Here is a 103,154-nt window from a genome sequence, read left to right as displayed (position 1 = left end):
CTGTAATTGTCATAGAGCATCGGCACTAAGCACACAGAACCTAAGCACTGGAAGTGTTAAAATGACCTTTCATTATACAGGGCTGGAAGGTAAATACAATACAGGGTCTGTGTGTTAGTTCCACAGCAGCTCACATTTAAAGTCTTTGTAATAATAATTTATTAAGGATACATGATAGAAAGACACTTTTATGAGATTGGTCATTTAAAATAAGAATTGAGCTTTTGAAACACTGCATGTTCTGCTTTCTGCACCTGACAGTGTTTCAGACAGCACAAGGGAGGAATCCTCTCTCCTTTGGAAACACAGACGCTGGAAAAGGCTGGACCTGCCAGCACTAAGAGATCTGCAGCATTTTCTGACACAAAGCATGAGGAACATATAAGGGAACACAGAAATTTCAGCTTCACTCTTACCTGCAGTATCTGGGGCAGTGGTGATGTAAGACTGTTGCACTTCAACACTTGATTGCCATCCTGTGAGGCAGCTCCTACATTTGCTTCCTTTTAAACCAAATTTCTCCTGCCTGAATTTTTGTATATTTTGTATATTTGATACTATCTTTTCCAATTTAGAAAAGTTGATTTTTTTTTTCACATTCCTTTCCTAACACTGTAAATGGTGTGGACCAGGCCCATTATCCCAGCTCATCCTTCAAAAACATTTGCAAAATGAACTGCTTGTCTCCCTTATATGCCATGTCAAAGGATGTCCCTGGTCATTGAAGGCAGCACCAGACACCAGACATGTCTGAACAACACATGGGACACCTCTGATTTGTGCTTGTGTGTATTATGCACCTTGGAGCTGTGCTCTCTGGACAGAAATTTGGGAGCATCAGTCTCTCCAGCCAGGAGGACATGAGTGGGTGATCATGGCCATTCTCCAAGGTGGTCCCTGGTCCACAGGCTCCAACACAGGTTTGGGGCAGGGCTCCATATAAACAACATTCTTCCCACCCCTCATTCCTTTTGCACAGGACAATCAAACTCAAACCTTGGAAATAAACACCAGCACAGAAAGGAATGTTAATCATTCAATGTATTATTCCCTTGTGTACAAAGTATTTTGCCTCTATAGTAGCACACAGGTATTGAAATACGATGGCAAATGCAGCAAGACCATACAGACATGTCATACAGGTATTCTCATTTCCTTTTGAGTATAAGCAGAAAGAAAAGAAACATTGTACAGGAAAGTGCTTGCAAAAAATACCCCAGCTTGTAGAAAAATAATGGCATTGATATACAAAACCCAAAGTTCTTTCCTGAACAAGAAATGTCTATTATCTCTGATCCTCAAAATCTGTTCTATCTAATGATGACTGCTAAGGAATGTCAGAATCAGTGCTCTGTTATTTTTTCCCTTATAGTTTATTTTGTATTTTTTTAGCTTCTGTTAGCTCTGTTAATAGCTGCTCTGAAACTATACAATAGAAAAGAATGTGTACGGGTCAAAATAGTATTTCTTTTTATAAATAGCCATTCACTTCACTTCAGTGGTAAAGCATCACTATTTCTTTCTAAAGTTCATAGTGCAATTTTCCCTTTTCCCCTAAAGAATTTATACATAAGCAATTATCATTAGAAAATCACTATTCCATTATTACTCCTTTTCCCATTCCCTTTTTTCTCGTTCTCTTTCCCTTTTTCCTCTTTCCTTCACCAGTTCCGCAGCCCTGCTTGCCTGTGAGATGTCTCCCAGCTGACAGGAATGTGTCAATCCCTGATTGTCAGGCTGACAGGTTTCACTCCAAAGGCTGAACACAGCCCAGCACACACAGGTTATGAATCCAGGGATCAGATCATTTATCACCATTGATCCGACTGTTTTGTAACACACTGATTACATCCTTTGGGGAGCTCTATAAAAGACTCACACAAGATCCTGAGGTTGTGTTTGGTAATTGCTTGCATCCAAAATGGAAAGGGTTATCTGGAGCAGCAGATAAGCCTCTTTGGTTTTCCAAACTGCTGGTAATTTTGTGCTGAAAAGCTTCCTTTCCTTGTACTTTGTGCTCCTGGCTGCCTTGACATATAAGGTGAAAGGGCAGCATCTTCCTATCACTAAGTAAAGTTGTGGAGAAGGAGATAAGGGACATAGTCATAGACTACAACAATAGCCTGGTCACATCACCCCCGTTCCATGTGCTACAAAGCTCTGTGAAAGCGTGGCATGCCACAGGCACAGGGCTATGTACAGGCAGGAGCCACCACACCTAAGGGACATGGCTCCTCAGCTCGGTTAAAAAAAAGCCAACAGCAAATGTCTGGCTGTTCATGGGAATGAGGAGAGGCAAGGAGCACAGATGCCTTACCAGGAAGAACCAAAGCAACACAGGAGTAGGCGTAAAGCAGCTTGCTTTTGAAGGGGGGGCAGAATCATCTGTAGGTACAGAGTGATCTTGTTGAAAGGAGGCAGTGAAGCCTCCCTTTGCAGATGGTCTGGGAGTGAGTAGGAAGCTGGGGAAACGCTGCAAGTGCCTGCAGGGGAGTACCCTGGCCAAGAGAAGGGGTGGCTTGGCTGGGCGTGCTGTCCCCATCCCTGGGTGTGCTGTCCCCATCCCTGGGTGTGCTGTCCCCACAGCCCTCAGCAGCCCCATGGGGAGGGAACACCACAGGGATGCTTTCAGCTTCGTGCTAGGATTTTGTAACAAAGTCTGTAAGAAACTACATCTCTTCTGAGCACACAGCCCAGGGAAACATATGGCCTGATCAGCCTGTCTGGGATGAGTTAATACCCTGCTTCCAGATGGAGTCAGGAAGCACAGTGGCACATGCAATTAGGAGACAAAGATACATTTTTTTTAAAAAGTGAGTTCACTTCAGAACCCTAAAAAAAAGGGGTTTGAGCTGAAGATCCATCTGCAGGAATTTTCCTAAACCTGGGGTAGACCTTGATTGATTTGATTTGCCTGACAATTTTTCTGCTTTATCCCCTTCTTCAATGATAAAGGCACTGGATTAACTAAAACTACAGAGCATTAATAAATATCATGTTAGCACCAAACCAGTGTTTTGAGCACTGGCCACAGAGGTCATGTGAAATTCAAAACATACCTAGAAGATAAAGATTGCTGATGCAACTAGCACAGTATTCATTGTCATGTTTTCCTTGAGTGCTGTCAGCCTAATCCCTAAAAATAAAAATTTAAGCACATCTTGTCTAATTTCCTTGCATAAAGACAGATTGAAATGCCAAAAATACCCCTATGCAGATTGTGTAGCACCGTGGAGGGCCAAAGCAGCCCATAACTGAAGGAAAATTACTGACTGAAAGTAAACAACTGAACACAGTGACAATAAAGTATCACTTGTCATAATGCTACATATAATGTAGAGTATGCAAAATGCAGTGGTTTGACTGCAGGATTTAACAATAAAAAATAAAAATAGTAAAAGCAGCCTTAATATAATGATTTTACGTACAAAAATATTAAATCAAAATAAATAAACCCAAACATAAATATTATACTGTACATTAGGAATATGCAATCTATATACACATATACACAGATATAAAAGTGGAAGGCAGAGGTATTGCATCACTATCCTTCATCCATCTCTCATCTCCCTTGGCTGCTCCCAGAGAACCTGGAAAACAGAGAAAAGGTGCACATTTAGAGTCATCCTGGCCACTGGAACTTGTCACTAGAGAAAATGGCACAAGAGCAGAGCAGAAGTGGTGCCAGTAAGGTGGGGAGGTTTCCAGGTGACAGTGCTGTATCCACAGGGGTTACTGGGGCAGCAGGGGATCCCACTGGGATGCTGTGTGGGGTGGGTGGCTGTCACCAATGCATTTGATATCTTTGTCCAAACATGGCCTGATCTGCTCCTTCAGGGCATTCTGGGGAAGATTTCCCCTCATGCAGAAGCAGCTGAGAACTCACCACTGCTATAACACCTGAATGTCGAGGCCTGTTCCAGATGATGGAGTGCACTTCCCACAGTAACCACCACATCTTCCCACTACTTTGGTACCATCCTGCAGGCAAAATCAGAAATAACTGCTCAGAAAGAGCTCAGGAATTCCATCCTGTAGAAGGGCCAGATCTGAGTTGCTCAAGCCACAGCTTCTAAGGTGCATCAGAAAACAAACTATGCCAAAATAAATCTAGGAAATCACTGCTGTATTCAAATATACACAAATGTAATTCTCTTTAGTGCTAGCAGGTCAGATGGTGGACACAAATAGGAAAGGGTAGTTTTGATTTATTGCATTGAAAGCTGCCCAGGGAGAAGGCCATTTGGAGGGTATCTCAAGGGTATCTGCTTTCTTTTGCCCCACAGTGAATAATAGTAATGAGTAGAAAACTTGGCTCATGCAAGAGCAAAACCACTCTGGGTCAGTAATAACTGCTCAGCTCTGCCTGAGCATGGGAAGGGCATGGAAAGGGTATTTGCAGTTAATACCAGGAAACATCCACTTGGAAGAGAAAGTCCTGGAGTGGCTCCAGAGACAAGACAGGAGGGAAAGTGATGGGGTAAGGTGATGTCACTTGATGAGATGCCAACCCTCCTCTCCTTCCCACAGCAAAAGGGGTAAGTATGGAGTGGTCCTGAGGTTAACCTGGTCTCCAGGTGAGCCCAGAAAGCAGGGTGCACATCTGGGCTTGAGTCAGGAGATAAATACCTCCATCTGGCCTTCCTTATCTCACCTCTGCAGAGTCTTTCTCCTCTTGGTCATTACAATGGACAGACAGTCCTTGAGGGGAATTCAACCCTCAATTACCAGAAAATTGGACTTAAGCACACAACAAGCTTGCACAAAGCATTTATTTTTAAACGAGCTCCACCCTGCCCTTGACATTATTGATCTGTGACTGCAGCAGGCTGCTATCATCTCTTCTCACTACACCGTTCTTTCTTCTGCTCCTGCAGGCAATTACGCCCTTGGAACAGCACTTGACAGATGCCACCAGGTGATGGAGGATTTTTGAGCACCCCTGTTCCTTAAAGTTTAATTCTGCCAGCCATGATGTTTTCTGCAGCCCCAAAGCTGACTTCTCTCCTTTTAGAAGAGGAGAATAGAACAGCACCTGCTGGAACTGACATGCAGGGCCTGTGCTGGTCTTCTTCCACCTGTAGTGTGCTCAGACCTGTAGCATTAATTCTCCTCTAAGAGCACCAGCACAGAGGAGACTCAGGCTCCCCAGAACCAGGGGAGAGACTGAAAGCAGTACAGGAGAGCATATTTTGCAAGTTGCTGTTTATTAAATGATGGTGACCTCCTTTGGAGAGTTTTAACGGGGGCAATTGGGATGACTCACATGAAGTAACAGCCAAAAAAGCAATCCTGGGTTTCTACCATTTCAGAATATGACACAGAAGCAGCAGAGTGAAGGCACACAGTGACTGCAGGAGGTGTTAACAGGCAGGCAAATTAAGCAGTACAAGTACAAATTTGGCTGTCAGTGATTGTGAAGGGCTGCCTGGCTTACCCCGAGGCTCCAGCCAGCAGAGCCACAGGCAGCAGCAGGGGATGGTGCTTCTGCAACACTCCAGTGACTCGAGACTTTCCCAAGGAAATAAACCCAGACCAAACCAGCAGGAAGGTCCACATCCTCCATGCTTTATCAGAGATGTGCTGGGAACAGCTCCTACTTGGGGCACTTGCCTGGCACCAGACCCAACTCTGCTCTGACCCTGTCCTGCTGTCCTGCCCTGTGATGCACACTCCATGCTGGACATCTCAGGCAACTGATTAAGGATATGTCTGCCCCACAGCACTTAGTGCTTTCAGCTTCACAGTTAATCAGGCTCACTAATTAATTGCAATAAGTCTGATCAAGTTAAACCCGTGAGGGCCTCACCCCACTACAGTTGCATGCAACACTTTAATGTCAGATGTTCAGTTTTTGTTAGTCTCTATTGGAAGATGTTGCCATGAATGGCAATGTGCTGATTAAAAACTTCTGATGAGCAGGTATAGCCATAAGTAAAGTTACAACTTACTGGGGATTTCTGAATTTCCGACACCGCGTAATTCCCTTGTGAGAGCCACTTGGCTGTTGCCAATAGGGACAGGCCTGTCCCATACAGGTCTATGCTGAAGCGACCCTGAAAAACAAGAAGAGCCTGGTTATCCCAAAATGCTGTGATCCAGACTCCTGGCATGCCAAAGTGTTGCTTCTCTAACAGGATTTGACAGCAATGTTTTCCTTGTTTTCCATTGCTCATGATCACTGTACAAATCACAGCATGGCTCACATTAGGAATTTCCTCTCCTTGGTGGCTGCAGAGAAGGAGGGGTTTCATTGCTTTTGAACTGCCTTTTTTCCCCAGGTTTTCACTTGCTTTACCCCGGTTTTGCACTGTTTTTTCCTGGTTTTGCACTGCTGCTTCTCTGCCGGCTGAGGGCATTGTTGGCTTTCCCATGGCAAACTGCAGAGCCTGACTGCTCCAGCAGCTGATGGGAAGGAACCTCAGGGATGTGCTGCAGCTGCTGTCACTGCTCCCTCCTCAACTGGAGAGGGCACACTTGTCCTTGTTTTCCTTATTTTCCACTGTTTTCACCCCCCCCCCACCAACACTAGTGAAATAGAAACTCTTCCATTGGCTTATTTCTTTAAAACACTTAATTCTACCCTTTCTCAAAACGAAAAAGATGGGTGGAAAGTGAAGGGCTATGCTAGCATCCAATGCTGAGCCCCCCAGCCCTCCCCTCAACCCCATGGCAGACTCCAGTCCTGATTTCTGGACCCACGGAGGGATCCTTTGGACACATCCCCACAGCCCAGCACAGCCAGGCAGTACCAGGCAGCTGTTAGCTTTGCTCCTTGCACTTGCTGCCTTGGGAATGCTGATTTTCTGTGAGGAGCAAACTGTCTGGGTCAGGTGGATGGATATTAACATTTATGAGCATTCCTGAGGTAAGGAGTCAATCCCTAAGCTGCTGAGCTGTGCAGGAAAGTGTCAGCTCTGAAAGCAGGCAGGGAAGGAGATGGAGAGGTTTGCCCGTTAATGCCCCTTGCCAATAATGCCCACCCAATACCTTGGACTATCCAAACAGATCACCTACCATCCCCAGCCCCACAAAAAGTAGGTGTGCTGGGAACATACAGCAAGCCATCTCTAACACAGTGTTATTTGTCTCCTACAGACTTTTGAAAAGCATCTGCTCCCTACTGCTCTCTCTGCCCAGCATTTCCACCAAGTCCTATCATGGACTGATCCCCCTGTTTTCAACCATGCAGATAAAACCCAGTTCTCCCCCCACAGCCTCTTCCTTCTTCCTTTTTTCCTTTACTGGGAATGCCCTAGGGAATGTCTCTTTGCCAGCCACCGGCCTGATAACATGTAAAATAGAAACCACTTTCTTCAAGTTCACAAAGGAAACTTTTCCCCATCACTTTCTCCATTTTCACAAAGGGAAAAGTTTCAGACCGCTGAGATAAGAATGTGCCACTCACTGAAGTTGGGCTGCTGTGATCAGCAGTAATTAATAGAGGGCCTGAACATAACAAATGGCACCAATTCCTGTTAAATGCTCTTGTCAAATACCTGCGGGCATTTGGCAGCACTGTAGCAGTCCCCAGCAGTGGCATAAGGAACAGGTCGTCCATCATGTGTCTGTGCAAACTGTAAATCAGTTGCTGTGGAGAAGAGTTGGTGAATAACATGGAAAGAAAGATGCAGGGAGAGAGACAAAATAAATGTAAACATGTTCTTCACTAATGTTTAAATTCACCAAAGCTGGCTTCCCACATTAATGCATGAAGTCAAGACTACTATATTTATATGAAATCAAGATCACCATAATTTTTAATATTAAATCTCCTGATTCATCCTACATGTCATTCCAAATATATGAGCATTGAATTTAACAGGACACTTACACTCAGGGCTTACAGCTCAGTTTAAATCTGTTGGTGATTTAGGAACAAGGTATAAATAAAAACAAAACTCAAACCCTTGACTTGTGGTTTATTTTGCTATCAAAAACTTCCCCACTTTGGAGAAGGCTACAGCACCTTCTAAATCTCTCTTTTAAACAAAAGCAAACAACATCCCTGCTCTCCTGGCTGCCCCAGCCCAGGGGTCGGGTTTTCAAAGGGAATTGGAGTATTTTGCTCTGGAGGGATCTGAAGTAACTGAGACTCATTTAGATGGGGATGTGAGATAGCTCCTGCCTGACAGAGGTAGGTGCCCAGCTCCTTTTGAAATTCAAAGGGAGCTGGTATCAAATTCCCAGAGGGTGGTTTCTTTGAGATCTTTACCTAGGAGCTTTTACAGATTATTAGCTGCTTTTTACAGATTGATAGACTGGGAGGTCTTGAAAATTAAGTGATAAAACGCACTTATCAGATAAAGAGTCATTTTACAGGGAAGTATTTTGATTTGCTAAAAAACCACTTGGCTATTTAATGAATGAACTCCCAACAATATGTTGTATTTTTAAAACATTTGCTGGAAGCTGACAGCAGTGGAGTCAGGGGGACTGAAACCATAACCCCATGGAATGCTACAGGATCTCTGGTGGTGGGATGGGCTCCCAGCTCACAGGAATGACAAAAGAGACTGTGTTACTCCTACTGCACAGCTATACTCTCTTTCTCCATTGCAAATCCATGTCCCCAGCCCTCAAGACAAGTTATTTCCCCATGGTCTGGCTCTGCCAAGAGACTTCTCTGTTCTAACAACTGGGAACGGCATCCCCTCATCCCTGCATTGGGAGCTCCTGACACCCCTCTGAGTAAAATGGAGGGGAGTGAGGGGCTGGGGCAGCTCCTCCCTGGTTAGGATTTGTGTCTGAGTCCAGTCTGAAAAGAGGGAACCAAATGAAAAATATTAAAATCCTTCACAAAATACACTGGGCTGCTGGGAGCATGCAAATACTCATTCTGCAGAGCAGATACAGCAGCAATTGCCTTAGTATTTTCCTTTTTTACTGAGAAATAACACAACCATCTCTGATGTATTCAAGTTGCAGTCTCCAAAGCTAAAGCAGCAAACAGGTGACCAAGTCTAAAAGCAGCTTTTAACAGGAATTCTCAAGAATATTGTTCACTAAAATACTACTACTTGCTTGTAGTTACAGTTATTTTTCTGTAAAATAAACATTTTTTTTTTAATGGCAAGGCCCTGTTTTTACTCACTTATTATTTGCATAGTGTTCAGGTCCAGCCTTACTTTGCTGAAGGTGGAAAACCCAGCTGCTGTGTAATCTTTCCTACACTGGCAGTCTTCTCGTCTGCTCCCGTTATACGGACACTCGGTCGGGTTATGCAATCTAAATCAAAAGAAAACCCTTTCTACTCATGACCAGGAAATATTGCCATGGAAAACAAAAACACTGGGAGGTTCATGATTACAGGATATCTTACCTGTATCCATACACCTCTGAAAAATTCTCTGCATCCCCGTTTACAAGGGTCACATACTCCTTTGGGCTGTCAGTCTGCATCCCAGAACAATACACCTGAGAGACAGAAGCAGAACTGTGTCATGTGCAAAGGCATCACTGAGACAACCAAAGGCAGAAAATCCAAGAGTGGAAGTGAAGACCACATGCAGGGTCCTCTTGAACCTTTAGAAAACCCATTAACTATCCTTCTGTTGCTGAAATGCACCTTTAATGTCTTTCCTTTGACTTGCAGGAAATATTCACCATCCTCAGTGACACCTTCGAGATGTTTAACATCTTTGCAATTCCTTGGTAATTCACCTGAAACAAAACAGAAATGCTTGTAGTCACTGAATAACTATGCATCAAAATTTATTTTGGAACACTCTGAGGCTTCCAAAGCATCAAAACATCTTTTTTATTTTTAACAGGTTTCCCTCAAGTGTCTTAGTGCTTTTTACTTGGATGGCTCCCAATGCTTGGAAATACTGCAGATCTCTAGGAGTTTGATGGGAAAAGATGCTGAAGCCATGAGAAAGGCAAAAGCAGGTGTAAATCTGCAGACTTACAGTCATGGACATTGTGGCATGTCCTCCTCTCTTCAGGTTTCAGGTCCACATGGCACAAGCTGCTGACCTGGTCGTCGTTGGTCAAACACTGCACCGAGCGGTGCATGACCCCAACTCCACAGGTGACAGAGCACTGTGGGGCACAAGACAGAGATTCCTGGGTTATCTCAAGGGTTTATGGGCTCCAGAAGAAAGAACAGAGACAGATGGTTTCCCTTGTACCAAGAGACAGCAGCAAAGACTGCAGTCCTGTGAAGTGTTCAAACACAGGCCTAATTTTAATCAAATGAGTAGTCCCTTTGGTAATTAATCCCTTCCTTATTACCATTGATTACTTCAGGACTACCATAGTTTGCTCAGTATTTGCACACTTGGCTGGATGAGGCAGTGGGTTAAAGTGAACCACGTGCTCAAGTGAAATTGCTTATTTTTCACATTAGGAAGATTGTTGTTTTCTATGCCAATTGCACAAAAAAAAAAAAAAAAAGGAGCCTTGAAATTTTCTCTCCCCTCACCTGCTGGGAAAATGGCTACATCTGTGCAAACACTGGGTCATCCTCAAACCACCCAGACCAAGGGCAATCCTAAGGCTGAAACTGCACAAGTTACTGGAGCTATTAAGCAGCAGAGCATCCAGCTACTGCGTGTGGGCCATGGGAGATGGGAGCATCTTGCTCCCCATCCATGACTTGTTCTTTCAAGTACTGAAAATCAGCTCTTTCCACAGCTACCAGGTTAGGCTATAAAGAAAATGAAGTTGCTCATCCATTTAGAAATGATTATTCTAAAGGAATACACCATGAAGAAGATGGTCTTCAATGGCTCATGGCAATCACATCTTGGGCATTTACTCTTTATCAAGTCCAGTTCCATAAAACCTAGCTAAGTGCTGAGTAGGACTCTGTCCATCAAAGGTGATGGCATTTTACATTAAATCCCTTTCAAAAACACAGCTGACAAGGGTCATGGCACTTGGTGGTCACTGGGACATTTAGCAGCCCAAAGTGAGGAGAAAGGTCTTGCTCTCTGAAATGAATGCTCTTTGCAGTGAAGTTGGATTAATGACTTGGGTGTTTTGCACTTAAATTCTGAGGGAAGATACCAATTAATTGAGGCTGAGCTCTTTGCTCTAACTCCTCTGTGCTGAATGACAGGGAGGATCTGAAGCTTCCTATGGGGAAGGAGGAACTTAGGTTTCAAATAGTTTTGCCAGTTACCTTGACAACTTCTATTACGTTTTACTTGGCTTGACACTCATCACCTTGTAAAGGTTTGACAAATTCCTACAAATGCCTGAGCTGGGTTAATAAATCAAGTTTATGGGAGAAACATCACATTTCAAAGAATGTCAGAAGCCCTAAGAAGTGAAATGTTATCACCTTAACTAAAATTTGATCTTGTAGTTCAGGTCCCAGAAGAAGCCCAACACAAATAACTTTAGCAGAAAGGCCAAGTTCTTTCCCCTGACCTGTCCCAGCATTTGTGAGAAGGAGGGGGAGAAAAAAGAAGAAAAGAATTCTTCTGAGGCTCAAATGATCAGTGTTTCAGCTGGCTCCCAAGTCTTTCTCATACACGTGGCCAAGTGGGATCAATTGAAGTTGCCAGTAAACCACCAATCTTCTAGCACAAAGCTTTCAAACCCTTGTGTTCTGCAATGACCCCACTCTCTGACTAAGCTTTCAGCATGGCCATCAACACAGCCACAAATGTTGTCTACACCCCAATTTTCATGAATGACTCTACTTGCAGCTGCTGGGACTCCCCCATATGAAGGGGGTTCAATCTGAAGTATGGAGCCCTACACACACTTGCTGCTGCTCCAGAATATTCAATGCATTAATCTAAGCAGCTCTAAAACATCCCCCTGCCAAACCTTTGGTCTGAAAAACCCCAGGCTGTTCCAGTCTTTTTGGCCAAAAAAGAAGTCGCCCAACTTACACTTCCCCAGTTGCCGACGCGCCAGGAGGCCGAGATGGGGCACTCTCCGAGGTAGCAGGGCTGGATGTTGGGGGGCTGTGTGCCAGGACAGTTGACCATGTTCTGGTAGCCATACTCATAGTGGTCCTTCCCGGTGTAAATCTCACTGCAGGACACGAGGCGCTGCCTGTAGCCCTTGCCGCACGTGACCGAGCACTGCGGGCAGAGGAAATATCTGTGAGCACTGCTTCCACTTCAGGAAGGCTGCCCAAAATGGGAGGGGAGGAAACCAGGCCTGGCAGCTTTTAACACAGGAAACTGCTTCAAGGGATTACTGGTATCTGTTTAAGCCAGTCATGAATATTGTAAGTGGTTACTACAAGTGGGCTGGTACCTGACATCATCTTTGAGCACCCAGTTCCTCTCTAGGCTGGATCTACAGCTGCTCCAGGACTCCCTACCCCAGCCTGGCTCCCAGGCATGTGTTATTTCTGCCCAAGCACAAAGAAATAAGAAGATCCCTGGGAATTCGGAAATGTCTCTATTAGTTGTTTGGTTTGGTGGTTTTTTTTTGCCATGGGATACACAGAGATAGAAAATGGTCAAGGTTGACCCTGAATTGCAGGTACTTGTCAGCAGCTAGAAGAATGAGAAAATTTTCATTGTAATTAGAGAATAAACAGCACTTCTGCCCTCCTCATTAAAGGGCTGAGTGGGACCTGGGAAGAGCCAAACTCTGGCTCTGTAAGCCCTCTTCATCTCCCTGTCATGTCCTCCCAGGTGGTCTCCCAGGCATTGGGAGTGGGTAGAGCGTGCCTGGACAAGGAGCAGACAGAGCTCCAGCCTGACAGGCACCTCAATATCTCCCTTAAGAAACCACTCAAGAGACCAAGCTGCTCTGAGGTACTCTCACATCTCCACAGTTCTCCCTCCTTGTGCTATCTCAGGTGGCTTGTCTCTCCTCCCCCTCAGTCCTTTTTTCCTTTTTCTTGCTCCTTCTTTTTAATCAGTGCTGTGTCAGCATCTGCCTTGTCATTTCCCTCTGCTGTTTCTCCAACTGGAAAGCAATCCTTCACTGGCTGCAGAAGGAAACAGGCTGAGATTAGCCCGAGTCCTCCCGCATGTGGCGCCCGCTGCGAGGAAAACTCATCTATTTTCCTTGCCTCCCAGCTGTGAGGGTGAATGTCCTGCCTTCCCTCACTCTGGGTCCTTGCCCCTGAAAAGACTACACTGAGGAAGGATGTGCCCCCATGGGCACCTCTAGGCTTGCCTCTCCCCCATGATGCACACCTGGACCCTTACACAGGGTTCCCCCAAGGAGTGGATGGGAATAAAAGCAATTAATTAAATAAATGAAAAAAACCAGCAGAAAACCAAAGAGGATGCCTGCTGAATGAACTGTGCTTTGGAAGAAAATTGCCTCCAGATAATATTAGCTAGGACCCTGAGCACACTGCTTTTAGTCTTTAATATCCTGGTTATCTCCCACAGTGCTGCTCCTTTCTATCCAACAGGGAGGCTGCACACGGAAATAAACCAAAAACCAGGAATTAAAAGCCACAGTGCTGCCTTGCCACTGTTGATTTGGGTGGCAATACCTCAGCAAGGGCGGTGTTGAGAGGAGGAGAGCGTGGCCTGGTGCAGGGGCGGGGATGGGGGCTCACCTCTGACCACTCTCCCGTGATCCAGATGTACTCGCAGGGGGGCAGCCCGCAGCTCTCCATCTCGGGGGGGCGCTTGCTGGCGTCGCAGTAGGCGCTGTTCTGCAGCTGCTTGTTCTCATCCACACAGAACACCTTGCGGAACCGGGACGCCTCCCCGCACGTCTTGGTGCACTGTGGGCAAGGAACAGCAGCTCAGGGACTCCAGTGTGAATGAATCCACACCCAGAGCGAGCCCTCCTCCCAGCAACCCCTGTAAGCTGTCACCGGTATCACCTGGGGGAAAATTTTGCACCAGGACCCTGCTGTGCCACATGCTGCTGTGCCAAACTGCTCCTGACCTCTGGAGGTGCTGACCCAAATCCACAGCAGAGAGGGGAAACCAAGGTTGCAGGTATTGGGATGGGGCAATTGTGAGGTCCAGCTGTGATAGGATCAAAAGATGCAGGATTGGGCATGCTGGGCCAGGAGGTAGGGCAAGGGGAGAAGAAAGGGACCAACCCTCATTACTTCAGCCCCTAGTAAATACAGCTGTTTAGAGAATAACAACTCAACCATCCCCCTTGCAAAAATCACACTGCTGCATGTTGGTATGGGGGGAGCCCCTTCCACAGCTCTCTGCCTTTGCATGAGAGCACACAGAATCATAGAATCATCATAGAATAGTCTGGGTGAAAAAGATCTTAGAGATCATCTCATTCCAACCCCCTGCCATGGGCAAGGACACCTTCCACTAGAGCAGGTTTCCTAGAGCTTCACCCAGCCTAGCCTCGAGCACAGCTCTGCAACCACTGCAGTGGAGGCAGCCCTGCAGGTTTATTCTTTTTTAAACACTGTCCTGCCTGATATTAAGAGCAACCCATGCTAGCCAAGTGCTCCCCAGGTCCTTCTGGAGACTTCAAGGACTCAGTTCTTTCTCTGCTTGTCTTGGAAAAACGAGCCTGTGAGGCTGTGTTCCTGGGAGTGAGGCTGTCCTTGGAGAGCATCTCAGAAAAATGCACAAAACAAAATAAATCAGTGTAAGAGCAGCTGTCTAGATAAAACCCTATTTTCTTTTAGTTATTGCCTGTAATGGACTTCTAACACTTTCAACTAACTGGATTAACAAGGAGAAAAATGCATGAAAATAATCATTTTATAGAACATATAGGGAATGTCTTCCCCTTAAGGAAAAGGATAAAACATCCAATCAGACAATCCCAATCTGCACAGAAACACTGTTTGAAGTCACCTAGGCTTGGAACACTGTGCCTGTTTAATCTAGTTAGAGTTTTACCCTCCAAACATCATTTCCAGCCTCCCTGAAGCACCTCCTGCCCTCCTGGCTGGCCAGCAATTAGGAAGATCTTAGTGAGTTCAGCTAATTGCAAAATGCAGACACTGTCATGGCCCTGTTTCTGTAATTAGCTCTCAGGACCAGGATTGTCAATTATTTGAGACTATTGAAAAATCAGATCAGTCTGTGGCAGCAGCAGCAAACCAGGAGAGCAACAGTGAGCACATCATGTTGGGTGTAAATATTTAAAACTGGGGCAAAGGGGAAAGGGATGGGGAAGGAGAGGCAGCTCCACAAAGCGTCATTTATTCCAAAAGAATAACTTAGGAGCTCTTAGGCAACAGTCAACATTGCAAAATCTGCAGTCTGCCAGAAGACCCCAAGGGCTTTGTGTGCTTTCAACCTTATTTGCTCTCTTGCTTTGAGTCCTTGGAGTGGAAGCTCCTTCTAGGTCTGTGCTGAAACATGGCAATCCTACAGGGGCTGGAGGAATTTGCTGGAGTGTGATTTCCCCAGAAAGCAAACAGAGTGGCTATATTTACCCATCTCTGATTATCTCCCTATTACATAAGTAAAAACTGAAAGGGGGTCATTGTGTGTGAATATGGCACCACTCTCTAGCCACCTTTTGGGGCAGCCTGAACCCTGACCTTCCTGCTCCTCCCTAAGGAGGGACTCTCCAGCACAGTGGGAGTGGGGTCATAGGATGCTCAAAGCTTCCCTCCTCTCTGGTTTGGCATTTTCCAGCCCAGCAAGGGGTCAACAACACAGGGTGAATTGTTTCATGGTCCCTCACAGTCAAAGGACATACCTTGAAAGGAGTGAGAGGAACCAAGCCTAATCTTGTCTCATCTCCTTAATGCATACTTCAGACTAAATTTGCAAAGTACATTGGATCATGCTTCACTTTAAGATGGTGAACCATCCATATGCCATCAAGGCATCTTCTAACATTGGCAGTGAAGAGCTCTCACATCAAAAGCCCATCCTTGTTTAAAACCATTACTTGCTGATGAGAGAGCGACACTTCCCAGCATAGATCAGCCTGATTTGGGTTTGTCTGCAAATAACAGTGGTGTGGCCAAATAAACCTGAGCCAGCTCTGTGCGTTTTGCCATCATCAGAAATTCAAAGTTTGGTTATTTGTATTTTTAAGGGTAACAGGCATTTAAAATAATTCCATTGAAATATTAATTGAGGCTCAAAGACAGTGAGACCATGATAAACTAAAGAGAAACACTGAGAGGTTCCAATCAGCTAGCCCAAAGTTATAAAACATTATTAATGTAGAAAGCAGACAGTTCAGCTAGCATGGAAAGGCTATTTTTCCTTTTAATGCAGTGACAGATCTTGCATGAAATCTCACGTTCAAGACTGATTTAAATCTCACACAAAACAGTGGGGCCAGGCTATAACAGCTATTGATAGCAAAATCTGAAAAACAAGTCAGGCATTTGACAATATTTGTCTCTTTTGCCTCATTTCCCAAATTCTGAACTGTTTTCCTGGCAGTTCAAATTAAGGATCATTTCAAGCACTTCTGAAACTGTTTTAGAAGAGCAATAACAATAATTAAAATAACCCCAAAGGCATTGCTTTGCAAAAGCATTGATTGTTTTCTTCTTTTTTAAAAATAACAATCTGACACAGATGAAATGTACCCCCCCATGCCATGAATGCTGAAACATGCCTTGGGTAATTCTGCAATTCAAATCAGGCAAGAATGGCACAATTTCCCCCCAAAAGGCAAATGTCAAAGATTCAGAAGTTGCACAGCAGCTTCCAGAGCTGTAAATTGTCCTTCCACAGAGGCTCATATTTAAGAAAAAAACCTTTCCTTCTCCCAATTTTCCCTTTTTCTTTGTGACTCCAGCCTGAGTTTTATTTTGACATTAGCAAGGCCCTTTCTATTGACTTTCTTCTCCTTGGTGAGGGCACTGAGAACAGGTGATTAATGATGACACACCAACAGAGCAGTAAATGGCTTCCAGTAAGTTTCATATTCCTTGTCTTTGTCAAGACCAACACTTTTTTCTAAACAACAACAGCAACAACAACAACAACAAGAAGGAACAATTAAAAAACCCCAAACCCTCTTGACAGATTCCCTTTAAAGATAAGAAATCAAGAACAAGACAGCACTGAGATGTTATTTATATCCTGCCTTCCATGTCAATTAGGGTTCATTGCTGCTCCCTGCCCAGACAATACCAATGCAATCTGTGCCTCCTCATGGATAGTGCCTATGGCATTTCACTGTGAACACTAGAACAAAATAAGAAGTGCTTGGAAAAAATGCTTGGAATCAGCCAAAGGGGCAAGCTCACATTGGGCAGCTCCTGGATTTTCCTGTTCATGGTTCCTAATGAGTACTTATGATGGTGAGGAAACCTCCAGTCCATCCTCTTAGTAAAGTTCTCTTGGAAAAAAAAAAAAATCTCCATAATATGTTCAAAATTTCCCCAGTGCAATGGGGAGTCCTGGAAAACTTCAGAAAACATCAGTATTTGTATCTGATCAAGAGCTTGGCAGGGTGGAGGCAGGCACCTCTCCAAAGTGCTTAGAAAAGTTGCAAAACTAGGGGAGAGATGGCAAAATTTGGACTTCATGATTTTGGAGGTCTTTCTCAAGTCAATGATTCTAAGATTCTACAAAAGGATGGGGCAGGAGCTGTTTCTTTTCAGGGCTGATTACACCACAGTTAAGGACTGGCACTACATGCTGCTTGGTGACCTCTTTGCTGCCTTTAAATTTATTTGCTGAAGAAGTTAACAGGCTCTGTAAAACTAAAAAGTTTGTTGCAAGGAAGTGGCTGGAGCCCCCTCAGCCATTCCTACATTTCCTTTTCTGTCTGGGATGTTTCAGTCAGGTACCACTGTGTGACCAGCCTGGCTTTGCCTCCTGCTGCTTCCCATCACATTTCCCTGTGTACTGGGAAGCAGCTGAGAAAGGGCACAGCCCCCCCTGGCCTCCTGCAGCTCTGGCTGGCTTACACAGGATTATAAACCCCATTTCCCAGCACTACTGAGATTGGGGAAATGAAGCTAAACTTGTGTGTCCTGCTCCAGTCAGGCTGAGGTACCACATGCAGGGGCGAAAAATGGAAAAAAACACAGAATGAAAGGAATAATTTTGGTGTCTGGTCTGAACTGCCTCTGCCAAAACCTGCCATGTGTTTGAAGGCTGACACAGCACCCTCTTGGCACTGCATGGGAGAGCTCCTCCTGCTCAGAATCTCTTTGTCCTCCTACCACCCACCAGCCTTGAGAGCACTCATTGCCCACACTCATTGCCCACACTCCCTAAACCACTGGAGCAGTTCCAGTCCCAGGAGCTGTTTTTGATGGGAACTGATCCTGGACACACAGAAAAGCATCATCTCGCACAGAAATCTTGACCTCAGCACTTGATAAAAGAGCAAAGACCGGGAGTTCAGTGAAAGGATAGGGATGTCAGATGGAGCTGGGTAATGGGGCAGGAAAGACGGAATTACCACTGCTCCCTAATTCCTCCAGGCACAGGGCTCAGGCTGGAGCAGCACAGCAGGGCTCTGTCTGCTGGAAGAGACCCAAATCCCTACCCAAAACCTGTCGGTATTTGCATAGGTCCCAGCCAAACACAGGGCAGCACGAAGCAATAAATTAACCCTACAGAGGCATTTCTCCGCTCCCCCTTTCAGCCAGCATCGTGCACGAGCCTTCCCTCTGCCTATTTTTAATTTTTTTTTTTGGGCAACCCAAATTGCAACCCAAACACCAGCGCTCCCAAAGCATCCAGCAGCATCTCCAGCTGAGAGCACAGCTGTGACCCCAGGGCAGGGGAAGGGGTCCCCGCTTACCGCCTGCCACTGTCCGGCTGCCCAGCGGTGCGTGGGGCACGCAGCGAGGTGACAGTCCCGCTGCGGGGGTGGCCGGCTGGCCGGGTCACACTCGGAATCCTCGGCTGCCGTGGGGCTGCTGCTGTGGCACTGCACGGATCTGCGCTGGACACCCCGGCCGCAGGACACGGAGCACTGCGGGAAGGGACACGAGGTGAGTGCAGCTCCCAGCACACCCACCACCATGCTATCTCTGCTGATAGCGATGCTCTAGCAAACTTCCAAGTGAGGCTTTTCATCGTTGCAAGGAAAAAACTGTGAATCTGAAGCCAGTGGGAATATTTGGCTTCGGTGGGGTCAGGACTTCCTGGACAGGATTTTTATTGAAAAATCTGTTTTTATTGCAAAATAGCGGCACTGCTAAACCGCCCTGACATGCCAGAGGCGGCCAGGCTCTGAGTATTGCTCTGAGTATTGCTTCTCAGGCACTGCTTCAAAAAAGTAATAGTTCAAAATACATCAAATGCCACAAACAGAGCGGGCTTTAATGAAAAGCAAACTTGGATTTATAGAAGAAAGTGTGTAGCTGCAGAGAGGGAAAGGTATGGTACAGCTGGGATTTCTTTCAGCATGCATCTGAACATGCACATGCACCAAGGCAGGGAACACAGTTTTTGAAAAAAAAAGTCTTTTTGAAATTAACTGCATTTCACATTTCCTTCATTACACTCTGGGCACATTTCTCCCAGCTTCAGGGCACAGCAACAAATGCCTGAATTTTTCTGTTTCTCAAACATCTTTAAATTATTATCTATACTGCAATACTATTAACAGCTTATTTTTTCTTTCACGCAACATCTCTCAGTGTTGTGACTGCACACTAATATGTTTAGCAATACTTAATATTGCTCTGGAACAGATTCTTCCTGGCTAGACCTTAAAGTATTATATACAGATTTGGAGTAAAGAATATTTGCACTGATAGAAGAAAGTGCATAAAAATTAAAGGTGTGTATTAGAAACACATGTGAATTAACTAATATTAATTATTTAAAACAACTAATATTACTTATTAATGTATCAGGAACTGAGAAAAAAAGTTGTCAGCCTGTAATTGCAATGCCCACTAAAACGAGCCTTCTTAAGGCAGGGAATTAAGTGGTGCCTAATGGGGAAGCAATTCCATCTTCTGTATTCCTCCATAATGCTCTTTGCTTTACTATCCAAATGCTCCATAAAGCCATGAGAACCAGAGGAAAGCTGACTGTGACTATTTGCCTGGCTTCAGATATTTGTAAGAAGGTGGGAGTACTTTTGTGTAGCTTTTGAAAGCAGCAGTGAGATTTCTGTCACTAGTGATGCAAATGCTTTCCATATGCTGTTGCTTCCCTGGGATTTACAGTGCTCTTTGTCCTACACATTCCATAGGGACTTTCAAACAGAATAAAGGCACAAACTTGGAGAAACAAACACACCAGAATGCCTACCAGGCTCTAAGATATCTTTTTCAGTTGCATTTATCACCAACATAAAAAGCCCAGGTATGGATAAAAGAGCACAAACAACACCGTGGCTTTTTCATGGGGGGGCTGCACTGTGTGTGACACCTGGGTTTGGGGACAGGATGGTCCCTGGCTGTGACAGAAGCTCTACCTGATGTTCTGCCTGTGTTTTTAGATAGGGCTGGATTTCAGCCTGCAGCTGAAGCATGCAAATACCAGACAGCAGAATAAATATTGGTATTTTTGTTAAATGAAAGGTAAATGGCCATAATTGACACCAATTAGGAGAAACAAACACATTAAATCTGACATTTCAGTGCAGATGTAAACACACTTAAAACTTGGAGAAAAAGCCTTTTTAGAGATATATCAAAAATTATTTGCTCCAGGGAAGTGGGTTCTTAATCTAGAAAAGAGCTAACCATCCTCTGAATACAAAACCTCCAAAGCAAAAAAAAACCCCTAGGATTGGAGCACTAGCACAGCCTGTCTCTGACTGAGACTGATTTTTAACCATTCCTGTATTTTTTGATCTTTGTTTTCTCAGTAATTCCTTTTCCCAAAGGCAAAACCCCCCAACACCTAAAGGTATGTGCAATGGGTCCTGTGCATATATAGTGACACAAGGATGCAATTTGATGGGAAAACCTTGCCTTATTTCTCATGCAGACTTTTGCTGGCTTATTCAGGAGAAAAAACACAGCAGCTCAGCTTCGGGATTAACTTTCTGAGACAATTAGACCTTCAGAAAGTTCGGGGGTTTTTGGATAATATCTGAGTGGAAATTAATCCTGGTTCTGATTTGAACAGTGACACTGGTAATGGGGAAAGTCACATGGAGTTTTCATGCCAAATTTATACCCTGATGTACTGTGCATTCAGGGCACCAAACTGCTTCATGCTCTTAATGAGAAGTTCAGGACCTAAATCCAGCTTGGCTCCAAGGCATTCAATCTCTGGCAAAGCCCTGAACATCCCTTACAAGGGACCCAGGGCCAGCACTCCCAACCTGTGACAGCCCCAACTCTTCATCTGTCACAGGCAAAAAAAATACTGCCAGCACCAGTGAGGCTCAGAGATCCATGTCACAGCATTTCACAGGGCTTTAAAAAGCCCGATTTGACATTGTAGCATAAGTGTTTCTACCCCTTCATTTTTTCCCTAAGCAAGATGCTGGTTGGCTGAGCACATCCAGCATCAGGAACCTGGGCTGAGGAGCTACTCCTGGAAAAGCCTGTTCTTAGCATTATCATTAGCATAAAAATATTCCTTAATTGCCCAGTCATAAGAGATTACCTCAGACCATAAATCACCTCATCCTCCTACTAACATGGGTTCCTTTCTCCAGTTGCATAAAATTAACATCCATGATGCTGGGAATTTTAAACCACTTACTTTTATCAATTAATATTAGTGTATTTGAATGTAATTGACAAGCCATTACATTATTATGTTTACAATTATTAGCTGTAAAAAACTGCTTTCAGGAGCAGTCACTTTAAATAAGGTGCAAATTGGATACCACAAGACTGTCTAATGGCCTCGCATTTCATTTCAGTCTGGCTCCTGTATAAAATTGAGGTTTCAGTCCTGAAGGTAATAAAGGTAATAATATTGACTTCATTTCCAGTATGGGAGCAGTACTGTGGATTTCACAGGCTGGATGCTCCTACCCTCAGGTAAAGAACCCAGACCTTGGTAACTGAAACTCCATGGGGAATGAGCACTTAGTCTTTACCCCCATAAAATGGCAAATACTCCTATCCGGTGAATCCAAAGGTGAGGATTTAAAAAAAAAACCTAATACAAGCCTGAAAACAATCATAAATCATTAATGAGTTTATTGTCCTTTTTATTAGCGGACATTAATCAACAGCATGCTAACATTTACATGTGTGCCTGTAGCAATGTTAATGGTTTGTCTTTCAGAGAACTTGAATACAGCAAGAATGGGTGTTTTGTACCTAAATTTGGAAGACAGAAGGTAAGGGAACACGATGTTTTACAAGTTAGCAGTTCATTTAGTCTGGGATGTTCAATAATTCCTCTGATTACCACGCTAATGAGGTAGAGGGGAAAGCAAGGTTCAGAGTTAAAAATGTGATGCAGCAGATTCAAGGTGATGACAAAGACATTATTTTTAGAAAAACAAAGATTCAAGGTATGCTTTCAGCAAGCAAGATGTTTAATAACTCAAAATACTTTTTCATTTCCAGTAGCCTCTACTCTATGCATCACTGTCTGACTTTTTAATAAGGGAAAATCAAGCAATGAGTTTATTTCTCAAAATTGAGGGAGATTTTACTGGAGATATGATATTGAAATGATATTAAAACCATGAATAAATAGTAGATTCTCCTTAATAAAATATTTCTAGCAAAAAACTAACCTACACAACAAGGAATTTGCTTTCAGAAAGACACTAAAGCAAGCTGCCTAGTTCTCAGCTGGTACAAATCTGTGCTGCTCCACTGCTGTCTATGAAGCTACACTGTTTTACACCAGGATCTGGCCCAAAATCTTGCCCTGAATAATTCATGAGGACAGAAGTGATTGGAAAACCAGGCTCTAACCAATTTGATGGAGGAAGAATACCAAAAGGTGGAAAAGGGTAGACAACACGGCTCACCTGGCCCCAATCTCCTGCTTTCCACTTCGGACATCTGCCCCCTCTGCATTTCTTTTGCACGTTGGGCTTAGCAAGGTGTTTACAATTCTCTTCTTCTACATGCCTCCCTTCCTTTGACAAACAGTACACACTGCGGTGCTTTTGGCCCCTTCCACAGGAGACAGAACACTGTAAATATAAAGTAACAACAGATCAGCTTTCACACTCATACAGGGGCCATGGCTACCCAGGGCATTTTCTTTTAGCTGGACCAAAAAGCTCCTCCCCGGGACCCCGACAGGCTACACAAAGCTTGAGGTGAGTGCAGACACTTAATATCGTGTGATATTCTTGGTCAAAGCCCCCAAAAATGCCAGTATCAAAATAGAGAAAACAGCTGACATTCAGCAGGGATAACAGGCTGAATTCCTGGCATGGCTCCAGTCCTTTCAAAGGAGCAGAGTCCTCTTACAGGGATCAAGGCAGGAACCCTCAGTATCTACTTAGAAAAACTTGAAAGGAACCATTTCCATTTACCTTGGTACAAAGGGATGTCAAATATTGGTAAATCAGGAGGGTAAAGTGTGCTCTGCACCTTCACAGAGGGAAATAACTGCACAAAGGACAAGGCTGAAAAGTGCAGTATTTCCTTGTCCTTAGTACAAAAGCTCATATTTGTTTTATCAGTGTAGTCTGACTTTTCTTTTTTTTCTTCACTAAACAGACTGAAACCAGGACATGTTCATCCTTAAGATTTATGCATTTTGAAAACAACTCAGAAGGTGGCAAGAAGGCAGAGCCTGGAGAATCAAAGCAAAAAGCAAACCAGCAGGTATGTTAGCTGCAAGCTTTGTAGTGAAGCAACTAATTTCAACCTCCCTCTGCAGGTTCACTGAACTTTTTCAAATGTGACCACTTCTGGCATGCAAACCCCAAGCAACTTCACTTTGATTTCAGATTAGTCTCCTCCAAAGATTTAGGAATCAAAGGGGTCTGGAATCACGACACGAATTTAATATGACAGTTTCATGTAGAACAAGCCTCTTACTCAGCATGATGCACCCAGACTCAGCTTCCATTTCTTCATTACATGCTACGTCATAAGCACACTGGTTTAATCCTTGAGGGCAAATACACTGTTTTAACCATCTCTCCATGTAAAATGTTCTGCTTTCTTTTCAGAATGGAGAAAACACACAAAAATGAGGCTTCAACCTTCATTTTGGAGTCACTCCATCAATATATTTCCCAAGAAATATATTACAGCTCAAGCTCTCCCCAGCCTATAAATACATTTGAAACCTAAAAAATTTATATATATAGCAGCTCTGGAAGATCCACTAGAATAAAAATTGGCATATACATTGACACCTGTGAATATTTTATATTACAGCCCTTCTTACAGCTCATTCAGCCACAAAGAACCAGCGAGAGAGCAGTTTCTAAATGGAAAAGTTCAGACTGATGCGGAGAGAAATGGATGTAACTCCTAAAACCAGACATCGATGCTTAAAAGCTTGTATAAAAGACACCCTGAAAAAGGCTGTTTTTCTGCTGCAAGAGTGTTACAGATTGAGGAAAGATCACTGAGGTCCCGTTGATCAACAGGTTTAAGAGCTGTTAATGATGCTCCTCTGAGAGGCTGAGCAGGGACAGCTGCCTCTGAGTTTTCCTGAGCCCAGATCCAATTCGAAGACAGGCCAAAAAACCCAATAAGCACCATCCAACCTTGCACTGAAAAACAGAAGAAATGCTGTCCCTTGCAATAAAATAACACTTTCACAAGTTAGCTAGGTCCATAAACTTCACTTCTTTTCTTAAGCATCCACAGAAGATCAAGCTAATGTTACCCTATTTTTATAAGCCTTCAAATTTCATCAGAAGTTAATTTTTCATTCTCTCTACTTTTCTCCCCAGGTTATGAAAGTCAGCAGCAAGACAGAAATGTCACATCCTATAAAACCCAGTTCTATACTTCTAATATTTTAATCCATTTAATGTCTTTGGACTAAACACCAACACTTGATGCTTAAACAAAAATTCAAGTGCTCCTTGGTAAACAGTCTTCATGCAGTTTATGCCACTTTACTGTGACAGCCAAAGTTAAAGAGTAAATTTACAGTATTAATCAGGACTGTCTCATGTCCCTCATCCTGAGCCCAGAGCATCCTTAATTTAAAAAATACATGGGATCCCACTGCTTATCCTAAAGTAAGACCAACCATACTTACAATGCAAGCACCTTCCTGGGGACCTGAAGTTGGTTGATAAATACTTGATCTCACAAACAATTTGGAAGCAGTTATTTCCAAAATTATTATTCCCCTTCTACAAGATGCTTAACTTTGGCATGGAGCCTGATTCTGACATTTATCTCGTGATCCCATGATCAAACAAGTCTGCGTGCAAACCTCGGTGCACTCAGAGGTTGAGGCATAATTTGCTTAATTTTGTTAATACTTAAATGTAATTCCTAAGATGCTGGAATTAATCATTTCTATGTCTGCCTTTAATATAAATCAAATTTAGGCAGCTGTGCGTTTTCAGATCTAAACCACCCGTTTGCTTTCATGCACATTTGAGTTATGATCTCATTTGCACTGACAGAAAAGAAAGGTTGAATAATCTAATTTAACCAAGTATCAGAGACTGAAAATTCCTTTGCAAAGAGTCTACTTAATAACTGCCATCTAATTCATCTCAGGTATTCAACTTTTATCTGGCACATAGATTTTAAGCATATGTGAGCCACATGCAAAGCATAATTTAATAGGGGGCTGCATCTCAACACTATGTGAGTCAGGGAAGTGCTACATCCAACTACCACCATCAGCCTCATCATTTATTTTGGACCCTGGAGAAACTTTGCATTTCATTAACAGGATTCTTCATGGCTGCAAATGCTGCCTGCCTATAGCACCTACCAATAACAGTACCACAACGAGGTAAGCTTTGACCTTGCCTTCCTCAAAACATTTGGCAAAATCATTGTCTTCACATTCCTCTTTTTCTTGACTTCTTTCCCATACTCCCCATAAAAAATGCTTCCAAGTACTGGGGGCAGACCTTGGTTCTCTGGAGTAACAGCCTCGCCTTATACAAGGTTCTCTGAGTCACCAGAAAAGCCTCTACCAGTTTTGAACACCTCTGAGCCAGCCCTGAAGGTACAGCCAGGTATTGTATGGAATTTTTTCACTAATCAGCTTCCTAGAGTGAAGGATCACACGCACTTGAGCATGCCTGTGGTCAACTTGCCTCTGCCTCCACTTAAGTTTGGGAAAATGTTGCTCTGAAAGGCTGTTTACAGCCTGTGATTGAGGCACAACAGCAAATAGCACCCCTGGATGAACCTGGGAGGACAGTCAGGCATGGAGGAGGGTGTGAAAACAACAAATTGTGACGTTGCTGTGAAAAAATCCAAAAGTTTGCAGCACATAAAACAACGGAGAAACAGTATTTCAAAAAATCAGCCATAGCCATCACTGTAAAACTCTAGCAAACCTTTCCCTTGTTATTATCTTTATTATCTCCTAAACCCACCACAGTTGCACCTGGCACCTTACACGAAGGAAAATAAGAGGACTTTCCTAAGAGCATTAGGATCAAAGCATTAAGCACAAATTTAAGGGTTTTATGTTTATTGCATGATTAGTGTTGTTAACATGCCAAGAATTGGAGATTGGAATGCTGCTGATACTTTCAAATAAATATACTGCCTAGTTTAAATAAATGCAAGGAAAAAGTTTTAAATAAATATGGCAGAAATATTTCCATATCAACTGTTTCCATAAAGGTGCTAAACACAGTGCTAAACATCTGCAATGCCTAGCTCTGGTCTACTTGTGTTTTTGTTTCCACAAAAAATTTGTTTTCTGTTTCAGAGTTTAGGAGATGATCATTCACTTTACCAAGCCTGTGCAAAATTGCTTCAAAATAACCCTTTCTGCATTTCCTGATCTGATCATTTGGAAGATGAGGGTACATCTTTTTCATTAAGATCTCCCTAAAATAGAAAGGCTGCTACTTGATGCACAGGGCTGGCGGCAGGAAAAAACCATAGAATATGTCCAAAATCTCCTAAAAACTTGTACAAAATTTCTGGTGAATTGATGGGAGTGGGGTCAGTCCAGCACCAAGAGAACTCAAGAACCCTGGGCACAAACGAATAAATCTCAGTAAGAAGAAAAAGACATCAGAGAGCAGTCAAGAAGAAATGGAACGACTGCTCCTTGTGAACTTTGTGCATTGAAGGGGCAGTTCCACAAAGGGCAGAAGGGCATATCCCATCAAGAACCTGGGAACACTCTCCCCCAGAAGTGAAAAGTTGCAGAAAATGCTGTCAGACCACTTTTCAGACCCACCGGTGCATCAGCCAGCGATTTGGGAGGTATTTAAGACAATGAATGCAAGCTGTGGTGATCACCCAATGAATTCCCAAAGATAGCAATGCTCTGATAGCTCAGCAAGTGCAGGGCTGGGAAGGATTACTCTAAAAATGCCTTTATCAGATTCTGCCAGGAGCAACTTTTTGGAGGAAATTAAAATCAATCCTTGTAGATTTAGACTTCCCCACATTAAGGATTTTATGGAAAGTCAGCAGCTGTAAGTAAGCCCTAGTTCATCCTTTCCAATAATCTGAGACAAAATGTGTTGGATGAAATAAAGCAGAAAAGCAACAGAGCCCTCCAATGCTTTACACGCATTTTCCAAGAGGGCTGTGTCCCTGCATTCCAGCAAACTTCTCCAGCTACAAGCCAACCCAGCAATGTACCCTCACAGCTACCTTTCAGCAGCCTATTAGTCTGTATCACCTTTTAATACCACTGACACTGCTGCTGCCAGGTACTGAAACCCTATCCTAGTGACTTCTGTACCTCTTGAGCACAAAGGACATCAACAGACACATCACCAAGGAAAGCCTGGATCCTTCCTCACCAGCTGAACCTTCACCAGGAATCTTAAAATGCTGGAACCTTTGTGTGCTGTCCAGCAACAGGGGCTCTGTGGCATCCAAACCAAATTAGCTTCACAACAGCAAGGTATTTCAGCAGGTAATTCCCTTGGCTTCAGTGAGACAGGCTGAAAGCAAGGCTGCAGCACTTTAGGAGATATTTAGGAAATATTTACAGCTGTTCTGAAGCCCTGTTTCTCCCACCAATTGTTTTAGCATGGTCTTGTGCCCATCTGCATTGGCACATTGAGAAATCCATAAAATTGGGTGGGGATACATGCAGGGCAGGAGTCACCCAGCTTGTCCTCTCCTGACAAACTAAGGAGCCATGACTTAAGGCACATGGGTGCTGAGTGTGCATGGTCATGGTGATTTTAGCTGGTGAATGGCCAGAAAATACATGTGATTCTTGTACATTTGAAAGGGAAGAGAGGTTTCTACTTTCAAGGGAGAGCAAATGGACCAGAGACCTGAAGAAAACACACCAAAGCACTGCACTGCAGTTTTGAAAGAGGCTTCAGAAATGTTTAATCCAAATTGGCTCCTCAGAGAAATGGGGTGACTGAAAAAAGGCAGGAACATTAGGAATTTTGGAATGTACAGTCTGAATGCATTTGTGAGCACTGTCCAGAGGCCCTGTGGAAGTGGGTTCTGAGGAGCCCTCTTAGATCTGCAGGACAGCCCTCAGTCTGAACAAGAGAATATCCCCAAACATTCCCAAGCTCCAGTATTCCCAAGGAGCCCTCATTGCCCCAGGCATGGGAACTTCCATGCTGGCCTGCCCTGTCTCTGCAGTGCCCACAAGGTCTCCATCCTCCGGAGGCTCTGCTCTTCACTTGGAGCAGAGGCACAGAGCTTCCCAAGTCATTATTGCAAAAGGGAAAAATGAAACAATCCACTAAATCTTCACCTTCCTGCCACCAAACTCAGCTGCAGGGACTGGTGAGAGGCCTCAGATGTTGTCTTATAACATTAAAAAAAAAAAACCACCCAAACAAAACAGAAAAGAAGAGGAAAATTTCTCAGAGAAAAGGGTCCAATTCGATGTGTTGCTGCAGTGGAAGAAAGAGCTGGTGTGTCTGGAGCCCATTGCTCCAGCACAAATTGCCCAGAGGAAAAGATGCTCTTGGGTTCTTTAACTCTTGCAAGATTTAAGGCCCTGAGTGCCAAAGTCAATACAATAATTTCCCCAAGCTGGGAAACCTCACAAGATATATGGGAAGAAGTAACTGCAGCAGGAGAAGCCATGCATCTCCTCTTCTGCAGCATCCACCCAGTAAGCAGCACCTTCTCCCTCTCTTTTCCCTGCCCTGGAAAGACTTCACCACTAAAGACTTCACCACTAAAGACTTCACCACTAAAGACTTCACCAGGCACAGAAATTAGCAGGGCCTGAGCACACAAAGCTCTCCTAAAAGCTGTGTCCCTACCCTGCTCCACACGATTTACCTTGAAAAACAAACAAAAGCCCCACAGAGCCACTGCACGTGTTTCCAGGGAGGGAGGCATTAGATGGCATTTCCTCAAATTAGGAGGAGATGTGTGAGCTACCAAAGGGTGCCAATAAATGCGATGTGGAAGGTACTGATGAAGCCTATTTTCCATGCTGTGGCACTTTTAGGAGAGTACCAATTGAAGCAGCAAGGTGCCTCAGCTAACTGACACTTCATATTTTTAGTGAACAGTGGTACTACAATGCCATTTAGATATTCTGTTCCAGAATAGGATTTCTCTGTGTTGGATGGAATAAAACACAAAGTAAAGAGCTCTCCAAGAAATGTCAGCCCTGTTTCACAGGTGTGCATCACACTGGGGGGTTGTAGGAGCACTGGGCTGCTGCTTGCTCCCCCATTTTATAAAGAACAATCTTGGCTTAATGCACTAGGGATAAATACTGTCAACCTGCACACAGTCTTGGGCATCAGACAGATTTTCATCCATGCTGCTGGCTCACTCACCTCCCCTGTGAGCTAGTAAAATTAAAATATGAATAGAGCTTTAAATGCCTTTGGAACAGGACTGACTACACCGTTTTTTCTTAATAACTGCACAAATCAGTCACTGGGAAAGTTAGAAGCACAGAAAATCTCTTTGTGCTTAGTGTCCCTCATTGTTATACATCCTTGTTTCCAAATCCCTAGGATCTGAGCAACAGCAATGATTGCAGTGTGGAGTATTCAGTGTGACTCTGGAAAATGGGCAAAGCCCCAGGCACACCTCTCAAAACCCAGCTCAGGGATCTGCCTGAAGATGCTGCATTTCACAGCTCATCCCTGAAGTGTGCTACTGCTTCAATGCATCCCTTGAAGTCTTAAGCATTCCTGTACTCAGAGCCAGTGCTTTGGGAGACAAATATTCCCAGCATTGCCCTTTTATTTATTGCTTTATTTCTCCTGTGTGGGCATGTGCAGATGTGCAGGAGATCTGCAGCCAGGGATGGGACATCCATAACACAAGGACTGAGGCCAGTCATTGCTGAACAGTAGCCTCACCACTTGTTTGAGTTCAGGCCTGGAAAACTACTCTTTCATTGAGAAAATGTGTAAGAGAGGGGGTGTAAAAAGGCAACCACAGTGGCATGCCAAATGCAGCCAAACAACCACTGCACTATGGGAAGAAAGAGACTGCTCTGAGTGGGAAAGTGCACTGAGGAATTTGGGGAGATGCACTGTCTGGGAGCAAAGGGGTGAGAATATTTTAAAGATACCTGAAAATAACCTTTGTGAGTCTAACCACTGGTCCAGCTCCTGTCTGTCCTGGCAGTGGCAACAGGAAAGGTTGTTGAAGGACAGCAGATGAGATTCTCTGCAGCTCCTTTCCCTGGTACTTCCTCTGCATTTAGTCACTGCATTAGGAAGGTCAGAAGGGACTTTGCTGACCAGTCCTTTTATTTCTCTATCAGACTAAAAGGTCATGAGGGGTGTATAGACCAATGGGGGCCTGCACGGGGGAAAGGGGATTGCAACAGCTGAGCTTTAAGTGGCAGGAAATCAGTCCTGTGAGAAGTTGATCCAGGAATCACTAAGGTGCTGGCTCAGTGTTAAGCACACAGTGCCCCCAGGGTGGTCCCTCACCTGCAGGGTGTAGCTGAAGGGTTTCCATGGTTGTTTTCCTGCTAATGGAGCATCAACACCAGCAAAGAAGAGACAGAGAACTGATAACAAAAGTATACCTATATACCTAAAAGTATACCTATATTGTTCTCCTTATTTAAGTAGAAACAGAAAATGAAAGATGGTGATAACAAGCAAAAAATACAAATGGAAAGGAAAACAAAAATTGGAGATTTTAGGGTAAAAAGAGAGGAAAAAAAATTATGTTCCTCTACCGGGCAGCTGGGTACCACTGCCTTTGCCCACCTGTGATTGCCTTGAAGCCACCAGCTGTGGGCACTGAGGTGAGGAGAGAGATGCATGAGCATCCATCACCACTGCCTCAGAGGAGCAACAGGCTGAAACTCTTCAAACAAAACCCCAACAGCAGCTCAGCAATGCTGCTGTCACAGCAAATTCATTTTCTGCAGAGGAGAAGAAGGGAACAGCAGAGTTATATACACTTGCAACCAAATCTGTCCCTGGTTATCAGTTCTGCCTTAGCAAGACCTGACATCCTGCCTGCTATGAACATTATCAGAACAATGACACAGAGAATATTGCTGTTGAGCAGCCTATTTTCAGCCAGCTGCATGGGGAAGGCATTTTGCAAACAACATGTTGAGGCTTTGGCAGAATTAAATACAAATAACCCAAAGTTTCCACTGACACCAACTTTAAGATTAGAATTCCAGAGTGCCAGCTGCCTGACATGGATGCTGGCTAGGCAGTTCTTCCACTTCCCACCCAGTTCAGAGCCCCTTTGCTGCTCTATCCCTGTGTGCAGCCAGAGAGCCCTGCAAAGCCATCAACGCCACCAGCTCCCTGCCAAGGGAAACCAATGCTGTCCTAGCCCAAACCTGAACTCACATCCACAATAACAAAGTTTGGAACTGAGCCAGTTAATTTTCTAATTAGTTGACAGTAAGCTTCTGATTCTTCATTAGAGCAAAAGGCCCTCAAAGACTGATACCAGCACCTCTGCCTACAGGATACAGAACTGAGAGCTACACAACCACTGCACCAGCAGCTCGAACTTCAGATACCCATGACCAACAAGTACTTGACAAGGCAGACTACTTTGAAAATTATAATACTTTTTTGGAAAAAACCCAGACAAACCCCAAATAAATCTAAACCTCACCCACTCGTTTTCCACAGTTCAAAGTCAAATGATCACTGCCCGGTGCAGTGAAGCCCAAAGGACTCACCTAACTGAAGCAGGGTGCTGTGAGATGCAATTGTTTTACTTTATCTGTGACCATTTCCTAACTTGGAAAGAATGAGAAGCCCACAACTAGTTAACTCAGCATTATTCATAAATTGTATCAGGATACAATTGGATATTAAGGCAAACTCAAAATATCAGAGATTATTCCACGGAGCGCAAATCTGCTCCAAGACAGGTGCAAGGGAGGTTATGTATATATTTTATACATGTGGTATATATGGGTATATTTATTAAAAGCAAACCTCAGGTTTTAAGTGAAGCAATGGGTAATTCTCATTGTGAACATCTCCCTCATTCTGGAGAACATGACAAGATTTCCTCTCAGGATTTGAGAGTGTGTATGGAGTTTATGTATTCATACCATAAAGCATTCAGAGGAGAAAAAACACTCTCTGTATTCTGGTGACAGTCAGTGCACGTTTTCTAAAGCATGGTTTTAATAAGAAGATCAGGTCTATCACATGGTGTACAATTCTGCAATGGGTAAATACATGTTCTTAAATAAGCAAGGGAATAAAAGTGTCACCTCCTCTTAGTCCTCTTTGAACATACATTATAATGACAAGACATCTCACCAGTCTCCTGTTGTAAAATTATCATTTACATGTACAATCTGTTTATCCATTTAATTATCTCTTCCAAACCTGGATTTAACCAGTCAGATAAAGATCACTTGTTTACTGCATAAAATCCCAGTACAATTTTGCCCGAGGACTGTGGGTTGGATGCTTCAGACTTTCTCTGCTTTAATTTGTATTTTATAGTACTAATTTCACTGAAACTTGACTAAAGTTAAGTCAGTCAGATGATCACAAGAAATTAGTTATCCAGACTTTGTAATTCATACACCTTTAACTGTGTTTGTTTAATCATTGAGAATGACAATTTCTGTTGAAGAACAAAGCAAGTAAAAGCCAGATAAAAGATGGAACATTGCAGAACCGTTTCAGAAAATTTAGCAAGTTACCAAAACTAAGTATATGATCTGAATTTAGCAAAAGACTCAAGAAATCATTATACAAATTCATTTATGATTACATTCTACGTGTCTTTAATTTTCACTGTTCAACATTAACATTAAACATTGTAAATGTATGCAATATTTATATAAAATTAAATAACAGTATTGGAAAAATAAATACACTTTTACATAAATACATAAATCCATACTGCTGAAAAGTTTCAGCTAACTATACTCTTGTTTCAAAAGTGACCAAAAAAATATGGTAGTGACACTCCATCCCAACAGATGAAGTACGTACAGCTACAGAATGATGTTTGCAACCGATGACAGAGCTAAAGCAAGTCCAGGTGATACCACACTAAAGGAGAAAAACTTGGCCATTACTACCTAAAGTAGTGGCACGAGGTAGACATACATGTGGAGTGTTCTGCTGGAGGGACACAAAGCCCTGGGGACCCCACAGATACTTCTCAGTCTTCAAACAGCTCAGGGTCCCCTATGCCAGACTCAAGGACACCTCCGTGAATGAGACTGAAAAATCCAATCAGTTCATGGCAACGATGGGGGCTCAGCCCTGCAGCCCCTTCCCCAGGGCTCTGACCCTGTGCCAGCTGGGAGGAGACACTGCAGGCAGGACAGGGTGTCCCTGCCCTCCACCTGTCTGCCAGATGTCCCACCTGCTCCCAGGAGAGCAAGGACAGCCCACTGAGACTCATACAACACAGTGGAGCCAAGGGAACTTTTCCTGGGTGAAAAGAAAACCATCAGACTAGGGGACTGCACTCTGTGTTTCCAACACAGAAGCAGGTGCAGCCCTGGAGCCTGCTCCTGAACAGCCATGAAGAGGCTGAGTGACACCAGAACGAAACACAACTCTGTCCACACCTTTGGTTCTTGCAAATTGTCCAGCACAGGTAAAACCCAAGGTTGGCAGCACCTCCCAGCTGGCAAATCCTGCGGGGTAGTCAGCACACACATTGCTACCTCTGCTCACCTCACCTTGCTCATCCTTAGCACCAGCCAGGTTGATGGACAAGGGGTACATTAGCACCTCAAATGAAATATTTCATAGCACTGTCTCTTGTACTGGTGAAGCACCGGATACACACCAGTTCAGCGGTTTTATGGCTATTGCAGAACTCACTGAGGTATGATAAAAATTTTGAAGAGTGTTACTGAAGGCATCCATGTTACTGAAAGCACCCACAGAAGGAGAGCAGGTTTTGGCAAGATGACTTTCTGTGACAATTAAATAAGTCCAATACATTAAAAAGCAGGCCTCTTTTTTCTTTTCCTATAAAGTGCTTTTGAATCAAATTTAAAAAAAAAATGTCTTCAAATGCTTTTATAACAAAATACATAATAAAGGTTGACATCTGCTTGAAGGCCACTCCAGAATGGACAGGTCCGTGGTTTTCCAGGGCTCCAGAAGCACCTCAGGTGGCACTTGCTTTGGTGCAGGATCAGAGCAGAGGTTGCTGCTCTGGGCAGGGAGAATTGCAAAGGTGTGGCACTCAAAATAGCACCTCAACCCTGTGGCTCAGGGCTGCTCTGTCCTCACAAGAGCATCTCTGTAGCAGACTCCTCCAGAAGCAAAGGAGCAGTGTAAGACACCTTTGCTCCAAATACTATTTTGTTATGGGTAAACTCCCAGGGTTTTAAGCCTTCCAGCACCTTGCTGATCATTTGCTGGTTTAGTGATAGAGCAGCAGCTGGAGATCAAGCTAGACAATCACTCTCCAGAACCAGAGAGATGCACAAGAATAGCTTACAGATGCTTTTGCACTGTACATCACAGTCTTATTATATACACAGGAACAGAAATAGAGCACAAGTGTGAATGCACACATGTTTCTAAGTAGGTCTGTGTGTGTGTAGGTAGGGACATCACACACATCTATACACAATTATACATGCCTGGGATTTGATGCCATTTAGCACATTGTCCCCATTCATCTTGCTTTTGGCAGAGAATACAGTAGGTGTCCAGTGCAGTATTGCCATTAAAGAGCAGAACAATTTAACTTCAATGGAAATATACTGCTTAATTTCCAGGTTTAAATTCATATGCAAAAAATCAGAACCAAGATTCATAATGCACAGCACTTGCACAGTGTAATAAAATGGACAAAGGTGGCTACTTAGCAAAAAGTGCCTTTTAAATTAAAGGACTTGAGCTCCCCTAATGTCAGCCCTTCCTGAAAAGGTGTTATTCTGAATATATTGTAAATAATACTCTGTAAGTGCAGTTTTAAGACATGAAGCAGCATTAGCACCTTGGTTTGAAGCACATTAAATGTTGTTAGGGGATATCTACAAAACGGTTCACAAAGAGAAAGAGTTTATGGTCGTACCGAGCTCCAAGGACCAGCACTCCAGGCAGCATCTCTAGGACAGTCCTGCACATTGCACTGCTCTCTGTCTGGTGGCTTGTCAAGGATTTCACAGCTCAGATCCGTAAACCTTTCTCCATTAGGGCGCTGGCACACCACCAGCCGTGTCCTTGTCCCTGCTCCGCATGGCTTTGTGCACTGCAAGTCAGCAGAGGACACAGCAATCACCGTTGGGACAGCACAAATTCTGCTCACTTGCTGCCCAAAGCACTAGCACCTCAAAAAAACAATGGTAATTTCTGTTCCCAACTAACCCACTCCAGCCAAATCCCCCTCGTGAGCCTCAGATGGACCTTCAGCTGCTTCAGCTTCTCTCCCCCTCAAGCTGTTCATGCTGCTCCACCATGATATTGCCTGACTCAATGTGATAGTGGAGGATTACTTCTCCAATTGCTCATCTTAGATTAATTTTCAAAAGGGAACAGTGCTTTTATTAAAAAAAAAAAAAGTCTTCAGTTAAACTAAGCTTCTCTTAAAAAAAAAATCTTCATTTTTGAAAAAGGTACTTTTGGCTGGGAATAAAGTTTTCCCATGACAAATGGAAACAAAACAACCACCCAGCAATTGCTCAGCTTCACTCATTTATCAGAGACTGCCCTTCAAGTTCCAGTCTTCCTAATAAATGTCCCCACAATACCCCTCTCTTCTCCCATTTTTCAGCCACCTGCTAATGAAAGTCTTGCCCTGGGCAGGGAGCCCAGACGGATGGTGCACTCACCTCTCCCCAGTTGCCATAGACCCACTGAGGGCAGGGGCCAGATTCGCAGGATCTCTGCTCCATGGGTTTGCTTTTCTCATCACAGTTATTTGCGGTATATCCGTTTTCATCCTGGCACACCACGACCCGCCGCTGGAATCCCCCTGCACATGTGCTAGAGCACTGGAAGACACAATTGCCCATGGCTTCACTGAGTCCAGGAATAAGTTTGCATTCCCACGTCCTTCCCAGTGCCTTCCACCATGGGAATGCACCACTAGAAGTTTAAAATAGCTAACAGGCATTATTAAACTTCAAAACCCAGCTATTGCTAATAGCAGTGCAATGACTTAGGTGCTGACTAAGCCAAGAAAGTAAATGCCACCCTAGTTTCAAGCAGGTGAGAAATCCCTGCTGCAGTGTTTGACATCCCATTTGTGCTTAATTCCCTTTAGAGACTTCCATGATAAAGCATTGCATACTGTTTGCAGTGAGAGGAGCTGGCATCCCGGCTTTGCTGTGCTTTGGCAACAACTCTGCACAGCTGTAAATATCCCAGGAGACAGCCAAGAAGCACAGGCTGGCCTTTGCCTCATGGAAAATGATGCTGTCACCTTTCTGCCTAGACTACCTTGGAGATACGAGGTTTAAGAGGCTGGCAAGTCATGCCTGAGCCCTTCTGCATCTCTTGCTTGTGCGAGCAGAGAGCAGACAGTGGGGATAAAGGTCCCTTTTCCTTTTCCCTTTGTGGTGACTTTCAGGAAAGACTCAACTAGCTTGGGAAAGAAACAAAACCCAATGAAACCCAGGAATAAGAGAATCAGGGCACTTACAGCACCCCAGGGGCCAATCCTCCACTGATTGCCTCCTGGTATATGCGCACGGTTTCGGTTTGGGCTGCCCCCAGGGTGCGGTTTGAGGCGATGATCCGGATAGAGGGAAGGGGGGATGGGCCTGCCGTAGTCATGGCTGTTTGGATGACAGGGAGACATGGAGCAGTCTTGCTCGGTGGCAGGGAGGTCGTCCGGGTCACACTCGCTCCTATCCACCAGCTGGTCACTGTAATTGATGCAGATCACTTGTCGCGTTGCCTTACCTTGACCACAAGTCACTGAGCACTGCGTTACAGTGGGAAAAGGAGACACAGTCACATTTCCAGTTTGGAAAACCAGCTTTTGCTAATAATGAGCAGCAGAAAACCCAAGTAACCTCACTTATAAAAGGACAAGTGTGACAGATTAATGAAGCACACTTCCAGCAATGAGGTCTCTTGCAAGAGACAGCGTGATGCTTACAGAGCTCCACTCCAAGGCTTTCCACTGCCCGCACGGTGTCACGGTGCACATTTCTGTGGCTGATGGCTTTGGAAGGTGGAAACAAGCTGACTCATCGGCCACGGAGCCCTGGTCATCCCGGCAGCTGACGTATCTCATCCGGGTTCCCTTCCCACACGTTGCAGAGCACTGGGGAAGAGCAAAGACCACTTCACTAGGGAGCTGCCTGACATATATTGCAAGGACTTTGTAATGAAAAGTTAGGGACATGCACTTAGAAATACCACATTGTCTACTATAAAATAATCCTGAAAGCATGATGTGTGCTTACCGGTGTCCAGGATCCAAATCTCCACTGTGTCCTGTGAACACCTGATATGGCTCTGTTGGCTTCAGGACTATTTGGATGGGAAGGACAAGCAGCTATTTCACAGTCCTGAACAGGAAATACAGGGGGAAAAAGCAGGAAATAAAGTTGCAGATGTTTTGATTAAACCACCTCCTCTTCAATGTAATTATGAAGAACACACATCTTGAAACTCTGTGACCTGCACATGTTGTGCAGGCAGGCTTCCTCCCTGCATTCTCTTGGTGAATCAGCAAAATTTGGTATCAATATCCTGGGGCCTTCATATGCAGTACCCTATGTGGACTTTTGACTTACTAGGAACTCTACAATAGGGATCCCCATAACCATGTGCCATCTCCATGCATTAAAACCAGATGTTTTTGAGGCAAAAGATGAAAGTTCATTAAGAGTTCTGGCATGAACACACATCTGCAAAAGAGCAACTTTATCTCCCTTCAAAGCTCTCTTCCTTCAGTGTGAGACCTGCAGCCCACACAATAAAGGTTATGCTGCTGATTGCAGCCCTTTGATTCCCTGCAGCCTACCAGACCACCTGTATCCATGTGCTGATCTCCACCACACACCAAGCCATGGGAGGTTTTGGGGACAGACATGTCACTCTGCTCAGTCTTTGCACAGTGCCTCACAGGAGGGCTCAGGTCCTGTCTGGACCTCCTGGGAGGTCTGGTGCCAGAAATTATGAACATCCATGACTTTACTCCATTGAGTAGTACTTGCCAAAAAGGAAATTAACAGTGATTGTCCCTATGAGGGGGAGAGCAGCTTCTGACAAATGGCAAACCCGATTTCCGTTTTGCTGTGATTTCACTTATGCTGGAGGCATGCATGCCAAATAATGGCTGATGACAGGTGGGTTTGTTACCCCTTGACTGTAGTGCAACTGGTCTCCATACATGGGAAAAACAGCTCTTTCCCAAATGTTGTGGCCTTAGTTAAACTCTGTGAGTTCATGCAAGACTGAAGCTGGGCTGGGCACGAGCACTACAACTCTCCTAGATGATAGATATCATTTGTGGTGAGGGGCACCAGCAACAGTCCTGCAGCCACACCAGCCCAGACTGCAGCCCAGGCATCCTCAACTCCATGCAAGCCAAAGAAGGTGTCTGCTGTGTCAAGATCTGAACCTCTGAGGCCAGTAAATACTGTCTCAACTTTGTGGTCTCTTGTAATCCCATATTCATCCACTGTAGCTTCTTTAGCTCATGAGCTCTTAAGAGTGCAGTTTTAGTGCTGCATCCTTACACACCCTCACATCCCATTGTATGACTAGAGCTCCATGGATATAAACCAGAAGCAAAGGTAATGAATCTTCACTCACCAAGTCCTGATACCTTCATAGGTTGTCTGTTGCCTTTCTGGCAATCTGGTGTGCTTCAGAGTGTAAGGTCAACCACATGGAGAGGATCTGCATGGGAATTCCCTGAACACAGTTTATGTATCCCATTTCTACCAAAGCAGGGTGCTGTGCTGCATCTTTCTAACAACCAAGGTACTGCTCTATGTATGGCATTTAGGGCAAAGCTTTGCTGCAGCAAGATGTCACCTGAACCTGTAGTAGCCTGGATACCTCTATACACACACTGGGAAAAGATGGAGACAAGACAGCAGGATTTACCTGGGTATCTGTAGGCCTGGTTGCAGCATTACACTCATTATCATCCACCACTGACATGTAGGTGCCCACAACACACTTCACTGCTCTCATCTGGTAGCCTTGGCCACAAGTCACAGTGCACTGGGAGAAGACACATGAGAGAAAAGAGCACTGGGTCTGAGTAGGTGCTTTGGTTAGAAAGTATTAATCAGTCCAGCCACTGTTCAGGCACGTAGCAAGAGCAGCAAAAATAAAAGACAGTTTCCCTTCTGGTTTCTCTCCACTTCATGCATTTCAGCATTTTAAATTAGGTCAAAGTTTTAACTCGCTGCAGCCACCAGAGTCTTGCACGCTTCACTTGCTTCTTTGGGAAGAAAGGTGCGAGCACTGAAATGATTTACTTTGCTGCACACATTAGAATTAGACTCTGGAAGAACCTGCATGATATCCTTCTTTAAAACTGGTTATTCAGCCCCATGGTACCATGAGCAGCTAATGAATAATTTTACTGATGGGAAATCTGTCTGACTGGGACAACTGGTCCGGGTTTGTTGCTGTTTTTTAAGTCAAGAGCTAACAGCTTTGTGAAAAAGCAGATGCTAGAACACTCTGGGAGGAATGAGTAACTTATATTTTAACAGGAAAAAAAACCCTCACTAACCCAGAAACTGGAAAACATTAAAAGCAACAAAAGTCATTCAACGTGAGCAGCTTTTCTGTGAAAATTAGGCCATGTATTTATGTGCCTAAATATGGATTTAGGAGAGTAACCTTGGAAACCCCTTTTTTGGAAAATCACAGCCAATTTAGTATGACGGAGATTAAATTTAGCACAAAGGGCAGGTACTGTTATTGCTGCCTATCCGCTGAACCCAAGCAAACAGAGGGCTGCTTTGGTGTGCAAATCAATTAACACAGTTATGCTGCTGAATCTGGATGAAAGCGCAGCGCCCAGCCCCAGCCACCCTTATCCAGGTCCCCCCAGGCAGGAGCTCTGTGGGGCTGTGTGGTACCTGGCCCCATGGCCCCACTTGCCACGAGGCACATTCCTGCTGCTGGCACATCTGCACCGACTCCGGCTTCGTCTTGGGGTCGCAAAATCTGTCGTTCAGTCGATCCTCTCCAAACTGGCACCATGTCTGGCGGTGCTTGTGCCCTTTGCCACAGGTGACCAAGCACTGTGAGGAGAAAATGCAAGCTCAGGTAGTGCCAGGGATGCACTGCCATCTCAGCATCTGCCCTGGCACTGAAAAATAAGCCTGGAGACACGCTGCAACCACTGCTTAAAAAAGCCTGGTGCTGAAGTGCAGCTCTTTAGCGAACATCAGCATGTCCTGGAAGACAGGGGAGTGTCTTGTCAACATGAAGATTGCTCTCAGGAGCTGGTCTAGAGCAGGGATTGGAGCATGGAGAGCACAGCATGGGCAAAGTGAGACCACAGTCTCTTGACTTCCAGCAGCTGTGAGACCTGGGGCAAAGGCACAGCACTGCCCTGTGGGGTTTTAGCTGTGCACAACAGGGTGCTTCTAAAAAACTTGTTCTTTCTGACCGTGCATTTTAAGGATCTTGGCTTCTGCAGGCAGTAAGTGCCTCTTCCTCTGCCTTGGTGTGGCCTGGACTGCCACCAGCTCAAATCAGAAGACATGTCTGGTGGAGAACAGTCCCTGTTCCCATTTAATTGCTTTCATTATGCCCTAAAACAATGTGACTCACAGAAACAAGAGAAATTTGGCCACAATGATGATGGGCACCCTTTGAAGACTTCTCTCCAGCACCCCTAGTCCTGCTGCAGAGACAAACCTATCAAGATTCGTTGCATTGCAAAAAACACCAGCAGCAGTGGAAGAGGTAATAAACAGCAGAGAGGCTGAGCAAAACATCAGCAGGGTGCAGTCCTGCCCTCCAGTGACAGCCAGAGCTGCCAGGGCTCTTGAGGACAATCTCAAGGGAAAATGAGGGCAGAAGGTATTTTTCTTCCCAAATGTACAGCAGAACTATGGAAAAGCAGGGAAGAAATTATTGCAGGATTGGAGAGACATTAACCCCCTGTGGCTTTGCAGGGAGGAAAGTGGCCACTTGGCCAGTGGTAACAAGGTCAATGACTTTGCTGCCTGTCTGAAGCCTCCCTGTGCACAGGCTTGCCACCTTCTGCAGGAGGCACAAACAAATCCTGACAGTCGAGCAGGGATGGAGACACCTCTTTGCAGACACCAGCCCCTCAGGGTGGAGGACCAGCAGGGTGAGCCCACCCTGGTGACCAGCACCTACCTCGGACCAGTCTCCGGTTTTCCACTGCGGGCACGAGAAGTCACTGCACCGCTGCACCGTCAGCTTCTCCTGCTGGCTGCACTTGCTGTCGTCCAGGACGTCGTTGTAGGTGTTGACACACATGGCTCGCCGCCGCCGCGTGCCCCCGCCGCAGCTCTTGGAGCACTGAAGGACACACACCCAGTCACTATTCCCTGCCACTCTACTGCTAGTGCCTCCTCCCTCTTTGCAGTCACTGTGGAGTGACTGCAGGAAACCGCCAGAATAAAAAATTATACTTCCAGTAACAGGCTTTTACTTTATGTATTCCTTTAAAAAGCTAATCTTGCTAAGCTTAATAAAATGTCGTGGCAATGTGTTTCACAAATTCTTTTCAGGTTATAACCCCATTATTACTTTTATAAGTGTTGCCTTTCAATTCTCCTAAATGGCTGCTGCTCGTTCTCATTTTAAGAGAGATTAACTCTCTCTGACCAGCGAGCCTCCCTTCACTGTGCCCTCCCTGGAAATCCCCAGGCTCGTCAGTGCCTGCATTCAGGGATATTCTTGTTCATGCAAAAGTTAAGATGGGTAAAGGAAACAAATTTCAGAAGTCCTCTGATGATGGTAACATGTCCTCCCCAGCTCCTGGCAGTGGTGACAGCTTTGATGGCAGAAGACAGCTAGCAGAGCTTCACATAATGAAGACAGATACTTAAACTATAGATTAATTGCAGTGGGAGGTAAGGCGTGCCGGGCTGATTCAGACTAGAGTGTCCTCCAGAGGAAGCAATGAAAGCAGAACCACTGTGGCCATATTTCACATATATACTCCTGTGCAAGGAGCAGCACTCGCTGCACCACAGAGTATCCCTTACCTCAGTCCAGGCCGAATACCGCCACCCTCCCACGTTACAGTCTCCAGTGCACTTCTCCCTCGTGCTGGGCTTGGCCTGACTGCTGCAGAAGCGGTCGTCCACCTTCTCAATCTTGCCCTCCAGCCGGCTGTATTTGGAGCAGTAGATCTCCAGGGTGCGGTAGCCCAGCCCGCACTGCGCCGTGCATTCGCTCTTCCTCGCGATGTGCCACCTGCGCCGAGGACAGCACACGTCAGCCCTGGCTCTGCAGGGAACGTGCTCAAGGGTGTTTGACAGAAATAAGGAATATATGCTCTTGAACAGGAAGTTTTGGCTCTGTGTCACACTTCCCAGTGCTTTGGGACTCACAATTACTGTGGCATTGTTGCTTGAAGGAAAGGAACTGTCACAAGTCTCTCTTAAGCAACAGAAAGACAGCAGAGCCACACGTAACCCTGTGGGACCAGCCAAGGTGGCAAGGGACATTCATGGTCAGTCAAGTAACAGTGCTCTGAAAGCTTCTGAAAGCTTTCTACCCCATGTTCCCCTGACCTGCCACCTCAGCCACTAAAAGCTGGAAAATACAGCATCAGAAAATGATCTGCACAGGCTTGAGAGGTGTTCCACATTGCACAACACCCACAAAGCAGTTTCAGCTCTCCAAAGGACAAGCAAATTACTTTCTACAAGACACTCAAGCCCTAGATGGGCCAGCAGGGATTAGAAGTGTCCTCTCTTGACAGACAGATTTCCACCCTGCTGCCTCCTCTGTGAGAAGGACACGAGGATGCTGCTGGAGGCCCCCAAGGATCCACACCCCTGCTTCACTTCAGCTCAGCTCTGGAAAGAGATGCTGAACATGAGGCCTGATCCAGGGAGGATGCTGGAGACCCTGAAGCCAGCAGGAGCCCATTGTGTCTCACACCTGGCAGGGGTGGCTTCTGGGGGAGGAGGCAGTGACATCCTCTGGGGGTCCTGGAGACACCCGGGATGCTGCCTGTGCCTGAACAGGGAGCACAGAGCCCCACTCCCGAGTCAAAGACAGCAAACTCTATCACAGCCCAGAGAAGAATGAGATCAAGGGGATTTGGAATCAATAGCTCCTGACTGGTGGGAGCCTCACATCCCTGCGTGCTTTTCAGACTCCTGCTTTGCCCTTCTCAAGTTTCCAACCTGTTGCAATGGCAACAGCTGTTACCGCGACAACCCGGCCCTGCACAGCCCCGGTTTCACAGGGCTGGAGAAACCCCTCGGGAAACTCGGCCATCTGAATTGCTTCACCAGCGGCTGCTTAATGCCACCATATTTAAGCCCCAGAAAGGAAAACAGATTGCTTTTTAAAGGAAAATGGGTTCTGATGATTTAGGCTGTGCTCCATCAATTCCAGCTTGCCAGGAATTGTCTGGGGACAGCCCCGAACCCATTCCACACTTAAGCCTATTCTTTGCTTTAAATAAACAATGATAAGTCCAAGTCTTAGCTACGTTTTTGCTTTAAGTATATGTTTTCCCCTCTTTGCAGGCTGTAGAATGGTGCTGAGCATTTCTGATCCAAGTAGATGCAAATTTCAGGCCCTGTATTGCACAGGGAGATTTTTCAACATTAGAGAATTTTTGTTCTAGTTAGCTCTAATTGAATCCAGCAAGAGAAATGTAAAAACATTGAAAAGTGCCTTTCAAAACACCACTGGTGGATGACAATCCCTCCTGGTTGACAAAGAGGCAACTACCAATCCTTTTCTTGTTCAAAATCTAATATAGGCTAGTGAGAAAGGGAATTATGGTAAGAAGTGAAAGGAAAGAGGAGTAAATAAGAAGTACACAATATTATTTATATACAGGGCTGAGCACAGTGCACCTTAATTCACACTCTGTGTTACAAGGCTCGGTGGGGGGCTCAGGCTGGGGAATTCGGTCGCATCGCTGGTCTGACACCGTGAGCTGATCTGACTCTCTCTTACACACAGGCTTCCTTTTTCTCTCTCCTGCACAGAGAAAACCAGCACTCGGTTAGAGTCATGCAGCAAAGTGATCAATGCAGTTATTCCTCTTACACCTTTCACAGTAGTATTCAACAGATGTTTAGGTGTGCTTTTCTACCTCTGTCAGAAACAGGGAGGGGATTTAACACTGAGCAGAGCAGAAGGGGTTTAACACAAATGGGATGGACACAGGCAGAGAGCTGCAGTACCCCCACAAGGATGGGCTCTGAGTGAGTATTTAGCAGGATGGGCACAGGCAATGATTGGATGTCAAATCCAAAACCAGACACTGGTGTATTTTGCAGCCTTAGGAAATGTGCCTCACGACCTTTTCTGTGCTTCAGCTTCCTCACCTGCAAACCAGGTTGTGAGGCTCACCTGGCTGGGAGGGGCTGTAAAGTGCCCTGCTCTGAAAGCCAGAAGCACCTTGTAGGATGTTACCCTCCACTGCAGACCAGGGAAGCAATTATACCCACAGGGTGAGAATCTTGAAGAAATCAGAGAGGGATCTGACAGCAAAGCCCAGACCCCAAAGGAATCCAGGACAAAACAAAGCCTTCCCAAACACTCACCTTGGCAGAGCTTACTGCAGGGCTGCCATGGGCCATGCTCATTCCAGTAAAACTGCTGAGGCTTGTCCTCAATAGGGATATTGAATGTGTAACGAACGTCAGGATTGTACAAATTGCCCACTGATAAAACCTGAGAGGAAGAAAAATGAAGCAGAGTAAACCAACAGATATCACTGCCCACTGTTTTCAGTCCAACAATGCTGAGCAGATTTGTCCATACACACAATATATACTTCACCTGAAGTGTTATTTCTTGCTCAATCCGATCTGTGGAATTAATCCTTTCAATAGTATTATCGGAGCCGCTGTATTCGATCACAGCATTCCCAACTTTGATTTCCCTTTTAAACATACTGACGACAAAGTCTCCATTTAATATAAAGTCTCCTTGACTGTTAGATAAGGCTGCATAGGTGCAAAAAACAAGAACTAAAGAGGCAGAATTAACTCATACGTACACAACAATGTGGGTCATGTGCTCTCAGGCTCCTTTCCCTTGGGGGTGGGGGGAAAAGCCCATTGGCACTCTCAAACAAAGGATGTAAAGTGAGCAGCAGAGCTCTTGCAGACATTGTGCCTTCTGCTTTTTCCACTGGAAAGCCTCCTAAAAATGAAGGCTGAATTCCTGAAGTTGTTGCTAAACAATTCATCCATAACTCAACGCAGAGATATCCAAAAGGCATTCTGGGCTGGCTGCTGCAAGGAGCACACATAGGCTGTATCCTCACATACACCACAGAAATAATCCTGCCCAAACCTTTTCATTAGCTGTATGGATAGGGTGGTGTCCCTCGTGTTTTCCAGGTGTGTTCTTCGGGTTAATGTACACACCCTAATTACCTAAACATAATTTTCTAGTATGTAATCACAGTTTGGTCAGAATCTCCCTCTTTGTCTCTCTCTCCCTCCTCCCCCCATACTTTTTATTATTCCAAATCTTAAGGTATGTGAGAGCACTGGAGGCTTAAAGCCTAAATGCTTTATAAAAGGAACAGTTTCCTGAAAACAGCAGTCTGCTGCACAACTTCACACTAATGCGATTATGTAGCTAATTTCCTAAGTTAGTTTCCCCACCATTTCACCCATCACAGCTACGTTACTAAAAAGCCCCTGTACTGAAAAATCTAAACACCAAAACACCAAAGGGAAGGTTTTTTCCATCGAATGAGGAGATATAATGAAGCAAAACACTGCTCAGTAGCAAACAGACATAGATGGAGAAAACTTCACAAAGCAGAGGCTACACTCAACCAAGTTTCACACTTTGGAGGTTTTAATGTTATTAGGCAGTAGTAAAACTCATTAAAGGATTCCTTCTCTTTTACTATATCTCCTACAACAGTAGGTACATCTTGGACTTGATGACAACATCAAATTCCTCCTAAATTGTTAAGCAACTCCAAGGTTCACAGTAACCAAGGGCCCAAGATTTCACACTCAGTGAGCTGCAAAGTAAGTGGACACATGCACACTTCTCATTTGCTTCCAGTCAGGCCTAATGTGAAGAGATGCTTTCCCAGCAATATTAAAGCAACATTAAAGAAGATTTGACTTCATTGTTTCCCAAGAAGATTAAAGGCCCTCCAAGAAGAGCTGAGAAGTCTGGGGCTCATTCTGGGGTAAACCAGTTTAAATAGGCACAACATAGGGAGGACTGTTTTTTCCAGGAAAAAGGAAAAATAAAATTTGGCTCCCTCCTCCACAACAGAAAACTGTGAGACCTCAGTAACTTTTTTTGGTGCTGATGTGCATTTATGCTGCATCACCTCAACTTTTTGCCTCAACGAAGGGTCCAGCCACATGGATGGCATTTCAGAGCAACAGCCAAGGCTGTCAGCATTGTCTCCCTTTGGTGTATGGTAGTCTCTGCTACTTGTTTCACAAATGAGTCCCTTTACCTTTGATGGGCCACCAGCCAACTCCCCTTTCTAACATACCTAGTTACAGGAATTTGGTGAGATAGAACAAGATGAAATGCCCCGTTCAATTATGTAAGCACAGGACCCTGTGCTACTGGAACACAGCTGGTGGTGCAAGGCACAGGGTGTGCAAAAGAGGAAGACCAGAAACTCAGAGACCCCAAACAGGATTTAATGGCAAAATCAGCCTTCAACTAGTAAGTGTAACACCAGTTGTGATATTGATTTGTATTATCTCTGCTATTGAACCCAAACAGAACTATCTATGGGGTGAGTTAGTGATCATGGTAGAAAAGACACTCATGGCCATGCTAACAGCATGTATGTGCCTGTAGCAGAGTGGTCTGACACAGCACCACAAGCATGTTCATCTGCCTCTAAAGACACAGCCACAGATTAGAGAAAACAGTGACTATGAAAGCCAAAGGCCAAGTTACTGTTAGGTTTAGATCAAACCAACATCATTGGTGCAGAGTATTTCTTTACAGTTACATGTCACTATCAGGCAGGGACAAGAAGGCCTCACTCTAAGTGAAATCAGAATTATTATCCTAAGAAGAATAGCAAAAAATTTCTCTTTGTATGTGTTTGCACAAAGATCTTTCAGGACGTGACACCATTCAAAAGCATGGTGACAGCAGAGATAAAGTTGCAGTGAGGAGACTCCAGCAGAGCTCAGAATCCTGTCTGATTCCCAGCTTTGTCCCTCAGCTCACACCCAGGTTCAACAGTCCTAAACAGCCCTAGACACTCCCTAAGGGAATATTTATTATAATTGGTGAACCTCCCAAACTTTGCATCTAGGATGGCATGAACAAAAACAGAGGAAGAAGATAAGGCTGAATGCTTGGCAGACATAGAAAAATTCTCACCAACAAAACATCTCCCTTAAATGAATTCTTCAACCTCCCTAGCAGAGAGCTGCCAGTAGATATATCACCAGAACCAGACAACCAAGCAGATTTCTGGAGACAAATAAGGAGTACAACTCACCCAGGTAGTTGTCATCCTCTGGTTTCCCTGAGTAACTGTGCTGACGCACATCAATATTAGTGGCACCAGCTGGGATGCGAACCACAATGTTATAACCTAGGAAGGATTTAACAGAAAGTCAAGGCTATTACACAGGCATTTGATTTGTTTTCTACAGGGGAAGGGAAATGAGCTAAGTTACCTCACATTACACAAGCTGATACTTTTCATTTAGGGATAGCATAAATAGTTATAAAATGGAATATACTATAGCTAGAAGGATTTTGTGTTTTACATCAGTGTTTTTGTAGATTAAGTGTCATAATGGCTTTTATAGACCCACATTTTTCACTATAAAGTTTTTAGCAACAGATTCTTACCATAATGCACCGTGTTAAATGTGCCTGCAACAGTTTTGCATGAAGAATTATCCCCACCACAAACACCACATTTATCTCTTCTTGCTTTTGAATTCAGCACATGATCACATCCAGCTTGCTTTAAGAGAAAAATTGAAAAAAATAGATTGAGCAAATACAGACTAGAACAGCACTGACAAATCTCCTAATTAAGGTACACAAAAGCTGTGTATGCAAAGGCTGCTGTGAGATAAACTGGTTTGCTTCCCCACATTTTTCCACTGATTTACAGTGTGGCTATCCCACAAGGTTTTACAACAAAAGGCTTTTTTACAAAGCAAGAATCAGAACAACTGTTTGCAACAGGTAATGCCCTCACTAGAAAAAAATTCTTTTATCAATTGTTCCCACACTGAAAAGTGTGAAGAACAATTGTGAATGGGAATGTAGGGCTCTGGGGTCTGATCAGGAAGAACTGGGGCAAAGCACAGAAGGAAGCAACACTGGGATTTAGGTCCACAGCCCTCAGTAACTTAAGGCAGATGTGCAAACATCTTCTACTTGAGTGTGTCCCAAGAAGAGCTGGTGAATGGTCTAGAGTAAGATGAGGAGTATCTGAGGGGGCTGGGGAGCTCAGCCTGGAGAAAAAGAGGTTCAGGAGAGACTTTCTCACTCCCTACAACTACCTGAAAGGAAGCTGTAGCCAGATGGGGGTCAGGCTCTTTTCATAGGTAACAAGCAAGAGGACAAGAGAAAACAGCCTCACATTCAATAGGGGAGATTTAGACTTGATATTAGGAAATAATTCTTCACCAAAAAGGTTGTCAAACACTGGAACAGGCTGCTCAGGGCAGTGATGGGAGTCATCCTCCCTGGTGGTATTAGAAGACATGTAGGTATGGCACTTGGGGACATGGTTTAATGGTGGACTTGGCAGTGCTGGGTTAATGGTTGGACTTGATCTCAAAGGTCTTTTCCAACCTAAATGATCTTATGATTCCACGTGTGGCTCTGGCCAATCTGGAGGTTGGCACAAGTTTCAGACCATTTGTGGCTTACAGAGTCTGCAGATGCTGAGTGAAGAGACCATGCCAACAACTGCCAGGAGCATGATGCAGAAGTGCCAGGCTGCCCTACAAAGCTGCCATGGCCCTTTGGTGAAGAGGAGGGACGGTGATTACCCGGCAGAGGCCCTGCACGCAGATGTCGTCGGTGTCGGGGCCGCAGGGCGTCCCGTCGATGACGCGGTCCCGCAGCTGGTAATAGGCCGTGCTCCCCGCCACCCGGCAGAACAGCTTGCAGCGATCCTTCATCAGGACTGCGGGGGAGGGAGGGACACCAGGAGCACGTTATCTGAACACCCTCACCCCTAGGCAGCAATCCAGGAGGCAGGAGCTGCATTCCCCCCAGGCACTTACTGCCGCTGTATTTGGGGACCCAGCGCACATTCGTGGGCAGCCCGTTGATGTTGAAGTGTTTCCCATCGAATTCCGCGCACTGCTCATCCCGGAAATCCTTCTTCAGCTTTGAGCACGGCTCTGTGTTGCAGGATTTAAACTTCATGCGACGTCCCACGCAGTATTTCCCACCGTTTTTAGGTCTGCAGAGACAATACGAGGCTGGAAATGAGGTGGAATTGTAATTCTGCAACCTGTTCAGTAGAGTCAGGATTTGTAACAGCATTTTGTGGGCTCTGTGTTTCTGCATATCTTTAATGAATATCCCAGGTTGACAAGCAGGAAATGCTATGTTGATGTTTAACAAAAAAACCCCATATATGTAATAAAAAGGGATGAAAAAGAGAATATTTGTTTTCTGATGTATGCCATGGTAGTGATAGAAATCAGAAAGGAAGAACAACATCTTCTTCCCCACCTGAGGATTTATTTTCACACTGAAGGATCCCACTCAGGCCCACGTCTCCTTACAACCCCATCAGCCCCACGGATTTTGTGGTTGACAATTTGCCTTTGATCTAGTGGGTTGCAAATAAGTAAACATTGCAGGAGAAAAGGCTTCCTTCCCTGCAGAAGCTGAAAGTCACTTAAGTCCTTCAGGATTTCCAGTCCCAAATGTTAGAAATGTAATGCCAAGAACTTTGAAACAACTTTACCTCCATACATTCCAGAAAGCACCAAAGATGGCAATAAATAACTTACCCCCATTTTATAGCAGGATGACACTGGTGTAAACTGGGAAGAGAGATAAAACCCAGTGGATAAGCCTAGAAGAAGCTATAATTTTCAATTTCCTGACTCACAGATTCAGGGCTGTAGTCATAAAACTATTTTTCTTATGTACAGATGAAGCCTTTGCCAGAGAACATCACTCTGAGGACTGAAAGAGCCTTTCCCATTCCATCTGCTGCCAGCAGTGGTGCAAGAACAAGCTGCACATCAAAATAACCATCAAACCTACATCTTCTACCTACCCCCTGAATAATGAGTGCTTGCACTAGCAAGAAGTGCAATCAGAAGAGCAACTTGCCAAGCTCCAGCATCTTGGCACCCACAGCTCCTGCCTTCTAGGGCTGTTCTTTTGGATCAGCTCTGCCTTGCCTGGGGACCAGGCACCCATCAGTGCCCCAGGGATGCTGGCAGAATTCTCCTTCCCTTGGAGCTTGGCTGGGAAGGAACACACACAAGGTTTGCACACTTGGAGAATCCTTCAAGATGCAGATGAAAAAATGCTAAATGCCCTCAGAACAGAGATGCTCACCACGAGATCTCCATGTTGGATGCAGCCAGCACCTCTAACAAAAGGGACAGCACCCCCTGCACATGCACAATGGTCTCTACACAGTGAGTCAACAAGTTCCTGCAGCTGAACAGAATTTTTAGCATCTCTGCACCTCCACCACCCAGGAGGCCCAGCAATGCCCTTTCTCCCACAAATAACAATTCTTCACTCGAAAATTCATTGTGACTCAAGTAGCAGAGTTCCTGTGAAACAAATGAGAGACAGCAGCACAAAACAGCTTGCCCTTGCCAAAAGATTGCCTGCAAAACTGGGAAAGGCAGGAAGACTTCCCACCACCCCATCAGCACCACACTAGGGATGCTCACAGGTTTGGCAGAAGGATTTGACTCCTTGAGCAGCTGCAGGTGAGATGCTGAGCACCACCATGGGATTTTTCCTGCCAGTATCCTCTGGGATCCTCAGTGCTGTGGTGCAGACCCCTCTAGTACTATCCTAAATGCCACGGGGTATGATTTGTCCTCAGGCTCAGCCCTGGGCAATAGCTACAAACACCAGCTCTACCTGCTCTCAGGGCAGTTTTCATATGCCATATGGAAGTGAAATGCCTGTCACTTACAAAGGTTTCTGGTGTTTGCAATTAAGCAAGTACCAGTGACAAAAAGCCCAAGCAGCTGCACAGTGCCCATTGCAGATTCCTGATTACAGTCTGGTTTTACACCTTTACAGTTCCTAGTGGAGGAGTAAGTCTAAACTTGTTTTTTACTGATTTAGTTGGTTGCCACCTTGTTGTCACAACTTCAAAGAACTTACTTGATTACACCTGGGACAGCTCCAGGGCTCTCCCAGCACAGCAGCCCCTGCAGACACAGCCCAAACCCCTCCTTGCCTTGCAGGCACAATGGCAATTGCTGGGGGTTTCCCAATACCAGAGCCCATCCCATGGACTATTCCCATGCAGGTACATGAGCTACCTCTAGCTACAAAGGGACATCTCAACCATCTTACTACACAGCACACCAGGAAACTTCTTAATCATGGCAGCAGCACACTCCAGACCTGGGTGAGTCCGAGTCATTCATGGGGGCATTAACAGCATTCATCATTTTCACTCCAAAAGCATTTATACCTCTGCAGGACTGCTGCAGTTTGACAAAGCTTCTGAGTTATACAAACCTTTAAGAGGGCATTTCTTTTTAAAACAATTGCAATTACAACCTTTTTACAGCAACCACACTGCTTCCAATATAAATCAATTTAACTAAAATGAAACTCTTAACTATTTAGTTAAGGAGAATATGGAGAAACATGTAGGAGTTTTATTTTTTTTAAAGGTATGTCTGATAAAATCCAAAAATCCCAAGCTACTAATTAGGTTTTTCTTCTCTAGACACCACCCCTGAGATTGAGATAACACTGATACATGGACACACCACAAACTGAAGGATGCTAAAGCTTGCCACCGTGTTGCAAACTGTCAGCTTTGTAACCCTGACAGTAAATCTCCTGCAGACAGTGCTGGGAGATGAAGCACACACACACTTCTGACACTCAAAAACAGCTCCAAACTCCCCAGACAGTTTCAGAGTGTTTTTAACCAGCATTGCTTCTCGCAGAATCTGAGGGACAGAAAGAGCTGACCCTGAAAAATAAGTCACCCTCACATAACAACAATTTTCAATGTAATGAAGAAATACAGCACACTTCATTCTGTGTAATATTTTTATGGATCATCAACAATGTACCACAGAGACAGAAGGGAAAGCAGTACATGCATAGAAACCTCCTTGTTTTGCTTCCATTTCCCTTCTCTCTGAATCATCTATTTGACCAAACAACAGCCAGTGTGGACCCACTTTCAATCCAGTATCACTCCCAGCAGCCCAGAAATTCTCAGTTCCAGGGAATGATGGGGTCTCATCCCCATTCCCACCCCAATAGGTCTGAAGTACATAATGCTTAATTCATCCATCACCTTGAGCATTTTCACCTGCAGATTTAGGAGCAGCACCCAGCTCCCAGCAGTCCAGGAGCACCAGGTACAGACATCCTGCCAAGAAGTGCTGTTTTGGGGGTGCTTTGCACCTGCCCCATGGGCAGCAGCTCTGCCTGGGAGCACTGAGGATGCCACAAGGAAAACCACCTGGAGAATTAACTGCAGGGCACATTTGGCCATGTACCTGTGCTCATGTGCGACTGCAGAAAATTCTGTGCAGCTCCAGTGTGCACAGATCAGTTTGAGACATCCTTCTCTGCATTCCAGGAAGCCCTAGGACTGGGAATTGGTTGGTGGCTGGGACAGTTACCTATATATGTGTTTATATGTGAGGCTCAGGCAGTTTTCAGTACAGGTGGATACTTCTGTGATGGACTAAAATGCAAATGTGATCTGACTCACATCCAGAGATAACACTCCCCAAAAAGCCATTCCTGAAAACAGGGCTTCTGGTCCTGACATCTTATCAAATATGCCCTTTCCCATAATTCTGCAACATGTCCTTCTTTGAAAACCAGGGGATGCACCACAGACCCTCTGATGATGCACCACAGCCACGAGCTTTGTCCATCAACCAGGCTCAAATTCCCATGTGAGCAATCTCAGTGGGAAGGGTCTGCTCTGGTTAGCAAACACATTCCTTCAGGGTATGTCAAAACAGTCTGTTGCCATTCCAGAGGCTTACAGCTCTTCCTGCACCCCTGCAGGATACTCATCCATGTAGGTGTCAGAGCACTCTATAGAGAGAGGCAGGAGCTGCAGCCTTACTTCCTGTACCAGAGGGAATGGATGGGATTTTCAATGCTAGATTTAACACAATCTTTTACTGGATACAAGATCCCACCATGTACAGAAAAAACTTAAAAAACCTAAACCATCTTTGAATAGAAAAGACATACTGAGAATTATTTCAGACCTTACTCAAGGTAACTGGGTTGGGCTTGCTGCCTTCTACAATAGAGGAGAAAATGTCTCTTTTTGAAGTACTTTGAGAAGGGGAAAAGGCAAGAGAGTGTCCACTGGGGTGTCACCCATTTGCATCGTTTTAGCAGCCCCATGATAATGGGCACACAGGTGGTGGGAGCTCACACTATAGCGCTAAATTACAGGCACAAATCAACAATCAGTGGAAAGCTCTGTGGATGGTGCCAGGACAGACTTCTCCCTCCTTGTGAGGGGCTGGAGAGCAGAGGCCAGGGCCAGCACAAGGCTTAGGAAAGGGGGTCTGGAAAAAAAACACTATAAATCATAAGGATTTCTCAGGCAGCTTGGAGCCAAGTGTGTTTTAGGTGCTTTTGCAAATCCCAGCCACAGCAATACACCTACTGAAGCACCAGGATACAAACCACAAGCTATCAGGGAAGATGGAATTTCAAATCCCTAGGCTAGCCTTTAGGATAAAGGAGATTTTCTATCACAAAAAGCTATCAGTCTGAATAGATGCCTCTCAGAAGACAGGAATACATCTCGCTGACAGCATCCAAAGTTTCAGCAGCAGAGCTGGCAAGATGCTTTGTTTTTGTCTTTCCATGGCTACCAAAGACCATATGGAGCGTGCTGACTCAGCAGAGCCAGATGAGCTCTGTGCACTTGTGTTTTTCTTAGCGTTGTTTTAATTAATTTGCTGGTGTCCTACTCTCTCAGCCTCAACTTTTGACACTTGGCCAGCTGTGCTGAGTAGCTTCTTCTGTTATTACCACTAGTGTCATAGGTGTAAGCTCTCCCTTCTCCCATCAGCAGTGATGAAACTATCACTGACACATCCCTAGAGGCAATTTCCTTGGCAATAAACCATCCAGCACCAGTGATGAGAAATAGGAATCTTTTTAAGACCCCTCAGTGCAACCAGCCCCACAGACCCCTCTCCTCTCTGAATCTCAGTCCCAAATAAAAGCCCAGAAAGTCTCCTGTCCACCCCTTGTGCAAGAAAGTAGTTAAACAGAAATCAGCACAATTCACAATTTACGTAAACAGGCTGCTTTCATACCAGTTGCTCAAGCTATTACTATTGCACCAACTACATATTTGTCTCCTTGAAGCCCACAGCAAAATTCCCTGCCGTTTCAAAGGGTGCAGGATTTTACATTCCAGGCTGATAGCAAACATTTTTGAGTGCCACTTTTTAATGGGGCACAGATTTCCACTGAGGTTTGGCTAGTCTGCACCAGCTGAAATGTAGCTGTATAAAGGATCAGCTGCAAAAGCAGCCAAAAGCTGCAAAACCAGACAAAGCAGGAATAAAATGGTAGAAAACTTTATTATAAAGGCCTGTAGGAACAGCTGCAAAAGCAACCAAAACAGGGGTAAAATGGTGAAAAGGGAAGGCTCCTTCCTTTCTGAATCACAGTATTGGAGAAAGAAAAACACCTCTGGAAGCGGGACCCCAGCTGTGCCTCCACAGGAAAACAGAAGGTAATAAAGCCATGGAGGTATCAGTTTTTTATCCCTCATTTTTAGAGCACTTCACCCACACACCAATAACAAAGCCACCCATCCCCAGGACAGAGCCACCTGCCCTTGGCACCCACAAGGACTGGGGACAGCCAAAGCTGATTTCAGCCCATTTGGGCAGCCCAAACTGCAAACCCATCTCCCCCTCTGTGCACTCACTCAGGCCTGTTGCACTCCCGAATCGCCGTCTTTATGCCACCGCCGCAGGTCCTCGAGCAGGTCCCGAAGGGGCTCCAGGTGCCCCAGGCTCCGTCTGTCACCGGCGCCTCTCGCTCCTTGGGCACACACATCCCAAACCTGCAGTGCTGCACGTGAAGGAGAGACATGGCAAAGGTGGGATTGTGCTGCTTTGCAATATGAGCCACCAACCTGGGCAACAAGACTCGGCCTCACTTATTTCTCAGCCACACACAATGATTTTGCAATCAAATAAAACAGAACTACTTCATGTTTTGTCTCTCACCGCCATGTTTTTCTTTCTCTGTACCCTTAAATGGCAAAGTGAAGGCAAGGTGCTGAGACTGTGGAATGATTTATAGCACAAAGACTGAGGACAACAGCAACTACTGAATATTCTGTTTACTGGTGCTAAGCAGCACGGCAAGCTCACAGCACTGGCTTTTCAAAAAGCTGCTCTATCTGATTTCCTAGAGAGCTGCAGAAACTGTGCTGTGTCAGGAGAGGAAACAGGCAATGAGGAGAAACACCAGGGAAAACTCAAACCTCCCCACAGGTACCCTAAGCAGAAAACTTCCAAATCCAAAAGACAAATAAAATAGAAAAATTAATTCCTCAATCCCAAGTGGTTTTTTTTACACTCAGACATAACATGGGACTTGCCAAGACCTGGTCTACACTTCTGTTTTCCAGCTATGACTCTTGTTTTCTTTTGTTTGGAAAACTGGATTAAGTTACCTTGGCAAGCCCCCTTCCCTGTTTTCATGGTATAAATTGTGTCCTTTGGGGTATGTTTACTAGATGGACTACACAGACTTCTGCAGAAGTGAGGACTAGGGAAGAGTCACATTGTGGCCTCACCAGAATAGATGGAAAATGTCCCCTCTCAGTCAACAGTGCTTGCCACAGTTGATTTAAACCCAGAGACATGCAGATGCCTAAATCTTTGCTATTATGGGAAGCCCAAACATTGCTGATTGCTCACAGATTAGAAGAAGCTACAGACTACAGAATACAGGTAGAGAACATCACTAAAACATTCCCTTGCAGTATTTCTGTGCATCAGGTGCTGTTCAGATCTGATGATCTTTAGGGGAACAAAATCAAATTTGCTGATGCACCATGTTTTTCCAGCCTTTCTACTAACAGCACAACAAGGTTGTACCAAGACACGCCACAAACTCATCCTGCCTGTTTAGACAGCCTTGTGAACTACCCTGGATAAAACCATTTAGGAAAACAGAGCAGATTCAAGCTGGCATGGGGCTGTGCAACCCACAGGACACCAGCTCTGCAGCACATGGGACACCATTGCCCATGAAAGCTGACTTGTTACATAGCTTTGCTGATGAAGAAAGCTGATCTCAGGTGCATTTGCCCATGGCCATGGTTTGCAGGATAGCTGAAGAACTCATAATTTGAGTCCTGCATGTGGTGTCTGCTCAGAGACAAGCATGGTCCCTAGGCTGCAAAATGCCCTAGATTTGCTTTCATCTGAAGATCTGATTCCCTAGATAAAAGTGAGTGAAGCCCATCTGCTACAGTAAAGGACAGCAATAAAATCAGCTGAAATGCCTGTTTCTTTGCTGCAGGACAAACCTTTACAATTCACAACTCCCCCTGGCATTTAGAGGTTGAAAACCTGAAGGCTGGGGTCCTACACAGGTCCAAAGAGGTCTGACAGCTATCATTAAACAACAGAAATACTTGGCACCAATCCAGCAGTGCTGTCCCAGTGGACAACTTGCAGCAATGTTGATGCTCACAGCTAAATATCTAACCAGAGTCATGCCTGGCACCACTGACCCAGGGAAGATGACTGAATAGCTAACTAGTGAATGAACACAGCTAACAGAGCGTGACATGACCTATATGTCTCCCATCCCATGGTTGAGTATTAACCAGGAAGTCATCTACATCCATTGATTTTATTAAAAATTTGGGGGTTGGAGTTGAGGGTAAAGTGAAGCAGGGGAAAAGAACAGCTGTTTTAAATAAATGGCAAGATTATCCTATGAAAATGCAATGGTGCTTCTTGGAACCACACTGTGAACAGTCTGGCTGTGCAACCTTTGTGCCTTTTGCATTTTAAAAATAATTTCTATGTTGAGATAGAGCAGAAAGACTAAAGCCTGCCAGGGCTCTCTTTCCTATAAGCCTACAGCTCACAGAATGAAGAGAATAAAAGGCAGATTGTCTGGAGCAAATTCAAAACATCTTAGACACACAGTGGAGCTGGAGAGCCCTGGCAGGGATGGAAGACATTACAGCAGACTTTCCTTTCCTTTGTCTTGCCACTGGAGTTCCAGATAATTCCCCAAATCCAGCTCCCATCCTTGGGCTGGCTGGAGTAGCAGGGGGCAGAAGGGGCTGTGCAGCTCCATGCATGCATAACAGACACATTACCTGCTGCCACAGGGCAGCAGGCACAAATCATTGCTGCTCATCTGATCTTCTGTTACCATTCTTTAAACAGCCCTGAAAACCACAACTGAGAGTGGCCCAGATTTACAACCCCCTTTATCTTCTTGCAGAGATTTATCTCCACCCAACAATGAGCTGGTTCTGTGGAACATGGTAAAACCATCACCCAGCAAAGCCAGACTCTGGGCTGGGCTTATGGCTTGATTTAGCAGTATCAAATTCAGTGTCCTCCCATGTAAAATATGTGTAAGTTAATACTTCAATGTTTTTTAATGCCCTTGATTTAAGAGTAAATTTAGAGCCCAGTTAAATCTACATCCCAGTAGTTTCAGCTAAATCTTTTTTTTAGCTATTCAGGCTCTCTTATTTCCAAAGATATCTCCATAAAAAACGGTATGGTATTTTCTCCATCTGCCAACCCATACAGCATGGGCTTTAAACATGCAGACTTGAGGCATTAGTCAGCAAGTAGCAGTTTGACAGGGCTCTTGGCCACAGCAGAGTACCAAAATAGCAATTTATTCCAAGGAAAAGCACTTCATACTCGCACCTCAGCACTTTACAAGCCTAAATAAATACCAAGCAGGACAGAGTTTATGATGACACAAACTTTAAGCTTGAATTAGATGAACACACAGACAGAAAAATTACTCCATAACACCCCTTTGTGAGAACACATTTAAATGCCCAAACACGAGTGGGCTGCATTACCTTTTCTTAAGAGCCCATATGCTCTCAGCTGAGACGTTCAGATCACACGTATCTAGTTTGTCAAAACTTGTCAGAATGTCTAAATTTGTGGCCTGAAATGTTTTTGCTCACATGGTCTTTGTTAGGAGCCATGCAGCTGGACACTGCACGACAAGGGCAGCTCTGAGGGGGTGCTGATCTGTCAGCTGCTGCTGTTTGCACATCACTCTGGTTACTAGGGGTAAGTGCAGGTTTGCTGCAGCCCAGATTTTTGGAATTTCAAGAAAATTTCAGTTATTGCTGATGTTTCAGCAGCGAGCAGATCCCAAGCTCACCAATAGAGAAGTTGAGGGCACAAGGTCTCAAGTCATGGGGAATCTGCAGATACCTACACTCAAAAACATTCCAATTGCATCTCTAATGCATATTCTCAACCATAAAAACAAATCTGCAGTTGCACTTTTCCCTAAGAAAGGAAGGCAAATTGACACATGATGCCCATTGGCCTGAAGGAAATCAGTCAATTGTCATTGAACAATTGAGTTTTCAGACACATGCATCAAAAGATAAATTTCTAGAGTTCTACAGCCTGTATGGAAAACTATATTTAAAATAGCAACAAGAATTTTTATTAAAGTACATTTAAGAGACTATGATTTAAAACTTTGACTCTTTCTAAAGAAAACATTATTATTAATGTTGATCTTAAGAGTAAGAAAAGAAAATTTTAAGCTATACCATGCAGAATAACATCACACTATTTTTACTAGACACAGATGGAGAATGGTAAGAACCAGTTAGCATTTCTATTCAAAAGTTTCAGTATCTCAATAAAAGAAAAATCCTCTCAACTATTTTTCTACAGATACGAACAACTAAAAATTAAACACTTATCCTAGAAACCACAATGCTAGCTGGAAATGAACATTGCACATGGAAATGGAAAGTTTCTATGAATTACTGCTAAAAATATTCCATACAGAAAATGTCAACAGATTCTATATTTTATTCTGAAGTTGTCAAGATGAAAAGCCAGCTGACAAGTTTATGTTACACAAAATTACTAATTGCTCACATCACATAGGCAATTTCTAACAAAAGCTTAGGGAAGCTTTGCGAAAGTTTTGCTCCAAAGTTCACTCAAGGGCATTAATTTAAAAAGGTAAGCACTCCAGAGGGAATACCTGCTTTAACAATGTTATGCCAAGCAGTTGACTCAAATCATGTTATCTGGGCTGGACATGTCCCAGGCGCCACCAGGCTTAAAACACATTGAGCTGCTTTGGCCTTCCACCACTGCAGTCAGAGCCATGCCCCACACAACTGGCACTGGGATGATTTCAACTGATATGCTCAGCCTGAGCCCAAGGAAATAGAGCCACAAGACACAAACCACAAGGTATTACAAACCTTTCCAGGCTCACACTCTGTCCCATCAGCCCAAGGTGTGTGCTGGGTTCGACATCCCTTGTGAGCACCATCCACGTTGATACACCAAAGTCGCCGACACTGCATCTGCTTAAGTGATTGCAGAGATCAAAACATTAAATGTGTGCCACATGCCTTACCAGACAGATAATCCTTTATGAAATTACCCCCCTAGGATTTATCATTAACTCACAAGCTTGACAGTAAGTTGATGGATTGTGAGTCTGCCATTCATCCAACCCCAGGAGACCTTATTTTGCTCTGGCAAAACCAGGAAAAATAAAGTGTGAAATTTCACTTACCATATAGGGGCACACTTGGGATCCGGGTCCAAAAATTAACTCACATTGTTTGTTGACGTCATAAATCAGCCCTGGGAGCTGCTGAGGCAATGTGTAAGTTCTTGATGAAGGTTCATCAAGCAAACACTCCCCATAACCAGTGCTACAACACAAATCAGAATAATGATGTTAAACAGGAGGTGGTGAGATCAGAACCCATTTATGTTTGCCTGAATTAGACTTAGGGCAGTTGCACACCATATTGCCATATTTAACAAGCACTACAAGAGCTATTTCAAACTCAAGCAGAGGAGGGTGTGTTACCCATACACCACCACCCCTGTGCTGTGACAGCAACCATCCACCACAGCACAGTCAGCTACCATGGCAAAAGCATTTCTGAGTGTGCATTTAGTTGCTGAGCAAGCACTGGCACATTTTTATAAAGAATTCAGAAAGAAAAATCACTGATTAGCAGAACTGCCCAAGGGACTGAGCTCCTGGATTTGTCAGAACACCATCATGGCTCTCATTCTGTTCCACACCACAACACACGGGAAGGCATCACAGCAAAATGGGCAAATCACTATGCATCAAACTGACCCGTGGGCTCCTGGAACGTGTTCCCACCACGGATTAGTGCCAGGGCTTTATCTTGACCTGTGGAGCAGAAAGGCAGATTCAATCTGCCTTCTAAAACACAGCTCCGTATCTGGGCCACAAGGCTTGCAAAAGTCATTCTTCAGGTTTGAGGAGAACACACATTCCTTAAAAGCAATATCCATGGGAGAAGACTTATTCTTCCCCATTGAGAGGCTGGTCCTTGCCAGCTTATCATGAGGCTGAACTGGCAGGGACTGGATGCCAGGGGTGCATTCCTGCTCTATGTAAAGGATGCGTGCACACACAAATCCCTCTGATTTCCTCCAAACGCTGCACACTAGGACTCCAAATTAACTGAAGAGCTCCATGGGACACATGGACATGTGAAAACAGCCCAACACATGCATATGCAAGGCCTTACTCCAGAAATTCAGTGATGTATTTCCTACTGCATTTTGACCACATCCAGGGATTGGTATAGAAGTTCAGTGTTGGTGCCATGACATGCTGTTGATTTTTACCTCCATCTTCCTTGCACTTGTGATTGTCATCATGTGGCATGTTAAATCTAAGAGGAAAAGAGCAGAGAAAAGCAGAGTCAGTTAAGAGGCAAACATCAAGTATTTAGCAGAGCAAGGGCAACAGCGTGAACTAAATGCAAGCAAACCCAAAAAATTTTCCTAAATATGCTGCTGACAGATATAATTATACAGGATAAAAGTATTTTTATTCTGTATAAAAAAGTAATTTTATACAGAATGAAAGTATGAACACACACATACTCATAATAAATTCAGAAGTGTTAATGAACAAGGTTCCTAGCACTCATCTGGAAAAAGCTGTGCAGCACCCTGCTGAGCTCTCCACTCCATGACTGCATATATTTAGCCAGAGAAGTCTCCAGGGAGCCTGGAGCAAGATGCAAATCCAGCTGCAGTTTCCTTTTCAGTTGACCGTTGCTATCCTGCAGACAGGCTGGAGTCTGGCCCCTCCTTCATAAAAATGGTAAATACTCTGGAACAGCCCACAGATCCAAGAGCTGATCTGAGGGAATTCTGAAGGAGATGATTGACTTGAGTCCACTGACTGCAGACTCTCATGAACACAGGCAATACCGTGTTGGATGCAAAAGACTTTCTAATGCAGTTGAATACCCTGGGCCACACTGCTGCCTAAGCAGGGTTGCACCAGGGATAGACTTGGCTCCTACACTTTATGTGGCAGGTTTACAAAATGCCAGTAAGCATTGGTATCAGCAGAAACCAACGCGAAGTTTGCAGCACATGACACCTTGAAGAATGTGGTAAATTCGCTAATGGAGACAGAGCGGCTTAAAGCTCTGTGCTGTTTGAAGTGGGGAAGGGGAAGTGACCTGGTGTGATCCTGTGTTCCAAGGCTGGGGAGTTTGTATTCCATTAAGATTACCTCCAACAAACCATCTTTTCACTCTGCTCTCTGAAAAAAAGAGCATAGAGGCGTTTCCTGCTCGGGAGCACTGCTAACCCCCGCCCCCAGCAGCTCTGGGGTAGCATTAGTGAAAGAATTAGCCACAGGTTAGGTGTGGGGAACACCAAAACTTTGGGGACTTTCTGTCAGGAAGTCTCATTTAAACAAATACTACTGTGGTTAAAAATAGACTGTCTCAGCCAGCTCTCCATGAAGAAAAACAGAGTTCAGAACAATGAGAGATCTGTTCCCAAGTACTCATCCATCCCACACCTACAGACCTCCACTGCAAAGCAGGCGTGTGGTGATTTGGGACTGAATCAGCTGCCTAAGGTTGTAGCCAGGGTAAAGGACTATGTGATCTAAGATGATGTTTCACATGACTGCTTAGTAGTGAGAAAAAATCTCAGTAGTGACAAAAAGGCAAAAATCATTTGAAAGAAATTTCCACTGGAGAAGGTGAATGGCAGCATCTCTTCTGGGGATGTCCAGCAGCACAAGATTTTCCATGGTGAAACAGTTCAAGAGCTGAGTCAAGCTCACTTTTACACCTGATCATCTCCCAGATGCCCTAAGTTCACATACAGCTGCTGCACTGCCTTCACTAGCACCACACACAGCTGTGGGACAAGCTGTGGCAGGCTGAGGACTCGTTCTCAGAGAGGACTTCAGTCCCAAAAGATAGCTGAGACATGCCAGCATCCCTTGCCCTGGTCCTCCCCAAGGCACCCAGCACCTTCCCTCTCTGCCCAAAATCCTGCCTAGTTCCAATGGCTTGGTCAAGACATCATTGCTTAGGTGCTGCTTATGGTACTCTGTCATTCATCCTCCCCAAAACACGGCCCTGCTGGTTTTGCTGCTCTCAGGTTGGCTCCAGAGCACCCCACAGTTTCATCTATCTCAGTGGTGCATCTTCTCACCAAGTATATTGATCTCTCCTAAAATAATCAGGCTCAGCAGTACCAGTTCCCAACCTGGCTGGTAAGCCCTAGTTAACAAAAATATTGGGCTATTTAAATGTAAATGTATTTACATAAAACATACACATGGCCAAGTTCATGTGCTATTGTGAAAGCAGTGCTCAGTCCATTATCTTCACTAATTGAACAGCTCCTGTATGGGTCACAGACTGTGCCCAGCTCTGCCAGACCTACGAGAGAACACAGAGGTTTATGATAGAAAAGGAAATGTCACTCACAGTTCAACACAGGCAACTAACATTGTCACTACAAAAAAGTTATTGAAACACAAAGAAAATGTTTTCCTTACCCAGAGTATCACATTTGTCGTGCGCTCTACAAATATCCTGTCTGAAAGCAGAACAGACCTGACACATTAATTCTCAATGCAACAGTGAGTTAAGGAACAAGCACAGTAACAACAGCAGAAACAACTACTGGTCCTCCAATGGACCTTCTCATGCTGGTTTGCCATGATGATCCAGAGTCCAAACTAACTCCCCACCACAGTCAGAGCTGTTCATCTTACACTAAACCCATGGGCAGACCTTAGAGAGTCTCGAAACTCTCAAAATTATCTTTTTATGGTGGACACATGCTCCCACAACTACAAGTATCATTACATCCACATCAAAACCTGAATGTTTCCCATATATTACATGCTCACAGCCCCTGACACACAACTGGCTACAGTTTTCATGAGAATATTCACCACACCTGGTAACAAGCACAGCTGTATCATGCCGAAGGTGACTTCCCTCCGGGTGGTTCTGGGACTGCTGCCATTGGCAGAAGTTTTTTAATGTTGTCTGGGCATTGTAAGATATTGCAGGACCATCCTGATAAGCAACACACAGAAAGCAGGTATTTTAATTATTCATGACAATGCTCACTACAAACACCATTGTCAAGCAGAAGGTGAAGAAAATTTTCATTACCTGCTCATTATGTATCACGACCAATTTCACAATAACAATATTAATTAAATTTCCAATGCTTGGGTCTTTGTAGATAGAAGCCACCTGTTTCAAAAAGCAATATTTGGAATTACTGTTAATATTTAAGGAAACAAACAATTAAGACAACATACATATATTCCATTTTGCAACTTTTTTTCTCCTGGGCTGCTCTTCTGCACTGCTCAGTGCTCTGATGCTACTTGGAGAGACCTCCTGGCAGAAACACAATTTAGAATGAAAAAAATCTGCTGGTATCACAAAACCCCAACATTTCCTTTTGCTTTAGCACACATTTCACCAAATTAAAGGATCATTCTGCTCTGAGACACAAAGACCACCAACCAAGACTGTCAAAAGCAACTAATTATTCCTGATTTTGACATGGGCATTTTCAGACTACATATTCTCTGCACTTCTACCCTCAAACAGGATGAACATCTCTCCAGAGACACAAATATGTTGGATACTCCTTACCAGTCACTCTGCATCTACAGAACTGCCTGTCTGAAAACTGCACTACTGCATCCTAGTACCTGCAGCTACTAAGGTGCTTGTTCTTAGCCTGGAAAGCCAACTTGACAACTGTGCTAAGGATCAAGGCTCCTTCTCCTTGTGACAGCACGAGAAGTCAGGTAACTGCATAACCTAGCAGCATCAGTCCCCTGGAAGGCACAGTGCCCGAAGTATCTTTTAAACTTAGCTGTTATTTCACCTGGGCTTAAATAAAAAGAAGAGTACAGCATGTGGACTAAACAACCAGTGATATTGCTCATGGTGTCTGATGTTCAGAAAGCTGGAAGAGAATGATCAGGAAGTGTGATGATCTGGGAAAGAAGACTCCAACCAGTGTTTTCCAGCCACGTTTTACCATTTCAGTGTAACCCCAGCATTATCTCCATGCTCTAGGGAAGGCAAACTGATAGCATTGCATACAAACACAGCAGAGAGGGGTTTTGTGACCACTAGAAAACGATTTGTGGGTGAATCTACTTGCACTGGTTGAACACTCACTATTGACATCAGGGTTAAGACATAGTGCTGTAGGTTGGCTCCATGGTAGGCGACCATCCTGCTGTCAGCCACCACCATCACCTCCACAAAACGCGGGTAGGACAAGAACCGCTTCGTTCGCTTGTGGCTCTTCTTTTCACCAATGGTCCCAGTTTTGTTGCTGTCCCCAGAAAAAGAATTCACTTCCAGGCTCTGTTTCAACATCTCCACGTCAGAAAAGATGCTGCTCTCTGCCCACTGCCTTCTCCAGTGTTTCCGCTTGTTCTTTTTGTGACTGTGGTCGTGATCTACGGTTAAAAGGCAGAGAAAACACACAGTACATTCTGCAGTGAATAAAATTAATACCACGTGTAAGTTAAGCCAAAATACCTATTACTTAACAAAGTCGTGTGGGCTTGCTCCAAACAAGCAGGGAACTGAACCAGAAGCACTCTGTGGAAGCCCACCATGTAATGCAACATCTAAGGCTTCATTTTTAAAGCCACCTTGGGGAAGCCAGTAGCACTTAGAGGAGGACATTGCCTGCAGCAGAGCCAGCTCCTGGCCCATACAGGAGGGATGGAGCCCTGCAATGGTAATTAGCCACTGCAGCAGCACTGTGAGGATTCTGGGCACGTCCAAGGTGGCCAGGAAACCACAGGAAACAAAGGTCCAAATCCTGTATTTCTAACTCAGGCATGAAGGACGGCAGGATTTGGCCTTCACAGCAAAGCAATTATATATGATTTATTTCTGTCTCTAACAATAACACGGCTGGGCTTCAGTTCCCCCCCTCCCTTTATTATTCTGTGCTACAGGAATGGTAAAGGTCATCTAATAGCACAGCTGCCACTGGCAAAAGAATAGAATTCAGGAAGTTTCACATATACTGCTTTTGATATTCAATTAGGCCAAACATAAAAGCAGCCTGAAAATATACTCCATGCTGATACAAAGACGACAAAGTGAAGAGGGAGAACAGGCATATATAACATATGGAACATGTACAATTAAGATTTACCATCTGATTAGTATGTAATTATAGCATTATTTAAATGTAAGAGTAAAATCAGGCTTATTTGATGCCACTTAATTTTTAATCAGTTCATCATAGGAAGTAGCTAATTGAATGTGATTCATCCACGAAAGACTGTTCACTTCTGCATTTAATATAAAGCCAGATCTGAACTATTCATCTATGACTCCAGGCTACAACCCTCATGCTCTTTGTAGCTTTAGTTTCACTTCGTCATGGTGGTGAAAAATATCACATTTCCTTATCTGACCCATTGAGTAGGTTAGAGGAAGCATAATATTAGGGAACAAAGGAATATTCAATGCTCAAACAAGATTAAATGATAGGAAACTTCTTAGTTATTTTTCCTGTGTAGTCTCCTTTTAGGAATATTTGTAATAATTTCCAAAAAAATAAATATGTTCTGCAGGGTCACGGCAGGCAAAGGGGATCAGCCAGCTTCTACCTATCTGAAAAATACTATCCTTTGCCCTATGTGTAAAGAGGCAATAGAGTAGTTAAGAACTAAATCCTGTCTACTCTGCACTACCTAAGTCTTCTAAATTCTCATTTTTTATATAGTCCAGACCACCTTAATACAGCAGAGAGTCTGCAGTTATTTGAGTAAGAATTTGAGAAAGCCAATGGCATTTGTGGTTATAATTGGATTGCCCTAGTTCCTCTGCTCTAATCAATGCCCTTGTGTTGGCAAGGTTGTGCTCTCATGCTGGCACTGCTTCGTGGGCAACCATGACATTATCCCGACTCATTCAGTGCCAATCAGCTTGGGGAGCCAACTATGCATACAAATAACTTAAAGGTGAGGAGAGAATCAGACTGAGGAGAAAGTGCTAACCCCAGCCCTTCAGCCAGCTCCTCTCCTCTCCTCTCTCTTTGAGCCTGCCACTCAAATTTCTCTTTTAAATAACTAACTTCCAAAAGGAGCAAGTGCCCAAGGAAAAATGTGTTAAGGATGGGGAGATGCTCAATAGGGTTTGAGTGAGGCTGAACAAGGCTGTGGAGTGAAGGCAGAGCTCTGCAGGGCCCCAAGTTGGACCATGAGGCTCAGGTGCTTCTCCTTCAACAATCCAGGCAGAGGGAAGTTAGCACAAAAAGAGGGAATTGCAAAGACACCTATCTTTCAAGACACCTATCACACAGAAGGTGTATGAAAGAAATTAATTCATATTCACTGGGCTTGCACTGAAATCCTGCAGCTGGTGTCACACACTAAAAGAAACCCCACAAACCCACCCAAAACCCAGAGAATACCAGATGAAATTCCACATCTTTTTCTGAGAGCCCTGACCTGCCCCTGATCATGTAGGAGAATCAGAGCCCAGCACAGCCAGGTATGCCCAGCACAGAAAAATTACTTTCCTTTTTGTGCAGAGATCTGGCACAGTCACAGAATCATTTAGGCTGGAAAAGGTACCTAAGATCATCAAGTCCAATCATTAACCTAATGCTGCTATTGGTACAGTATCAATGTTCTTTCCCCATCCAGCACACAAATGAAGTCAGACACATCATCACTTCCAAAACAACTGAATTATTTCCACTCACAAAGTCACTCCAACATTTGCAGTGTGCTATTTGGACAGGTCACCTGTTGGGTGTTTCTCAGCCTGGTTACTGGAAAACCAGGCACCAGTGATGGGGATGCACTGCATGGAAAGCCACTCCTGGACTTTGGTAGTAGTGAACTGTTATCTTCACCCATCTTTCTTGCATGTAGATAGTGTGCACTCACCTGTAAAAAATTAAATGCCAATGGCTGTGCACTGTTCTCAACTCATCTGTAAAACCCTGACCACGTTAATGGGAGCTGCACACAGGCACTGCAGGAACTCTGTGTGCCTGATTCTGTTGATATCCCGCTCCATTACAATGGCCACAACAAAAGTGCTCTCATTGAATGGTGCAATGTGCTGCCTTTCCATCAGGCAGAAGGGAAAACCTCTCATGTTACACAAAACTGTGATTTTACAGCACCAGCTTCCTACTGCCACACATAACACCAGAAAAGGGTGTGATATTTCCCTACCTTATTTTCTTCTCTTTTTTGTCTATTGTGTTAACGTAGTAACAGAAATCAGGAAGAAAAATGGTTTGCTTGGCAAGCCCTCAATCTTTGCAATGACCTGAAACATATCTACGTACACATGTAACTGGATGGGTTTAAGAAATAAAAATTTTTCTTTTTACTTTGTAGAAAAACCAAACTCCAGTGAGTAGACAAACTCTTTAAAACCATGCAAACAGCAGCTCAATAATTCAAGTATCAGGTGAACTCATGCACTGTTAAACAGTTCATATTCATTTGAGATGCAGGTAAAAGCTAGAATAATGTCCATTTTACTGCATACTTGACTAAGCCAATCTATGCTGTTTTCACTGTCTTTATACGACCTGGTAGTTTATCTTAATTTTTTTCTGTTTGATTTCTTCTTTGTAATGTGGGACTTACAAAGAAGATCCAATCCTGTGAAAGGATGTCGCTTCCTGATGGCATCTTTCCACTAATGCCATTACTTTTGCTTGGGCAAGAAACCTCAGCCCAGAACCCATTCAGCTGATTTATGGATATTTCCTGCTGGTTAATGTACTTTGGATCTATCACAAAAAAAGAGGGCAGGGAAGACTCAGGCCCTGTGTGACAAGGCAGAGTCAGAATCTGCTTTTGACATAGCAGCTATTGTTATAATAAACCCAAATACTAAAAGATGGAATGACCACTTACCCCAACAGTCCTAATCCTTTCCATTTCTACATTAACTAGGCCTTGGAATAGAAAGCAATTTGCACAATTAAGTGAGACATGTAACAATTCAAGCAATTTCAGTTCAGCTCCAAGTTCTAAAGAGCTGCACATAGCAGTGGAAAAAAAAAAATTATAACACAGAGAGAGAGAGCAAGAGAAGGGGAAAAAATTCTCCTTCTTGAGCTAACAACATCTTCCTGCTAGGGAAAAAGTATGATCTTTTCAAACTGACTTATTATCATAATTTTTCTGAATGTGACCTAGGATTTTTAAGTTTTTAAGTTTGCTACTCAGCAGTTGGCTCACATAGTTTCCAGCCCTGCTCTGATCCTGTCACATAGATAATAAAACTATCATTTGGAAGTTAATTATTTATTGCACACCTCCATAAAACACACCAAAATTCAGCTGAGTTCCCCTAAGGCAGTCAGTCAGTGTGTGACTTGTCTCCCCCAACTCCACAGGAGCAAACCCTGGCCAAAAGCTTCAGCACAAGCTCCAGCTGCAGCTGCCTGGCTGGATTTGCTGCCTGTAGCTGGTACAGCAGCAGCTGCCCAAGGGACTGCCATCACCCGGGAAACAGAGGAGAGAGGCAGAATGGATTTGCCTTCATGCAGAGATCAGACTGGCTGAAATCAAACCCCATTTTTAGGCTCTTCTTGCCAAGAAACAGAATGGGAACAGGCTCCTCTTTAGGACACAAACAAGTCCTACCAAGCTGTACCAAAGAATTTTTCTAGCCCTAGGTCTGTCTTAATTCTATATCAAGATGTTTTGTATCTCTATCTATCTTTCTATACATCTACAAATGTATCTCAGATGGATTTGCATGAGGCCAAATTTTCACCCCTGTTACTGTGGGGTGTGGTTGTGGTCAGCACAACCCAGAGCTTAACACACCTTCTCTGCCAGCAGCTTCACATCCTGCTTGGACAATAGCCAGGGATGGAAATATAACGGGGGACCAGCCACTGCCTTGCCCTGTACCACACTGAGATGATCAATCCTATGAGCATGGCTAATCCTGCCTCCCCTCTGGATAGCTCCTTGACTGTGCAACCAGAGCAGCTGCAATAGCTGGGAAGGGAAAAGAGGTTTTATTAACAGAGGTGAGACCAATGAGCTACATTGGAAGGGAAATGAAGGATCTGGGCCAGCTGGGATCCAAAAAGAAAGATATTCTGCACTAAGAGTGGAAATGAAAGTTTGCTTGATCTTGATGTTTCAGATCTGCAAATGAGAAAGTGTTCAACTGCAAATTAATCTGAGCCCACACAACTGACATTAACCTGGATTTCAGCCTTCAGCAGCAAGAACTGGACAAAACTGCATAGATCAAACTTTCATGGTTGGAACTATTGAAAATGCAGTAAAATATCAGCACTTTCATGAATGCCACTCTTAGAGCAATGTAAAGGAAGGAAGCTTTGATTGCTCATGTTGTTCATACTTCTCTTTGAATTAAGAAGCACTCTGGGCTCAGGATAGTTGCCTCCCTAACTGTTACAGCAGAATCAAAATCTTGGGCTCCTACAAAGAACTCTTTTTTGTTACTGAGAAAAATACTTGCATGGATGGATCATAAGCCCTCAGGACCAAGGCACACCTGCTTGTTTTCTCACCTTCCTCCACTTTGAACTTTGCACACACACTTTACTAAAGAGGTTTTCTAAATGTCCAGCTGGACCAATGCTCAGATCCACAGACAGGTCCATGTCCAGCAGTTCCTGCTGCTGAAGTCAGTCCCAGGTGTCAAGCCCAGAGCCTGGAATTTGTGTTTGCAATATGTGAAAATATTAAAGCCAGAAAGCAAAGCTATAAAGTCGTGAGCAGTTTCAAACTGGCATGAAGCATCCCTGATGCAAAAACCAACAGTTCCACCCCAGTTCACCCACTGCATCCTGTACCTGTGACTATAGAGACTGGGAGGTGCCAAAGCTCAAGGTGATGCTGATCCCTGGTATCTGTCAGGGTGACCCTGCCTTTCTTCTCATTGCTTAAACCAGAATGCTGAGAACCATGGACTTGCAGTGAGCAGCAATCAACTTCCCTCAGTAATAAAACATTATCTGGTTTATAACATGCTAACACTGAAGACCACACATACTCTAGATGTTTTCTTTCCTGGTGATGAATATCAGAATGCATTCCAGCCTAGAAGATTATGTTTCTGCCTAAGGTAAAAAGTTGTACGTGAAAGCTATCAATTTTGCACAGTAGACAGAAAGTAGATTAATGAACAAAGCAATAAATTGCCACTTTAAGAAAGGAGATACAAATACATGAGCTGAACATGTGGGAGAAAATGATTCAAGGTCATCTTACAGAACTCCCACACATGCTCTTCAGGCAACTTCTAGTGCACAACAGTCACAAGTACACCAAGTTGTGTCCCACACTTGTGTCTAGTGACACCTATGCGGTACCATGCCAACAAGAACAACACTTAGGCCACCACAACTTTGTACCGACAGTCAGTAAAAGACAAGACAAAATATCCCATTAGAAAAAAAAAAAAAATATTTTTCAGCAATTAGCCACAGGGTTGAGATAATGACATTACAGGCATATGGGATAAGAAGTCACAGAATAGTCAACCTGTTTATTTTCAGTAGTATATGCCACAGGGAACAGACAGAAAACACCAAAGTGATCCCCCTCTGCTTCTTCCACCTCTCTTCCTTCAGTGGATGTCCATACAGATGAAGTAAAAGTATGTCCATTCCAGGAGAATAATTTAACTCTGTCACTTACCATGTTTAAATTGCAGAACAATAACCACTCAACAATACTTTGTTTAGTCACAGTCTTAAATCTTATACCTCTAGGGTGCCAGATGGATGCTTGATACATTTTCCATACTAACAGTAACAACAAAATGCATGCACCTTACTTACACCTCACACTGAGGAATCTCAAACCAAAACTAATTATGGGATCTGTATCATTGACTGTGATCAATGTTTTTTAATTGAAGTCAGTCTATTACCTTATTTCACTTCCCATCACAAGACACCTGAAACATTACAGACTGATCCCTTCCCCAGCTCAGCATTGCAAAAGCTTGTGCTTGATTTCCCAGGCCCACCTGATCTTAGTGTGCTGTTACCTCAACAGGGAGGCAGAAATAGAATTAATTACATTAGCATATGGGAGTTGTGATGCAATTCTCTTCTTTATTCTGGGAGGGAAGGAAATCTGAATTAATTACTATCTGACTAAAAATTACAATCCACTTCTTTAAGATAAGAAACTTTTCTGAGGAAAAGAACAAAGTCAGTGTTTTACCCTGAGGCCAAAAGCAAAGCTGACAGCTTAAACAGACTCTTGAAAGAGCTCAAGGATTGCTCAACCTGGAAGTAAAGGCTTAAGAAAACCTCCCTGCAGATCTCCTGCAACCCTGAGTTTACGTGACACTCAGCAGTACAGAATTTGCCTGAAGACCTGCCTGGAAACCAGACACCTAGAATGCAAAATTCTGCTGGATGAAGAGCTGAAAACAAACAAAAAAAATGGGGCACAGTTGGAAGCAAGACAGAGTCCAAAAGAAACAGCAAAAATAATAAAGAGCTCTAGATCAACACTCCAAGTGCAAAGGATCTGGGATTTCACCACAGACCACTCACAAGAGTACTAACATTAAGTCCTGTGGAAAAGGAATTCAAAGTTTCTGCCTCAAAACTGCTATAAAGTAAGAACATAACACATGCAAAGGGTGTGTAGAAGGAGCAGGAAATTTTCCACCACTGGCCCCATTCCACTCCATTGCCAATTGTAACACTGTGGACACACTTTGAACGACAGCTGGAGTGGGAACAGAAGCCCATCCCCTCCCTGCACCAATGAAAAACCACACTACAAAGTCAGGCTTTAGCCACGGCACCAGATCCCTCACACATCCTTCCCCAAGTCTCCTCCCTGGTCATGGCACTGATAACACACTAACAAACCCCCATTCAATCTGACCACCCCTTCCAAGTACATGGGAGCATGGTGGCAGGACCATCTCCTGCTTGTGCCATGGGTTCACCAGTGACTTCCCATGCAGCTGGCTGGCATTAGGAGAGCAGGCTGGTTCTAATCATCATGCAGAAAAAAGATCACAATCATTGAGCTGGCAGCACCAGGCACCTGCTGGCACAGGACACAAGGCAGCACTCCTCTGCTCTGGTGGTTCCCCAGTGTCATGTTCAGTGGGAAAGGTTGTTACAGTTACTATGAAAGGGTAATCTATTACAAATTACTCATTAATGCAATTGAAAAATCAGTGACATATTACTGAGTACATCGGTTTCACACCAGCTCAGCAGCAAGACTTGGTTCATGCTGCTGGTTTCTGCTTTTTATAGGACCCTTCTCAGCACAACTTACACACAGAGCTTCTCTCCTCCTCACCTGGACCACATGGGGCTCCCCTTTGTGGAGCTGCTGTGCCTGGTCACATGTACTCTCCAGTAGTCAAACTGCTGTTAACATCCAACGAAATACCAGCAAATTTGAGACCCTTTTGCATCCATTTCTGGCAGGTACTGGGGTGTGCTAAGCCTGCAGGTTGTGTCCTGCAGCCATCTGTGCTGGTAACACTTGGTGGGTTTTGGAAAGCAGCCTCAGCAGGTGAGTCACTGGGCTTTCCCACCTCTGCCAGCAGTGGGTGGGGGCACAGTCAGCACGCTGCAGGTAAGACCTGCTCTATCCTGCACTCATCTGAGCCCGCTTCCAAAACCTCTCCACCTCAGCACAAACTGCTGGAAGGCCTCTTTGCTGGCTACAGCCCCTTGGCTTCCCTCCAGAAAAGGAACAGCTCTAATCGTCTTCCTACTAGTTTGGCACCATCAGAGTGTTATTGCTGCTTCTGCATGAGGAGTTTTGCCCGTGGTGGATATTCCTGCTTTAAATGCTCTCATTAAGGAGCAAGGACTTTGTGCAAGATCCTCACGTGCAGCCTCAGAGTCCAGGTCCAATGCCAGCCTTGGGATGGGCACAGCTGACCAGCAGCAAATAAGGGAGCAGTTCACACTCACTATACAGTCAGTTGTTGGTTTATTCATCCCAGCCCCAGACAGGTCTTGAATATAAAAGTATTATGAGAAATGAGGCAAGAACAGAGAGGTATTTAACTAATGAAGCCGGGATGGAAATTGGAAGCGCAGATCAGACAAATGAAGGCAGTGGGTACAAAGAAGCTGCCCCAAAAAATTTAGTCAGGAGTCCTGCATCAGGGTCACAGTAAAAGCTGCACAGAATTTGCTAGGCTTGGAGCAAGAGCTGGGCAGGCAACAGAAGTGGGGCAACAAAAGGGCACAATATGTGCAATTACACTCATGGACACAGGGGGATTGTGGCTCAGTGCAACCAAGGCAGGTAGAGGCCACATCTATCTTGGTACAAGGGTTGGCCAACAGGCAGAATGATTATGAAGGCTCAGTAAAAAGCCAAAGCTATCACAGAGCCCCACAAAACCAGAAGAGAAGAGCTTCAGAGAACTCAACAATCAAAATATACATACAAATACATATACACATACATCAGTGACAAAAACCATGGGAAATATGATAGAAAGGAGAAGCAGCATAAATGGACATAAGACCCAGAGCAAGAGACAGCCTGAAGTGGTTTATTTGTGATAACCAAAGACAGTGTCCTATTGGCATCCGGAGCTGGACATCTCTCTGCAAGACCAAATCTTGAGGGTTTCACATGGACAGGGCTCATGGGTCTGCTCCTGGCAGAAGGTCTCACTGGATGGGGGCTTGGGGAGGTGCTGCTGGCCTCACAGAGGTGGCTGGCACATGGACACAGGATGCAGCTCCGTGCCTTTATCACTGGAGTCAGGAAAGCTGTGCTCTCCAGCCTTGCAATGAGCCGCTTCCTTTTTTCTTTTTTTAGGATCACAATTTCTTTTCTCTTCCTCCTCCACCTCAAAAAAGCGGATATTTAATAATTGGTCGGAAGAGCTTGCTATCCTGAAGCGATGGGTGGTAGTGGTGCTGCACCTATAAGTGACATCATGCTGTCAGCCTGGCCAAGTCCTCATCCCGTCAGGGCTATTCAGTAAAACACAACTAATTATTCAGCCAGATCCCTGGCCAGATGACAAACTGATTCGCGGCACTAGCTAAAAGAAGGAGAGGAAAACGCACTATTTCCTATGACTGAAACTACATTAACCTGTTACCCCAAGGAAAACTCTGTCCAAGGCTTTTCTTGCGGCAGCTGAGCTGTATGCCAGACGCCTGAAATGCATTGCCAGAGACCCCAGTGCTCTGCTGTGAAAGTTCATCTGCAGAGCACAGCTTCCATTTGATATCCATCAGCATTCAGAGGAAAAAGATCTTTTTCCAGAACACCTGCAGAGCATCTTTTATGTCAGAGGACCTAAAACTGTTATCAGAAACTGCTAATTAAAATACCTGGTTTTCTAAGCTGACCTCAGGACACTGAAAACTAACAGTAAGACCAGGGAGACTGCTGCAAATGAAATCTTTTACTCAATCTGTTAGTCAATTCACAAGGGAAACTTTCCTGAATACCTCAAGAAGTCTAAAATTACATCATTATGGCAAGGGCACACCAGCATGTTGCTTATTAATCATTTCCAGGAAGATGACTATCAGAAAGTCATTCTTAATAGCACCACTGCCTGGCAACATAGGGTCCCTTGCTCACCTCAGGGGGGTACCTTAGATTTCCTTCACATCAATTTCCTCTTAGAGCAAATTTCCACCCCTGCCAACAGCCTGCAAAGCAAACACATCATTTCACATGTTCTTCTGACAAAAAACTGGATTTTCACAACACCCTACAACTATGAGTAACTCCCAAACTCTCATGAAACCATTCTCCTCTGACAGGAGTTAGAGATACACCTTGTCTAAAACAGTGAGTGCTGCTAGATTTTGCATGTTCACCTCTGTTGCAAAGACATGTGAAACACCTTCTCTACCTGTAACCTCAGGTAGGATGCCAAGGTTCAGCATTGCCCAACCTGCTCTGAACTTACTCTTTAAATGAAATAACCAAGACTTGTTCACCATACATGTACAGCCATAGCATTATTCCCTTTAAAAGTTTGGACAATGACAAAAAGAAGAGATGGTAAAGAGGCAGAGATGGAGGGAAAGAGGACAGGAGGATTCTCATGCCTGTCTGAAACACTTAAGCTTGTGTTTGAGAGGTAAGAACTCCTCCCTCCAGTACATGAAGCAACTGAGAAGAGCAAGAAAACAAAGACAAAAAAGAAGCAAAGCATATTGGAACAAAGGAGGAAGAGATGTATACCACACTGGTAAAATCACAGATGGAGTATTAATCTTGTGAATTACAATACAGAAAAATAATATCCTAAACGGGATCTATGATACAGTAGGGTGAAATACAGCAGTCTGTTACAGCAGCACAGAGACAAGTCCACAAGCAAAATTCAGAGCCCTCCCAGCTACCTTTGATTCAATGAGTCCTGTGATCTGCTGCTCCGTTCCTCCAAGGGTTACTGATGCAATGTGCCAGATTCCATGTTTCTTTCCAACTGTTCTGAGTCTCCTGCATCTGATCTCAAAGAAGGGAGCAGAAACAGCTGGAAGAGAGAAACCAGAATGGCATATTCCAGCAGCAACCCTTGGAAGAACAAACAATGACAGCCTTGCGAGAGGTACGCTGTACCCCTGGCACATAGGTTTGCAAGTGGAAGTGGGTTCACATGTCTTCTAGAAGAAACACATGTTGCTCTGGCTGGTCACAGAGTATCAGAGCATCTTTGGACTTAGCATGATCAGGGCAAGCTGAACAGAATGACAGCTCTATAGCACAGCCATGATCCACAGTCATGAGTGCCAAACAAGTAACACATGCTAATTGTAGCCTAATTTGGGCACCATACCGTGCCCTGTATCTCCTCCAGTGGTACCTCTACTTCCTGAGCAACTCCACCTACTTTGCAGCATATGAGCAGCTTGCAGCCCACAAGGGAACCCAGTCAAGGTCTACTCTGTTTAGGCTTTAAAGTTCCTGTAGATCTAGCTGCAGGCCAAAGGAGGAGGGCAAAACAGCAGGTGAAACAGGAGACTGAAGAAATAAGCTTCTGCAGATAAAATTTAGGTATTTGCTGCCAAAGGGGAGGATTAGTTGTGAACATCAGGAAGCCAAGGAAGCAGAGAGCAGCGGGAGGCCACTGCAGATAATAGGGACAGTAGGAGCAAGGCTATTGCTCATCAAGGCACATGAAGGGGGAGGGAAAAAGGCTTGTGCTCTTTCATATGTGTAAGGACTAGAAAGAGGGAGTGAGGAGGTCAGGGAGATGGTGCTGGTGGAGGAAGGGCCATAAGGGGAAAAAAAAAAAAAAAGCCTTTGAAAATGAACCATGGAAAAGCGATTACTAAGGGAAGAACTGTCAGGGTTGGCGTTAGGACCTCCTCATTTCCACTAGAAAGAAGTAAGAAGTAAGACATGGAAACTCATAGCCAGATTTGGGGAGGGAAGACCAGGAGCACAGCAATACCAAGACAGAAGGATGTCATTTAAAGGACAGAGTATCAGACAGAAAGTGTATCGGATTAGGATGGTTGGAAATTACATGTAGGAGAGAACAGAAAACAAGTTTAAGGGCTCACAGGACACTCAAGGCAAGACAGACCAAAAGCTCTCTTGTGTGCTTTACATCAGGAATCAAAGGGAAACTATAACATTTTTTCTGACCACAACTTCTTTATAACCAATTCCTAGAAAGCACAGGTGCACCACTTCTCTCCAGGACAGCATTACCACCACAAGCCCAGTCCTAGCATTCACAGCACCATTTCTAGGAGGGTCCCTCAACTCTATGTTCCTTCCTTCCCACACAAACCTACTGCCTTTTAACTGCAAATAGCACTTCCAAGTATCAAGTCATCCAAGGCAGTAACAAAATGAGTACCTGGAGTATTGCAAGTCTGCCTGTCCCCTGAAGAGTTGGTTGGAGGTGTCCGGTGTCGGTAGACAAGATGTGGTTTATTGTGCTCTTCTTCATACTCCTGTTCCTCAAGCGATAGGAGTGGCTCTACAAAATAGTCCCCATCATCAGACTTGAATGTGCCTAGCTGAGAGGGACCAGAGAGAGGAACAGGTCAGCTTTGTGAGATGACAAGCTTCATGCCTAGCAGCACTACCCCACAAAGTGAGTGGTTAATGAGGGAGGTGTGCCTGGTTCTGTGGTAACCCCTCTGCAGGCACTGCTTCGGTCACACTGCTTGCACCCACCCTGGGCTGCACAGCCACCCACTGGTGCTTACAGAGGGCTAATTACTGACCCACAGGCGGGGAGCATGAGAGGGGCATGCCTGCCAGACCCTGTCCTTATGCCAGTGATGTTAACGAGATAGCCTGAAGGGTGATGGTGCTGCTCTGTGCTGGAAGCCCCAGTGCAACCCCATCATGTGCTGGTTTCACACAGTATGTCTCCCTGAGACAGGCTTTTAACCCACATATAAGGACCAGAGGAAAGTGTCCAGCAAGTGACATCCCTGCTTATGAGAAGACATCAACACTCCTAGTTGCATACAGCTATGAATACAGGTATTTGGTAAATAAATAAAAAACTATCCAAGACAGAACATTCTGCAGCCATCCCACACTGGGATCCATGGCCAGTAGCTGGGAGGGAAGCCACACACACATGTGTCCAAGCCTAGGTGAACACATGCACCCAGAGGAATTCCTGGACTGAATGAAGCCAGCAGAAACCTCTGGGGAGCCCCTGGCATCGGCACCCCGTGGGGTTGAAAGGCACCGGGACGCACAGGAGAGTCAGCCCTTGTAAGAGCTTCTGTTCATGCCGGTGCCAACATCCCTGCACCGAAGCTGGGTACCAGGGACCGGGATGCCCCTGGTCCGGGGAGCTGGGTGGCTCCGGGGCAGCGCTAGTGACAAGCCCGCAGACCGCACGCCTGGGTGTCAGTGCACCGCATTTTTCCTCCCAAAACCCGCGGAGTAGCAGCAGCGCTCCGGGGAACTCGGCCGGTTAACAGCGGCGTGCGAGAAACCCACGGCCGGGACAGGCTGAAGCCGCTCCCACAGCGAGGGGAAGGGGCGGGCGCCATCCCTCAGCCGGCCCCATCCCTCAGCCGGCCCGCCCATCGCGGTCCCGCTCCTCCCGCTCCTCCTCCGCGCTTCCGCCCCTCAGCCCCCGGCCCTCAGCGGGGCGGGGCCGGGCCGGCGGCGGGGCGCGGGGCTCACCATCCCGGAGCAGAGGCTGATAACGGCGGTGAGCCGAGGCCGGGCGTTGACGTGCCCCCGGTAGAAGCAGTGCTTCACGTCGGCGTCGGCCGCCTCGGCGTAGAGGCGCCGCTGGTCTGCGGCGGGCTCTCCCAGGAGGCTGACGGTGAAGAGCGGGGCGATGAAGGCCGAGCTGGCCGTCAGGTTGAAGAGGAACTGCTGCCCGAAGGCGGACAGCCTGTAGTGTGCCTTCGGGGAGGCGGCGGCGGCCGCCGTCCAGGCGTCGGGGGCAGCACTGGTGCTCCGCCGGCGCCGCCTGAAGTGGACATCGGTGGGGAAGGGCTCACCGAACTCATTCACTCGGGTAGGAGTCACGATCTCGTACTCGCTGAGCTTCTCCAGCAGCTGGGCTGCGAGGGGACAGACGCATATGCCGCTGAGTGAGGTGGCCGAGCCCCGGGGGGCGGCAGCGCAGCGCTCCCCGCGCCCCTCCCCGAGCACCCCCTTACCTTGCCTGGGGTGCAGCTTCTGCCTCCTCGCTCCCGTCCTCGAGCCGTCGATGAAGAGCGTGGTGAGTGCCAGCGCCAGCGGCGCCAGCTGCATGGTGCTGCGCGCTGTCCTCGGAGGAGCAGCCTTCCCCGCCTCCGCTCCTTCTCCTCCTTTTTCCTCCCTTTGCCTCTTAATTTCTGTTCTTCTCCTCTCCTTTCTCCCGTCCCGGCCCCCGGAGCGCTCCGCGGGAAGGCGCAGGAGCCGGGCAGCGTTAGGGGCGCGCGGGCGGGCGGCGCGCAGGGCGCGGGGGGCCGCACATGGTGCGCGGGGCGGACGGGCCGGGACCGGGACCGGGACCGACGGGCCGGGACGGGGGAGCCGCCGCCTGCCTGCCTGCCTGCTCTCCCTCGCTTTCCGCCTCTCCCCCCGTCGGGCTGGTGGACGAGAGCTGCCGGCTCAGTTTAAAAAGGGGCGTGCTCCATAGATCAAGCAGGAGAAAGCCCGCCCTCCTCTGCTCCCCCCCACTCCACTCCTTCCAGTATGTCACTTTCTTTTCTCATTGCCGGCGAACGCCGAAGTCGCAGGTTTGGTCAAGAAAAGCCAGTGCTGGAGCTGGACGGAGCGGGCGAGCCACGGCTTTGCACACCCAGGTCCGGCGCCCGCTCCCCGCCGGCTCCTTCCAAAAGGCTTTAAAATCCCAAAGTAGCCCGGGCAGAGCGGCACCAGCAGCTGCTTACTCTGCCAGGTCCTGGATGGATAAGTCACTTTTGTCACTCACTGGGAGGAGAGCTGAGTTTTCTTACATAATTAACGTTTTCCTTTTTTTTTTCCCAAGGCAGCTTGAAGAAATGGACCAGCAATTGAAGAATCCCCTGTGTGGCACTTCTTATAGCAGTTGTTCTCTTCTGCATTTCTCAGATAAGAGGCAATTCAAGCAACTTTTGTTCAGGATTAGATTTGTGTTGTGCACTTTTCAGGCACCCTGAGGGAAGAGGAAGATTATATTATTAGATTAGATTATCTGAGTTTATTTTATTTTGTTTTACAATTTGAAAGATCTCTGTAAAAAATTAAGACATCCTTTAGAGCTAAATGTAATTAAGCGTTGTCTTCTACCCCTTCTTCAAATCAAAATCCCCAACCTTGGTTTGAAAGGTTTTTAAACCTCTAAAGCCTGTAAGCAAGGCAAAATAGAAGTTTGGAAGTTCAATTTGCACTTCCATAGAAAATGTCAAAGTTCTTTACATTCTTTGCTCAACTTTGGGACAAGGCACAGAAATGTTGGTATTTGCTGAAGGGGAAAGTTTTAAAATAAAAATCAATTCAGAATCCACTTCTGGACAAAATGGCACCTCCTGAGTCTTCAAAACAACTGGTGAAGTCCTACAAATCTCAACTATTAGAAGTCTATTATTATTTTTTTATGATGAGTATAAAAGAGTAAATAAAGCATCACCTGAAAAGTTGTGCATCTGCAGCCCTGTGACTGGCTGGCCAGGCTTGCAGGGCTGGGAGGCAGAGCCTCAGCAGTGCAGGCATCTCCAGGGTTGTGGAGACCCAAGTCAGCACGCCCTTAGGGCAAGGTGTAATGGCACATAACCTCCCTGCATGGCATTGTGCCCACCCTTATAAACCAGGTTTAATTAAAATCTTGGATACTTACCATGAGATAACTCACCCATATCTCTCAGGGTGCTTGCAGAGCACCCTGAGCCCTGACCACCTTCCTACAATGTCCATTTGTACCCCAAAGCTTTCAGTCTCCACAGAGGGAGATACACAGAGGTGCTTAGCTTGGGATAATGCTCCAGAAATCATGGCAGGAGAAGGAAGGGTAGGCTCTACCCCTAACTCAGGTGGGTGTGGAGACACATTTTCCAGGAGTGCCAGGGGAGCCTGTGCTGCCAGTTGGGTGTGTGGAGCAATACTGATCAGCAAAGGGGGAGCGAGGAAAAGTGAACCCAGTTGCCTGAGGAAGGAGAGGTGAAAAGCTGAGCATAGCATTAGGGCTGAGTCAGAGGGGAGGGGAGGAGGCTTACGTGGAGCTAGTCTTGCTGCTGTCCTGAGAAAGAGGGGCGCAGCCTTCAGTCCTCAAATCAGCATAGTATTGGGAAACAGGTCTGGTTCATCTGGGGGCTGGGTGCCCAGGGCATCCCCATCTCAAACAAACATCCCACATCCACCACTCTCAGCATCACCACATCAGGTGCTGGTGAGAGCTGCCTTGCTCAGCTTGTTCAGCTCACTGTCACAGGAAAGCCTACCAAAGCTTTGGAGTTCTTCTTAGTTTTCTATTAGGTGGCCAGTTAATTTTGCTCTGGGATGAGGTTTGACAAGGCTCAGGAGCTGTACAGGGTGAGAAGTGACAGCACATACCTGTGACTTGCTTGGGTAGGACCCTTTTTGGCACTGAGCTGAATGGAGCAAGGTCATTTTGTGGAGCATCTGCACAGCCACACCCACTTATCTGGAGCCACCAACCTGAGGGATGGCGAGGAACACAACTCCATCATTCAGAAGAAGGGATCTAACTCATGGGACTCCATTGGGAGCAGTCTGAAGCCTCCCAGGAGCAAATCCTGATTTTGCAATGTCACTAAACATACATTGATGCATGCCGTGCAGCATGGCATGGCTTCCAGAGCCAAGTTTTATGTTGTGTGGCATTTTGAATCTTTACAGCTGGAGATAGGGAAGTGCAGAATGAAAGCTGTACTGTAAGTAAATAGATTATGTGTAGTTTAGAGAAACTAAGCTGCAATTTTAAATTCAAATAACTTTCCTATTAGGAAGGATCTATTAATACTTACGGTATGGTAATTGTGCAGACTCCAAGTCCTCACTCACCCAGTCAAAAGTAAGCTGAAAGAGCCCATACCTACCCATGGAAAAATCCCCTTAAAACACTGGGAATTCTGCCTATATAAATACTGCAGAACTTGAGCTGCAAATGCCTCTTCTAGAAACCACAAAATCAGAACTTGATCACAACAGCAAAACTTCTGTAAGAAATTTAAGGCAGTGCTGCAAGAATGCACTTGAGGAACCCAGATTTCCTGAGGTTTGTACATTGTTTTCTCCCCTTGTTACCATTTCCTTTTCCCTGTAGGTGAGGCCATCCCCAGAACTAGTCTTTGTTCTTTGTGGCTCAGCTTCTCTGGGTAAGCATCATCTTTATCTGCTGCATCCTCTTGCTTGCCCAATGATTATCCCACAAGGCAGACAGTTTCCCTTTGATGGTTTCTCCTCAATGCTACAAGATATCTGAAAACAGCCAACTTTTCTTCTGCTGTCTAATCTGTGTGGTCAGAAAGTGAAAGATTTAATTTTCTTCAAACAGCTGACCCTCTCCTGCCTCTCATTCATCTGCTGATGCTGGTAACAAGGATACCGCTCTGGGCTGCCTTTCTCTTTGTTTTGGAAGATCTCACAAAGGCTTCTCTTTAAAAGACATTTTCAGCAGTTATGTCAAAGCTAGATTTTTAAGTTGTAAGCCTTTCACATTTGTTTGGAGGGACTGAACTTGCAAGTTCTAGGTGCATACTTAATTTTCAAACTGCTATCTGTGCCAAGCCAACTCTTGTTGGTCCTTGTTAAAAGGATTTAAATATACTCATTTACTATAGTCCTTTAAGCTCCTACTTCCTCCCTGGAGTTCTCTTCTTACCCCATGTAGTGTGCTGCTGCCATCAAGGTCTGAATCACTGGGTTGTTTGGGAGTTTGCTCCTCTGACCCATCGGAGGTGGGAAGTGCTCCCTGCCATTCCCAGCAATACCAGCACAGCACTGCTATCGCTGTTATCACAACTTGCTCTCTCTGGGCCCATATCCTGGTCCCCATTTTAGGGCCAGTGGCTGAGGGAGGTGTGAAATGATGTGCCAGGATGCTGCAGAACCATTGGTGCCATCCCACTCCCTTGAATACTGAGATGTGCACTCTGAGGTGATTAATTCAAGGTTACTCAGGGAAATAATACCCATCCTTCATCTCAGTCCTGGGTCAAGCTGTGCAACTCAAACATCTTCCCAGCCACTGCATTGCAGCAGGAGCTGTGTCCTGTGGGAGCCATCCATTGCTCTGCACAGAGGTGCAAGGTGGGGCACAGTGGAAATGGAGCATAGCCCTGTCCTTGCAGGTATCCCTGCTCTTTGCCTGAGTAGGAAACCACCATTTGGGACCAGAAGGTGAAGCAGGGAAAGCAAACAGAAAGCAAACAAGTCCGTTCCACTGCTCCACTCACATGCAAAGAAACTAGTGCTCAGTTTGCTTCAGAAACAGCTTTGACCCTGGAAAACAGATACATGAGTAGGAACCAGGGACTGGGTGGGAAGAACAGCAAAGCCCACGTAGACACTGCAAATGTGTGGGATTTTCCTCTTCAGGTCAGCATGGATGGACATAATGATCCCTTGAGGCTCTCCACTTGAAACTGCTGGTTCCAGCTCGCCCCTCCCCTGCTCCCAGCATTGCTGCTGACTGTTCACACACTGCTCTTTTCCTTACACCTCTTATCTGCCACGTTGAAAGTGCTCAGGGTAGCCCTGCTTCTGGGTCTTGCTGCAGCCTGGCAGCTCCTTTGGCCTCCTAAGCAGTTATAGATCCATCTCCCTTTTTACAACAAGTTAACCTGAGACAGGTCCTAAAGTAGCTAAGAAACACTTAATTCTAAATCTTCCCAATTTTTTTTTGCAAATTAGGCCACATCAAGCTAAACATTATATTGGTTTATCTTCTGTGTTTGACATGCTATATATCAAACAGGACCTAAATACATTCCTCATGATCTTGATATTATGTATGTGTGCATCTATGGTGTGTTCCAGGTACCTTTGCCAAAACATTAACAGTAATACTAGGAGGACTAAATAGAGCAGATGTTCTGTAATCCCACACCAAAAGGCAACCTGGGAATGTTGGAAATTATGTAGGTACAAAAAGCTTTATCCCTTGAGGCATGTACTTTTATTATATAAACAAATTATCATAACAGCTCTGTGAGGTGTCACCATCACCTTGTGAAGAGGAGACTGAGATGATTGATTTGGCAAAGAACACGGGGTCATGGAGATCTGACCTCATGGCAGTTCCACCCTCCCTCTCCATCTTGTATGCAACCTAAGTGTATAATGTAATATTTCAGTGCAGGGATCATTAAACTGTAAAACTCTATTTTAGGAGAGTTGTTTTCATTTTCCCAAATAGTAAATTGTCTCCAGAGATAACAAAATACAAATATCTAGTAGAGCAAGGAAAAAGCTAAGCAACTTTACAGATATCAAATTCTTTTTCCCTACCCTGTTTGATTTCCCTTGGGGTGTAACAAGGTGCCCAGCTAAAAGCAAAGACATCTCCCTGAGGGAAGTCTTTACAATGTTGTCGTATTTATATTGTGGTAGGAAGTCTCTACAGGTTACAAAACTGTCAAAAAAATTGTCAATGGCCAAAAAGTTGGGAATGTTTTAGGCCTAATCCAGTGCCTGTCAAAACTCATCATCAGAACTTCCACTGACTTGGAGAAGTGCAGAATCTCTGTTATTTCTGGGAGCTATTTTACAGCATCACATCTTGCTCATTAATATCTACCTGACAAGCATGTATAACATCCGGTCTTCTTTTACCAAGATGCAACAGCTTGAAAAATAAAACCCATTTCTTTTGAGCTTAGAAAAATGTCTGCACTCACTAAGTTGCAGTACCCAAAAACTAAGGTATTTTAAAATTCTTCTCAGGTATCTGAGGGTTCCCAGAACAGATGGGCACAGGAAAGAAGATGATCTAATGGCAGCCCATCAGTTTGTAGCTCTGCTGGTACCATATCATTACCCCAGCCAGAATGTGCACAGATCAGAGCCATTGCTCCCCTGTGCTAAATGATTAAGAGGTGCTGTTTAAATGTGCTGCTTCAGATTTGTCAGCAGTCCCCAGCTTACAGGATATGTTGAGGAAACTCTCATAGGTGCTCCTACATTCTTGCATCCAATTTCCTCCTTTCCTCTGAAAGCAGGATTGATAAGGAACAGACTAGAAATGCTTAGGGTGGAAGATTCAGCATATAAACGCTGGACAAAAATCCAAAAAAGGATTTGGTTTCTCCCCAACTATGCTGTGTTTGCCCTGGATGAAGGAGTGGTGAACAAGTTCTATTTTCAGCTGCACACCCTGTGCTGTTTCTTGCAATGGCTGCTGCTGCCTGAGCAGGCTGGGCACACCTAACACAGGATCCCTCACTCTGGTGTGTGCCTGAACTACTGCTTTGCTGTCAGGTGCCTGCAGCCTTGGCTTTGCTACTTAAATTCACTGTCAGGCTCTGCTTTTGCAACCAAAATAGGGCACTTAACAGACAGAATTCAGTTTCTTAGAAGATAGAGTTTAGGTGAGATGTTAAAAAGCAGGCACAAAAGTAGCAGGATGCAACCAAAGGAGACCAAACTCTGGATGATCTGCGAAGCTGAAACAAAATAGTCTTTTTCTTCCCAGCTGTTTCCAACAGCCACCTCTGCTCTATGCCTTCATGCCTTCTCACTCACTAAATACCTTTTTTTTTTGATGGCAAAGGCTGTCTAGGAGCAAACCTGGAATCCATACGTTCCCCTTGCAGGTGCGGGGAGATCTACAAGAATGATGTGAATTGGCTGCAGCCTTCCTAACCACATTCATGTCATGCCACTCTGGCTGGGATGCCGGAGAGAGAACTAATGGAGTGTAAATCCCTGTTTGGGGATTTACATCCTTCAGCTTCTCCCTGTAACTCCTTCATTCCCTTTGCAAACCACAGGAAGAGGGGATCTCCCCAGAGAACCACAGCTGCACATTTTGGGTCTTGATTAAAAGTAGTGGAGAATTCACACAGCCAGAGCTGCCTGTCTAACGGGTTCAGAGTGAACTGGGATACTTCCAAGGGAATCTGTAGTCCTGACACTAAACCCTGCAAGCAACAATCCGCTTTTAAAGTTATTGTATGGCTTGGCTACAAAGATAAGGCACCAGATGGCTTGGGAAGAATTTTTTAGGAGACAGTCTGCTGGTATGCCTGGAAGGATCTTGAGAGTTTACGTTTACAATAGACCACTTCTTTGGAGGCGAATGTTTGTCAGGAACATCAGTTTTAATTACTTAAAATGTAGGCTTCCAAATGCAGACAGTGTTAACAGCAGTTATTTTTTTCCTGAAGAGGGGACAGCCAACAGAAATTCCTTCTTTACAGGTAGCAAATTGACTTGTGAGACTACTGTTATGCAGTTTTCATCTCAAATACCATCCTGCAGCACTTTGTTTCACTGATGAATTATTCGTAGCACAAGTAGGTATTTCTTTTCATCTCTTTTCAGCCAACGAAATAAGCAGCTAACTTTGTCATGAACATGGGTCAGCCCTCAAAATTCCCAAGACTTTTTAACTGAGCCCTACTTTGTCTTTTGCAAGCAAGGAGGGGTGAGCTGGGACAGGAGCTATAAGGATGCCAGTAGGAATAAGCAGCCTGACAGCAATCTCAGTATTGCTTTCATACACACATCTTAATTCTAAATCCAGGTGTGATCAGTTTGCAGTAAGATTACAGCACTATTACCCCCAATATCAGGCTGAATTCAATGACACCAGGAACTGAGCTCCCATATACCCAGTGTGAGGGTATGACATTCCTTTCCCAGCCAGAAGTGTTACCCAAAATTATCTAAAGGATTTGGACCTTCTGAGAACCGTGGCCCTGCTGGAACTCCTCATCACCTGCAGGTGGTTGGCAGACCTGAGGAGATGTGCATGTGGGCAGCACACCTTGTAAGTCTGGAGGTGTGGCAGCTCTGCTGAGGGGGTAATTTCCTGCCCTACAACACGTGGATGTTGAGATATACGTGTCATGTTTTGCAGACCTTTCAATTTTCTCATATACATTACAACATAAATAAGATTAACAAATGCTGCTGATGGGAATAAGGCTCATGTTTGTAAGCCAGCTGTTTCCGTGTTGTCTCCCCATACTTTATCATCTTAATTCTTAAATATCCTTAACCTTTCAATTCTGAATTTTTAAAGGGACAAAGCATGATTTGGAAATGAGGAACACAAGGATTTGGAACACGAGGATATTTGTTGACTTAACTGACATTGTTTTGACATGTCAGGGCCTCCTAGGGGACCAAGACCCCATTGTCTAATGGCAGAGCAAACACAGGGCTGAAAATGGGGCCAGTATCGGCGTTCCCTGCCTTATCACACTCAGTTAATGCCTTACTCCACACCAGCCAGCCAGCTAAGAATAGCATTTGTTGCAGGGAGGAGAAATCTCATACGCACCAGCAGCATTCTTTCTCTCTGCTGTTTTCATAGCAGGTTCCAGCACATGGTTCTTTGTGACACAAAGCCCATAGTCAAAGCAGAGAATTGTACAAATCTGAGCCATTTCATCTACCAACAAAGTGGATGGTTTTGTTCCTACAACAGCAGGACAGGGAGATGCTTGTCCATGGCTGAAACTCCTAGACCTGAAACACATGGAGAGCCAAAAGAGCAACTTCCCTCAAACATAAGTAGAACTGGGCACATTAAAACATGTTATCCTGCTTGATTCTGTGCATCAATTAATTCCTCTGAACAGTGAGAATCGAACTATGTAGCCATGGTAATGCATATATAAAACCATGGGGTTTAGGGCAGCAGTATCTAATTGCATGAAATTTTTTATGTATAGAAAATAGGCCAGGAGCTGGCACTTTTCAGAAGCTGACAAGTTTCTGCTGAAAGCATTGAGAAGGATCCAGTGTCACCACCTCTCTGCAGCATCATTAACAGCAGTGACCAAGAGCCACCCCTGTGGCGCTTCTCTCTCACACATATCCCTGAGTCACCCTCCTGCAACCCACTGCACAGCACAAGGAAGAAAAGAGGAGTTTCTACATTGCTTGAACACACAAGAACTACTGTCCTGGCCCTTTAGAGCCATTTCACACTCTCTGCAGGGCACGCCAATGGTGAGTGACAGCTCAGGAACAAGGAAAGCTTACAGGGCCATACCTGAGCACCAGTCTCTTCCAGGGATCTGCGGTTGGGTCACCCGTGCCAGAGCTGATGTCCTTGTGCCCTTCTGCTGAGCTGCTCCAGGAGGAGAGGGACACAAATCCTGCCTGGGGACACACAGACATCACTGTAACTGCTGTACTGGTGTTGAAAAGCCCAACCTTGCACCGCCCCATGGTCTGATGTCGGTACCAAACATGATGGTTTGGTTTCCATTTCCACCACCCAGAACAGACATGACTGTGGAAATCCCAGATTAACAATTCAAATTAGGAATACCCACCATAGTCTCAATGTATGTGTGACTGCCAGTGGCTGTGAGATCTCAAGGCATGGAGATATAGTTACAGCTGTCAAGTTCAGAAGTTCCCTTTTACTTTTCTGCCCCACTCCCTAAGATTTTTCTCATGCCCCAGCCCTCTTCTTGTGTTGTTCCCTCAGGCCACGTGTCATCTGTCCTGGCCACCAAGGAATTTGGCTCCCATGCTTAGAACAACTTTTGTGTTATTGGCAGCTCTTCTTTCTGCACCCATTGAAATCTATAAAAATAAGACAATGCGTGAGTAGCTTTTAAATCTAATTATTTTTGTGTTTACTTGGCATAATCTTGGATATTTTGCAACCAATTTATTTGACTCAGCATCGAGCTTCCAGGAGAAGACTTGAGCGTGAGATACAGCAACATGGATGTTTCCTGTCAGTCTAAAATGTGGTACAAGCGTGCCCTTCTCTATCTAGCCCTTCAGCAAAAGTGCATGTAACTTACTCCTTGAGTTCAGGAAATGGGTGCAAATGCATCCAGGCTCACCCTGCAGCTGGAGGTGTCTGGGGCACCCTTCAAGTGTAGGTCCAGCTGCATCTGTCCCTCACATCACAGGCATGAGCCCCTGGCCCTGAGCAGTGTGTGACTAGCCCAGCAGTCAGAAAAATTCACACAGAAGATTTTGTAAGCACATTTGCTGGTTTAAACTTTGCCCTAGAGACTGAAGACTCCTGCAACTGTGAGAAAGAAGGGTCCTTGTCATTTATAGCTGAGGTCAGCGGAGGGCCAGAGCAAGGAAGTTTGTATTGCAGCAATTTGTACCTTATCTTGTTTATAAATGTAAACAGAAGGTTTACACTTCCGTTACTGAACTCTCCTACATCAAAAATGTTGAGTGCAAAGAGGAGAAGAGGGAAAGACAATGTGTGTGCACTCGTTTCTTGAACTTATTTCAAAAATTACAGTTAAAGAGTCTGCTGTTTCTGAAGTGCTTGGAAATTGGGACTCCCTTGCAGGGTTTAAAAACCCATCTCTGCTGACTGCAGGGGTCATTCCAGGATCTCGATAAGGTCTGGATGCAAGTCTGATGGACCTGAGTCAACATCATTGAAGTCAAGAATCCTTTATGAGCTTTAGGTCACTTCCAATTGCTTCTGAAGTCATTGCCCAGGCTTTTCTCATTTTAGTCACAGTACCAGGGTTTGTATCATCTGAAAAGCAAGGGACATATGGAGCTTACAAAACCGTAGTTATTGTGCTAGCTAGCTCCAGTCCCATGCCAAGCAAATTATTCATGCATATTCTGTGGATAGGAGGCACAATTTTCATGTGGTTATATGGATAAAGGGAGAAGAATTTGGGCCACTGACTCAGCCTGTCAGCAATGCTTCTCCCTAAATTCAGCCATGGAGCTGCAAAGCAGATTTCTCACAGCACTGATGGTGGGGCAGTACTCTCTTTGGAAAGTGGGACCCCTTATTTACATGCCACTTGGAAATCAATATCATCCAAGGGAGCTAAATTATTCCTGAAGTCTGCCTTTTAATTATAACCTTTGGGGAAAAGTAAGCAATTGAACAAAAGCAGCTTAGAGATGGCATTTCAAATGAGAATCAACCAGTTTGGCTGGAACAGGGGCAGTAGCAAACTGCCCAGCCTGTTGGAGACACGGCCATGCCATGCGATGCTGCTGCCCTGCATCCCAAAGGAAACCTGACATCCTACAGGTGTTCTCATTGCTGAGTAGTCTCATGGAAGGAGACTGAGTTTGAGGAGACACACTACAAAAGGTTTCTTTTACCAGCTGCTGCTTTTCCATTTCAGCTCTGTGACCAAAGCGCTTTTTGTTTTTTCTTTTTTTTTCCTCAGCAGATTTTATTCAATTACCATTGCAGTGGGCACTGCAGAGTGCAGGGTACATTCCTGCTTCAGTTGTCTTTCTGTGCATTTGGCAGCAATTCTGGACACCCAGAAACACAGACCATTGCTATTTTCCACCATTTCCACTTTCCCTTTAGAAATATTTCTTAAATGGTCTTCCCACATTGGAAAAAAAATTAAATAAATAATAAAAGTAATTAAATTTGCTCTATTATTCTAGTTAGTGGAAACAGAAAAGCTAATCAGCTGACTGTTATTGTACAATAAAGTCAGGAGTAGTTCACTTCATTCCTTGTTCCATAATATTTATATAATTCAGACCTGGAGACAAAAGCACTAAGGTCATGGATTAGCAATGGCTTAAAGTTGAAAATAGCCTGAGGAAGTAAGAATATGAGTGGGTAAATAGTATATTAATGGGTATGGGCATCACTTAGTGTATGATATTTTATCAATGTAAATGGAAGAAATACAAAAGCAAATTCAATTTTTAAGGTCTCAGTGAATAAATATAAAAATATAAATATAAATATATATGTAACCAGTTTCTATACTTGAAACAGAGCTACAAAAAATTAAATTTGAATGACAATATAGTAAACCAAATAATTAGGTGATAATTAAAACAGTTGTTGAAACTGAGCTAGTTCTCATTAACAGTGTTTTATAGGTTTGCTTTTTTTCAGTGGTAACCGTTGTAATTTAACTGAGTTGCCAAGCAGTTCAGAGAACACTGAGCAGTTCATCCCAAAACACCAGCCAGAAACCACACTTTTCTAGATAAAGAAATCATGATTCATAGGTAAATAATTATGGCAATTAATTTGGATATAGCTGGTGAGGTAGATGACATCAAAGCCTTCACATGCATACACAAATGAATTAGCAAAATCTCTAATAAAAGCTCTGGTGGGGTCCATACTCACCAGTGCTGGAATTTCACAAGACGCCTACCAAGTTTTCATTGTGATCACCTTTTGCAAGCATTGCAGCTGGTACAATAATAATTGCTGTGCCAAAGAGAATTGTGAAAGCGCAAAACACAGGAAAACTAGGAAAGGAATTTTGTGGCAAGAATGCCATGCAATTTTTCACATACCAGCAGAGAAAATTTGATTTCTAAACAGCGGGTGAACTTGCTTGCAGGGTAACAGCCACTGCCTGCACAGAATCCACCCCTCAGAGCCCATGGGATGTTCACAACAAGCAGCAGCTGAACACACCCAAGGAGAATGGTGGTAATTAGTTAATTATTTACTGCTTCTGTGCTAAAAGAAATGATACCTGCACGTGTTACTGCGGGTAAATATTCCCACATCAGTAAAAATGCATACAGAATAGCTCTGTTATTCATTGGAACACTTCTAGCCATTTTTACCAGGACATCTCCTTAAGAGGAACATCTTTACCCAGTGATTGGAACTTACTGGGAGAAATTCATTGTGTTAATTTGGCACAGCCTGGTTTTTGGCAGCAGGGGAGGGCCACAAGGGTGGCTTCTCTGGAAGCTTCCACCATGTCCGACAGAGCCAATCTGTGATGGCTCTGAGGATGGACATTGCTGCTGGCCCAGCTAGAGAGGTTGGTAACACCTCTGTGATGGCATTAAAGGAGAAAAATCACAACACCACATGGGCAGATTTTCCAGGAGTAGCAAAGCACCACTTCCAGAGCCATCCCCGACACAGCACATGGCTATGTGTTTTTTTCCCAGTCTTTATCTCCACTCATGAGCCCTTCATTAATTCTCTTTTCTCTCTCCTCTCCTCTGCCCAACTCTAGCAGAAGAAGGTAAGCGAACAACTCTGGTGGGTGTTTGGCATTTGGCCAGTGTCAAACCATGACATTCACCTTGGCCTCAATTCACAGCTCAGTCAGAAAGTTTACAGAGACCTCTTGGGTGTTTGTAACACTGTGTTAAAGTAATAGCACAAACAAAACCACTGTCTTGGGATAATGCACCTTCTTTTATGCAAACATTTCATTTCAAAGTCTTAAATAGGCAATAAAACAATATTTAGTCTCTTAAGTCTTTTTTGGTTAGGTTCATAATGTGCCTGCCTACCAATTACATTCCCTGCATTCAGAACACCTAGAAACCTCTATTTATTAGCAATCCATCCCAAAATAAATGTACCACTCGAGTCAAAGATAATCTATTCTGAAGGAGACTGCTAAGACAGCTCCTGGGGATAAAGGAGGACAAGGTGCTCTTGAATATCAGCTTTAAAAAAAAAAAGTGTTTTCTATTTCAGAAGTGAATTTTTTTTCTTCATTCAGACATAAAGTGTGACCTCCACTGAGGTCCTCACAGAAGTAAATATCCACTGACACCCTTCTTACTGCAGCCTTTGGACAGCAACATCTGGAAGATGACAACACCTCACATCCTTTGCCCATACACACAACACAGCATCTCAGGCTGTTTCAGTATTTCTCTGCCCTTCAAGGGCCCCATACAGAAGCAAAATGCTTGTTATATGTATGTAGTACAACTTAAAGGCTGCTTAACTGACTGGTTCTCCTTCTCCTGCCTTAAGAGTAATGTAATCCTATTTAGTGTTTTGGCTGTCACACGTGAATTGGTGGCTCTGTGCAGTGCCTTGCCCAGTGGTGGCAGATAATAATGCCTTTGCACACTTAGCTGAGGCAAGCTTGGAAAGTGTTAACTCTGAGGCAAGATAATATCTTGTTTGGTTGAAGTAAAAAGTAAAGCAATACAGGATTTACAACAATTTAAGGCTTAAGATGAGATCAGATGCCTGTCATCTCCAAACAACTTTCATTCAGCAAAATATAATCCTTCATGAAGTGGATTGTTTGATTTTGGTGCAAGCTTTTTGGGGGAGAATGGACCCATATATTAGTGCTCTGAAGAGTGCAGAGAGGTGAAACAAACTCAGCTGAAAACTTATCCAGGGCTTCTGGCAAGTGCAGGCCAGAACTGTGTGATTTGTGCTGCTTACCAGATGAATCCCAGATGATGATTTGTAGGGGGATCTCTTTAAAAGGATGCAGGAAGTTAGAACTATCATCAGCTAATGAGGAGGGCAGAGAAATGAAAATGGAGTCGAAGGGAGAGGAAGATGTACTTGTTACTGCATTAGAGCCACCTGCTTACAGGGTTAACTTTCTTCCTCTCTGTTTCAAATGAGGGGAGTCAAGCTGACCTTTACTTTCAGATCTGAGAGAAGCCTTGAAAATGGGAACAGCGAGGCTGTCCAAATGCAAACTCTGGCTACAGCAGGCCTATTTATAAATAGTTCTGAAGAACACGATGAACTACAGAAGGAGGGGAATTTCCCCCTGCAAATTTGCTGCCTCACTGAACAACAGTGACAAGCTTGAATTTGCTTTCTTACATACCAGGAGGCCTTTAGCAGAAAATGAAGTTAAATCCACAAACACAGGACCCAATACAGTCAAGTGGCAGCAGCTCCAGTTTTGCTGCAGTGCAGGAAAGGACCATTCTGAAGAGAATGCCCCTGGTCCTACCTGCTCAGGCTTCAGTTACTGGTCCTGCTTCATGGGAACAGACCCTGGATAGAGCTGCTAAGGGGAAAAATCCCAAACCAGCTCAAGTGTTTCAGAGGACATCCACCTCTAAGAAGAGAGGAGGTTGGTACAGCCTCCCAGGCTGCATTCATAATTCTCTTCCATCTCTCTCCAACCTAAAAAGGTTTTTAAAAATAAAGAATAAACTACAAACCATTCAATAGTAAGCAATAGTAAGTAATATTAAAAAATTCATAAAGTAAGAAATTAACCCAAAATAGCAGCACCTCAGCCCTCATATATTTCCATAAGAATTCAGATTTATCAGAGCCCCTAACTTGCTACACAATTCCCAGTCACATCTACTGCTCCACACTTCTGCTGGGCTGCTACTTTCAGTTTTGAACCTTAGCCCTACAAAGAATTCTCTGAACAGAAGGTTAACCTTTGTTTTAAAGGATGTCATAAGTAAAAACAAACTCTGGCCTTGCAAAATTTCCCTGTTTGTATGTTTTGCCCCAGTTACTCAGAAAAAGTAATCCAATAGATTAAATTTCCCTTTCTGAGAAGTGATAGCTGACTGCAAACCACTGGTAATGTCACTGGGCAGATGATACCGTCACTAAAGAGGTTACTTGGTCAGCAGAGATGGCTTAGATGCTTGAAAAGATATTACAAAAGGAGCCTTTCATCCCTTTTCTGTCTGCCCTCCCACACAAACACTGAGGATCAAGGCAGCTTTCTGGTGCCTGACAGAGTAGATGACAGAGAGAGTTGGCTGGTCAAATTCTGTGTGATTTCAGAATAATACCTACCTACCTGTAATTATTGCCATGTTTTGGTTTCTCCTGTCTGCAAACATCACAGGCTCACATCAGGTACCATTGGAGCATACCAGGACTGGGAACAGAAGTCAGTTAAGGGTAAGATGCAGAGAGAAGAGGAATGCACACCTTTGACACATCTCTATGAACAAAGGTTAACCCATTGTCCCCTCTTTTGCAGGTTACTCCAGAAGTGGGGTGAATTTTACCAACCCAGCCATTTCTAGCTACTTTTATCTTCTCTTTCCCATCTCATTTCTCCTGAAGCCTCTCTAACAAACTTCATGAGTGATTTCTGGGGTCAGGGTGATATCTTTCTATTTGTATTTCATAACTCTCAGTAGAATTGTTTTCCATGGACTCATCTGGTTACTCCTAACTCATGAGGTTTACAGAGAGTCAGCTGTAGAAAAGACTGATAATGAGAATTTTTTTTTGCTGTGAAAAGTAGTCACAGCCATGCTCCTCTCTCCAACCAGCTGCCTGAAACATCTCCCACCATTTCATAGAAAATGATCTTGTATGTGGGTTAGCTTGAAGGGTCATTGAGCAAGTTGCTGGCTACATTAATGGCAGACTTGCTCTTCCAGGACAGCTGTGGTCGAGTTACTTTAATTTCTCACAGGTTCACTCTTGGATTAAAGGAAAATAAGAAAAACATAGGCAAGGGGTGAGCTCACTTTGTTGGTCAGGCATGCAAGTCCACATCTTAGACAATCTGCTGATGAAGAGACAGAGTTCCCAGAAGTTCAAGGATGTCTCAGGGCCTCTGAAAAATCAACTCCAACAGGGCTCAGTAACACCTGGAGTGGTGAGAAAAGGAACCCTGACACTCCTTGTGCCTGCACCAAAGTCCCTGACAGAACTGGCAAAGCACTGAATTTGTTTGCTTTAGATTGAGCTGATTAAAACAACAGCTGGAAAGGTGAGTGTCTTTAATTAAGTGGACAATAATTTATGACTTGCGTTGGATGCCTCACAGTAAAAAATAAACTGTTTATTAATAATGGTTTTAAATCTCAGTTCCTGTTTTAAGCAAAATAAATTTAAGTAAGCAGTCACAGCTGAACTTCTTGTAGGAGGGAATTTACTGGGAAAATTAAGTTAAAAAAGAAAAAAGCTACTCAGAATTTACTAATATTCATTTACCATCCTTAGGTTTAGTGAGGAATGTAGTGCAATGCAGCACTCACACTTCAAAGGTTTTCATAAGCCACTGGCAACAGGCATAATTCTCCCCTAGATGAGAATTTGGAATCTTGGAACCTCTCTCATTTCTTATTTTCTTAGTACTGTAAATGTATTTTGTACACAAACATATGCACACACACTCTATGTATATTTATATATATACACTTCTATATACTAATACACAGGTATACGTATGAATTGTTCCTGATACAAAGCAGTTTGAGAGTTTCCCTCTGTAAATAAAGTGTCCAGTTCAAGCTGGCAAGCCTGTGAGATGGAAAAGACAGCAACTAAACACTGGTTTTGTTATTGGAAAAGGATCAGTTTCCTGTGAAACATCAAATTCCTTCTGTAACCATGGGTAGATGAGTTAGTACCAGACATTCAGAGGGATTTAGGTTAGTAAAGATGTAAATAGAAAACTTATAGGAATGTCTTTAATACCTGAAGCACAGGGGAGCTGGACATCTTGGGGGAATTCTGAAAATTGTTCTGTGTGCCTCTTTCTCTCCTAATTTGCTTCAACAGATGACATTTTCTCTGTCTTGGCTCTTCCTATTTAGAAAATATCAAAACCAGCAATTTCCTTCCTTACCAGGAAGGATCAGGAGAGTGAGGCACTCCAACCAACAAGTAATTGAAAAAAGGAGAGAGATGAAGGAATATGAAAAGTCTAATGTATTGCTGCTCACCTTTATCAGACATGAATGACCTATGAAATATTTATCATCAGAAGCACTGTCCTCACATGGGTGATGCTACCCAGAGCCCAGACAGCATCACTGCTTTCCTTCTGTTCCACTGAGCAGGAAATGCTGCTGCAGATTTGGAGAGGAAAGCTTCACACAGGGCTCAGCTCCAGCACCTTTCCTCAGCACTAATAGGGTGTGCAGTTGGTCATGAGGGTCTGCTAAACACACAGAGCTGAAAACCAGCCCCCACCACACAACTGACCTGAGACCTGTCAGGAACTCACTGTTCTATCAGCATTCACCGCTATGGTCCAAATGTAAATGTCCCAGGCAGAGTTCTGGGATCATGAAGTCATTGCACCACATCTGGCACATTTATATTTTAATTTTCTACAAGCTGTGGTCCCACACAGAGATGTTCTGAGGTTGCCATCCTCTCTAATGCAATAAAGCTTTCTGTGCTCCCTGCCCTCAGGTTCAGTTTCCTATCCATGCTCAAGAATTATTACTAAAGTAAGTACTGGAAATGCACCTCCCAACACAGTTGCACAATAATTAATGGAAAAAACACCTTTGTGTATTTAACACAAAAGCCCAAAAGTTGACACGCACCTCTGACAGTGAAATTAGGAAGTTTAACAGGAAGCCAATGTGTGAGCAACACAGAAGCTGCAAAGCCTTGTTTCCTTTGGCTCCCTGGTTCAGGGCTGGGCCAGTCTCTGGGTAGTAACACACAAACCCCAAGTCAGAACATCTCCTATAGCAGCAATGCTTTTCCTATGAGTAGTCTGAGGGATTTGGAGATTTACTTGAGATTACAGGTCAACTTTTGTTCCTGATTGAGTAGCATGGATTTAATCTCTCCCCAGTGGCTTATCTTGCTATTGCTGACATACCTAGCTGTCTGTCAAATTTGGATGGAGCTTAACAACGTATTCAGGTGTAGAGACTTACAGTGTGATGGTGGAAATCTCTTTAGGAAACCAGGCTTCCAAATCCCCCAACAAAACTAAGTAATTGTAGTTTGACTTGTCTGCTTCAGCTGTGTTAACTCACGGGAAGTTACTGAAGCAAGTTCACGAACCGTCACTGATGCACAGCATGGGAACCCTGCTGCCTGTAATTGCTGGGAGGATTGGTTGGAGCATTAAGTGACAGCCATTATTGGACTAATAAACACAGAGCTTAGTGCTCCTATAGGAAACACCAGCAACTTTTGGGTCAAGGCAAGTGAAGATGGAAGATCTTTCCTCGTGGATGTAGTATCTGCAAAGGAGCAGCTGAATTCGTTTCATTGGAGTCGTAACATCTTTCTGAGTAACATCTCCAATTGAAGGACTAGTGAGAAATCCAGACATTGTCCATTTTCTCCCTAGGATATGTCCTGCTGGGCTTTGTACAGGTCACCGATACATTATCTGCTGAGCCATATGACAACAAGCAAAGCCAGAGAAATGCAGTCTAGTGAAATTTGACAAGAGTAGAGGACACATGGGTTTGCTACTTAAATAAATAAATGTTTAAATATTTAAACAAAAATTTTGGTTTGAAAGGAAAGGCTCCATGCGAGGGAGAGAGCAGATGAAAGCTGATGTTTTCTGGACCAATAACAGATATAACTACTGATCCAAAAAAACTTGAATACAGGAAGCTCTGCCAGGTTCCATCTGGATGGGTAATGAATGGCTGGAGTAGTCAAGTAAAAAGAGATGTTATGTGATGCTAATATATAAAGCTTTATAAGGAGGTAATTGAATTGCTTTGATCAAGTAAAGAAGGAGATCCCCACCTTGGCTCTTCCCAGCAGAGATGGTTATCTTGCCAAAGCTGAGGAGGAGAAGTGGCCAGGCTTGCACTGATTCAGGGTCAGCAGTCTCCTGAAGGCTCCCTGTGTGACCCTGCTGTACAGGAAGGCCACCAGACAGAGGAGAGCAGTAGCCCGAGCAGAGTAATTCCATGTTGCTGCCCAGTGTTATTCACACATGGCAATGGGAGCTCCTGTTCACCACATACAGCATGGAATGTTTCACAGCAGCCCCAGGGGTCCCCTCTGAACATGACTGTCAAACACCACCATTCTGTTTCCTAGGCTTCAGCAGAAAAGCTTCATCTGTTAGAAAAATACTTAAAATTAGGATGTAATTCTGCTCTGAACATTAGCAACCAAATGGCCAAAATGTGCATTGTTTCCCAATCCTCTCACAGGGAGGGTGATGCCCAGAGCTCTGGGAACTCAGATCTGAACTTCCTTCATATTCTCACCAGTAGAACCTCTCACCTACCTCAGTTATAGTTTTACCTCCCACACCCCTTTGACTCCAGCTGTTTACCAAACTCCAGCCACTTTATTGGGCAGAAATGGAAGAATAAGTGATTGTGAGAATATCTTGAGGGAGTGCAATCAGTGACTGAATCCAAATACAGTTATTCAGCTATTGTTCATTCAGCACCATGCCCGAGAGAAAATGAAATTCTGACCTTTGGCTATTTTGTAATATAAAAATTGCTGATAGTATAAAGACAAACATTTTCTTGCATACTTGTGGGAGTCATCTGCTGAAATCAAAGGAAAGTTTCCCACTATTTGAGAGTTTAGTGTGTCAGAGCAGCTGAACTTTTCAGAACTCCTTGCAGGTGTCCAGCACATCACCATTAAAAGGTGGGCTCCCATTTCATGGAGTTGCATGTACAGTGCTTATCAAAAAATCAGGCATCTTTGGCTACACAAATTCTGAAAGCTGCTTAAACCTGGCAATGTTCCTGCACCAAACATGTCTCAGGTCTTTGTTCCTTTGCAACAATATGTGGTTTATTAAATAGCATAGGGCTCAAAATCACAGTATATTTTAAAAATTATACAAAATGTTTCACATGTCAAATTAGAAGTTGCACAGAAAACTTCATGTGGACCATCTGTGTTTGACTGCTGAGATAGTATTAATTTCTAGAGTTCTGGGTCACAAAATTCTATTCGTTTCAAAAGCTGGCTAAAATATCACTTGGATTTTATCCTGTTGGCTTGAATCTTGTGTATCTTGTACAACTTCCTGGCTGTGTAGATGACATGTTGCAGCAGTAAGCACAGAATACTTAGAGGAATAAAACTGAGCAGTATTTGAACACTGGGACAGTTTTCAAAGGGCATTGCAAATACACTCAATCCATCATTTGTTTTGCTTTGCTCTAAACCACATATATTTCCTGGTAAATATAAGTAAATTTTGATAGGGAGAGGAATGGAAGAGGGCAAGAGAGGGAAAGCAAAAAAATGTAAATACTTGAAGTGGAAATTAATATTGAAGAAATAGTTATTTGTGCTAAATAACTATTCCCATGCTAAATATTAAACAATTTCTGTTCAAATATAAACCAAACTATCTGTGTAACATAAGCATAGCTGAGAAACAGGAGTTTATTTCAAGTAAATATATATTTTTCAATTAAAATAATCACTCAACCAATTTTACAATTTAATCATGACTGCTGGGATTTTGTGTATATATCAAGTCTTTGGGTACACACTGGAGTGTGAGAGGGTAGGGACTGTCCTAGTGCCCAGGGCTGTTCCTAGAAATTCTTGAGTTCCATTCTCAAGCACATGCTTTCCCTGTCTGATGGTGACCCTTTCTCACTGATATTGGGCCAGGAAAATGGAGCCTTCAGATCACCTGTCCTGGTCTGGGAGAACTCCCTGCTTGCTTTTTAAATCCCATTCCCCAATTCACACACACTGTAGTTTATTTTGTGTAGCTGCCTTCTCCCTTCCCCTGGCTTTTAAAGTTTTGTCTGGCCCTAAAATGAAATCTAACAGAAGAATAGGAAGTATCCAACTCTGGGAAATAACCTGGACAAGAGGACAAGCATGGCTGTTCTTCCTGTTGTCCTCCTTGTGCTAGAAATCTTTGTGGCCATGTTGTGTCTGAGACATCATTCAAAAGCCATTCATGAGCTGCCAGCCATGGGCTTGTGCAGTTCCTTTGATCCCATTCATGCTTTGGCTTCCTCAGCTTCCAGCAGCAAGAAGCTCCACGAGCAAATCACGCTTTTTCTGGACAAGAGCACAACAAACCAAACAATGCCCTCACAGATGGTGTTTTGGCTTTCCTCCCTGCTCTCCTCAGTCCCTCCCAGCTGCAGACAGTCATGGAAGAGATGCAAAACAACCTGTGCAGGCACAGACACCTCGAGCTGAGCATGGCACAGAAGATGTGCCAAGAGTCTCCCTCACCTCAACCCTAACCTGCAGCATTTTCTGTAACAATTTCCATTTCCTTCCCTTCTTCTGGGACAGAGAAGGGTAAAAGGAGAACATACAACATTCTTGGGCAGGGAAGAAACTCTCCCTGGTGGGCTTTCAGAGCAGGCTGGTTGTCATTGGAGCTGTGGTTGTGTTTGAGCCTCACTGTGCCTCTCCATATCCACAAACTCCTCACATCTCTATTAGTCCTTCAAGGTGGATGGGGAGCAGAGATAAGCTCACTCAGTGCTTTTAAGATGGTGATCAGGGGCGGGAGGGTATTTCACAAAGCTCTTGATAGTGAAGGTCCAAGGTTTCATTCCTTAGTCCTTCATCCAACACATAACACATTCAGCTCACTTGTCCTACAAAGCATCCCATGGACCTAATGATGTTATACAAACAAGATGTGGCATCAAATTTTTGCAAGACAAAACAGCAACAGGGGATGAAAAATCAAGTGCTGGCAAGAAAAGCCTTGCTAGAACAAAATAATTTCCAGACTGGAGAGCTGAGGGAACATTATCTTCAGAGAAGTGTGTTTCTGAGTTGCTTTGATCAAATGAGCTTCAAAGGTGATTGCAGCCCCATAAGTGTTTTCCTAAGCAGTATCCTGTGGGATGGGGAAGGACAGAATTCAGGCAGAAGCTTTCTCCTGTACAAAAGCCTTGCCACTGACATTGTCAAGGGATCTGTTGCACTCCATTGTGTCCATAATCTTCAAATTAAAGCTCCCTAAATCCACAATAGTCTAATAAACCACAAGCCTGTAACAGCCCCTTCAATTTTCCACGTTAATAATCCATGGATTAAGAGTCCCTCTGCTGCTACAATAGCCAGAACTGATCTTCTCTACTGTGTCAATGACCCATGAATTATAGGGCTGTGTCTCAGATGGTTAGATAATACTTCACTCAAGTCTCAGTGATAGATTTTTCTAACAGGGCAGATCCAGGACTCTGTTTTGAAGTAAAAGCACATCATGGCATTCTCATTTTTGGAAGTGCTCTTCCTATTCTACTTGACAGTATCCCCACACAAAAGCACAGCCCCCCTTTTTATCACATCAATCCATTTGTTTTGCAATAAATTGCCTAGTCGCCTTTCATTTACAACTGTACATTTAATATGTCCTATGCAGTTTAATGAGAGGCACAGTTTCATAACTGGTTAATCAACTGATGCAAAATCCTTCCATTTTCTTGTAATAGGGCCTTATAATAGCCTGGAATATTTTATACTGATTCGTGGATAGCACTTCTTAACACACTTGTGTCACTTCATAATCCTTTATTACCCATCTACTATGAAGTACACACAGCATCTCCAGCAGTCAAATCAGAGGCAGAGGGAAGCAGAGTCACTTCAGAATCGCTGCCCAAACCCATCATCTGTAAAATATTTATCGACTTTTCCAATCAGGAACGAGCAGGCTTCAGTAACAGTTGCATGATTTCACCTTTGCAAATACCACTGCAGCCAGCAGCCTGGATTTTGTGTATGGATTGAAGCCCACTGGCATGGAAAGCGATGTGATGGGTAGGAGCAGACACATTGTCTCCATGGCATTTTCACTGGGGGCATGGTCCCAGTGCCACACAGTCTGCTGGAACAGAATGCCAACCCAATTACTGGTTTTACCCTTTACTTTTTAAAGCAGAAACCTTCATATTGAACTCACAGCCACACAACTCATTGCACTTTGTTGCAGGGCTGTTAAGCCAAGGAATGCCTGTTAGGTTAGCTAGCCATGTCTTCATCAAAGCCTGGCTGTTCCATACCATATCTTTTACAACATTTAGTTCAGACTCCTATAACTTGGACCATTTAAAACAAC

At 44.5% G+C, this 103,154-nt stretch overlaps 1 protein-coding gene and 2 long non-coding RNA genes across 9 annotated transcripts; 2 read left to right on the top strand and 1 right to left on the bottom strand.

Moving 5' to 3' along the window:
* Nucleotides 1-1,024: 1,024 nt before the first annotated feature.
* On the bottom strand, nt 1,025-80,027 carry ADAMTS9 (ADAM metallopeptidase with thrombospondin type 1 motif 9). Of its 6 annotated transcripts, none has more exons than XM_033071495.2 (40): nt 79,743-80,027; nt 79,255-79,643; nt 77,957-78,119; nt 65,291-65,577; nt 64,259-64,342; nt 64,038-64,159; nt 63,631-63,671; nt 63,406-63,511; nt 61,337-61,483; nt 60,334-60,475; nt 60,014-60,121; nt 55,472-55,617; nt 49,587-49,768; nt 49,350-49,486; nt 48,190-48,307; nt 47,831-47,926; nt 45,157-45,323; nt 44,919-45,048; nt 44,223-44,349; nt 42,387-42,597; nt 41,530-41,694; nt 40,275-40,439; nt 39,283-39,402; nt 37,629-37,733; nt 37,319-37,486; nt 36,857-37,141; nt 36,045-36,206; nt 35,288-35,464; nt 22,717-22,884; nt 18,607-18,780; nt 13,496-13,666; nt 11,853-12,047; nt 9,915-10,047; nt 9,572-9,666; nt 9,326-9,420; nt 9,098-9,231; nt 7,503-7,594; nt 5,955-6,059; nt 3,890-3,984; nt 1,025-3,593 (listed from the first exon to the last, which is right to left on the bottom strand). In XM_033071495.2, the coding sequence occupies exons 1-39, from the start codon at nt 79,834-79,836 to the stop codon at nt 3,895-3,897; spliced, it is 5,796 nt and encodes a 1,931-aa protein (XP_032927386.1). In that variant the 5' UTR covers nt 79,837-80,027; the 3' UTR covers nt 1,025-3,593; nt 3,890-3,894. The 6 variants fall into 6 exon arrangements, with proteins under 6 accessions (XP_032927386.1, XP_032927384.1, XP_032927382.1 ...); XM_033071493.1 differs by having other exon boundaries at nt 60,014-60,118; nt 79,743-80,008; XM_033071491.1 differs by having other exon boundaries at nt 79,255-80,008.
* LOC117002414 lies at nt 18,715-23,586 on the top strand. Its single transcript, XR_004419278.1, has 3 exons — nt 18,715-18,799; nt 22,017-22,071; nt 23,420-23,586. It is a non-coding gene; the product is annotated as an uncharacterized LOC117002414 (long non-coding RNA).
* LOC117002413 lies at nt 79,718-81,188 on the top strand. 2 transcript variants are annotated; one of them, XR_004419277.2, is made up of 2 exons: nt 79,718-79,804; nt 80,558-81,073. It is a non-coding gene; the product is annotated as an uncharacterized LOC117002413 (long non-coding RNA). The 2 variants fall into 2 exon arrangements; XR_004419276.1 differs by having other exon boundaries at nt 79,729-79,804; nt 80,301-81,188.
* Nucleotides 81,189-103,154: the final 21,966 nt, after the last annotated feature.

The sequence above is a fragment of the Catharus ustulatus genome, chromosome 13 (genome assembly GCF_009819885.2).
Source record: "Catharus ustulatus isolate bCatUst1 chromosome 13, bCatUst1.pri.v2, whole genome shotgun sequence".
NCBI classification, from domain to species: Eukaryota; Metazoa; Chordata; class Aves; order Passeriformes; family Turdidae; genus Catharus; species Catharus ustulatus.
Note: the sequence above shows the minus strand (reverse complement) of the source record. Positions and strands in the feature narration are given on the sequence as shown.

Excerpts from the sequence above, each read along its gene's own strand:
- ADAMTS9 (XM_033071491.1), bottom strand. The coding sequence starts at position 79,836 with ATGCAGCTGGCGCCGCTGGCGCTGGCACTCACCACGCTCTTCATCGAC. Across the intron at positions 48,308-49,349 it reads GCGTGCAGGGCCTCTGCCGG|CAAGCTGGATGTGATCATGT; the intron begins GTAATCACCGTC and ends TTTCTCTTAAAG. Across the intron at positions 22,885-35,287 it reads GTGCTGGTCCTTGGAGCTCG|TGTTCTGTCTCCTGTGGAAG; the intron begins GTACGACCATAA and ends TTATATTTACAG.